A 127,943-nucleotide genomic window follows, 5' to 3' on the forward strand; every position below is an offset into this window, starting at 1 on the left:
CTTACTGCTTTTCCAGATTTGACCAGATTTTTCTTTTCTTTTTGAGAACGAGTGGTACATGCTACTCTAAATGAGAGAGTTACCCTTAAACACTCTCTGACAGATGCCTTCTCAGAGTTCTTCTTTGGGGTTTTTTAACCTGTGTTATACCTGATGTTATTTACACAAGTGGTCTGTGTTTTTAGGAAGTCATTGTGTTTTGTTGTATCAAATCTTAGCATGTTCATTAAGGACCTGTTTCAAACAGGGAAAATCCTCTCTACTTTTCTATTTTCCTTTATATCCTTGGTATCTGGCCTCTGGCTAATGTATTCTGGCTCCTCACAACTGCCTCCCTCAGCAGCCTTCATTCTGGAAAGCTTTGCTTGGTAAGTACCTGACCTCCTCTGAAGACCCCTCTAGGAGAAAATGAGGTGCTATTGGCAACCTGAGGAATAAATAGCTGCAGCCTCCATGCTGAGACAGGACAGAGTGCCTTCAGACCAAGCTCCAGGGTAGCTCACAGTGTGCATCTGAGCAGGCTCTGACACGAGGTTATGTAGGCCAAGTCACGGTTCTGCAGGGTGTTTTAGTCACCTCAGCTCTAGCAGGCTGTGTGATGTAAAAGCAAAAATGTATCTATTTTGCTGAATGTCTTAGCAGTTGTATCTTAAATATATATTTTCCATTTATATTTTCTCTTGAGAGGCTATTCATGCAATAATAACCTGAATTGGTTTGTACTGAAAAGACCCACTTTAATGCCATTTCTCAGGTTCAGAAACTATGTTCGAATTTTATTCTAGCAGGATCTATTTCTTTATTTCACTCAAGCAAACCCAAGATGTTCACGCTGCTAAAAACAAACAACAACAAAAAAACCCAGCCTGGCAGTTTCAGCAAAATTTTAACAGCATTAAATGATGCATTAGCCAAGACCTCATTACTCTCACCAGATATAGATTGCATGGTGTGTTATAAGTATTAGCAAAACTGACCTTCAGTTGTGAAATTAATAGATTTTAAGCACATTTGGCTGAACTTCTACACTTAGTTTGGCAGGGCAGTCCCCCAGGCTACTCTGAGATATGCAGCCCCTTGGCAGTACTGCTGGCATGTTGAAGCTGATAGCATAGACCTGTATTCTCCTCCTGAGGTGGGGTGTGAAGGTAGAAATCACAAGTGATGAGTCTTCAGGTGGGCTCAGAGCACCCCCCTATGTGGACCTTATTCCAGGGTTAGTTCCAACATTTGGGGCCAGATGAGGCTACAGGGACCAGTCAATCTGACCATCCATCAGAGAACTACACCCACTGCAGTTGGTAAATTTGCCTCATACAAATTATATTGCTGCACCTGGGCTGCTTTCAATTGAGCACTATATTTCCCTCTTCATTTGTGCCTCAGCTTAGGCAAAATCACTAATAAACAGTGACAAAAAGCTCCACAAAAATACTGTGAGCCTTGGGTAAAATGCCAAGAAGTGTAATTACTGATGTGCACAACAAGCCATTTCAGTTGTGGTGGAAGTGTGATCCTAGCATTGACTTTTTCCATTAAACTTTGTGTATGATGCATTAACAGTGCTTGAGTGGGTGGATATAAAAATCTGTCACTTGTTAGAGCTGCCTCAGTGCCTGCCCTCTAACAGCCTCAAAACCTGTGCTGTGCTCTGCCAGGGAGTATTGCAGTGGTGTGAGAAACAATCACCTTGACACATGAGAAACCAGACAGTGAGAGGGGAAATGGCAGCACATCCTGTGTGCAAGATTGCACCTGCCACAGCACCTGAATGCTGCAGGCAAGGGAGTCAGGGGGTTGCAAAGTGGGCAGGAATTAAATAAGTAACCTATCCCTTGAGATGGGGAGCTGTCAGTGCCAGTGTGCCAGTGCACACCCTGGCACTGCATGTGATCACTGCAGTTTGTGCTTGGGGTTGGGTGAAGCCCTTTGTCTCATCCTCATATGAAAGCACTGTCCAAGGTATGCATGAAAAAAGAGCACTCCCACAGATCCTATTTCTATGTAAGGACATTTTCTAAATTCCTAAATATAACTTCTGTGCCACTTGGTCAACCTGCCAGCAAATTTGCTTTTGAAACACACTTGGTAAATGGTTACTCCATGTGGCTTAGCCACCCTGCACAAAGTTTTAATTTCCCCTCTGCCCCACCTTTAGAGGTTCTTTACTTTCCCTAAAATATGTGTGAGGTGTTTCACTAGGATACTCAGATCCACAAAAAAGTACAGCAAAAGGAGTAATTGGCACATTGGACTCTCCCTCTTCCAAAGGTGGAAGTTTTTGGAAGGAACAAAGTGTAACAAGAGTCAGGGATGTGCTGTCAGATGCTGTGGTTAGAGGGCTGGTAAGAAGAGGTGGGGGAGTACATCAGAATCTATGCAGTATTTGGATGAATCCAAAAATAATAGTCTTGTACCAGCCCAACATATGATCAGTCTGGAAAAACTTGCTCAAGTTCAAGAGGTTACAGGCAAGAAGGTAGTTAGCAAAAGATAGAGTGGAATTAGGAGAGAAGCAGGGAGGATTGGGAGAGTGAGAGGGGATAATGAGAAGGAATAAGTTTTTGTAGATTGTGGTTTAACCCAGCCAACAACTCAGCCCCACACAGCTGCTCACTCACTGCCCCTGGTGGGATGGGGAAAGAGAATTGGAAGGGTGAGAAAACGCTTGGGTTGAGATAGTACAGTTGAATAACCAAATTAGATAAAATTGATAAAAATTTGTAATGAAAAGAAAACTATGAAAGAGAGAGAAATAGAACCCCAGAAAGACAGGTGATTGAAAAAAACCCCAGCTGCTCACCACCAACAGACCAATGCTCAGCCTGTTCCTGAGCAGTGTCCCCTCACCAACCTTTTCCCAGCTCCATATGCCGAGTGTGATGCCCTATGGGATGGGATATCCCTGGGGTCACTTGGGATCAGCTGTCCTGGCTCTGTCCCCTCCCAGCTCCTTGCCTGTTAACTGGTGGGCAGAAAAGGCCCTGACCATGAATGCGCTGCTCAGCAATAATGAAAACACCATGAACTATGAGCACTGCTTGCAGCACAAACCCAAACCACAGCCCCAAAGCAGCAACTGTGAAGAAACTGAGCTGTACCCCAGCCCAAGGCAGCACAGTGCAAAAGCAGTGCAGTATTTCTTGAATGTACTAAATAGAAAAGTGGTAATCTGCTGAGATTTTGTAGCATAGGGTAAGTTTATGTGTGCATGCATTTTCTAATGCTTGATACCTGAAAGTGGTATCACTCATCCAGACTTTCCTGGGACTAGTTCTACCATAAAATGACAGGCACTCAACAATTGTGATTGGAAGGTAAGTTCAATTTATTTAGTATCAGCAGTGCATCATTCTGCATGGCTTGGGGCAGTGTGATTCATCACATGCAAGGCAAGAATATTAACTAATCTTATAGGAATATAAATGTGTTGAAGACATTCGGCCCCAAAAATTACTTCCTTGCTTTCAGTAATTCCTATTACTATTTCTTTTTAAGCAAGATTTCCAATATTGCAAACTGCAACACTTTCTGGCTTTGTTCCTGTTTCTTGTATGGTTAACTGGAGCAGAAAAGGTCCACATAATATTTGGGTTTCTCCTTACAAATGGCAAGAATAAGCTCCAACCTAGGGACTTTGAAAACTCAATGCTTCCTCTCGGATATTCCTTAGCAAGCAAAATTTCTCCACCCAAAAATTGTCTGATGCTGTCCAAACACAGAAGCCAGCAGAAGTGGAAAAGAAACACAGGGATATTTTTGCTTTTTTTCCTAGTACAGGCAGATAAACAGTAATATTTATCTGCACACATGAGATCACTTAAGCTTTTGTAGTACCTTATGAAATTTGTGTTCCTCCTACCTCCCCCACTGGCAATAACATGCCACCAAATGAGTTCTCTAAGTCACCCGTTGTCATGCTGCCCCTGTTGGTCTGACTCCACGGAGTCACCTGTGTGGTCCTGCCTGGATTTACCAGCAGCTTCCCAGAGGTGCTCAGCAGGGCTGTGGGAGAGGCTGCCCAGCCTTGCTGGTTCTTCTGTCTGGCTGTGATGGTTTCTCTCTGGCCTGTTCTCTTGCCATGAACCACCTCTCACAGGGGACACCTGGGAGCAGCCCTTGAACTTGCTGCTCCACCAGCACTCAGAAGAATGAAGTCCATGCCTGAATGGCAGACGTTCAAATCTGCTGCTGCCCTGCCACATCCGCCCTTCCCTGTGGTCTGTGCCCCCCATAAGCCTCCAGCCTTGCCAGGAGGAATTCTCATCCTTACGGCTGCTTCTCCATCTGACCTCTCTGCTGGAAGGCTGCCAGCAAAATTAGAAATTAATTTCAGGTCTAGCGGTGGTTTTATGCGGTGCAACTGCTTGTCTGCTGGGAACATGATTCAATTCCCAGAGTCACTGGGCACTGAACAGACTGTGCAGAGTAACAGTTTTCAATCAATAGTGACCTGAGCTGGAGATGAACCCATCTGGAAGAGATGAAAGCTCTGCAAAGCTCCCATTTACAATTCCCTTTGACATGCTGATTCCCTACCACTGGCCGATCCCTTCCTTCCCAGGATCATTATGAAGCAAACTCTATTTTATTTAGGTCATGACCTTATGTCTGATTTTTCAGAGAATATGACCTACTTTGAGGCTAGGCTTTGTGCTTGTTTTTAAGTCTTCAGATGGAGTAAATAGTAAGTTAATTACCAGAGGACAAGCATTTATTTTTAGTACTTTTAATAATTTATTTTTAATATTTTTAATAGCTTCTTGGTATAACCACTGCAATGCAAAAATATTTAGGCCCTTCTTTGTAAATCTGTGGCTTTTATTCCTAACCTTGACTTTTACTCCTTAGTGCAGAGTAAGTACACGAATTTCTGCCAGAAACCTCTGGCCTGAAGCACTGTAAAGAGTCCATAGCTTAGAATTAATAATTCCACATCTTGCCACTGGCTAAACTGATCTAAGCCTAACCAGTCTACAGGAAGAAAGGAAAAACAAAAAAGGAGATTCCCCCTCGCCATGCTCTTAATCCACCTTTCTCTGTACTAATCTGAAGAAGAGCTTGTGAATGGTCAATAAGGAGGCCAGGGCCCAGGTTGCTGGGCACGTGGCCTAGATCCTCAGCTGATGTATATAATTTATATTTTGAACCTCATCACACCAGCAGCAGATTATGTTCCTGAACAGTAAATATTGACTGCTATGAGGCCCTGTTGAGCTTCAACAAACCATTATTTTCTATTCTAGTTCTTTTCCCACATTAAGACAGGATAAGCAAATTAAAGCATGTCACAGCAAGACAGGCCAATATAGCAGAGTTTTGAAGCTGTGTTTTGATTTTTGCTGGAAAGGAAGTATATCACTGATGCTGTACCTTAACCAGGTCATATTGCAGCCTTCCCAAATTATATTTACCCCTTTCTTGAAACAATAAAGGTGATGCTAACTGGGCTACAACACACAGCATATTTCTGAATAGTGTGGTACATAATAAGCAGACCTTTAGGAATGAGGGGTTACCAAAGACCTGATAGAGACACAGCCCTGAAAACCTTAATTAGCTGAAACAGTCTCTGACCTTTGCTTGCTTTGTCCAAGTAGAGCCTCCAAGACAGGCTGGAACACATTTATCCAATAAACTTGTCACACGAGAAAGGCTTTGCAGCAGTGCTGGGTTGGGCCTGCCTGCACTGAGAGGTAAGAGGATCTCAGGTTGTTTACCAGAAGATGTTGCACAATGCACAAGTTAAAACCAGGTTGGCAGGCTTTGTGGGAGCCACACTGCATAGCACTTCCCCAGCTGCCTGGGTCAAAGGCTTGCATAACATCAAGAAAAGTAATGTGTATCTGTGATATTATTTGAGGAAGCTTCATCAAAAATATAACATAGTGTCATTTTCCAGCACAGCATGCTATTTTGAATTTCTAAGATATAAAGAGGAAAAAGGACTAGCTCACTGTATTGACATATATTATTTGGCTAATTTTAGATTTTGTGGCACTCTCAGTAAACCATTTCACACATTTAGGTAATTTCTTGATACAATTGCATATGAATAAAAATGCCAGGAAACACAAATGTGCTTTATCCCTCTTTCATGCAGTGCCAAGTAAGAAGCTCTGATGAAGTCAGAGCAGTTACTCCAATGTGAAATGCACGAGTCTCACCCTCACACCACACAGAGCAATGCTGTCACTGTTTTGTTTTAAACACACTATTCTGTGCTAAGTCTTCAAATTTATGTTATTTGACTCAATAAATGTTTGATGGTCTCAGTGTAGCATCTAGTGGAGAAAGGGTAAATAACAGAAAAAACGCAAAGCAGAACAGTGCCATTAACCCTGGTGCACAGTGGGGATGAAATTGTGCCCTGTTGGGGAGGGGGAATACTGGCAGTACTCCTCAAATCATTCAGTGGAACACTTTGAGGGTTTCTGCAAAGTGGCTGCAGTTAACTGGGTACAGTGCAAGGCTTCTAATCCAGGCAGAGCAGGACGGTGTCACTGGCCTGAATTCGGCTCAGGAGTCTCTGTGTCTGAGGTACACAATTGCTATGAAGGCAAGTTGTCCTTTAGAAACTTCCCTACTTGGTTTAAATTTGCTTTTGCTGTAGCAATAATGTTTCTGTCCTGGCATAGTCAGTTTTGTGTTTTTTGAGTTCATGCTAATAATGTCTCCAATTAAACTAGAGAGCCAGAGCTGCTGTTCCCCAGATTGTGTCCTGACTTAGCCCTTACACAACGCAGACAATGTCAGTGTTGCTGCAGCAGCTGCTCACACTGGAAACACCACAACCAGATCTGGCTCGCAGGGGACTTGGCTCAGGACTGGTCCAGGACCCGTGGTGCAGCCAGACCTTGCAGGGCTCAGGGAAGTTGTGAATGCACAAGCAAAGCAGGAATTGTTCCCGCTGCCTTTGCATGTTTAATCTGGGATTCAAGGGCTTAGCTTTCGAGACATACCAAATCTCAGCTGGTCCTGAAAAATGGGCTCCTCTATGTAATTACTTAATAGCAGCAAAAAAAAGCTTAGTGTAATATTTTTAATATAATTTTTTTACTGAATGTCATTGTTATATTCTGTTTATAAACAAATTAGAGTACCATATCCATGGTTAAAGAGAAGAAATCTTAATTTTGAATAACTGTGAGCTTAACAGAATAAAGAATCAGCAGCAAAAAAAAGCTTAGTGTAACATTTTTAATATATTTTTTTTCTGAATGTCATTATTATATTCTGTTTATAAACAAATTAGAGTACCATATCCATGGTTAAAGAGAAGAAATCTTAATTTTGAATAACTGTGAGCTTAACAGAATAAAGAATAGAAGGCTTGTTTTATAATAATTTTCTTTAAACTTTATTGTGACTTTTCAAGTGCATAAAGTCTATAGTATTTTATGGGGAGGTGAACAAAGAAGCACAAATCCATACACCACAGTCTGCCTCTAGGCACAGTTCATAGTGGAGAATCCTGCACTGTTGGGGGGGGGGCAGATAGCTATGAAATTAATGATTGGTTTGTAGAGCCAGTTCTTCATGATATGGCATGGAAATGTGCTGCCTTGGGCAGGAATACAAAGTAGAGGGTATGTCCCTCATTAACAGTACCTCTAGAGAAAACTGTGATTAATCCAAAATTATCTGAGATACAATTTCTTTGCAATTCATGAGGCCTCTGTTGCCACATATGTGTAGCAAGCAATTACAGACGAATCTGCATTAGCCTTGTGGCACTCACCAATAGGCAGCAGACTCAAGGGTTTCCCATTCTGTATTTGTCCCTAAATCTTGGAAGCAAGACAGATCACACCTGCTCACTCCTTCATCACCATTAGCACACTGGAAGGTGTAAAGTAGGGGGGATTCCTGTTTTCCTACCTTGGTGCAAAGAGTAGAGCTGATAGTGCTGCATGCAAGCAGTGGGAATGCCCAGTTGTATTCCAAAATGCCTCCCAGGTCATCTCCTAAAGTGCCTTTCAGCTCTGTCCTAATACGAGTGCAGCTCCTTATTACTTAATGTTTTCTTACTCTGAAGTGCTGGGATGCTGCCCAGTGATCCCAGAACAAGTTCACTGCAAAAAGCCCCTCTCACTGCAGTCCAGTGATTGCTGAGCCTGGAGCTGCAGAGAAAGAGCTCCAGATTTTTACCTTTTTACACAGAGAGGAATACAAGGACACTTTCTACTGTCTTAAAGGTGAGTATCAGTAACAACATGACTGGTAAAGGCAAGCATTCAAAAAAGAGTTTGTTTCCAAGATTGTGAAATAATATAGGTGCATTTTAATTTTCATTCTGTTGGTTTTTGGGGTTTTTTCTGACTTTTTTAACTTTCACATTTGCAAGTCCCCACAACAATTATGACTAGAAGCATCGTCATTATCACTCCTCATCAGTACCACGGCTGTTGGAAACACTAGTACATGAAAGCTAAGATTCTTAGATAACAAGCAAATTTTATGAGCTGTGGGTAACATTACAGACCTGCTATAGATCAGATAAAAGCCACATTCAATGTGCAAATAAATGCTAGCCTTGGTGGTGGTGTCACCAGAGCCGTGAAGCACTGAGAGATCCTGCCCTCTGTGTGTGGTCCCTTTGGGGTTGAGTAGGAAGGTGCAGGTACAGTAGTGGTGTAAGAGCAACACTGTGCTTTGCTGGTTTCAGTGTTGTCAGTCCATAGGGCTGCCAACTCACCCTTTACTGGCATCTCTCTTCTTCTATTCCTTGGTAACCCAGAAGCCACTTCTGTGTCTGTGAAAGCATCTTTCCAGGGTTGTATTCACCAAATGGCAAATAGTTTGAAAACTCCCACTGGCTCTCTGGTCCTCTTGTCTCTGCTAAAAGTTTCAGATGTCATCTGGTACACTCCATCCATACTATTTTTAGGATATAAATATTTCTTAAATAAAAAGGAACACATACAACATTTTGCATTCTTGATCTGAAAATATTTTTCTTCCTGATTAGAAAATGCAGTGAGCTGAATTTTCTGTAAATGTTGATGCTTTTCATTATAATTAGTCTGGCTAATTTCTACATGATCAGCCCAAGCTTTCTAAAATTTTTTCTGCTTATGGCATGAACTTTGGAACCACTTCAGGAAGCCAGAAAGTGAACATTCTATGAATCAAAAATGCAGAACAGGCTGTACAGCTCCTGGAAGAACTTAACCAGTCAAAAATTCTGTCTTGGCAATTTTTTTCCAGGAGGCCAGAATGTGAGTGTACCAGGAAGTATTTTGCACATATGTTTTGTGTAGCTGAGTTGCTGCCATCTTTGTCTTTTTCTCAGGACAGGCCAAATTTGGCAGTTTTCTGTACCTCACTCTAATTCAAGGTCAGAGCAAACCACAACAGTCAATAAATGCTCTTTTATTTTTCTCTTCAGAAATATTTGCAGAGAACACTTACTTTGGAAACATGTCATGTTATACTGCAATGGAGAAAGGCACTTTCAGGACTGGGGGTGCATTTCTGGCTATGTTTTGCCAGCAGGGAAAAGCCCTGCACTGGTGCTGGCTGTTGGCAGACAATGCTGACCTCAAAACCACAACTGTGAAACTGCGGCACAGTGAGAGGTGACACATGGTCTCCACTGGGTCTCACGTGAGTGAGGAGTTCTGTGCAAACTTTTATAAAGAAGCCTGGGAAAGACTGAAGTAACCACTGCAGTATTTTTTTTAAATCCTCAGGAAAAAGAAAATGGGAAGGGATGACAGAGAGACCATTTTCTCCTCTCTTCTTCTATATGTACTGGTATTTTTCAAAAGGTTTCCTCATGTTCTACTGCAAACAGGCCTGAAATATGAAACTGCCCATCTGAAAGTGTGAGCTTAGTCCAGTGTTTGTGTTGTAGATCAAGGAAGCAAAACCAACTCAAGCAACTTCTTTACCGATGTACAGTGTGCACTGCCTATCTACACAAGTTGCTGTCACCTTACGAGAATAAAGTGCTGTGGCCTTCACTCAGGGATCTTAGCAACAGAAATGTAAATATCATTGAGTACAAACCACAGCAACCTGTGCACTTACATCACTCTTATTAGAACCAGTGCTATCTGGCTTTGAGCTTTGAAAGAAAACTGTCTACTTTCTGGATAGTTACCTACAATTCAGTCAAATACAGGTCAACGTAAAGTTAGGGAAAAATAAAATAAAGCCTGTGGAGGTGAAATCTGTATGTGTCAGCTGCTCATTTCAAATATTACTTCAGTTTGGTTTTTTTATCACTATAGAAGGAAAACAATAGTAGCATTGAACCAATTCCACACAAATGGAGCCCACTTATACTTTACTTTTTGCATGTAGCTTTCTCTTCTCCCAAATACTCCAGAAATTTTCTGAAGAGTTCCAAATCCAGAAGGCTTTAGTAGCAGTTGTTACTGCTGGGTTGCTTAATGATGGACTTAGAAAAAGAAAAAAAAACCCTATTTTAAAACATGCAACACAGCTCAAACCAAAGTTATAGGCCTGTTGCAGAAATTACTGGGTGAGGCTCTTTGGGCTAAGTCAAAATGAAGGTCTAACTAAACCATCATCTTTGGCTTTGTATCTATGCAACTGGTTTGCTAAATTAAGATCACTGGATCTCATCTTAAAATGTTGATTAAATCCCTTTTAAAGTTCTAAAAACGTTCATTAAATGTTCCACTGATTTAAATGTTTTACTGGGATTTCTCAGGTTCAGTCCCCACAGGATATGACAGGAAGCAAGAGGTCTGAGGTGGGGACACCTCAGACACCTCTTTCTGCTGCAGCTGCAATATAAGAAAGGCTGACCCAAGTCCCACCAAAAGCCCAGGTAACCTGATGCTCTGCAGTTCCCTACAGTGGAAATATAAAGAGAGAGCAGTTACAAGCTTAATTTCTCCTCCTATTTACCAGTTCAATCTCTGACTATCTAAGGATGGAATTGGAGGCTCTCTCCATTTCTCTGCAAAGCAGCCTGTTTTTCTGTAAATTTGTCTAGGAACTTCTTGCAGCCCTAAGTATTTTTGGCATCTAAAAGATCTCATGATGATGAATTATCCAAATTAAGCAGATGTTGTTTAAATAGTACTTCCTTTTGCTTTTTTTACACTTCCATTTGAAAAAATATTATTAGATTCATCGTTGTTCTCGTAAGAAATGAGTAAGTTCCCTGTTCACCTTTCCCATGTCAGACTTGATTTTTGATACCTGTATTACATCTGCCATTTCTCATCTATTTTCTAAGTAGTTCCAGAGTAAGAAGGTATTCTGTCTTTCTGATCAATCTGGTCACTTTTTTCTCTGTTTTTTCATGGTTTTCCAATGCTTAAGATGCTATCTTGTTTCAAGATGCCATAAGCAGAATTTTGGCTTGTATTAAAGGAAAGAACACAACTCCTGAAGATTTATACATTTATGTAGCCTTTTTTTATTGTTGCTTTTTCATTCTCTTCTGTCCTTATCAGTCCAAACTGCCTCTCTGAGCACTAACATTTCATAAAAGTATCCGTAGCTTCAAAATATCTTTGCTGACTGATATGAACTAATTAGAGCCTATTATGTTGCACAAGTAGATATTTTTTTGTTTTCCTTTCACTGACATGTGATCGTTGCATTTAGCTGCTATTTTATCACCTACTCAATCTTTATCATGATATTTTTTCTTTCGGCTACTTTGTGTCAGCAGTTTTGGTTTTGATTTTCCTGAAAAATTGTGAATCCCTAGAAAACACTGTCCAATCCTGTTTCACTTATCACTTGTGAACATGTTGTAAAGCTCAGGTACATTTGGAATCTGGCTATTCCCTTTGTGATCCTTTACCCATCCATCTTCCCTTTGAAGCATTTACCAATCACAAAGAGAGTTCACCTCTTGGGCTTTGTAAAACTGTTTGGGGAAATCTTCATATGTGATTGCTTCATCCAGGCTGCATGTTAAATGTTCTTCAATCATGACCTTTATGGGTCAGACCCCGAACATGCTCTGTCTCCCCAAGTGCCACACATTTGGATTTCCTTCCTGTGACAATTAGACAGAGTAAAAGCAAGCTGGGAGGAGGAGAGGAGGAAGAAGATAGCAGAAGCTGGTACAAACTTGGTTTTCTTCCAACAGGGAGTTGGTTAAGCTGAAGACTCCAGAGTCCCAGTATTTATACAAAGTCTACATAAGCCAGCTCCTCTTTATCAATATTTGCTGACTTTGCTGACATTTTTAAAGCACTACCAGGTTTGCAGTTTCTGCTTCTTCTCATTGCATGGTCATGAGCCATATGTTAGACTGACTGGGTTGTCATTTCTGTTTTCTCTGAAGTCTTGTCTAAAAATTTCTATTCTTCCAGAACTGTGTTCACTCCAAACCATAAATTACAAAGCACAGTTAATAGTTTGGTGATTTCAGATCCAAGCTCCTTTTGAACCCTGGGGTGAAGAATACATTGTCCTGGCAGTCAGGTACTGTACAGTTTACTGACTGGCTCCAAAACCACAGACAACCAGTTTTGCACATATGTTTTTTCTGACCATGCTCCTAAAAAAGATTTTGTTGTAGCAATCACCTCAAAATCTGCCAAAAAGAACAGTGACAGAAAAAAAGTACTTTGTTTTCTCCTGTTTTCCTTGAATGCTTCTGTTGCATCTCTGTTGCCTCTTAGTTCCTCACATTCTCTGGCAGATCTGTTCTTGATGTGTTTGGGGAAAAAATTATGCATCAAAATATTTTTTCACCTGGTTTCTTATGGTTTTGTTTTGCCAGTTTATGCTACTTGCCAGCATTTATGCTTCTCCTTTTGGACAGAAGCAGAAAATAACAGTGTTCCGCAAGTGAATGCACAAGTGGACTTCACAAAATCACTCGGCTGTTTGCAGTGGGTATCTAGAAATTCAACCCTGTGGTACTTTGATGTGTGTTAAAGGCAAAGAAGTTTGTCAAAGGCTGGCTGGAGAAAAAAAGGACTTGGTGAAACGGTTCAGAAACTGTAAGTACTGATGTTTCCATTATTTGTCAGTTTCAGTGCATTTCTGAGCATTGTCTATAACAGATATTTATAAAGAAATACAACCAGCCTCCAGACTGGATGATAGCTGCAACAAGCTTATTACCATAAATTACTATTTCACAGTATTCTAACCATTAGTACTGTGGAGCCCTATGGCAGCAGGTATTGCACAAACTTAAAAAGAAAGTGAGTCCCTGTCCCAAGCAGCAAAATTCTTCTGTCCCCGTAGCTTAGGACATTGCTGAACACTCATATTCAGTATTTATGTCCATACAATGCACTGTGGATATATTAGCCGTGATCCCAGAGCCATGCTCCAGCACAAACCTCTCTGCCAGTAATGCTGAGCAGTGGCACTTCCCACATGGGATTTGGCCAACTTTAAGGTTGTTCCCTGAGTAACATGTGTATGTTCTAAGGGCTTTGCTGAATTAGGACCTTACTTTCTAGAAAATGTATCTGCTAATAAAAATACGTTATGCTTGATCAAGCTTAGCGTTAAGATTAAGTGCTTTGTCTCCTCTTTTCACAGCTAAACTCCACCTGTGGTGAGAGTAATTTATCTTGAATTGCTTTAATGCAGTGTTTAAGTATGTCTTCTTGGCCACAAAGCAGTTTGCTTGTATTTCAGTGAGAGGCTTAAAATCCCATTCACATTTTTAATATACAGTTTTCTCATATAAATTAATCACAGTTTGGTTGGAAGGTCTTGCATGAGTAATAAGGTTGTTGGCACAAACACATACCATGCGTCTGTTAGGTAAAGGAGAAGCTTTTGTTTGCTTCTATATTTACACAAGAGGTTTAACTTGTACAAAACAGTTTAAGATAGTGGTGTTGTACTAGCAGGACGTGACAAGCCGTGAGATAACATATCCTCACCAAAATGCATCAACAGAGTACAGATAAATCCCCACACACTGGTTTGAAAATTAAACTCTTGCTATGCAAAATATTTTCACAAAATGCAGCTTCCATTGCTTATGTACACAGGCAGACAACAGCCAGAAACTTGCTGTTATAGGAAAGAGCCATGCTCTTGAAAAAAATTTGACCTGAATGTTCTTTTTACATGAGAAAGGAATGTGCTCTTTCAAGTAAATAATGACAAAGTGACATTTCAGTTTGCTTTCTCTCTTTCATTCATAACTTTGGGAAGTGATTGCTCAGGGTATATAATATGTAACTCAGAATTCTGCAAAGTAAGATTTTGCTGAAATTGTCTGAGCAATATCTGCACTCAAAATTCCGCAGTGCAGTTTTGCTCCATTGCTGTTGTAAGAGCATGAGCTGGAGAACTTTGTCTCAATATCTGTTTAGGCCTGACCTGAAGTACTCTGCACATGGTGGGAATCTTCCACTGCCTTGATTTAGGGCTTTGAATCAAGTCTTCTGTAAACAACAAAATGCAGAAAAGACAATGTATTGCAAGGAATTAACTTTGGAATGCATATATAATATCTGTATGTGTCACACATTTTGTGTTAGATCAGCAAAACAAATCCCTTTGTAACACTGCAAGGTTGCATTTGCCAAAATGACGTTGTGTGGTTCTATGGTCACCACATTGAGTGGTTTGGGTTGCTCCTCCATCACACACTCTGTTGAAAGCAATGTAGGAATTATTGCTCTTCTCAGATTGAACATAACTCTATGTTCGACACAAACCATGCACAAGAAAATTATATGAAAATGTGAGAGGCAGAATTGGAATCTTAAGTGCTAATGGATTGAAATGTATGTGTGCAATTTGGGACTAAATTTGACATGAACTGAAATAGAATTATCAGGAAACCAAGACAGCTCTGCAGCCAAGGATGCCTTTAATGCACAGAAGAATATATGCCCTGCTCGAGAGGCTCACAAATGCAGGATACAGTTGCTGGATGTCTCTGCTTGCACCACAATCAGTCTGTCAGTGTAACTACAGAGATGTTCAGGAAGAGCTGGAGAAACAGGAATGCAACAAGGAATGGCATTACTGATGCTGTGTGTATTATTTCGGGGCTTTATGAAATCATCAGTCTAGGAATTGTTCAATCCAGGGGAATCATTCACATTTCAAGCTTTGTCATCTTTTAGACTTTTGTTAATAAAATGTAAATCTCAACAATTTATGACTGTTTTCTACTCATTATCATTAACAAGTCTACTATTTAAAAGTGCTCCAGAGATTGTGATCTAAAATTTCTGCTTGACTGCTTTCCCCAAATTCAGTCTTCTCACCGGATTCAACTTGTTCCTGAAAGAAGTCATGTGGAATATCCTGTATATCCCAATACTCACTAAGGAAATGGGAGAGGTTAAAAGTCCTTGGATTATTTAGCCCATTAACATGGAGGGGGTACCACAGCTTTATTAAAAGTAATTGAGGGAAAAAACTGCTAAGCGGGAAGGACTATTTAAGCAAAAGAACAAAACTGGCACAAGAACAATTTAGGCTGGAAATGTATATAAGGTTTGCAAACATCAAACAAATGAGCTTTTAGAAAGCTTCCTAATTAGAAGAGAACATGCAAACTCCTTCAGTATTACTCCACATCTTGCTATGGTTAGGAATTTAATTGTGAAATCCAAGAACTCATTCCCAAACATTGGACTCAGTAATCTTAAGGGTCTTTCCCAGCCTAAATGATTCCATATATTCTGTATGTCTGTTACTAGGTAAACAGCTTGTTGTGAGAGGTTGTATTTTAATAAGTGGACATTAAAGACATTTTTAACCAAACCCTTTCATACACAATATAAGTACATCAAAGGACCGGTTTGTGTTAAACCACGTCTTTGAACGCAAAGCTTCCCATGGGCCACATATGAAAATCTTTACGTGGCCAGGAGGCACAATACACCTCATACTCTGGAAAGCTCCGGCAAGGACCTACGGCAGTAATGACCCTCTGGGACATTTGCAGGGTGAGGCTGGGCGGCCATGTGACCAAGACGGAGGGTTACGACATTAAGACACCCCCACTGCTGCACCGCGGCTCATTTTTCCCTCGGAACGGGGCGGAGCGGGTCGGAAGGGCAGCCTGCGGCTCCCACAGGCACAGCCCCCTCAGCGGGACCCCGTCCCGGGGGGACAGCGGCAGGAACCGAACCGAGGCAGCGAGCGCCGCTGAGAGCCGCCCGCCCCAGCGCGCCGCTACCGGCGCGAGTGACGGCTCAGCTGACCAATCAGTGCTCACCGCCCCCTTCAGCCATGGTAAGCCCAGCCAATCAAACCGCCAGTTGCACACCCGGTCCTGCCCCCTCCCTTTCACGGACACATGACGGACCAATAGAAAGGAGAGCACAGCGCCCGCCCTCCCATCGGCTCTCGCGAGCTCTCGGGGGCCGCCTCCCGCTCTCCGGCGGGTGACTGCGCAGCCGCCATGTTGGTTGCTATGCTGCCCGCGTGAGGCGGGCAGGAGGGCGGCGATGAGGGGAGGAGGCTGCAGGTCCTCCCCCCTCCTCCCCCACGGGCACTCGCTCGCTCGCCGCCAGGGAAGGCGCCTCCGCAGCGCCCCGGTGCTCCACCTCCCCCCGGTCCCCTTAGCCTCCCGGCCGGGGCTGCGTGCGGGGCAGCCGTCGCTCCCTGCGAGGCAGTGCCGCGCCCCGTGAGGGACAGCCCCGGCCCGTGCGGCCCCTCCGGCCGGCCGGTCGCTGTGAGGAAAGGGGGGAAGGAGAGGCCGGAGGGTGGGGGTGTCCTCCGCCTTCCCCCCGGGGCTACTCCGTCCTCTTCTCCCCCGGCTCTTTTTCCCTCTCCTCCCCCGCCTCCCTCGGCCCAGTCGCTGCAGTACGATGCGGCGCTCGCCGCTGCGGCGGGGCGCGGGGCGGCTGCTGTCGCTGCTCCCGAGGCTGCGGCTCGGGCGGGCGCTGCGGGAAGACTGAGGGGGGGCGGCGAGCGGCGCCTCCGCTCTCGATCCCGATCCCGATCCCGCGGGGAGTGCGGGCGCCGCGAGCGCCCGAGCGGCTGCGGCGCGCGTACCCGCGCGCGCGCCCGCGGAGGCGGGTTGGGGGTCGCGCGGGGCGGCAGCGGCGCGAGCGCGCAGCCCCCGCGCCTCTTCCCTCCGCGCTCCCCGCTCCATCTGGAACCAGGACGTGGATGTTACATGAAGGTAAAGGCGGCCGCCGGCGCGCTCGGGGCTCCGGGCTTGGGGGGACGAGGGGTGCTGCGAGCCGCGTCTCTGTGCTGTAACCCCCCCCTCCCCGCTCCCCCTCCCGCAACTTCGCGCTCAGGTCGCCGCGGGCGGAGAGCGACTGTGCCCTGAGCCCTTTTGGGAGGGGGGCGTGTGTGTGTGTGCGCTCCCTCCGCTTCCCCCCTCCGAAAAACAGGAGAGCCGGCTCCCCTCTGGCGAGGGGGGTGTGGGGGCTGTGTGGAGCTGGAGAGGGGGGGACGTAAATAGCCTCGAGGGGAACGAGCTGCGGGGGCAGGTCGGGGTCTCTAAAATGCAGTGAACTCCGCCGAACGCCTGAAAAGGATTTTTATTTTAGCGTGTTTAATGAAAAACTTTGCGATCCTGTGCTTTCTAGGCACATGTGCGCGTTGCCCTGGTTATGGGCAGGGAAAATAGATTTGAGTGCTGTCGTTGCATTCCTCTGGTACATTTTTAGTGTCTCCCTCGAGCAGAAGGCTTGTATAATCGCTGTGTCTATATGCGACAGAGGCTTTTCGTGTACCTGGTGATGGGTTAACTCGTGCATGCTGTTGCAGCGCCGGCTGGAAGAGGCATAACGTCTTTTTCCTTTCAAAAATCTCCAAGATCTAGTAGCTAAAACTAGATAGCTGCCAGTGTACGTGAGATGTTCCCACCTCTGGTCTGTTGGAACGGTAGACATCGTTCAGATGTAAAATACACGTGAACGAACTTTATGCTGTTAATTACACCCATCCAGGACTTCGGTGTGGCCAAGCTGTTACAGTTTTTTGAACTGTGAGATAGAAAATATTTGTGTGACCTGTGTATTACAGAAGTGCTAATGGATCTCAGCTGAAGAATAATTGTTAGACTGCGGTGTGCACGTACATTTGCTAACCCACGGGGCATTTCTCTTGCCCTGAGCTAAACTCAAGAGTTCAGTGGTAAGGGGGTTTTGTGAGTGCACGTTTGCCTGTTTGTTTTGGCAAATAAGTGCTTTGTGATGTTGGGAGCCACCGAGGTGTTCACACGCCTGCAGACATTGTGTGCTGGTCACATTGTAAATGTGCATTGCAAGGATACAGGAACGAGTTACATTAGAATTTATAAACCCATTTTTTATTAGATATGTATATTGTAGGAAAGTTTTCCAGTTCGTTGCTTGAACATAATATATTCAGTATTGTAATCTTATGGATGCCATTTTCTTGACAATGGATTTCTTGCTTCACTGACCTAAAAAGTTGTTTTTACATATTGGCATGGCTTGCACCGTGTTGATAAAATATGATTCTGGGTGATAAGCTTACAAATATGTACGTGTGTGTCAATATCTTTCCCAGGCAAGTTTATACTTTATAAACTCAGAAATGTACCATTGGTCCAATTTTTTTTTTTGCTAATTTTGTTGTCATTACCGTTTCTTTGTATTTTTAGATGATGTGTGTGTTTTTAATTTTAGTTTTTCAAAGTCAGATTAAACATTGAAATACAAATGCGTTTTCCTCACCAGTAGAAGTGTATTAAGTAATTTTACCTTTCAGTATGTCTTCCTTGTGTTTGCAGTTAAATTTGTTTGGAATCAGGTTTAGCTGTTTAGAGTTTACTTTGATGGTTACTTCTTGTTCAGCAAAATTGTTCATGGAATGTATTGTTTGCTGCCATGCTTTACAATTCTCATGTCCTGTTAATGTCTAATTTAGGTTGTACATAACAGTATTGATTGAACACCCTTGCTAAAAATACTTTCAGGGTTGGGTACACTTACACCATATTAGCAGGAAAGTTCAGCCAATACTGTTTTTCCGTGACTAGAATTAATTATTAGCAGCCATATTTTTAAAACATGAATAAAACCCAAAATCCTATGATCTTAGAAGTAGTGCTAGTGGCTCTGGAGTGGATGAGCTCTCTGTTAATGAGCAGGGTTCATGTGGTACTATTTACATGTCACTGCCATTAGCGTATTTAAAATACATGGTAAGTTAATACTCAGGGTACATCATTTTGGCTCAGATCCTGCCGTGGCCCCTCTTTGGGCAGATGGATCCACCTGCACAGAAGTTGCTGCAGGAACTTGAGCTCCAGCACTGCTTCAGTAGACATCAGGCCTGGTTTGTGTGGGCATTTGCTGTGTGTGGATGTTTGGTTGCGTTTGTGTGATGTCACAGGGGCTTGTGGGCATGCAGAGCTCCGGGGCTGGCAGCCTCGTGCAATAGTGTGTGACATGATTACTGGGGATGAAGGGACTTCCAAAAGATTGCTTTCGTATTGTAACAGCGCTGCTGAAAGGTCCCGAGCAGCATCTGGGGGCTCCATGTCACTGGGCCATTATTTATGGTTCTAACTTTATAAGGATTTGTTGAGTGTACATGGGAGTTCTGTGCCTTGGTTTGTGTGCCCATCTAGGAAGTGGGATGTGCACTGGGAACTGAGGGGAGGTGACACTGGAGGGAAGGTGGCCAGGATGGGTCAGCCATCAGGTCCCCTGTATGTGGGAAAAAGAACAGCTTGCTTGGGGCAATTTAGGCTTTGGATGTAGTCAGTGGGTTGGGTAAATGTCTTCTTAAAATTACAGTGGATTGAATATTGTGTTCTAACTTTTCAGCTGGTCAAAACTTTAATTAAAACAAGCAGTAGACATATGCATGGCTTTTTGTGGTGTTGGAATCACAATGTTAGGCTATCTTCCCTAAACTGATAAATAGTACATTTCTGTGGTTTGTCTTCTTAGGGATTCATCATGATTGTGCCTTCCTCCTCCCCTCCCCCAGTTTGGGTTTAAATTTGGTGCAAGATCATATGAATCCCATGCCTTCACATCCTGTTTCTGTGTCACCTCACTTCCATTCTCACCAATTAAAAAATGGTCAAACGAGAATCTTTCAGCAGATGGTTGACTGTGCTGTTTTCTTTTTTTTTTTTTTTTTTTTTTTTTTTTTTTTTTTTTTTTTTTTTTTTTTTTTTTAATACAACACTTTCACTCTCTGGTGCTGTCACTTTTCATTAAATGCTCAGACAAAATTCTCATGGGTATTAATGTCCTCCAACCTAAATAACTGTAAAAATGGTTTGTGTATGTATATAATATGGAATTGTTCGTGGAGGAAAGAAGGAACTCTGAAGGTGGAAGAGCAAAGCGAGGGGAGAATGGCCCGAGCAGGAGACAAAACCCCAGGAGCTCAGCAGTGGGCTGGTAGTACAACAGCAGGGCTTTGCTGTGTGGACCAGCTGTTCATATATGCTTGTTTGGGAACAGAGGCTGTTTTTCCTTCAGGACTTGTAATCCACTGAAGTAGCACAAAAACAATTTTCTCTAGGCTTTTAAAAACCTTTAATTTCTAAAATTTTGGAGTTCCTTTTAAGTGTATATGTATATATATACACACATATAATTATTATAGTTTTATGTATGCAGGTACATATTCAAAATCTCCATCTTTATTTTGAAGAATTCTAGAATTAGAAAACTACTGCTGTTTGCCACTTACAAGATAAATTACTTCAAGTTTATAGCAGTTAAATGGTTCACAGAAGTTTTATTGATGTGCTGACATACCAGAATTCAGTGTCCAGATGTGTAGGTTAAAAGAATCTGGTTAACAGCACACTGAAGTCTGTGCTGCTTGTATGCAGTGTCCCAGTACCTGCCACAGAACGTTACAGCTGGTAGTCACAGAGATTCTCAGTAGATCAGACAAACATAACTTGATGAATTTCTCTTTGAAATGTGAGAATTGAACCAGCTTCTCCTTTCTCAGCTTATGCACCTTCAAACAAAGACTTGGTAGGGTGATGCAATTAGGCCTCTCTTGGCACCCTACTTTGTCTCACACTGCAATTACTCTTGGACAAGTTTACTGTGACTATTGGATGATAAATGCAATTCTGTTTGTGTGGTTTATGAGACACTGCCATCTCTACAGTGCATGAGGAAGGGGGAAATGGCTAATATCCATTTAAAAATAAACAGTCTTTTAATTGTGAGTATTTATGATCTGTAAAGAATGCTCTGGGAAATATTTTCAGTGATTGGAGTGTGAAGTGAGCTCTTCATTGCCACTTGACAGTTTTCAGTCTGACCCCAAGATTGATGAGGAAGAAGACAATCCACTTCTTATGGCATGTGCATTTTTACATTGCCTTTCTATTTTCCTATCTTTTTCAGGGTAACTAGATTAGAGAATAATAACTGAATTATTCTGCATGACCAAAAGTCCAGATCTTCAAATGGCAATCAAATGTAGTGCTGCTAGAGAGGAACATTTTCATACTTGCAATTTTTAATTTTTTAAAATTAGAATGGTGTAGGTTATATTTAAGGAGGATGTATTCAGTTCTCTTATTAACCTGGGTTTTGGACTTAAAATTGCTAAATATCTGCTAGTGAAAACCTTGTTCTGACTGGTCCTTTTTCTTGGGAAACATCAGTTTAAGTCTGAAGGTATTGATTTCTATGTGATTTTGCTATTTTGTTTGATAGTTTTATTAATAAGCTAATTGAAAAAAAAATAAATGTTAGCTCTTTTCTGGTGTTTGCTAGGAATAACAATTTTAATTGGTTTGGTTTTGTGCTGTTAAGTGTGCTTGGATTAAGCACATGATCCTCATTTTGTCTCCAAAAGGACATTAACTTTAAAGACAGTTGAGTGTATTTTAGCTTTTCCTGAGTCCTTTGGCCAGTTTTTTGCATTTGTGTACCAGCATCTCTCTGACCTACAAATCACCCACCCTCCCGAAAACCCACCCAACCAACCAAACCTCCAAGGTATGTTTTGTGTCTGCTGCAAAAGACAGAAATGAGAACCAAATTATATCAGTAGTGCTTTGAAACTTGTGTCAGTTATTGAGTGCAATGAAAGTTACGTAAGTGGTGTTTTCTTAGATGGGAAAGCCATTGTTAGTTAAGCTGTTTGCTTTTTTTCTGTCAGGTTTAAAACCAGAAATTGAAACTGTGTGTGCAGCAGATCGCTGTCCGTGCAGCAGCTGGTAAAAGAGCCTGCTGTGGCTCCTTTGTCTCGGAGATGTGCTGGCATACTTTGTCTTGGAGGAGGTTAACAAGCAGGATTGCTGTGTTTTCTGGTTACAGTGGAAGGTGGTGTTTGCAAAAGAGTCCAGCAAATGGATTTGATAACACTGCAAAACTGTCTTTTTCAAAGGAGAAATTCAAGTGTGGCACACTAGAACTTGTGCTCTCTTGTATGTGCCAACAGAGGTACAGTGCTGAAGTAACTTCATACTTGGTTCAGGCTTGAATAGGACTGGAAATGTTGTTAATTCCTGTCCTTTAGGTAGAGAAATTACCACATGGTCAGTAAGAGCACCTGGAAAACACACCAGTCAGTGGAAGAACAGTTATTGCTACTGATGCTCTCTGAAATTCCAACTTAGCACAGTTTTTTGTCTGGGCCAAGAGAGAATTTCTTGGTGGTGCTTTCCCTTATATTTTCCTAGGCCATGAAGTTGCAAAACATGTTAATTGTAATTAAAGCTCTGATAACTGATATGAATAAAAAGTAATCCAAAATGTAATGTATTTCTCTTGGTACCAAAAAAAAATGCTTCTCAGATTTTACAGCTTTGATTAAATGCTTTTGTTTTTTTAAAAATGACAGTTTATGAGCAAGATCACATAATAAACTGGGTTTGTTTTGTTTCTGTTAGCCTTGTCAGTGAATTCAGAGATGTTTTTGGGGAAAAACCTGCAGTCTTCCCATGAAAAATTGGCTTTGGAGAGAGTTAAAATTTACATATGTCACTTTGCATTTGTCTGTCTTGATGCAAGCAACGAGCTTGTAGTGCCATCTGAAAAAGTGAGACATATTTTTGTCTTTTGATGTGTAAATAGGGTTAAAGATGACCAATGCTGATGTCCAGTGATGTGTTGCATTGTAAGTTGTTTTTTCCCATACGAATTGTGTGTGTGCACTGCATATGCCAGTTTTGCATTGGCTCAAAACTGCATGGAGCCTCAGTACTGCTCTTAAAATGTTTTTCTGAGTTTATGGAGTGTCCCTATTTAGAAACTCTTTACTTTTGGAGAAGGGGTGTGTATCAATTTGTTTGACTTAAAAATGGAATTTTATGGAACTTGGCGTTTGAGTTTTAAATCTGTGGCCTGTAACCTCCAAACTGTGAGCTGCTGTTAAGACTTCCCTTGGAAGAGGCTCTTGTCTTTTTTTTGGGAGGCAGGCTGCTGTTAGGATTGATGCCACAGTCTGTTTTTAGTACTTGAGTGCAAATGAGGCTATGGATGGGAATCCTTATCTACAAGTAATTCCTCACTTACTGTGTTTTAGGCTTGTGTGTTGACTGTGTAAGGAGACAGTGCATCCTGTTAGCTCATCCAAGTGCACCTGCTTTCATGGAGCAGATCTCTTTAATATTTGGAAGGATGTAATATTTATGAAAAGAAGGTTTTGAAAGACTGAAATGTGTCTGCCTCTAAAACTGAATGGGTGTATCATCTTTGTCTAAGTCAGGATAGAAAAGGGAACGAGGAGAAGGACAGCTGCCCTGCAATAATTTTAAAGTGTGTAGGATTTTGGAAACATAATGAAAAGGAGAGGTAAATACTTTTTTTTTTTAATTGTCCACAAATCTCATGACCTGTTGTGAAGTTTGTGCTGAAATAACCTCGGCCCACAATGCCACAGGAGGGAGAAACTGAAATGCAGAGTTGTATTACAATGGAACAAACACACCAGATGGTTACATTGTGGGGTCTTAGCTCCAAGTGATTTGAAATTTTTTATTTTTTTTTCTTATTTGTTTCCTGTGGGCTTAAGTGAGACGACTGATTCAGGTTCTTCAGTTCTTAGGGTTGATGCAGTTGCTGCTAGTTGTGGTTCTGTCACCTCTTCTCAAGTTTGCTATACATGCAGCTAGGTGAGGAGGGACAGAACGTTAATGGTGGCAAAAGCTTCTTACCTTTCTTAACCCTTCCCTAATTAATATTTGGCTTCTCCTTTCATTGTATGGTATATTAAAATATAGCATCTAAGTCAGATTTGTAAATTACTCAGGCTGGAAGTGGCCTTACATATTCAGATTTGGACTAAGGAAATAATTTTGGAGTTTGTTGTTGGGAAAATGTTATTTTTGCTTTGCTTTCCAGGGTGGTGTAATGTGGTTAGAATTTTTTAGGCACCTTCACCTAAGAGGTTTGCTATTACTTAAGAAACTGAAGGTATTGGTGATACTGTCTCTTCCCCTTTCTCATAGTATAGATTTGAGTATTCTGTTTTACAGTTCCTGGATCTGTTTGGGGAAGTGACCGTGTGAGTGTTTGCCTGGGGAGCGATGCACTGTGGTGGATGTTCCCTGGGTTCTTTTGGTAAACTTGTTTCTGACTTTCCACAATCCCCATGCCTGCAGAAACTCTAGGTGATGTTCAAACTTTGCAATAGTTAAGTAAATAATATAGAATTGAATAACAGACATCATAAAGATATTAATTAAAATATCACTGTTTTCAAAAACATGCCATTTGAAAGACTGAGAGATGTACAGTAAGAAAATGAGGTGTGAGTAATCACTAAGGATGTATGCATACAGTTACACTTAGAACAGAATTCCTCAGTAGAGGACTAGAAAATAGATTGCAAATGAACATCTGACAAAAAGTTCTCCAAGAGGAAATTCCTGCAGGAGAACTTCATTCTTGAGATTAATTAAATGCAAGATTAGAAATTCTCTAGATAGCTGTAAGCTATTTAATAAAACTGAAGTGAGCAATTAAAAGACTCGGTTGTAGTTAGCAGCAGAAGCATTGCCTTCTTTTAATGATCATGGTGCTGTCCCCTCCCCAGTTACATATGTTCTCCCTCCTTTTATAGGAAAGCTATATGGGAGCTCATTAATGCTGGATACTTTCTGCAGGATTTTCATAAAAAGCATCCTTCTCTGAATAAGGGTGATGTAGATAATAACTTCTTTGGCATTGGAAGCACATACACAGTCCTGAGAAAACAGAAATAAAAGTGCTTTGTAGAAATTATACTAATGAAATGTATGTGAGAGAGTAGCTTGAAAGAGAAACCTGATTAACATCTGAAACTTCAGCTCATGTTCAGCCACCTTTGAATAGAACTTGTTGCCAGTAAAGCTACTTTGTCAAATCTGTTTTCTGTTCCTAAGTTACATTGATGTAAGCATTTTCCAGTCCACTCTTTACAGTATTTTTTTCCTTTGTCTGCCAGACAAACAGATTCATTCTAACTGTTGTGGGAAATGATTGTGTAGCTGCTCTGGTATCTGCAAAAGCCTTTTTCCACCGAAGTCTTTAATATTCATTTGAATATATTTTGTGTTGTGGTGTGCCATGATAACTCTGTGTGCTCCAGCAGTCGTGTACAATAAGCTGGGATGTGTTGTATGACCAGAGATCCATCCCTCATCGGATAGTAGTGGTGCATGCAAATTATGTCATCATGCTAGGGACAAAGATGTATAACTGCAGATTCAAAGAAGTTGTCATAGTTCAGCAGAATGAGTGTGCCGTAAGTAATTAGGAAAAATAGAAAAAAAATTAATGTGTATTGAGTAATGCTTTAATAGTAATAATTTTAAATTGCTTCAAAATAAGATACTACTTAAGTTGTTGAAGAGCACTCTGTGGTAAGATTATTTTAGAAGTGCTCATTACTTTCAATGAGAAAACAAATTCTCATTGGTTTCTATTAAAATAAAAATAGGCTGATACAGAAGTTCTGAAGATAAACTTATTAATGTTATTATTTTTCTGCTGTAAACAGAAAACTACATTCTAAAAATCTGCTTTCAAGACTTAAATGTCTCTTGTTAGGAACTCAGAAAAGCCCACAGTGAAACCTTTTCTTTTGGCATTATGTAAATATCCTTATTTTCTTATCATAATTAACATAATATACACTCTGGATATATCTGTATGCATAGTAAGTAAAATGTCATCATACTGGGTGTATAGTGGACAAAAAGATGGAGTGATTACATTTTAAAATTCTGTAAAATAAAACTATGTTTTACTATAGATTATATTTCAAAAGTATTGCAAGTCATTTAGAAATAATGTATGAGAAGCAAATACCAGTGTTTATGCTTCCTTTTCAGGAGTGATGGGGAAATGTATTTTGAATATTGTTTTTGTATTAGACTTATTTTCTGTCAAACCATGTCATACATGCTTGCACTTCAAAAAATGTTGAAATGTTCTGTTGACTTTTTGAAACTTTTTGGCAACACGACGCTCTCCATTTATTGTGTCCCTTGTTTAACAGTTTTTGTGTGTGTTTTCAAAAGCACTTCCATTCACCATTCAAGGAATTCAATAGAATTCTAATAGGAACTGCACATAAATAACTACAGAAATCAATGCTTCAATTCAGCCAAGAGTTTTTTTGTGACTTCAAAAGCCACAAGAGCATTTATTATTAGAAACATACAATTGACTTTTCTTGTATTATCATTTTGCATAGTGATTTGGTTTTTACCACCACAACAAGATGTTTGACAGTTTCATTTGAAAATGATGTATTTACATTTGGCATTCCAAAACAGTGTAATTTTTATCTTTTCTCTCAAGCTCTGTTCATGTTATTTTGCATGTTGCACTCTGTGCTGAGGTTGTTAGTGAAATATTCACTGGTAGATTTTTCCTCAGAGATCAACCAAATGTTAGGCATAATCTCCTGTTCTTATATTGTGATGAAAATGTAAAAATAGTCTTCAAAGAGGGAGTTGTTTGGTTAGTTTTCATCTGTTCAACTCATGCAGTGTAAAGCGTATCTTCTCCTCCAAAACACTGAATTTTCTGATGCTAACAGTCACAGAAGTGACCAGTCTGTGATCATGCAGGGTTATGCTGGAGCTGCTTCCAGCCTTTAGTGTTCATATTACACTTCAGGCCATGTCATCTGGAAAGGTTCCTGAAGTTTTTAGGTGGGTTCTAGGAAGTGAGATTATCTTCAGGGAGGTGGTTTGAGCACACCAGAAGCTTTAGAAATTGGTGTTTGTCTTTTGAAGTAGTCTAAAGACGATGTGATGTGAAATGCAGCACTCTGTGTTCAGTAATGCTTTACTGCCTTATAAATGAGCCCTTGGAGTGGTGTTGCTTTTGGGCAGCTCGTGCAGTTCCCATCAGGTGATGGTACAGTGTTACCACCTGGGGCGGGGAGCACATCTACAAGGGAAGAGTTTTGTTCTGGTTGTCAGCAGAATACTCAGATTAATGGATTTTTCTGTGTTCTAGTTTTACTTTTCACTGTTGCGACTTCTTTGTGGAATTTCATCTTGAGAACCAGCTGATGCTGAGACTTGCTGCCACCGGTCCAGTCACCTTGAGATGCAGACCCACAGTTCCCTCCCAGACCCATAGTCACCTGCCTTGCTGCATGAGCAGGTGCATGTTTTGGCCCTTGAGAAACATTTCAGCTCAGTGGAGATGTGGGGAAGCATGGCCTGTCTCTAGTCCTTCCCTATCCTAACACCTGGAGTGGAAAGACTCCTCAGATGAAACTTACACTGCACCCTGAGAAGTGTTCTTCTGGTGATGAGGGGAAAGAGAGGCAAGGTAGAGTGTGGTGAGGAGCAAAACAATATCATAGCTGCAGTGCCATTGGTGTTCAGTGTTGTCATTTGGAATTAAATGCATTTAGGATTTAAATCCTGTCATGGTGTTACCTTGAAAAAAACAAACAATAAAGTGAAATTAGAGCTTCTGTTGGTTCCTCAAAGTTCTTCCCCATTTCATTTTCCACTTCTAATTCAGATTGCATTCGAGTCAGCTGCTTTCATCTTGACACTTTTGTCATTCAAGGCTCCACAAAGTTAGTATGTTAATGTCTGCATTTCAACTGACTGATAGGTACACCAAAACCTATCTTAATTTTGTCACTGCAACATGAAGCTTCTTTTAATTTCCTAGGCTGTTCAGCATTTATCGAAACAAGATAATGGAATGTTGCTGGCACAATTTGTAAGCCTAATGTTTAAAGTTTATTAAACATGACTTTTTCTTTTTTCCTAAAACACACTCTTGCCCTTCCTCTGTTCTTCTAGGTGCTTTGAATGTAACGAATTTATAAGCTGGAAGAAATAATCAAGGGCATCTAAAAATAGTTTAGTTAGGGAACCTTGGTTCTCCTAAAGGATAAAAAATAATATTAGATTTGTTTAAAAGTGAGCATCACTGTATTTTTAGGTTTATCTGTGTTCTGTTTCTTTATGAAAAACAGTTCATGACAGTAAGCAAGACAAACCCAATACCTCATGTTTTATTTGACATGGGTCAAATATTTGTGGGTATTATCAATTTCTTTGGCACTGTTGTTCTTAGACAGCCAACCTCAAATATATCAGAAATATTTTGATACATTTTGTATCCAATGTTTGTAATTTGTTTTGAATGCAAGAAGAAGAAATATAAGTGGAAAAAACAGAAAACAGCACAAGTGGTAGGAGATGGAGAAGACTTGGAAAGCAGCAATCTATCCAGCTCATGCAAGTAGGTATCAGAAAATCTGAAACATGGATATAATAAAATATAGTATTGGTATGGAGCAAGAAAGAAGTTATTGTTTGATACATCATCGTGTGTTTCATAGCTCCCCACTGTCAGGTAATCCCTTTTATTGAACGTTGTTTCAAAGTATATACAAGTATATACGTTGTTTATGGAACAGGTAGTTAAAAATTTATCTCAGGGACAAAAATACGGTCTTAAATTTGAACTAAACCCTTCCCTGACCACTTTACTTGTTTAGTACTTGTCACCCGTTTTCCAGAAGTGCTTTCTTCTGCTAGGGCAGGGTCTGTGAGTGTGTTGCACTCCTCCTTACCATAATAAAAGAACTGAATCTAATATCTGATTGATATAACATTGAATGTCTTAGTAAGCATTCTATCAGCTGTATGTGGATAAAAATTGTGTTTCAAAGTACTTGAAAGCTGTAATACATTCAATTTCTGCAGTATTGTATGAAGTAACCTGCATCTGGTTTAGGAAGCTTAAAACCAAATCCATTTGAGGTTTTGCAATACTGAGAATCATGAGAGAGGACCTTCATGTGTCCCGTGGGCTGCGCGCCTGACTCCGTATCCTCATATGAGGAATTCCCTCTCTGCAACAGCATGACATAGCTGGTTTATGTTTGTATCTTATGACCTACTAAAAATATTCTCTTTCCTTCCCACTTACCTTCTAAGAGCCTTTTCAGCAGAATTGCTATATAACCACCTTGTATGCAATTCCGGTATTTTTGTAGTGAATTGTGCCTGCTTGAGAGAGTAAAGAAATTGTCCAGACTTGAGGGACATTTATGTTTTCAGAAAGTTGTTTTCTTTTATTATTCTGGATTGAAAGCTGAACATCTGAAGCCACTTGCCTTGGTCTTCTGGAGGAAGCCTTTTTATTTTTATTTCTTGAGGAAAAAGACTTTGTGGATTCTTTTTACACATCTTAAATATCTTATGTATAAAAATACAGGGAAGCAGGAAATATCAATATGTATGGAGCATAATATTTGAACAAGTAAGAAATTAATTCATGTCATATGATAAGTAAAAACTTCTACTCCTTGACTTGGACTCCTAAGCACTTACAACTTATGTTATGGAAAGTAAATTTAAAATATTATTTCAATGTCAGTCTCTGTTTTAGAAAGAAAACATTGCTCTCTGAAAATCATCTTTCAGTTTGTAACCTGTAGCTAACTAAGCTGTGTAATAGACAAGCACACCTAAAATATATATAGGGATATTCCTTCTCCTTTCCCTATGCCCAATAAAACATTAGCTACTGTGTATAAATATTTTTCTTCTGTAGCAATTACTGTTCCAAGACCTACACTGATGCCAGGTAGTCACTTTCCAGAAGATGTTAGCTTAGCCATGCATAGTTAAGCCCATGTCCCCTCTGCTCTTCTCACTGTTGTATTGCCTGCTGTTGACTATAGCAGTGATACATCCCTTGAGCACTGCGGATCCTGTGAACCAAGATTATCTATGGCTATGCAGATTCCAACGTGCATTTAAAAAATAGAATTATTCTAAATGTTATGCATACTTTGGCTGTTCAAGGGAATGTATACATTCACTGGCAACTGAAGAGTTGCGTTCGTACATCAGAAGCTTAAGAGCATGTGTACAGGTGGGGCTGCTCCGCACGCCTGTGGGAGCCTGCAGCATTCCTGGAGGGAGCTTGTTTCATCCAACTGCCTTTGCCTTTGTAAGTCCAGTGCCACCATCTCTGTACGTGTCATGATCTTGCATCACCAGGGTGCGACAGGGGTGTGTGCTCATGGCTGCTGTGGATTGATAGGTTTTTGATTGGCATGGTGCAGCAGAAACAATCACACAGGGGCTCAAGATCCATGATGCTACATTTAAATATCTGTTTGAAAGAGCCAGTAATGACAGATTACTGTCATTAGGAAAGGAAGGAGCAGATCCTGCTTTCTCTCTTCCTTCAGCTGCTGGTGGTTTTCTGTTTTATCCACAACAGGTCTTTGGAGTCTGTCCCTGTACAGTTACATGGCATTTTCAGGTGGGAGAAGATGTATCAAGCAGCTACATAATCACCTTGGCCTTGCCTACCCACCCTCTGCTGCCTGAGCTGAAAGCCGTAAGCCAGTTATGTTGGATGCACTGCCATGAAACTCTTCATAGCACAACCTCTGTATTTCCATACATCAGAACGGCATTCTTTGTTTTTCATTGGCAAAAGTGGCAATCATTATTTCCAATGTGAGTTTATCTATTTGGACTTGGATGTGTGCAGGATAAGAAAAAATGTGAATTAAAAGTCTAGACTCCATCAGTATTCTGGCAAATGGTAAAACTGAGTGCGCAGTAAGAAACTTAAGTGAAAGTTCTGCTGCAGACACTAGTTGTAGGAAAATGTATTAGCACCAATTACAACAGTCTTCCTTTTTGGAAAGGTCTGCCAAAGTCATTGATGAAGATAAAATCCAATCTTTCCTGTGGTTGAGTGCCAAAGATGATATGCTAAAGGGATCATAGAATTGATGCCAAGTTCTGTGGGTTTTAAGAATTACTTGTTAACTAGAGGAGATTTTTTTTCTTTGAGTTGCATAAATTAACCTTTTTTCTAACAATTCATCTTTTGTTTATGTGTTACTGTTCCTTGTTCATTTGTACTGTCATCGTCATTCTCCCCCCACCCCTCATGCACTAGTCACTTCATACCACAGGGAGAAAAATTTTGCATCAAAAGGGCTGGCACAGCACGTGCTGCAGATAAGAATGGGAGTGCACTCTTGGATCAGATAAAAGATCCGGAACTCGGTAATGCTGACAGTGATGAATAACGTGGAGACGTATCAGACTCGTGTCCTGTATACAGAGAACCTTCCTTGATGTAGCCACATGCAACTGATTATAAATACATTCCTAGGTTTGTGGTTTTAACATGTAGCTGCTCATAGCTGTAACTTTTATTCTGTAGAATTTTTAACTATTTCAAAATGTTCATTGTAAACCCAAACACAAAAGCATTTCTGGTATCTTTCAGTCAAAGAAATACTGGGCTGAAAAAAGAAGGCACTAATGTGTTATCTTTTAAATAGAGTGCATTGTATAATTTTAGTGTTCATTTTCTGAGCAAAAGAAAGAACGAGCATAAATTTGAAATGGTGAGGATCATGTTGTTGATACATATGGATGTAGCTATTATAAAAGGCCTTATTCTAATGCCAGTACCTGATAAGAACAGCAAGAGATGTATGACCAGTGTGGGCTGCTGCCACTGACTCACTGTGTAATGACAGGCAAATTACTTGGTTTTCTGCATCTTGTTCTATTCCTTTATAAATGAGAAATAGTTTCCCAGTAAAACTCTGAGATCATTGGATAAAAGGAGATATTTTTTTTTTTGTACGCCTACTGAGTATATAAATTTGAAGATAGAAAGTGCAGCAAATACCGGGTTCTGTGCAAGTCTTTTACCAGTACAGACACAGTATGGTGAGTCTTGCTGCTCATTATGGATTGTATTAAGCCACATTGTACTTTTGAAGACCTCTTAATTCACAAACAAAAATAGGGGTTTAGGTCAGATTTAGCACTTCAGGGTGTATTCTGTTCAGTTTCTTTTCCTAGTTAAGTGCAGCTTCAATAAAATTTCTCTGGTGTCTGCATTGGTAACTACCATTCCATTTTGTTTGATACGTCAGACGTTGCACCACCTTCAGATGAAACAGTACAGGGAGCCCTTTAGAGTAGCTTACTGTCAATCTCCATCACCTCTGTCATGTTATGTCTGTGACTGCATTTTATCACTGAATTTTCATCATGTCTTGGGGAACTTGACCTTTTCAGAATTGTCTGCATTAACACTATAGTCTTAATCTTTCCCCTGGCACCTCCTGAAACAAAATACAAATTAGTGATTCAGACACCACAAAACAAATCACATGCCACTTGTTTCTTCCCAATGATTCTTCATTGTCATTGTTTGCTGTATTGTATGCAAGTCCTTGTGTGTTCTGTGGTGAAAGGGACCTAAATAAGGCAGGAAATTTTAAGGGAGGTCTGTAGCAGATAAGTAGGGAAATGATGCAACAGTTTCAGGTATATGTATAAAAGATGATTTGGAGAAACATAAAAAGAAAGGCATTATTTCAGCACTGACGTATGGAAATTAACAGGTTTGATGTGTGCTTTGTTTTTTTAATAAAGTCGTACTTTTATTGTGGTAGTCCCTAAGTAGCTATGGAAATGGTGGGGAATACATGAAATTTCTGGTCTCCAGTGCTTCAAGGAAGAATATTCTGTTGTCTTTTTCTATGATTGCTCCTCTGGTTTTGCACCTTCATCTCCTTCCATTCAATTTGTCATCATTCTTAATTCCTTTTTAATTTGCTCACTTTCTTAGGTATTTTCATCACATGAAATGCTTACTTTAGCTTCATAATTAAAAAAAAAAAAAAAATCCCACTGATGATTCTAGCTTTCACTCCATTTTATCTGGTTGTGTTCTTCCCCAGATTCCAGAAATGCACAGTTGAAAGCTTCAGTTTTGAATTTATCTTCAAATTTTCCTCACCTTTTCAACATTTTCCACCCTTTTGTTATTTTCTTGAAAAGGCTTTTAACAAAATGGATGAGTGAATGATATTTATTTGGCTGGATGGTAATGCCTTTACTCTTTTCCTTGTTTTGACCATGAAGGAAGCCTTCCTCTCTTCATGGCCACCTGCTGCCCTCCTTGTGCTGCTGTAGTGCTTTTGCCGCTGCATAGTGAGTCATATTGGGGAATTGGTCTGACTGAAGAATAATTTTGCCAAAATAGTGTTGCTTCTTATTTCCCCACTCTGGTTTACCATATGGCTGTACAAATGGCTATGTCAGCAGTAGGGAGAGGATGATGCAAGGCTGGAAGCAAGAGGCCAGACTCAGGAGTGGGTCAGGGATGCTGTGTTAGCTAACACTGCCAGGTTATGTCAAAATAAAGAGTTTGTCAGAGTAAAGTCTAGTTGTCTGTGATATTGTCACATTCTACTTCTAGAAATCCTGATCTCTGCTGCTTTTTTCCTTAACCTCTGCTTCTCCCCCTTATATTTTCCAAAGCTCCTTGTTTATTATCTCTTTCTTAGAATAAGTGGTCAATAACAGCATCAATAGAAAGCCTCCATTTCTCAGTGTGCACAGGAGGTGGAGCCTGTTGCCCTCAGGATAGGTTGAAAACCTCCTATTTGAATCATTTGTGTGGACATCATTAGTTAAATTAGTTAATCATTAGTTAAACCTGTACTGTCATTTGTACGTACCCATAAAATAATTACAGTGAGGTTTAGACTGATAAGCTATTTGAGTTAGATATGTTTAAGTTTAAAAAAAATTATTCAAATCAGTAGTTGTCCAAATCAGTACAGTATGGTACCTGCTTATTGTGAAATTTGAAAAACTGTAGCCATTTTGGCAGAATCATTGGTAACAAAAAAAAAAAATGTAATGCAACCTAACCTGCTTTTATAGTGTCTTTCCAGCAGTGACTGGATGTCTTGACAACAAAATATTTCGTGTCCCTGAAATTAATCACAAGATGCTCTTGGCAAAAATAATGCACTAAATAATTCCTTTTCCTAAGTCTGCAGAGATGCACTTCATTACTTTGCAGTCAAGTTGTTGACAAGCAGCATGAAAGTGTTTGGTGGTTTTTTCTTGTTTCTGTGTTTGTTGGTGGATGTTAGTTTTACTCTACAGATATTAAACTGATACTGAAATGGTAAAATGTACATCTGAATTTAAGTTATCTGCAAATACGATAATTTTCCTGGTTAAAGCGAACAAAAAAATATGAATTCCCCTCTAAATCCAATTCTATTTACATGCTCCAATGTAAATAGACTTGTTCCAAGCCTGTAAGTAATGGTGTGGCTACATGTGTTGAAGTCTCAAAATGTCTCAGCTAATGTGAGAGTATCTTTGTGTTGTTCTTAAAAATTCATGTTCCCTCTATTCCTGTACTTATTCAGAAAAAAAATTAGAGAAAAAGTGGCATTGTTTAACAGTGTGATGAACACCATGGAGACAATTTCTGCAGCTTGGTGTGTACGACCTTTCAGAAAGGAGTGATATTAGTTAAACTCTGCTCAGTCATATGAGCTATAGTTCATTGTCTTGTCCATGCCTTCTTTCTGGCTATTATAATCCCAGTTATTGACTTTGTAAATTTCCATTTGTTTCTATAGAAATAAATCAAATAATAATAATAATAATCAATAATCAATAAATCTTTCAAAGATAGAACTGTGACGTAAAACAAGAATCTGAGCTTAAAGCACGGAAACAGACATGAGCTTACTCAGCCTACACATGATCATTCAGTATTGGGTTTTTTCAGTAAATAGGTCATTTTCCAAAGTTTAATACTGGGAATGGATGCACTGCCCTGATGAGAGTGAACCACCAAATTCCAATGTCTTGAAGTATAATCCCAAATTGGAAATAGAAAGCAAACTGTCTGTGGCACATGAGGTGTAAATAAATATGACGTTTTGTGGGTTCCTCTCTAGATCTTCTCCCTAAATATCCTATGGCCTCGTTATGTGTACACTTGTGGATCTGATGCCCATATCATCAGGCTGGCAGCACTCCTGGGAGCTCTTTCCATCATCTCCCTCCTGTTCTCAGTAGTTGGGTAATGTCTTTTTAGCCTGTATCAGTTCTGTGTTGCTCATGCCTGTGGATAACATGGATCCTACTGCCTGTTCTTTTCCATAAGCCCTTGAACACTGTTCTTTTTTTCCCAGCTGAAAGGAAGGCATGATCTTCATTCAGGAGTTGCTCTCAGATTTCTCAGGTAATACTTTCCTGGATCTGCTGCCAGTGGAGACAGTGGTTGTGTTCTCTTTACCTTAATGGTACTGACAAATTTTCAGCTATTTGTCTCCTGTTGCCTTGCCTAGATTTCGTATACTTTCCATAGTTGTTGTGTTTTTATCTGTAAATGTTCTGAAAACAGGCATTTAAGTAATAGCTCTCTGATCATCTTTAACTCTGATATGGTTACTCTGGAAAGGAATTTTTTATTCGCTTAAACTCTCAATCATATTCAATAGAAAACTGAAAGAAACTTCTTAGTGAAGCCAACAAAACAGGAAAACAAGCTAACTACAACAGTGAATTTTAGATAAATTTTCAAACACCTACAGTTTTAACACTTTTCTCATCCCTTGTGGTAGAGACTAAAAATTCATCAGTCTGTGGAACTGCAAGATGAGATGTAAGAACCAGATTTGTAGTGGTATTAAAACTTGCTATGTAATGGTGGCATGGCTGCTCCTACTCCAGCTACCAACATCTTCCCATATCATGTTTCAGAGGAGTTTTACAGTCATCTTACAAAGTGGCTTAGTAAAATATATAGTGGCAAAAATACTGGTGGCCAGTCATAGATTTTTTGAGTTATTTTGCCGTAGTGACCGACATGTGACAGAGATGTCCAGGCAGTGTAGCCTCTATATCTGTTAAAAAACAAAGCCTACCACAAAGTATGCATAAGCTGTAGGTTTAGGTAGATGTGTTCTTGAGTTACTTATTTTGGATTTCTTGAGAGCTAGATGAGATTTTTCTGCACTTTCATGAGCTCTGTCAGCACTTGTTCAGTCTAGTTGGCACCTTTTCATTTCTCTCTGTTTTTTTCAGCAGATTTTCTTACAGAAAGGCGGATGATCTAAGACTGTGAAGAAATTCTAATTTGTGTTTCTCTTTATATACTTCCAGAGGACAGATGGACACGTCTGTTATTTAATAATGCTTATGTTACATCCTTCATGAGGAATCAGAATAGCTCGTAGCAGTCTGCCTGCCTGTCAGTAGCAGACACAAGCTTCTTGCTGATTTTGTGTTAAATAACAGGGATTTCTGCTCTCTGGGCTCTAGCTTTCAGAATTTGAGAACAGAAAATTCTCAGATGGGCATTGTAGATTGTTCATACTCTAAGCTGCTGAGAAGCTCCCTCAGATATTTTTGGGTGACCTGGTAAATAAGCCTGCTGTGCTGGTTCTTGGAGAGTGGGAACTACTTTTCATAAGGGTAATGTGGTGGTGGTATTAAGCTCTTTGCCATTGCCTCTCTCTGTGATGTACATAACATCATACTCATCATTCTTAAGAAGTTGCCAAAGCATCCTGACACCATTTTCTGCATCTGGAAAGGACAAGCCTTGATACGTTTCTCTCCTCTGAATAGTCAGAACTGAAGAGCCCTTCAGATATTCTTCAGCTTGAGACACCCTGCCATGGACTGATGTTGAAGGAGTCATGGTGCATGGCACTGGCCACCCACTGTTCCATGGGCAGTGCATATTCCTGGCAGCCTTAGTTCAGTAATTGTGTGATCCATCTGGAGCTGCATCACTTTTTCCTTGGTTTCACAGACTCCAGCTTTGGACCTGCTAAGACTGACTTCTGAGGAGAGGACCTCTTACAGCAGTGGACAAAGCCAAAACTTGGCAAACCTTTACTGGACTGTAAAGGGGCTCATTGATCTGTTTGTTTTTACTATCTTTGCAACGTCCTGGAGCTACCGAACCACTTCCAGTCATGGGTCACCAGGATCTGCTTCCTGTGATCTAGGGAGCAAATTGTGTGTTGTGTCATCTTTCCTCAGAAGGTATTAACAATTTCATGGTACGTTATCATTGATGTTAGTGTGCTGACAGTTCTGAGAGTCTTGAATTCTCTTGTTGTCATCCCATTTCAACAACTGCATGGTTGTACCTAGGTGACTACTCCGTAAATGTTTATCCATGGCAACAGACACTTGCTCAAGTGTACTTGTTCTGAAGTCAGTATTGCTAATTCTGCTATTGTGGTGGCTGCAGTTCGGAATTATCAATTCAATCTGGATTTTGTCAGAGCGCTCTGCATAATCATAATGCAAATGTGGTGGCTTCAGATCTCATTTTTTATTCTGTTGAAAAATGTAGTTTCTATGTCTGTTCCCAGGTTTAACCTGGATAATGGGAAAAGAGTACTTTCCTTTTTGTGGGTTAAAGTTTTTTGCCTTTTCATAATATGGCAAGCTTGTTCATCTCTGTCACTGATCCAGTGATTGTTTCAGAGAAGACATAACTGGGAAAACTGAACTAAGAAGCCAGTGGTTTTGGTTTGGTGCTCTGCACTTGGTAAGCCTTTGCTATTTTGGGCTGTCCTGTACCTCTTTTTTAAGAGGAAGCTTGTTGCTAACTGAGTTTACCAATGCACTTTTGAAAGTACTGAATTTGCTAAGGTCCCAGTTTCAAGTACTTGTTGCAGTGAACGACCTGAGTCCCCAGAAGAACTGAGTGTGATCTGTGATGCTCTGATGAGTCTGTCTTGCTGTTTAGAGAGAAAGTGACTGTGTTACATGGGTGAATGTGGTGGCTATTGCTTGTGTGATACTAGTGTCTTCATTTTCAGAAAATACCTCTTCTGAGCATTTCTGGGAGCATGGGGAAGAGCTTTGTGTCCTCAGATAAGCGTAGTACCACTGTTCAAAGAGACCTTTGCTACAGACCAATATTCCTGCTGCTTCCACCTGTGACTCCTGCAGCTGCTTCTAGGGGACCTGGGCTGTGCTGCAGAGCTGCCAGCAGGGAAAAGTGCATGTGAATAGACTTGGAAAATAGCAGAAACCACTTGTTTGGTTTTCTTTGTTAATGTGCACGTTCCATATCCTGCCATATGTCCCTCTTCTGTAGCCTTTTAATTCTGGGATGCTATAGATGTAAAGAGTCTGTGGAAGCTGAGTTTAATTACAAAAGAGTGCCTAAAGAAGCAGGTGTGAGAAAGCCATTTCAGCCTGACTGAAGGGGCACATGAATGAACAGAGTTTTTAAACACAGTGCCCAAGAGGAGCAGTGCAGATGTGCTGACTCAGCTTGTCGCCTTTGAATGCCTTCTTCATTTGTATATTGATAGACTGTTCCTTCTCAGTGCACCTTGCACAATATTTTCACTGTGAAGAAAGGTGAGTGTTATCTTTCATCATCTGAGTGTCTCTTCACACTTAGAATCTTAGGATTGTTTAAGTCAGAAAGACCTCTAAAGATCATCAAGTCCAACAGTTAGATATCTAAGTCCAGTTTGATCGATAAAAAGCTTTCTTTTTATGTATCAGAAAACTTAGCAACTGGACTTACTCATCTCACTGTCAACATGTTTGTGCATGTTGAGAATAAACTTTTATTTAATCAGTTTTCCTTCTGGGTCTTCTGAAAATCTTTTTTTTTTTTGAAGGAGATTGTCCTTAAGCATTACAAGCTTGATTTAATTTTGTTGGTGAAAATGATAGAAAAATAAAACACAGATTTAGGTCAAAATGTATGTATGTAGGAGACTGTTAGGGAGAAATAACTTGACTGCGTGTTCTTAATGAATTTTTGTAGTGGTTGGGAAATCTTTCTGTACTGCATGTTTAAATGTGTGAAATTCAAAAGCCTTTTAATGATTTTGCATAGATGCATTATCATCTTTTGCATAGGTGTTTAGGTTGCCATCCATCCCTTCCATTTATAACCACATGGAAGGCATCTTAGGAGAATGCATCAGACATCTGTGCTGTTTCTGTGACTTGAATGTACCTGGCAGGTCTGTATTAACCTTGGGAGTGGACTTGGGCATGATTCTTATCTCTTGGCTGCAGTTTTTCTTAATGCCTTCAGTCAGAACCTGTTTGATTTTCTGTGCATTTTGGGGACATTCTTGTGATTTCTGTTGCTGTTGCATCTTTTGTACCCACCCCAAAGGAGGAGGGCATTGAATAATCCAGAGGAAAGTTGAAATGTGATTAGAGAAATGGACAAAATGTAGGAAAGGATTTGAGCGATGAAGGAAACTGAACAGTTGGAAGGGGAATTGTTAGAGCCTTGAGAAGGAAACAACATACACGGAAGAGGTCTGGAGTATTTTCAGGAAGTGAAAGGTAGAGAACTGATGGTTTAAGTGATGAATTTTTACCTCTGTAGTTTCAGCATGGCTACCTTATCAACCTGTGAATCAGTAACCATCAGCCTGTGAATCTGACCCACAATTGTACCTGCCTATCCAGGGAAAACAATAGGAGCAAGAGCCAGGCTATTTTAAGATTACTTAATATATTATTTTAATTGCCTAATAATGCCTAATGACTTTTAAAGGACCCCATTGAAATGTCCAAAAATATAAACTTAACAGTTTATGTTTTATGTTCAACTTAACAGTGTGCTATCTCCACTGTCCATGGTTATCTGTTATTTCTGTCAGGAATCACAACATACTTGCTAAGACAAAAAAAAATCTTGCTTTTCTTGTCAAATACTGATAGAAGAATTATTCTCTCAAGGGACATGTGTTGTTATAAAACAAAGTATATTGGAAAAAAATTTTTTTTTGCACTATGTGTTGTTATAAAACAAAGTATATTGGAAAAAAATTTTTTTTTATATTATCACTTTAGTCGGCTGGTTTTTGACCATAATGGTATTCATAAAAATAACTCAAATATTCATTATTGTAACTTGTTTTCATTTCTGTGCAAGTCTGTGTTGATACCTTTGAGTTTTTATTGTGACTTAACGAACTCTGAATGTAAGCAAGAATTGTAGTGGGAAATATTAGAACTACACTTTATATAAACATATATGTCTTGAGAAAGCTCTCTTAGAGCTTTTGGAAAACTAAGCCAGAATTTTCTCAGAACTTGCTTAATTCATTATTTTTGAGCTTTGCTTATTGAGTTATTCTTGCAGGTAAGATTTCTCATTTTTTCAAGGTAGCACTACCTGTGAATAATCACACCTGACCTAGTGACATTTCTTCTAAGGACTCCTGGTAATTTGGGGCTGGCCCAGGCTGACCCCGGGTTGAATTCAAGATGTTCCTTCCTTTGACCATCAACAGCCTCTGCACTGGCGTTTTTCAGAGGGCAGCCCTGGACAGATAGTCATTTCTGCTCTGTACTTTGAGATGTGGAGGCGTTTTTTCCTTTTTCTCCCACTGTAGCTTCTGTTCCCTTTTAGAAAAGAGAAATGAATCTGTCCCAGAATGTTGACTACTTGGCAGTTGAGCAGAAAAAAAAGTGTTTAATGGTGGATTTAAAGGAAAGGTATTTGAGGGAGTGGTGATTGTACTTGCTGGCAGCTTCTCTTCCACTGCTTTTATAGACAACAGCTGAAAATATTAATTCTCACCTTTACCAAAAGGATAAGAAGCTGGGAAACTTGGGTGCATTCTGCAGATCTTTTTCTCTGTAGGGACACTTACATTTATAATTTCTGTAAAGAATTTTGAAGTGTTTTGGCTCTACAGGCTTGGAGGAATTTCAGAGTTCATTTGTCAAAGGTTTGCATCTTCACAAAGCAGTTCATACTGCAAGTATGGGTCACTGATCCTTCAGAACTGTAATGCTGGGCAGAAACTTATTTACTGATGCAAGTCCACTGCTGTGTTTGGCTTTAGCCTTAATTACACCTGAGGATGTAGTTGTGTCCTAGATTTAAGGACACAGCATAGTTTCTGTGCTTAGTTCTGACCAAGGAGTTATTATAAGCCATCTTTCGTAGTGATTTAACATCAGCATGTCTACATAAAACCAAATGTTGAAGGTCTGCTATCATAAAAGTACTTTGACTTATGTAACTGAGATGCTTCTCAAGTAGCTTTGGAGTCAGGATGTTGCCCCTTGTATAAAAAGAACAAATATGATACCAGGGTGAGTGTTACACTGTGACAGCTTCTTGTGCTGTCATTGCCAACAGTAGATCGGCTACTTGGAGTGTGCGTTCCTTGCATGCTTTTGGAAATCGTGGGATGTTTGTTTTTTCTTGCAGATTTCCATTACCTTTTTATTTTGACTATGAAATTCCTTTCTGGTATTTGCAGTGTGCCCACTTCAGTGCAGACAGGCTCACTGAGCCTTGCTTTGGGCCTCTGCTGTCAGGTTTTTATAGGCTGCCACATGCTTCCAGTGTTCGTTATGAATTTGAAACAGAGAGACATCCAACATAATCACACGTTATTACATACTTTTTCAGTAGAATGAAAGGAGAACTGAGAACACTGAGGGAATTAGTTCAAGTCTGTCATTCAGACCTGCTGCCTTGCATAGCCCCTGGCTCAGGAGGGGTGAGGCTGGGAGTTGAGCACTTGCCTGGGGCAGCTGAGAACTCACTGCAGGGAAAATGGGACAGCCCTGCAAACTTCTGGTTTCTAACAGCCTGGGGACTATAACTGCTTCTGTTCTCTTCCAATCTCTCTTACCTGCAATATAGTGGAAGAGACTGTCCAAATGGATTTTTTGCTAAGCATTTGTAAAGCTGCTGTGTTTGAAAGGTGAATTAGTTTGCATACAAGGCTTCTAAATCAAGTCTACAGCTTTAGTCCTTTGATTTCAGAGAGAAAGAGTGCTATGTCCTTAGCTTTATTATAGTGGGAAAAGATTGCTGAAGACTAGAAAATGGCAATCTCTCCTGTATACAGTTGAACAGTAAAGTTCATTTTTAACAGTAATTTTCTATACAAGTATTATGATTCTCTGGCATAGAAAGCTAAATTAATCACTGGATTAAGACTTCTTCTGAGAGCAACTATTGTGGTTGGATTATTTTATTATGAAGAAATAGATGTCAGTTATAGGCAGTATAGTATAAGAGTTCATTTGTGTTACACTTACTCAGAGTTTAGTGACTAGATATATAATCTTCCCTGACAGCATGGTTTTCTTAGGATTAGACTTTATTGAGAAGAAAAAAAAAAAATTGGTCTAGTCTTTCATATTACAAGTTGGAGAAAATTCGAATTGGTGACATGGACTTCTGTATTAGGCTGTGGTTACAATTGAGTTAGCATTTAGAGTTGTGCTAGGGGAAAAATTAAAACCCAAACTATTGGCTGAGACATAACTGTGTGCTCTCAGCTGCAGCACAGTGAACAGGCTCAAGGTGAGGATTTGAACCATATTGCAGTTTTAGTGACAGAAAACATATTTTTACGGTTTTATTCCAGACCTGTGGTTGTCTTACAAGGAAGAATAGGAGGTAATCTGATTACTGCCACGGAGTCATCAGTGTCAGTGGGCCCTTCCCACACTGGTTTGTGGCAGGAGTGTGCTTGTGTCCTAGCAGGGAATCAGTTTGGCCAGATGAAGGTAAGTTCTTGGGAGCAGCAGAGAAGTGAATGCAATTGAAGGCCCTGTGACATGCAGGTGATTAAACTGCATTCAAGGTTTTGTTCTTGCTTAGAGTTGGCAAATGCATGAGAGAAAGCATGAATAGCAGTGTGATTAAATAGTAGCATGACATGAAGCCTATAAATAGCCTTTTATAATTTTGTAGTACTTTCTCCTTTTAATAGCCTTTTGCTCTTGAACTTCAGCACACAACAAACTCTGCATGTGTGGGTTCAATTGCCCTTATTGGTAATGTTTTATTCCACTGGAGTTGTGATGTTTCTAGTATTTGTTTTTAGTTGAATAACTGATTTGTACCATGGTTATGCGCCTGTTTTCTCAGCGGATGTGAAACTTGATACTGAACTGAGTCAATATGATAAACAAGCATTAAAGCCTCCGTGTCTTCCTGAACATGAATGCATTAGAGGACATGGTAGAAGTTGTTTTCTTTGTAAAAATAAACTCAGTAAATTATAGAATAATTCACTTCAATTAATCTCAGACCAACCAAATTGAAAGTTTCTTGCTGGTTCTGAATGGCAGCTGATTGTAGAAGTTTCCAGCTCCAAGCAAAATGGTCAGGTAATTTTTCTCAGTGGGTATTTTATTAAATTCAAATGCAATAGATGGCTTTTTCTTTATAGAAAATGTATACTCTATACCTGGAAAGTGATTTGCTAATATGCTAGTACAAGAAATCTAACTTCTAATAAAAGGCTTGATGTTGAACACATAAGATGTATAATACAGAAATACAGTTTGCCAGTGAATTTTTGTTTCACTTAGGTATCATGGTGTCTTCATTCTGGAGATGTAGCGCATTGTAAACTCAGTGTTTTTAGCTCTTCCACCTTTTCCAATTGTATACCTTCAACTTTTTGCCTTTACTTTTTTGGATTTAGAAATGTAGGGATTTCTGCTCCCCGCCTCCCCCCACAGTATATTCATAGTTAACCGTGACAGTGTTATGTTGCTTTTCACACCGTTAATAGTGTCTGCTATTTTTGTTAAGTTAACTTTGTGGAAACTGTCAAGTATTACTGTGTCATTCTATACAGAACAAAAGCTAAAAGGAAGAAAACAGTCATATTCAGAAACAAAAAAATTAAACTTTAAGGGGCATTTTGAAGTGTGGTTTGATGAACCCTGGTAAGAATTCCAAACTGTTATGCAATTTTGGGTCTTGTCTTTCATCTTGCATTATGTTTTCTTCCCATGTTTTTTTTACAGATGCTTCTGTAAATTTGTTGATTTATTTTCAAAATATTCAAAATAGAATATTTTCTATTTCACAAGGAAATAAATACATCCCAAAATTAAAAGTATTTTTAGATACTCTTAGAAATATGCATGAAGATCATTTATCTTCTTACTTATGTCCAAGCTTGAGTATAGTTTAACAATTTTCAAAACTCTGAATGCATGAATATGAGTGCCAGGGGGCTGCAGTCTGCCCTGAACGTTTAAGCGTGTCATAACCCCTGAACAGGGTGTGACTGTTGGGGTCCGTATGCCACAATTTTGGAAAAGTTTTGATTTAGCTTAGAGTTTCACTTTGTAAGAAGAACAGACACAATTGGAACAAAGTGAGTTTGTGCAATTTACAAATCTGCAGAGTATAGACATCTTTAAGGTACTTTGCTAAAGAAACTGAACCCACAAAAATGTGATTTTATATTTCCTGTTTAAAATTCCATTGCATGTGAATGACGATAAGATTTGATTACTTGAAATGCGTGATATTTTCATTGTCAGATTCATTCAGATAATTTTGAATTTGAACTGGCTTAAAAATGGAAATTGTTTCCTATTAAGAAAGTCTTTGAGAGGAGGCAGAAGTCAGAAGAATACTTAACTTAAGCTGTGGTGAAGCTGTGAAAGATAGTAAATAAATAAATAAATAAAAGGAGGACTTAAATTTTGGGATGATGTAAAATAGGATGATTTTTTTGCAACTGGGCAGGTGCACCAGCAAAACTGATCTTGCCTCATGTGGGAAGCTCCTTGTTCCAGTTCCCTGGTGTGCTTTGGGGTCTCTCAAGTGCTCGTCCCATGAACAACCAAAACGTGACCTGCTGCCTTTCACAGCCACGGCCACAGCGCTGTGGAGAGGCCGAGTGCCCAGAGTGCAAGGCAGGGTGGCTGAAAGCCAGGGCCACGGATATACTGAGGTCACTTTTCTGGGCAGCCCTGCCAGAAGACATCCCTTGGTTTGTTTTGTGCTGGAGGAAGAAGCGGAGTTGACAAGTGTTTTCCAGGCAGGTAGCCAGATAGGCATTATTTCAGTGTTTCCCGCGGAAAATCGGTGGGTTTTGGCAAAACTGAAATCTTCCACATTCCATAAAATTTCGTTTTCCAGGCAGGTAGCCAGAGAGGCATTATTTCCGTGTTTCCCGCAGAAAATCGGTGGGTTTTGGCAAAACTGAAATCTTCCACATTCCATAAAATTTCTATTTTATGGAAATGGTGTTTCTGATTAAAAACTAATTTTGATGGAAAGTGTCCAGTTGGTTACACTGAGCCATAGAATTAGCATCTGCTGTGTTTAAATCTATTGAAGATAATTTGGCTTAGGTTTAGCAACTCTGAACAAAATAGACACAGACAACTTTTCCTCCCCCTGTCTAATACCTCAGTTTTAGTGCCAGCCAAAATTCAACTTGAAGTTGGCTATGAGTAGAATACAAGCTTTTTCTGAATTTTGCCAGTTTGTTTTCAGTTCAGACTGCCTTTAACTTCAAAGGCTTCACAGCACAGGTGCCGTGGCTGGAGCTACAGCTGCCGGTTCCACTGGCTGCTCTGGGCTTGTGGGCCCTTCAGCGCGCAGCAGTATTGATCCGTGGGTGCTCAAGTGGCTAATGGCAAGCCCACAGATTTTCTCCATCATATATTTTCTGTCATATTGTTTCCAGATAATTGTGGTTGAGGCTTGTACAGCAGACAGGATGTGGGACTTATGTTCATTTACAGTCGCACCAAATTAGAAATGTGTAACTTTGCATCATTTGGTGTTTTACCTGTTTTATCTGCTTAATTGTGTACAACTGTTGAGGACCATCAGTTGTGATTTGCATGTAACTTTTCTTTTTTTTATTTCTTAAATCGTGTTTTAAAAACCCTCTTATTTGTTGATGAAAATGCTGAAATCAAAACTAATTTTCATTTGCTATATTTCTTCGATTCAGCGTATGTAGTTGGGCTGCTGCTCAAGTTTAGAGCTGTTAATAATTAGTGGCTCAAAAATTTAAAAAACTCATTTTATATACTGATGAGCTTTAGTTTTCTACTAGGTCTGTGGAGAACTGTAAAGTCTTTTTTTTAATAGTTGATGAATTTTTTTTAAGTCATATTGCAAAGGGGAATAAAATTTAATTATGCTTTGAAACCTTTGAGGAAAACTGTAGGAAGAAATTTGGGTTTGGGGGGTTTTGAGGTGGGGGCTGTATATTCTCCCTCCCCTTAAGCAAGATATTAAATACTAAGTTGGTATCACCTGGTGCTTTGTCTGAACTTGCTTTGATTTCAGCCCTTTTTTCTTTTGATAGGTAATATTTAGGCTTCCTGATCTTAGAGTTTTATCAGAGCCAGATTTCCCTTTAATGAAAGATCATTTAACCTAGTTTAAGAACACATTTTAAAAAGTACTGGGGGTTTATTTTGAGAAGTCTCTATCAAGATATTTTAGTAATGTTTCGTTATAGTCTTCATTTACTACATCTTATTATAGCTTTGAGTCATAAAAGCAAGAATAAGAGATCCAGCTCCAGGAATGGGAAGAGATAGATGTAGTAATCATCTGTGTGAAGGTCATGGATTACCATTTTTAGTGCTATTTTCAAACAAGGGCAGGTTATGGATAGAATCAAGTTTAAAATGATGGAGGTGGAACTCACTTGGAAAACTTTTCTATTTATTCCTAGTAATCTTTACACATGATAAACACTTCGAAATATCACGAACTGACAGCTGCCTACTAGGAAACAAGGAGGTTTTGTGTCTTATAAATGCATTTGCATATTTGTTTAATTTATAATATTTTTTAAATATAGGAGGGTAGTTGAAATTATGATTTAGTGACGTTTAAACAGTGCTCTTTTCCTGTTCTTGTTTCTCCTGGCACACATCCTTTACTGCCTGCTTCAGCTATCTGCCCTTCCACAGAGATTGGTTGGCTTTTTAAAAAATAAAGTTAGATTTAATATTTTTCCCTGCTAGCTTTGCTGTTTCCATCCTCAGTGGCTCGTTGCAGGAGTGTGGGCTGCTGCTGCCACGGTGTCTGTGCGTGTTTGCTGCCTGCCCGCCTGATGCGGCCACAGCTGTGCCCCTGGGGCTTCTTCTCTCTCTGTGGCCTTACTGCCTCACAAGCTGGCACTGCTCTAGCTGGTGCTTGCCATCAACTTGTGTTTTCATACAGCAGGCCTTACAATATACCAGTATTGTTACATAAAGACATTTCTAGCCTCAGCTGCCTTCTCTCTGTTTCTTCACACTGTGGTATGGCTTCCCTAAACCATTCTGTAAAGCAGTCGCACTGTGATCAGATGATTCCTGAAGATGAGCTGTAGTCCATTGCTTAATAGGGGGATAGGTGTTTTTTCTGGTCCTTGAGGTGTGTAGGGGTGTATTGCATATTATAGAGAAATTACCTATGGTTTTGCTCAAAGTAATCTCTGAAACCTCATGTGAGGTTCTTCACACATCTTATTCACATGTAAGTGTGACTTGTTCCATAAAACCTCCCTAACCCCTGAATAGCACCTAGAAATGAAAAGTCTCCAAGTCAGAAACAAAACAGCTGCACAAATTCATACAATGTTTCCACTCTGATTGTGGCTTCAGTGTGTCACCTGCAGGACAGATGGGTTTGTGTTGGTTGTGAATAACCGCAGGTGCTCACTGTGAAGCTTTGCCTAAAGGCATGTGCACTCTGGACATTTTTCTTGTGTTGTGTGAAAGTGATGGAAAGGTCTTGTGTCTTCTGCAGTATTGTTATCATCAGGTCAGTGAGTACTGAGCTGTGAGCTGGCAGGAATAGTTGGAAGGAGGCTTTTTGTTGTCTTTGCATTTGTTCACATTCTGGCTTGTAAGACTGATGCAGTGAAAAAGGAGATGGGGGCCCTGATGAAGTAGGATGGGTTGTGGAGGAAAAGGGTCTGACTGTTGTAATTCTGGCTCTTTCTTGGTTGCAAACTTTTAGTCTGTTGGTTGAGTTTCTTCAGCCTCTCTGACAATCCAAAGCTGTAATGTGTTTGGACAGATGTTCACTAAGACTAAATTTGAAGCTTAAAAATGGGTTTGAACCATATTGAGCTGTTTGGAATTTATAAGTCTATTTGCCTTTTTTTATTTCCACTTCTTTTTTCCTTGCCAAAGAAATTTTAGTATCTTCTCAGGCTGTTATCTCATCTAGAGTCCTGGAGAGTGAAGATGGAAAGGTTATTGTCTGCACGTGAAACATGACTGAGGACAGAAAGGGTTTAGGTTCAAAGTAATGGTCAGTGTTGATGGTGTGGTTTCTAAGAACTCTTTTATTTATTAGTGTTGCTCCTAAACTGCCAGTAGATGTTGTAATCTCAAACTAATGAATTTTATCTTGCTGTTATATGTTTCCTGAAAAGTTGCATACAGGAATGAAGCAAAGCAGATGCCAGTCTTCCTGTACTGTCCTGCTTCCGACTGAAAACAGAGAAAGGGATCAGCTGAATTTGAGAGACTTTTTTCTGAGTGTGGTGCATGCAGTTCAAGCATAATGAGTATGGACATTTAATTAGATAGAAGTGTCATTTGTAATAGGCTTCTCTGTTAACTGTGCCCTTCTTCTTGGGGGCAGGGAGGAGCAAGGGAGGGAATTGTCAAACTGTCCAAATAGTTTATTTTTCAGAGAAAACTGTAGCATGCGACAGTACTATCTCACTAATTTGCTGTGCTCTGGTGTGCAGCCTCCAGCTGTCTCTAACAGATCCTATGTAGAGTGATTGAACACTCATTAATTATTATTTTTCTGTTAGAAAGTATGAAAATCTGGAAGTGACAGAGCAAGGTGTTTCATCTTTAACCTTTATCTGTATCAGTAATAATGTGATCATAACAGTGAAAATCTTGCTTGATATCACACAGCAGTTGTTCAAATTTGAAATTCCTTTTCAGAGAAGTAGATAAAAAGCATTTTTCAAGGAGGTCTTAGTTTAAAAAAAATCCTCGAGTAATTTTTTAACTGAGAATGCTTATTAATGCAGGCATCAAGACTGCACTGAAGTCCACAGCCAACCCCATGAAACCCTCATGTTCATGAGATGCTTTAACAGTCTTAGGAATTTATCTAAGTGGCTAGAATATTCAATTAGTTCTCTGCTACTGGTTCATGTATAGGACAATCTGATAGTGGAGGAGAAAGGCTAAAGCTTTTCTCTCAGCTGTTGAACTTTTGGCCCAATATTTTCAGAAACTCATATGTACATTAAGAACTAATGCTTTTTTTGTTAGATTTGGCTCTTCTTATGATTGAGGATGTGGAAAAGGAGGATCTAAGAGTAGCTTATGCATTGAAATACAGGTGAGAAAACGTTATGGGAACATGATTATGTTTCTCTTTGTGACTTTCAGTAGTGAAGTGAGTTTTTTCTTTACTGTTCTATACTTCTGGCATCCATGAGGGATTTGCTCAGGCAGCTCAGTGTCTGCAGATACTGCGTAAAGGTCTTGTAGGAATGTATAGAAGCTGCTGCAGATCAGCTCAACTTGTGTACTGTTTTTGCACAGGAAGTGTGGAGACTGCTCAGTGCCAGGCTGTAAGGAAGGATGCAGGAATCCCTGACCCAGGAGCAGGAGAGTTTGGAATCTGGGAGCTGCCAGCCCCATGCAGGTACCAGGCTAAAGAGCACAGTCTGGTTACCACCAGTGGAGAAAAGTTGTGGGGGTTTTGGGAATTTGAGCTTCCTATCTTCCGAAGCCAGTATCTCCTTGTATCCAGTGCTCTTCCCACCATGGTCTGGGAACACAGTTGCACTGAAGAAGCCCTGAAGCTACACCACTGGCTGTAGTTACATTGTATGATCAGAGTAATTGTCCAGTGGGTCAAGAACAAAGATGTGATATTCCTCTTTTTCAGTGAAGTTTTAGGAAAAGTTTAATATGTGGCCATATGATAACTTTTCAGGAATGTATTATCTTAAGTAGAATGAATGTGGTCGATTTATATATAACTGATATTAAATGAACTTAGAAATAAAACAAAAGGATATGATAGAGCCTGGAATCATTAATGATGCTGTTGCCTGGCTAGAAGTCTTGCTGGAATCCTTGCACCTGGTGACTGCAGAGTGAAATAAGTCAGTGTTTACATATCAGCTTTAATGAATGCTAGGCACTTTCCATTATTTGGTCAACATAAAGCAGGAAGGAATCACACGTAGACTGTCCTGAGTTAGGAGGAACCCACAAGGATCATCGAGTCCAACTCTCGTTGCAATGATTTCAGGATTGTAGTGCATGGGTCGATTCACTTCAACGAAAATGCATTTCTGCTCTGCTTCCATTTATAAGCAATGTCCTGAAGCTGACTACTGCATCACAATTGCTGAAAGCTTTCAAAACAAATTTTTGAAAGACAAAAAACCAAATAATAACCTTTACTTTGGACTTGATGTGGAATTCCCTCAGAAGAGTGCATGACCAAGTAATGTTTAGCATTTTCAAACTAGTTTGGATTGAAACATTTAATGTAGTGTCACTAATGTGTTTTCAATAAACCTCTATGAAGATAGGCTCTAGGTGTATTTCAGTGTTTGTCTGAATTGCAATATGTTGCATTATTCTGTTTAAACCTTCATAGTTGTCTTTGTACTTTTAAAAGGTTGGTTTTTTTGTTTTATATATATGTGTATATATATATAAAATTAAGTTGTCTGGATAATTTTAGTCTGCATTTTACCCAATATATTCAAGCTGCATCATGTTATAAGGATGTGGGTCTTCTATGAGTCTGACCTACTTTCCTGCTTCTTGTAGGAAATTCATATACTGTGTTGGACCCAAATGAGCAGGTGGGCCACAGTGCAAATCCGTGCCTTCTGGGTTGCTAAAATACGAGCTCCTAAACAAATGGAAATCTGGCAATGCGTGAGCTTCTTTAGCTGCTTCAGATGAGCCATGAAAAATGAAATTTGTCATGTCCTTGCATGCACATGTGCATACAGTAATGTGTTAAGGTGGTTGTTTTTCTGTGCATGACATCAAGAGTTCTTTTAAAGAAAGTTCGCATCAAGTCAGCAAATTGGCTGCACTCTTGGATAAATTAAATTTCAGTTAATTACCTGCTTAACCAACTGCTTATTTATTAAGGTGCTTAAAATCAGTTAGTTTATTGTAAGCCCAAGCAAATTGTCGTTATACTGTATACATTTACATAAAATAATAAAGGATGCCGAAAATTCACTTGTGAAGCTTCTGTGCGCTCTTTAGTGCCCTAACCAAGCCAGTATTGCAGGAATGTTCTGCCCTTTGATAGGGAACACTCCCTGGAATTGCTTCACCACTTGAAACCTGAGCTCAGGCAGGAAATGTACAACTTACTCCCTCCACAGACCTGAGAGGTAAGTGGAGTTACTTTGCACGAGTTTTGTCCTTGTCCAGTTGCTGTAGCAGCATGTTCTTTAGATTGTTAATTCACATAAGTATTACATGCTTAGCAGGAGATGCTGAAAAATTATAAGCAGAAAACCTTCATCATATGCGAAATTAAGTCCAGTTTAAATAATCCACTTGCATGTATTAAAATATTTTAGCATTAACTGGCCGTGGCACTGCCTATGACATGGATATGCACACACAGTAGTACCTTGCTTAAGTTAACCTGCAATTTAAGCCAGATATTCTCAAATTGGTTTTTTGGTTAAGTGTCAGCTTTTGTTTTTACTCCTATTTCTTTTGGGGAGGCAGATTTTACTTTGGAGCTTAAAGCAGTCCTCTGTTCCATACTTATGTGAGCTATAATATTTTTATTGCAGAAGAATGCAATGAGCGTAGCTGAATTTCTGTCAGATTTTCTCATTTTATATATCAATATTTGTTAGGAAATCAGCTGCAATTTGTAACCTTATAAGCAAGAGCTAGCCATCTCACTACTAATAAGTTTTCAAAATATATAGCAAGAATGACAATGTGGTAGGCATAATACTGTCTGTGTTCTTGATGTATGTATTTCTGAAAGCAAGAAGTCGCTAAGATGGTATGGGTACAGTTTGGGGTCAGTTATGATGTAAAACAAGTGTGTCAGTAAAACCAGTAATTGCAGGGTCTATCTGTGCTTAACAACTGCGTCCTTTTTTTTTGTTAAGTGTACATGTGCTGATAGAAGTTTAAATACAGGTTGTGTGCACATGATTGGCCACAAAGCAGTTCCGTGTAATAACCCTGGCAGGAGGTCTTTAGAAGGAGTGTTTTTGAAAGTGCATGTGATGGTGAGGGTGTTTTAACATATTCCCTACATTCTCCCATAGCCTCTTTGCTGATATATAGGAAAAGAGTAACTTAGAATGTATCTATTTTGTAGATACATTTCAGGATTTGAGTCATTATACTTGTAAAACTGTGTTCTGTAGTTGCAAATTCTTTGCTGATGTATAGGAAAAGAGTAACTTAGAATGTGGCTTGCAGAAGACAGTCTTTTGTCACCTTCCTCCCTATTACTTTCATGGCTGTTTTATTTCCATTTTGTAGATACATTTCAGGATTTGAGTCATTATACTTGTAAAACTGTGTTCTGTAGTTGCAAAAACCTCTTAGATTCATGGAAGAAACTTGTCTGCTATGAGATGGTGGTTCCAACCACTGTGTATTTTATATGGGACATAGAATATAATGTTTCATTACATAATCTGAAAGTACAAAACATAGTTTCTTAAGTCCATGAAGAAAACATTCATGAATGACTGATGTCCAGCATGGTGGGGCTGTGAGCTTCATACCAGGAAGATGCTAAACCCCGGACTGTGGAACGGCATGAGACGTGTGTGTGTCCTATTTGTTTGTTCCTTGAAGACAGTGGAGAAGGCATTGCCCTTCCAGTCTGCAAGCTACATGAACTGTTCTGGCCCAATATAGCTGCTCCTGTTTCCATAGCAAACTCAGAATACAGTGCTTCTTTCTTGAATGTGATAATTTCATTTATGTACATTGAGAAAAATCTATTCGTTGTAACTATGCAATATTTTTTTGTTTGGCTAGAGCAAAGATGATCTGTGTTACATCAAGAACCTTGATAGATCTGTAGGTTGGGTCTGTTGAAGGGATGGAGTGAATGGTTTCATGGTGATAAAGTATTTTGAGAGTCACTAAGGGATGATTTTCTCATTGCTCAGTCTTACGGATTTGTTGCTGTGTCTGAAACCCAGTTTTCTGTCTAGTTTGAGGCAGTGATGTGGAAGGAAAAAGTATTGCTGGTCTTGTCTTGATCAGCAAATATGACAAAAATAGAGGAAAGAACAGGAGAAAAGGTGAGACTTACCTTTTTCTTCTCTTAAAACATGATGGTTTTAAGATGGTTTTCTAGTTTTTAACGAGCCCTTTTTTCCCTCCTCTGCTGCATAATTGCCTTGTTGAGTTAGACTCTCCTAGCTGGCTACCAAATGCATTTATGAGGACTGCAATACTTATTTGAAAGCTGTACAGTCCTTTGTGCACTGGTGTTTATATTTGTGAAAAAGCACTCTGAAGATTACATTCACTGTTTCTTGGTTCATTTGTTACTTTTTCAAATCCTTGTATATTACATCTGTCAAGGGGTTGTTTCTGTGGTCTGGAGAAACTGATGTTAATGAAATGGTGTGCTTTCCTGAAATTTTCTTAGTTTCAGCTCAGCAGCAAATACCATCCTAAAATTTTGGCTGTAGCTGTCAGTTGTGTAGCTGCACTGATAATGCCAACCTTTATGCCATTATGACTCGTAAGGCTTGTAGATTGTGTCTATGTTGCAAAACACTGTGAAATGTTGTGTGGTCAGCTTGGATCACTGGTATGGAGGTTCAATTCCTCTTTGGTGTTTAAAGGTTTTCTCCTGCTTTTTATTATTGAGATCTGTAGAAGGTACAGCAGAAGTAGCCTCTCCATGAGGAGTTGTCAGATAGACTTTGTTTTTAGGGTTTACTTGAGAGTTTTAATGTTTGTGACACAATTTTTCATAAATTTGTCATTAAGACATAGTCATAGGTTTAGCAGCTGGTGGCTTTATCTGATGTCTACATCATTCAGTTTGTCATGTTGGTTTAGCAAAACAAAAATAAACTTGCTGTAGTTCTATATGAATACAGCATTTCAGTTCTGAAGCCAGTGACTGAGTAGCCAAAATAAAAAAGCTGTCTGGTGAGGAAGCAAGCACTTGTTAATCTGAAAATGCTGAGTAAGTCAAAACAAGCATTTTGCAAGGATGGATCATCATCAAGCAGATTTTTTTATGTCTCAGGTGTGTGGTCATACTTAAAGAGCAGAAGATGTGATCTAGAAAAGCAAAATACCTCAGGGATTTTTAGGGCAGTTGCTCAGGAGGTTGTCTGCAGGCAGTGGAAAGATGACTGAACCACAAAGTCCCAGCTTGGTTCTTGTTTCTTCCACTGTCCCATGAGAGCCTATGTATCTAAGTTACCAACTATTTAGGAGGGATTGATCTTTCATTTCTTACCCCTCCCTCTTCATTTATGTATATTGGAGCATCGATACCTCTTATGATCCATGCAAGCTCTCTAATCACTGCTGGAATGTTTGGAATGTTTGCTGTCCTGGTTTTTTTTTTTTTTTTTTTTTTTTTTTTTTTTTTTTTTTGTCATCATACGCTCCTGTCCCCCTCCTGCAATGTGAAGTTAATATGTAGATGTGTTTGAAGGCTTTATAATCTTATGCAAGATCAGGAAAATCAATCACTTTATATTCGGTTTTGAATATACCCGTGTTCTTTGCTACTCTTAGAGTATTTTAATTTTATGCCTCAATATATTCTCTACTTAAGTTATGAAACTTAATGTTTGCTTACGCCCTTGTCAAAGGATGTAGAAACAGTTTGCTGAGTGTGTAATTAAGTGAATCACAGGCCCTGATCCTGTGAGGCACTTGAGAAAGTGGCTGGTATCATTGAATAGAGCTGATAGCTTGAGGTGGGCACATAAGGACTTTGCTGGGCTGGGGCTGGATGATAATCACCAGAATCTTAGATTTGAAAGGTGAAAGTCAATTCTGGCGTCTTATTTATCGACTCTCAGCACAATACGAATGCTTGTGATGATCATGGTTGCTTGCTGAGAGGATGAGAATTGTTTGTGCTCCCAAACTAAATGTGTAGATCCAATCAAATTGACATAGACAGAAGATTCAGTAGTCTGACAAACATTCAACTATTCATGTTGTAATTTAAAAAAACGGGGGGAAAGAAACAATGCTAATGTTACCACTGTACATTCTCATGTTTTGTGATTTTACAGTGAATGCACAGGCTTTGCAGCATAATGCATCAAAGTCTTGTTTGTTTGCTGTTTTCTTCTCCGTAAAGCTTTTTATGTAAGCATTTTTTGCTGTTTTGCACTGAAATTAGTTACTTAATTGCATCTGATATCGGGAAGCTAGTAGCTATGATGCTTTACAATGCTTTTTGAGTTGAAAATGTTGTGAATCTTTAAAAACCAACAAAAAACCCAACAAGAAAACAGCAAACCCACAAAACAACCTTAAAATAGGGAGGGTGTGGACAATGGTCAGAAAGTAAAGGACTGAGTATTTTGGTGTAAGGTTGTGTTGTAACATGTAAGACATTGCTTTCTTGCTGGCTACTGTGAATTTAGTATTCACTTTTCTTTTGTCTGTAATGGAGTTTTTAAATAATGGACTTGCTGTGTTTTCACCTTTCTTCGAAGCGAGACATTCTTGCATTTGCATTTTTTGGCTCTTGTTACATTTTCTGTTGGTTTTGCCTGCAGACCCTGTGTGGACAGTAATGACCGCACGTTTCCGATTGCCTGCTGGCAGAACCTACAATGTCCGAGCATCTGAGCTGGCACGAGACAGGCAGCATACGGAGGTGGTCTGCAACATTCTTCTCCTGGATAACACTGTACAAGCTTTCAGAGTTAATGTAAGTAATGGTCGCATTGCAAATCAATATCTGGCTTATTGCAGATCAATAGCCTGAGCTTGCTTTCCTTTTCTGTGTTTGTGTGGCTGGAGTTTGTCTTTCAGACATTGTTAAGTAGAGAATAAAAGGGGAAGTTGTGTTCAGGCAGGCATGCTTGTACACGTGCACACTTTTACTGGGAACTTAGTCATTCTGGCATTGTCTGTCATACTAACACGTCTTCATTTCAAAATCCAGTGTACGAAGCATAATTTATTTCTAGTAATTCTCTTCATGGATTAAAGTTGTCCAGTGGAAATGGAGGACAGTTTTGCCATTGAGTTGAATGAAGCTTTTGTTCTGCTGTGTTCTGGTTTTTGTATTTTGAGCACGAGTAAGGTGGAGTGGGAACTCTTCCTATAGCTGTGTGGCTGACTGTGTTCAATGACCTGTATGGTTATATTTGGTCACAGCTGCCATCTTAGAGTATCTCCCTGCTCTTTGCTCTCCTCAGATAATATTCTTGTTCTGAGATTTCCCTCACTTAAGTTCACCACCTTCTACTACACTAATGAGAATGACAGGAAGGAAAATGGAAAGTTTGTTGTTGAATACTGAGAATTGTCAATGGAAAAAATCAACAAGTTTTACACATGAACCTGGAATTTAAAATAGGTTATTCATCCCATTTTCTAATAAAAATTTTCGTGATGTTGTGTATATGTTATACAAGTGCAACCCTTTCTTTCAGCTTCCCGAGGGGAAAAAAAAAACCCATGAAAAATAGGCAAGGACCTCACAAGAAAACATCAAAGCATTTAAAGTCATCTGTATGTGAGAAGAACCATAACTCAACAGGAAAGAAGCTGTAGGTTTTCCTGTGGTAGTAGAACTCTGCTTTTACTTTAAAAGCTATAGAATTGATGACTTCTATAGACAAAGGTTGAATAATGTGATGCTGAAAGTTAACAGGTAGCATAATAATTACAATTTTTTAGAAGGAAATTGGACTTCAGCAAATGGAGTGTAGGAGTATCAAATAAGCTGTGGGACTTCAGATGGGAAATGAGGGAAAAAGTGAAACAATTGTCAAATCTATCTAGACAAATCTAATTCAGACCATTTGAAGAAGCTCTAATGCTCAGTAACTATACTGAATTCTGATACCCAGTGTTCAGCAAGGATATTGATACATTTGAATGTTTTGGGGAAGATTTGTGAGAAGGATTGTTTTTTTCTGTTCTGTAATCAGTGGTTAGAGCCTGAAGCTGCTGACCACAAGTGAAATCTGTTGTCCAGCAAAAACTTGCAAGGATCCAGAGGCTTAAGGTTCAGAGGCAGGTCTAGTGGTTATTTGTTTTAGGTATGTCAGTCAAGATGGAAGGATTTAGGATATTCTCTTGAGGCATTTTTGTAGTTCATTCAAAAAATACTTAATTTTTCCAGACTTCTGAGTAGTAAAGTGTGGGAATTTTGGATGATGGAGCTGAAGGACAGATTTTTAAAGACCTTAATTTATTAACATCAAGGCTCCTTTCCCTTCTCAATTCCCTTCTTTAACGCTATATAAAAATTTAAATAGATGACTTTTTCTATATCTTTTCCCCTTTTCTGTATCTCTTAACTTCTCATCCTTGCTAACAGTTTCCCAGTCTATACTGCCTGCCAAAAAGCAATATGTGCAAAATGTAGTTGGATATAAAGCATTATAAGTGCATAAGAAATTGTAAATGTTGTCATCTTTGCTTTCAGGTGTATGAGTTCTCCATTAAAGTATCTGTCTTGTCGTTTTTTCTTATGAAGAGTGTAAAAAATTGGGAAAAACAATGAATTGTTGGGCAGTAGGTATGGGAGTTGTGTTTGTTCCTGATCTAGGTGTTGAAAAGCTGTACATTTTTAGAGGATACTAGTGCCTCGCAGAAAAGCAGAATCACCAGCTATAAATCCTCAAATGTCTGTTCTGTCTCTCCCAAGAAAAAATTATGTAATATGTTCTTACCACCTCCCTAGTGTACTGAATATTTTAGTTGGATGGATCATGCTTTACTGCTTATACAGATCAGCCTGCAAGTTTGTCTATTAAAACTGAATCTAGGGAATAAAAAGTTCCTTGGTGCTGAACATCTTGATCTCATGCCTTAGCCTCAATCTGTTTTTTCACAAATAGGAGTAATAAAGTATTCATTTGTAGCAAATGTAACCTACATGCCATGCAGGTTCTCAGGTTTTATAGCTTTGGTTTACTTTATTGTGGTTGACACTATACTTAGCCATAAATATTTATGGACTTGTTTTCAAAATACGAAGAACAAAGATAACATCAAGTAAATTAGCACTTTTTTTTTTTCTCCTGGTGATTGCTATAGGTATTCTGCATGCTAATGATTGTTAAAATCATCTGGAGGATGCAGTGGTGTGTTAATAAAAATGTACTCAAATGCTATTTCTTCTCCAACAGCAAAGTGCTGATCACAGACAATGTCTCTTGATAGTTTGTAATGTTCTAAGTTCACAATTCAACTAGCCTTTTCCATTGATCTGAAAAAAGGCACCTTTGTGCTAAGCCTTACCTTGTAGAGAGCATAACAAATCAAACCAGATAATCCCTGTGGATTGTAGCCAGAGAAAGGCTGCGTTGGTTCCAGGCAGAAGAATCAGATGGAATTAACCTGTGCTGTGTTTGAGGAGTACAAACCCTTTCTCTAAAATGCTCTGCTTACCGAATGAAGAAATGCTCCTTCCATCCTGAAAAGCACACTTCAGTAGAACATGTAGCTGGAAGAAAGAAGGCTGCCGTGAGTTAACAACATGATCAGGATGATTTGCATTACCATAAAACTGTTTCTTCAAGATCAAATTACTTTAATTTGTTTTAATTACTTGTTTAAATACCTAAAATTACATCTTTTCCATGCAGGCTGGCTTACTTATCCTCCCTGAAAGCCAATATGTCAAGGTAGATGAGGTGGGTTGTTCTGTGAGAAAGGCCAATGGTCATGGACAAGTGTTTCAATTTGGAGCCTTTACTATCCCAGAAGTTCAAACTTAATGAATTTACACTCTGATGGAAGCAAAATGCAAAAACCAGTAAAGAAGTCAAACCAAACAAGAAAAGAACAAACCAAACAAAAAAACCCATACCACCTCTCTGTAATTTTAGATGTTTTTAGTGATTTTTAGTAATTTAATCTTCAGCGTTACTTTGATACTTGTTGCCCTTTTTTCTTTGACACCAAAAAAAAAAAATTAAAAGGATAGCATTAGTTGGAGAAGGAAGGGAGACAGTTGTGCATTGCTGGGGAATGCACCTCCTGGAGGAGCAACCCAGGCATTGTGGTGAGCTGCGAAGGAAAGGGGTTCAGTATTGCCAGTAGTGAAGGAGCAGCACAACCTCCCTCTAATGTGTGAGCAGCAGAGCTGTGACCCGCTCCAGGAAAGCCCAGGACCTGTCATCCCCTTCCTCTGGCATCAGAAGTCCAAATTTTTTTGGGCTGACACGGCAGCAATGTCTCATGGTGTTTCCTGTGGGGGCAGCCAGTTCTGTTGGCAGCAGCAAAACCGGAGTAATGTCAGTAATGGGGGCTGAGAACAGGGTGGTTGTTGGTAAGCAGGCATCAGACCTGTGGAATGTGTAAACCTGCAGCTGTCTGCCTAAATTTTCACACGTGGTGTTTGTGAACAAGTGACAATCATTTTGCAATTAAAAATTAATCTGTGTATATCTAGTGATACTAGATGATACATAGTTCATAAAATGCAGTTCATGTATTGATGTCTAGTGTCTATGTCAAATTTGTCCCAAGAGGCCAAAATTTGTGAGACGTTCTGCCTCCAGCAATGACTAGTAAGTCCGTATAACCCTCTAATTCTTTAATTCAGAAAAAAATGGACATTTTTGTGTCTAACTCCTGTGGTTTTGTCTTAGATAGTTCCCATTTTTCATACATGTTTTCATTATTCCTTGTTTTATGAGGAAATAATGTTTCATTTGAATCTGTAGCAACAAAGGAAGTTTTTTATTATGCTCATCTACATTTATTTGGATTGCTTTTTTATTAAAAAATATCATATATTTAAACTTGCTTTCATACTTTTTATATTTTTAAGCAGCTATTCAATGTTTTGATAGTATTACAAGTATTTTGGATCTTTCTCAACAAGCAGAATTGTGACCTTCACCTGCTTTGGCAAGCTGCAACATCATTACATAAATATCAGAGATGGGTTAAGCTAAGGTCTGGTTTTGCTAGATGCTTATCTTTATTTTGCACTAAGTAAAACACTGTGATCCAGACAAATGCTTCATGTTGAAACCTGCCTTCTCTTACCAAATTTGCTGCTCAATTGCAGGAAAAATACCTTCCTTGTGGTTGTGGAATGATGTTCTGTGTTTCTTAATTCAAACTGATCAGCAGTTCTAAGCTTTTTCATTAGGAAACATTTGTTCAGGTTTTTAAGAAACAGTATACATTGGCAGATTAGATTGGAAAAAAAACTGCAGAGATGGTATCTGCGTGCTGTTAGAGGAAGTAACGTGTCAGCTGTGGTAATTGCAAGGCTAAACTTGGGTACCAGGCATCTCCCATTTTCTGGTAGTTACTGTTATAAGTTCTTAGTTTGTGTTCTTATTTAAATCTATGTGGGAAAAATGCCAAGAAGCAATTAGTGTTGCTATGTAATTTTAAAATTATCTTTATTTGCTGTAAAAACTCTACTGATTATTGGTTTATTTCAAAATATAACAGAAACTCCTAATTTAGTAAAAATTTAAGTAGCTATATTTGGATTGTATATAAAAATGCCTTATGCATTTATGCTGTTGTACATTTGTTGTGTCAACATTTATTTTTTTCTTTGCTTGTTTTTAGTAATTTGTAAAGTAAATTTTTCATTGGTGGACTTCTTAACAATGGTGCTTGTGCATTTTGTAAGACATCTTCTCTGTTCCATTAAAAAAAAAATAAGGTCTTTTGCAAAGTAAATACAGGAATTCTTAGGTCACTTCAATTTAGCCAAATTTATATGCAACCTGAAATATATCCCTTATGTAATTTCAACTTAAAGATACATGCAGAGTTATGGGTGTGATTCTCTTCATGGGATTATTTCAAACATAATTTGTGTATCATTATTCTCTACTTTTTACTATTATGAAATAAATTACCATGCTTCTTGGAGTTTTTAGGCTCAAATAACTGCCTCTAATAGTTCATTAAACTTCAGCTGAATACAGTGTTATTTCATCTGAATAAAAAAAGTCAGTTTAGTTAGATGTTAACAGATGTCTGAAGGTAGATTTGTAGGTTTTTCTCTTGTATGGATATTAATGGGATTCTTGCAACCTTATCTTGATCTTTTAGCTACATACTTCCATTTCAACAGCAGTAAAGGTAAACTGTTATGTAATCTCTATGCAAAGCAGGGTCCTTTGGGAACAGAACAGCAGGGTTTTTTGTTCAAAAACTCTAAAATTATCCTTATTGCCTACAGTAAACAAGGCAAGATGTATCAAATCCACTGTAGCTGCAATAATACTTTGCACCTAGAAGATTATTAGAAGCTTCTCTGCTTGGTGACAGAAAAGTAGAAAATTTGGGTGGAAACTGTATCAATCATCTCTTTCACATTTCATCTTGTTTGACAGTTCTTGCAGAATTTTGCTAGTCTTTTGTATTTCAAGACGCTATGACACTTTTAACTTCTTTGGGAAACTCCCTTCAGATTTCACCAAATGTATTTATTGAGTCCTGTCATAATGACACGCTCAGAGTTTCAATTACTATGTTGGCAGTATTTCCAGGTTAGGCAAAAAATTGCTAGGCACTAACAGCTACAGATTCTTTTTATGTCATTTTGTGGGTAACATTTGTCCCTGTAGTAGAAATCAAGTTTGTTCACTTGACTCTGAAAAGAAGTGTTACTGCTACTCAGTTACTTTGAATTAATTCATTTAGAGTGAAGCACTATCCTAGAACGCATGTAAATGATACTTCTTGGTTAGATATTTGGCTGTTTCAGCTGTCTCTGCCATTAAACTTTGGAAACATTTTCAATATGCTGGTTCATTTAAAGTCAGGAATAGATTTTCGGATCACGAAGGATATTTTGTGTGGACCTGTACATTTGAATTCCATGACCCAAACAAGATTCTTGTTTGCCCTGAATTCTTTATTAATTCCTGAACTGTTTTTTTCCTTTTCTGTTCTCCTTTTTAATATCAAATTTGGCTAATGAAAGGCTTTCAGAAATAATCATGCAGCTAGCTGAGAAGTGAGAAGTTCTTACTGTCAGAAAATGACAGAGAAGAAAAATGATTTCCTTACATATGTTTCAAAAAGAGATGAAGCTCATTTAAAAATAGTGCTGCTGGGATACACTTTGTGATCTGTAAAAAAGTGCTGCTAGAGCACATCTGAAAGAATTTATATGTGCTCTACCTGCCTGAAATCTGTGTGTCCAGTTATATATATTGACTAAAGAAAAAGTCTATATTTTTCTCTGCAGAAACACGATCAGGGCCAAGTTCTGTTGGACGTAGTCTTCAAGCATCTCGATTTGACAGAGAGAGATTACTTTGGTTTACAGTTGGCTGATGAATCTTCTGATAACCCTGTAAGTTATCCCTTATAAAACTCTGGTTTTTTGAGTAGTCTTTAAAACTCATAATCATGTTCATCACTGTGCTTTGTGTTATTTAAAGAGAGGTAAACAGAAGCCATTGCAAAATTGTGCCATCTTCTCCAACTGTGTCATTTGTGAGGGTCTCTCTCATCTTGTAGTTATGATAAAACGGCCTGTTAATAGTCCCAGGTTTGGAGTAAAATGTTGAGTTCTGTGCTTATGAAGTAATATCTTAAAAGGATATTGCTTGTTTTATTTGTATCTGTTTACTAGATTGTATTATCATTGTCCAAAATAGTCAGTCTGTTTTAGATTTGTTTTCTGTTTGTATTTGTCATCAGGATTTACAGAATAATGAGAGGATTTTAGATTGTCATGTATGGAGTTTCTATTTCTAGCCCAGATACCTGGTGATTTTCCAGTAGTGTTTGGTATAGTCCAGTATCTGACAAGGGCTGTCATCTCATCACCTTAGCAAAAAAGGGACTCCCTTGGAAATTAGTATTTACAATAGTTCATGGCCTTAATTCAAAGGGAATTCTACTCAACTAAAACTTTGTAAATCATAAGTAGAAACCAAGAGATGCAAATGTAACAGTCACTGCACTAGTTGCAGTGGTACTACTAGGATCTTGATTGCCTAAAGAGCCCTTCTTGGATATTTTCTTTTGTAAGTATCAAATGGTCAATACTTGTTTTGCAAAGTGCAGTTTAGCTAAGCATTATTCCTTTTAAGACAGTTCTTTACCTAATTCTTATTATATGTGCAGGACAATGATGGGGTCAAAACTTACTTCCCAACTTGTGCATTAAAGTCAGCTACATTCACTTGTTGACAGTTCTGTTAAGACCTTGGTGGATTGCCTCTATAATACTTCTGTTCTAAACTTTGTTTCAGGCTTTAAAAACATAGGCAAGCAGAAGAAAAGGCTGAATTATTTTTCAGCTTTTTAAAAGAAGTATTTAATTGAATATTGCTCAATACATCACTTGACATTCAGAAATTTATCTTGCTTTCCAAAGGGTAGATCTCTAAGCTCTCTTTCTTTTAGTTTATCTGTCTGGAAGATGAGCACAACACTGTAATACAAGGATCTGATTAAGGGTTAGTCTGAAGCAGTGACTTAACAGGTATTTGGTACAAGCACATACTTTAAATAGATTTTTTTTAAATTCTTTTAGTTTCTAAATATTTTGTCTCTTCAGCACTATCTAGTTGCCATGAAAACAATGTGTCAGAGCTAAAAAGAAATATTACCAATATTAGTCATGCAAGCTTGAAGAATGTATGGGTTTGAATAATTTCAGGTTTAGATACACATTTACTTTTACACTTGGTTCATTTGGACAGGGAAACCATATTGGGTTGATAAATATTCTAGTTATTTGTGAAATAACACAGCAGAATATTGCTAAAATATAGTTAATGCAGCAGCAGATAAAGATGATGAGGAAAAGGCGATTCTGCTAATTGAGTGTGAAACCTCTAGCATTGTGTTTAAACATGGATGTCATGAATTGCAGAGCCTTTGTGGTTTTTTATAATATTAATATCAAAGAAAAAAAGTCAACATGTTTTGAAGCATTCTTATATAAAGTTCATATATATCCCTGGCTACAGTGTTCATTAAGCTTTCACATTTAGTCTTAAAAGTTAATTAATCCTGCATGAGGCCTTTTTTTTCAAATATTCACACTTCTGAGGCTGTATCAAACTGTCTCTTTACTTCCTCTTGAGTTAACTACTACAAGGATACAGCATGTGGATCTAGTCATCATCATTTGTTATTCCTCATTAATAAAATGACACAGGTCTAACTTCAGATCCGTAGTGTGTGTTAGGTAGCTCAGGTACCTGTGTGTTTGCTTCCTCCTCCCTCACCTGAAAAAAATAAAAAGCCCTGTGATAAGTGTGAGGGAGTTGCACCCTTTACTGGGTTAGCTGTGTGGCACTGCTTGGGAACTGTGCCCATATAACGATTTCCTGAGGCTTGTGGACTTGCCTTACGAGGCAGCACAAGGAATTGGACAGTATTTGTACCAAAGATAGACTTAGGAGTTATCTGGACTGAGTTGGTGTGTACAGAGACTGCTGGGTTGCTGATGGGCAGTGGTTTAAACAACTTGCACAACTTTGCAGGCAGCTGTACTTTTAAGCTGAAATTTGCCACATTGATTTTTATAAATCTCTGCCTGTTCACAGCTGTGTTCTCCTGTAGAAACAATCAATATTTGGAACTGTTCAGTAAAATTATTCTCTAGACCTTAATCCAGGAGGCTGAGTGCTGAGTCTCTGGCTTCCAAGATCCAGTTAGTGATGTAGAAGTGCTGACACTCAAGCTGACAATTTGAGCCAGTGGGATCACTCCCTGGATGTGGCAGACCTGCAAAATCCAGGGTCAGAAGTACTGGAAGTAGTTAAACAAATTCATTTTGGAGTTGTAAATGAGCCTGCTTACCGCTCTTCACTAGTTTAGGTGGCTCTTCTTAAAAAGTAGCTGACAGCTGTTAAACACAGCATAGCTGGGTTCTCAGGCTCCTGTGGCAACCATGAAAGCAACTCAAAGTGGAATTACTGCTGTAAAACAGGTGTCTGGACAATATAGGTTAATCTTGGGGAAAGAAGAGCAGTAGCAGTTGTTGATGATAGTGATGTCTCCAGAATCAGTAATAAGCCTGTGTGTGCCAGTGAAGCATTTTGGTAAAAAACCAAGTAAGAAGTGATAAAAAAGCACCAGTTTCTTGATGTATAAGGCTGAGATTTTTACTTTGTTTCTCTGAAGTTTGTGTTACAATTTGTCTCTTTCCAGAGGTGGTTGGATCCAAACAAACCTATCAGGAAACAATTAAAAAGTGAGTAATGTATGTATTTCATCAATTCATCTATTGTTATTATGCTATTTTTCCAGGGTGCCCTGATTAATTAGAAATAACTTTTCTTGACCATAGGAGGATCTCCTCACAGTCTGAACTTCAGAGTTAAGTTTTTTGTAAGTGACCCAAACAAACTCCAAGAAGAATATACAAGGTAGGTCTGGTTGCTTTGTCAATAAAATACTTCCCTAGAACAGTAATTAATTTATTTAAGGTATAACTAGGAAACTTTCTTTTAACTCATTCTTGTTGTATGTACAAGCTTCTAAGTTTTGTCTAATAATTACCTATGTCGTTGTACCAAATCAATGCAACAAAAAGACTCTGTGAAAAAACTTAGAAATTTATATACAAAGTGAAGTAACTACATGAAGCAAATGCTACCAAGTAGAAACAGAAAAGGGAAAATAGAGAAAAGAGGAAAATCTTAATCCCAGTATTTAACAATAACTACAAATTTAATTCTATCCTTCCAAATGTTCTCCTTTGTGACGAAAAATTGCTGAGCATTCTGCGTGTTTTCCTCCCCAATTTTTTACTTGGTACTAATAAAATTAATCTCTGTGGTTGTAGTTGTAGTTTGAATCATGTAAGTTTATTTTGATAGCAGTGTGTTGAAATCTGTTGAAGAAAATGCTCAGTGTGAATCAAAATCAGAGGTTTGTGAATTGCAATTAGTCCCTGAAGAAATGCCTCAAATTTTCCATATTTTTAATTACTTCTGGCCCTCTACATAAATGGCATGAATTGACAGATTGGAATTTTTGGATGTAGGCCATTCTGAAAACAGGTCAGCCCCATTCAAAAAAATTATTGAGGATAGCTTTTGAAACCTGAGTACCAAAACTGTGACAATTTGAGTCCACGTTTGTTTATCATTGCCTTTAATTTATCATATTTTGGACAAAGTTCTGCACATATGTAAGCAGACAGAATTCACTAAAATGACTCCCAGAGATTCTGCATGAGGCTTTGTTTACTGAAATATTTACTCTAGGAAAATTTGGCAATTTACTCTATCAAAATAGTGAATAATGAAAAACATGTTTTTTGAATTAAAGCAAAATATGTAATATTCCTGAGGAGATGAGAAAAAGGTTAAGTGTTGATGAGTGTGAAGTAAACCATAAAGAAGGAGAAAACTGGAGAAGTGCTATTCTCTAAACACAAAGCTATAAACACAGCTTTCTTTTAAATGGGAAATAATGTATGGTATCTCTATCTAGGTCAGCTCTGCCTTTTTTGCTAATAGGCCTAATTGCCCTTGAGAAAACTCATTTGTATTTGGAATTATTATGAAGAGAGGGAGATATTATCCATGGGCTTTTTTGGAGTGAAGTTAGGATGCCATGTCACAAATATGGGTCCTTTCACATAATCAGTATTCCCACTCAAAAAAGGGAAAGAAAAGAAAGTGCAAACTTCTGACAATTCCGGCTGGAGCTGAGACTGTTCCAAAATGCTCAGTTTGTACAAATTCCATGAGAACAGAGGAATGGCTCAAAACACGAAGCAGTATGAAGAGCTGTCAGGGAAAGATTCAGTGTCTTCTTAGCCCTCTGTGCGTTCACGTGAGCGAGGCAGGTTTGAATGCCCCAGGTCAGGAGAGGTCAGCGTGAGCTCAGTGTGCACTGGAGAGCTTCGCTTCAGAAACTTGTCTGGGGAGGGAATGAAGCTTCATTTGTGCTCCTCGTGGCAGGAAGAATTGCTTATTAATGTTGACTCCATCAGCAATAATTCTGTCCTGCCCTTTTCTAGCTGTAGCTATATAAACAAGATGAAAACATGGTCATGCAGTGCTGCCTTTGTTGTTTTAGTGGAGTGTGTTGTTCAGGCTTTTCCAGATCTGCTTTGCTAAAGCTTCTATTGATTTCCCATTTTGCTCAATAATATGTGAGGCTTCAGTGGTCAAACTGGTGGCTGGCTAACAAACCATTAACTTCACTGTTCAGTGAAAACAGTGGACAGAAGATGAACTCTGCTTGTTGTCCCTTAATCAAGATGTCCTTTAAGTACCATGAAATATTTCTAATAAAGCTTTATACCAAAAAACATCCAAATAAAATGGAAGTGCAGCTGTATATTTGTGAAGATATGCTCAAGAAAAGCATGTGAAGCATATCCATTTAATATATAAATTTAAGTTGTAATTTATTGCATTTATTAATCAGTAAAGAAATTTGCTTTATCTGTTTTTTTTTTTGTTTCAATATGCATTTTAAGTATTTGAAGTATTTGAGATCTCTAAAGCTTGGAGAATGTCTAAGTTTTAATTCCTTGAGGTCAATGTCTTTTAAAGTAAGATTGTTGCCTTTTTGGTCAGTTAAAGTTTGTAGGGGTTGAGCACATGGACTAATCTTTGCTTGTCAGTTCACAAATGTTTTCCCTCATATTCTTACAAACATGGAATGTTTTACCTTTTTACTGTTATATAGCTTGTAAATAATTGGATTTCTTTGTGAATATTTGTAAATGTTTGTGTAAGACTTTAAGTGGTAGATAATCCACTTTCTGAAGACTACACAGTTAGGAGAAGTCATGTTGTGTGTAATGAAGTGATATATTTTAGCTTTAATTTCTTAGTTGAAGTTGTTGTTGGGAAATAAATATTTAATATTTAGTGCTTTTCATATGTAATATTGGTGTTTGTAATGAATGGGTATAGTCCAGCTTTTGAATCAGAACTATACAAAGGAAAACAGGTGATTATTATAATAGTAATAATGTAGGGTTTAAATTTATAAGAAATCAGGAATGATGTTTAAATTTGCCACTCAGTGACACTTTTGTTAAAAAACTTAAAAGGCAGTGGAGACAAATTCTACAGCAGCTTTTATGTTATTTTACAAGGATTTTTATTCTGAAAGTTTAAGCTTTTGCTAACATCCTGCCACCTTGATAAATCTTGTTTGGTACCCCACTGCAATCTCTAGTTCAGTGAAGCTTTGTAGCAGGTGTGATTTGCCACTTGATGTAAATGTTATACTTCTGTCAAATTTTCTAAAACCTCTGAGTGAAATATGAAGGAACTAAATGAACGAAAGATTCATTCTGAGACATTAACAAAATATTTGGGGTTTGTTGGAGAAACAAAGGAAGTAATTTAGAGGGAAATTTGTTGTACTTTCCAGCTTGTTGGAGTTTTAAAGTCATGGTGTTTCTGGTGCTCCTGTTTGGTGGGAAGTAGTTTGTGTTTTAAAATGTTTGGCTGTTCTTTCTGTTATATCAATCTCCGTCCTGACTTGAAAAGAGTGGGCACGAAAAACTAGATGAATTTCTAAAAGAAGCTTTTTTCACATTGTAATATAAAGAAAACTTTAGAAGCTCAAGGGAAGTTGATTGAGAGGTGTTTGACATAATAGAGTGCTCAACTTTTGTAATAATAATATAACTCCAAAATACTGAGAATAATTAACATAAATGAAAACACAGCAGTATCGAATACTCAGGATAAATTGTTCTGTCTACTTGGAGTACAGATCATTCTTATAAGGGTATCTCCATACACAGATGCAAACTTCAACTTGTGATTGCTGTATAAAGCAGGAAAAATGTGAAATTTATAGCCTTTTAGAAAAATATAAAGCATAACTTCATAGCCTGTAAGTCATTTTAATTTACCAAGCCGAATTATTAGTTTACTAAGCAAAGTTTCATTTCTTTCCTACAGAGTTTAGGAAATAGCATGCAAAATGTCAAGTGTTAGTTTGACACTAACTGAAAGCAAATTACATTAAATTGATGAAAAATGATGGAATAATATTTTTAATTGTAGTGTTTTTTTGTTTGCTTTTCTAAATAAGGTACCAGTACTTTTTGCAAATTAAGCAGGACATTCTTACTGGAAGGTAAGACATTTTTCTTGTGTTAAGCATTAAATGCAAATCTGGTCAAGGAAAAGTTCATAATGAGATATTTTGCCTGCAAAAATAAAAACATATTAAGAATTAATCACTGTCTATGCAAGTGGAAATGTTTATAATAATTACCTGTCAAATTTGTCTGTAGACTATAAAAGACTAGGGTTTTCAAAACGGCCAAATGTCATATGATATATGTAATTTAATTTTTTTATCATTTTAAAAACAAAACAGATTGCCCTGTCCTTATAATACTGCTGCTCTTCTGGCTTCCTATGCTGTTCAATGTAAGTATAATTAGTGTTTGTGTACTTATAGTACTGAAATATATAAAAAGTCTTATTGATTAGTTTCAAAAGAATGTACTTTGTATAGCATTATACGGTGGTGTTTGTGGGCATTGTGCTAATTTTCTCATGATTAAGGACATTGATTGGTTGTCCTCCCCCAGCATGTTTTGCTGAATTGGATATGGCAAAAGTACTTAAAGCCACGCTGTTAGAAAACCCCAAATCAATACTCTTTTATTCCTGTGTATTCTCAGGCATGGAATTGTGCCTTTTGCCTTGAGAATGATACTAAAAAGTATTTCTTAAGACACTAGAATATTTTTAACATACTATACAGTGAACCTCCAAATAGATGTGGAAACGGGAGTTCTGGTCTTATCTGGCAAAAAAGTTCAATACCCATCTTGGCAATTGTAAACCATCCAGTGAGTAGATGAGTCTTGAAAACTGACATTTAGTTTTATTCCTCATTCAGTTTTTCTTCATAAGCTGAAATTAAGCAATGCCAATATATTCATTCACATTCCTGTGGTTTTATACTGTTGAAGATGCTTACATCCACATTAGTACTTTGTGTACTTTGTACATATCAGAGAAACTGTGTCCATGTTAATGCTTTCATTAAAAATATATAATAATGGTAATGTCATGTTTTATGCATGGTTTTGCTCAGTGGTCACCTTTTTGTAGGTCAGTCAAGAGAACAATTTCTCTTAAACAAAACTCCCACTCTTCAGCGGCCTGAAAAATGTACTGCAAATGCTGTCATGCCATGGGGATTTGTCTTTGAAGAGATAAAGTATTTGATAACAGGAATTATGAAAACTTGGTAGCGTTCTAAGGTTTTAAGAACACAATATGGGGTTTTTTTGAAATATTGTAGAAATGGTGGATATACACAGTGCATTGTATTTACATTTATCCATGACATCCTGCTGCTACTAAGTTTGTCAGCATGCACAGCTCTATCTAATGATTCCTGTACCTGCTTAGTAATAAACATCCTGGATTTTTTATAAATACCTGTAAATAGCAGATCTCAGTCCTGTACTCTTGGCTTTCAGCAAGGAGTGCCTTCTGTTATAAAACCTGGTCCAATTTTCTAGTTTTTAAATTATTTAAAGTAGGATCTGTTTGTGGTGATGCAAGTGACCCAGAGGTCTTTCCTACCTTCCCTTCCTTTCCTCATCCTCCTGCTCAATAAGTGCCTTCATCTGCCCTGTCAGTGCTGCTAGGCCTGCCCAGGACCCCAGATCATGATATATTACTGTTATCTCTCCTCTTTTCATTCTATGTTTCTTATCTATCACTGTCGAACTGCTACGTGGATTGCAGATGTTTAAACCTGATTTTTTTTTTTCTACTGTAGTTAGAAATCCTCAAAAAAATAATTTTAGCAAACATTATTTATGTGTTGTTTTCTGACAAATGTGATTGTAATCTATTTCTTATCATTTTAAGAAAGTGTTACAAATTATGTAAACACACTTTTTAGTAGTTTCAATGTAGGTGTATGTATGTGTACTTTGTTTCATACATACAATTGAATGTGCAAAAAATATTTTTCTAATGCTTCTGAATGTATCTTGGTGCAGAGTGAGTGGCTGGATTTTGCAGATCTTCATGACAAAATAGCAGTTGTAGTGTTAAAAGAATAGAATTGTGTAATCTCATAAAAACAAGCAAAAGTAAAATAATAAGAGAAAATTTAATACTATCCTATATATATATCCTACTTAGTGCAAGCTGTAATGACAGCATTTATGGATTAATTTGTCTGTTAAAAATTAAACACTCTATGAATTCCCTTCATAAGTGCATAATCAAAGCCCTCTCTAAATAATCTCTATGATATTCACTGAGAATGTGACTGTTTATTCAAAAGGGAAAATGGGAGTCCAAATGTCGTCTCTTATTTTCTTTGCTGTGGATCATAAATTATGTGGGAGCAAACTCGTGTGAATTTGGGGGCATTGCACAATGCCAAGTACATCAGTGATAAACAATAACCTCTCTTTTTAATATTTTAGCCGAGCTGGGAGACTACAACCATTCAGAAAACTTGCCAGGCTACCTCTCAGAATATTCTTTCATCCCTAGCCAGCCTCAAGACTTTGAAAAAGAAATAGCAAAATTACATCAGCAGCACATGTAAGGATTTACATCAGAAGATAATGACTTTGTCAAATCCTGACTGCTGATGCTGTGCTATTATATTAAACAAAATAGTATTTTTTCTTAAAGGTTTTGGGGTGGGTGGGTTGTTGGGTTTTTTGGTTAGTTGGTTGGTTTTGGTTGTTTCTTTTAAGATAATGTGATTTTTCTTTTTCTAGATTAAATACATGTATAATAAATACCATTGATGGTCTGTACAAAATATGAGTATCTAAATTAGTGAAATAATGAACATGTTAAGTTAAAGGTTCTCTGAAAACAGTATTTGTGCATATTATGTTGGATATTAGCTTAGCTGGATATATTTTATTTAAGATGTTTTTTTTTGTCTTTGGGAATGTTCTGAGCATAAGGGCTTTGTTTTCATGATGCTGTCACCAGTAAAAGAGTTACTTTAGATGTAACAAAGTCCTTTTCTTCAATGTCTGCTCTTTCCTGCGTGTGAGTCTCTGACCTTTCAGAAAAAGGAAAAGGCAATGAAGCAATGGAAAATATTTTTTTTTTCAGTATGTAACGTTGTGGTACTTTCCAGTGATGGTTCCTTCCTATTTTAGAACTTAAGTGCCTTTTGTTAGTTAAATTTAACAAAATGTAATTTATAAAACATTTGCTTGATCAGGTCATTTTTGCTTTCAAAACTGCAGAATGTTACCTTGAACTTCAGACAAAGGCTTAGAAAATTCTCTTAGCTACATTAAAGACATTTGAGTGATTTGAGAGTAATTTAAATTACCAATGCCAAATACAGGACTGTAAAACTAATTTCCAGATTCTAGGGCTCCACAAATATTTAAATGATAAAGTACATTAGAATAAAATGTGTTGTGGGCTCTTGTCAAGACTTCTGTTCTTTTTGGAAACATAAGTACTTTTCTGTTAAAATTTTTGTGTTACAGTCTGTTTATCATAAGAAAGGAAATTCAGATTTCAGGGTGGGGATAGAAGTAGTAAAATGAATGCAGATTTTCTGTCTGCACTCACTTGGGGAGCCTGATGTGGGAGGTCATGTTAGAACATTTCTGATTTAGCTGCTTTCTTTCAGAGGGTTGTCTCCTGCAGAAGCAGAGTTCAATTATCTCAATACAGCACGTACCTTAGAACTTTATGGAGTTGAATTGCACTATGCAAGGGTAAGTTTGGATGAACTAGTGTAATGTAAAAATGTATTCCTCTGAGATTTATGGAAAAATACACTTCACTTTTTGTGAGCCTTCCTGGCTTTTGCTTACAAGAGAAAATAAAAGAAAAAAATATTATCCTGTTAGGTGCCTAACTGGGATTTGCTGATTGAATATCCACTATTTCACTATAGAGAGGCTATTTCTTTGCTTATATTTGTGCTTAGTTAGCTCTGTTTTAATCAGGTTGAGCTTTGTTGCCTTGAATCCCATCTTCAGAGTTCTGTAGCAGGTGCTTGATTAATGTGCAAAGATATTTCAAGAAAAAGGTGCTGCTCAAATATGCTTACAATATTGTTTGTTTTAGAATCTCTCCTCTCTGTGTTCTGAGATTGCAATTTCCTTTCAGGTAGGAATTAAAGGTGCTTTTAGTGTAGCAAATGCCAAGCCAGTCTATTAGTGCTGCTATTCACAATAAACCAGAATACTCTCGTATTTATTTCATCAAAGCTGGTGAAAGACAGAAGATCTAGCTTGAGAAATTAAAGTTTTGTGGTTGCTTATAAGGAACTCTGAGCAAACATTCAGGTTTGTCCTAAATAGGAGGGAATAATTTAATTTTTTGTCTTATTACAACACAATTCTTTCCACGTTATTTTGTTTATTTAGAGAGGGATGAGAATGAATATATATGAGGTTTCAAAAGATATTTATACTGTTATTCAAGTAATTTTCTCTTTTTTTTAAAGGATCAGAGTAACAATGAAATAATGATTGGAGTGATGTCAGGTGGAATACTAATTTTTAAGAACCGCATACGAATTAACACCTTTCAGTGGTAAGAACAGCTGTTTAATGTTTTTATTTGCTGTTTCAAAATATTTTTACCACTCTTAAAAAGTCTGAAACTTATGTTGTTTTGTATCGTGTTGAAATTATTTATCTCATGTGCCATGAGGAATTCTGCAGGGGGAGTTTGTCCTGGTGTGCATGCTGTGCTGTTAAACAACTTGGAAACTCTAATGAAACTGTAATGAATTTCAGTACTCTTTTTCTTCAGGAGTTTGTAAGCATACTTTACTTTTAATTAACTATATAGCCAGGGCCAGTGTGGTGGTCTAGCTTACAGTCTTTAAAGAGACATGTAAATTGAAAAGTATCGACCTGGAGATTGACTGCTCTGACCTGTTTTGTGACCTATAAATTAATTGTAGTGTGTGCTTGAAATTTAATGTAGTTATGGTACTTGTGAATAACTGAGGTGGAGCATTCAGGATATTGTCATCTCTTCATCTGTAAATAATCATTTTCATTATATGATCAAAAAAAGTGCATTTAGTGCAGAAAATCTTTCAATCTCTAAATTCTTCAGAAGTGCTCTATAACCTCTGTGGTGCTCTATAGAAATTATGTCACCTTTCTGGACATGCCTTTCTTAGCTCCTGCAGAAGTAACCTTCCCTTGGTTTCTTTTGCTGGTTTGGAGTCCACTTTGACAGCCTTATTACTTGTGTTGCTGAGTTGCTGTGGCTGCATTCTGAGTGGGTGAAGTCAGTCATATAAGATTATCATAGCAGACATTAGTTCACCAGGCACAAAAGCTGTTCGTTCAGGAGAAGTGATCAGAACTTTTCATTTGCTACTGATTTTGCATTTTTGTTTGCTGCTGATGTGTGCTTGTTATTTTCTGCAACCCCGTGAATTTCTGACATATTCTACTTTTCTGTGCTAAGCTTAGTCTCAAGGTTCATTGAAGGAAGTTACATATCTTGTGGTTTACCAAGCTGAGAAACAGTGTTATTGGTCGAATGTTAGTTGATTTTTGTAGAGAAAGAAAAAATGAAGCTATATCCAAGTGTTATCTGCAGCCAGAACAACTGAATGTGCTGAACATTTTACCTGTATGCCTTTGAAGAAAAGTAAGACTGAGCCAATTACAAAGCATTTAAATTTCCAGTCTTCATGGTTATTGGGTAAACTAAAACTGGAGCTTTCAATGATAAACCTGAAACTGCTGTACCAGTTAGTCAGACCTGCCCTTATAATAGTGACACATGCCAGGAAAGATATCCTTCATGTGGTGAGAGTTTTGAGATGTTGGAGCCATTTCTGGGCTAAGGCTGCTTTATGAATGGAATGCTGTAATAATCAGGAAGGTTTTATTTCAGTGTGATTTTACTGCTGTTATTTTTGGGAAAACAGCAATAGTAGAAATAGGTTCTGTAAATCACACTGGTAAATTACTGAGTACGTACAAACTAAGTCATAATTAAGCCACACGTCACTAATGGAAGTTGGAGGTTTCTCTGGGTTCTGCTTCATATTGTTTGCATGCCAGGGATGCTGATCTAAATTCTTAGTGTGATTTTGTGTGTGTGTGTAATTACCTAAAGAGTTCTTTGTATTCAACCATATCAGCTGACACCAGGGATATGAAGACTATAGTTCCAACATAATTGGTCTTTACAAAAATAAAAAAAAAAAGGAACCACCCTTCCCTATTTCACCTTGTTAGAGACTTTCTTTTGCTGCAAGTAATAATCTGAAATACCAATTTCCACAATATAGCTCAATAATAGACGTATTACCCTTTCTTTCTATCCATAATCATGCTGCTGCTCTTGTGCCACTAGTACCAATACTACTTCTTTTTGCTTCCACTTATTCTTGTTCTTATGCAGCTGAAGTTGTGTAGTGTCTTCCTAGTGCTTTATAAGTATAGTAGATATTTGGATTCCTGTTTTTCAGTACTCCTGAGTTTTCAGACAAGTGAGAGGATAGAAATGCATGTATGTGGGAGGAAATAAAGATTTAACTGTATTGCTTAGAGAAGACTCAAATAAAATGTCTTTGCCCTCCCACTCTTAATTTGATATTATATCTAAATTGCTTTTTATTAATGTTTTAATCATGGGGAGAAATTAAACAGGAGGAAGACAAGTGAGAAATAGAGGAAAACAAAGGACACTGCCTTTTATCCATGTGTCCTAACTTGATCTTCCTGTATTGTATATAATTCTTCCTTTCCCTAAACTTTGCTGCCAGGCACAGAGACCTGGGAATCCAAGGAGATTGAAGACCAAAGGAGAAGATCATGGAGTAGGTCAACCTTTCCTTTGTTACTAGACCACCTGTTCAGCAGTTGGAGACGTGCTTCCTTAGCCCGTTGTTTGTGGTTGATGTATCTCTGGGAAGCTTTGTTGCCTTTTGCGTTCAGTGCCAGTTGCACCTGCAGTTGAGCTGTGCATCTCCCTAGTTCTATCCCTGGATGATTAGGTGGCACTGTGTTCCTCCTTGGTCATCTGATCCTGCTTACACATCTTACACACTTCTTTTTGTGTTTGAGTCCAGTCAGCAGTTCTGAGTGCATCTTGGCTGGCCTCTTCTCATGCTTGCATGTTTTCTAGCACATCAGGATTGTTCTGGATTGAGAAGATTGTCCTTGAAGACTGACTTACCTGTCCTCTGTTCCTGTGACCCAAAGGCAACTCCTGTGGGATTTTGCCCACCAGAGCTCTGAATAAACTGGAGTTCCTTCTCCTGAACCATGGTTTAGTCTGCTGCATCCCTCCGCTTCCTTTCAGATCTTTAGCTTTGCCATCTCCCCGCTGCTGGAGCCAAGTTTGTCTTCGGCTAGTAAATCTGGACAGTCCTTTCTTCTTTGTGAGCTGAGCTATCAGGAGAATCTTCCTGGGTGACTGGTCCAGAACCTGTGTCAAAGAGGTCTTGCTCAAGAAATTTGCTGGATTGCTCATGTCCTGCCTTATCACCCTCCCAAGGGTTGGGGTGGCAAAGCCCTTCTGAGAGCCCAGACTTAGTATCTTGAGATTTCTTCCATGTGTTTGAGTACAATCTGCATTTTAGACTAGGATTTCAAATATCTATTCATTTAAAAAGATATATTTTATTATTTAAGGTGTCTGAAGTGACTCTAGATGGGAAAATCATACCAGAAAAATAATATTGGTGCCTGCCTGTTCTTGTGCTTTTCCTTGTATATACAGTATTGCCAACAGTGAGAGAAAGGAAGCATAGACAGGATGCCTTTTCCTTGGGCTGAGCATGGATATGCTCATTCAGTGCCTAGCAGGCTATTAGCAGTGCATAGGAGCTCTCTTATCTGCTGTATTTTTTTAATAGATGGGAATCAACTTTGCTGAGTCATTTCTTTGTACATGAATGATGGCTCTTTTGAGTTGAGTTAGACCTTACTGGGTAATGTTACAGCTTTGAGTCTGTTCCAAATGGTTTCAGGCTTAAAAGTCAGCTGACCTCTCTCTGTAAGCCTAAATTATGGGATGACATTAAAACCCTGTATGTATTATTCTTATTCTCTTTGAGTTTGTAAATCACCAGGGGTAGTAATTTCTTTAGCAGAAGAGGAAACTCCAAAGAGTGAGAGATAGTAAATGTTTTTATAAGTGGAATAATTCCTAAGTAAATCTGATATGTTGCAAAGTGTATGGAGCTCCATTTTTAGAAAAGGTATATATTAAAATGTTCTTTTAATTGCAATGTGCACCAAAGTGTTAGAAAAATTAGTAATAACATACTTGTTGATTAGCTTCAGCCTAAACAGTCTAATATTTTTTTTTCTGTTTTTCCCATAGTCGAACTGTTAATAATCACTAGTGTATGTCCTATTCAGCAAGTATAAGACCCATCCTACATTATCCTTAAGCAGGTTTTTGTCACAGGAGGTTCTAAGAAGATAGATGCATTGCCAGGGAAATAATTTGATTTCAGTAGATAAGATATAACTCACCTTTAAGTTTCAAATTCTTGAGAAACTAACTCTGATAGCAAGAATATGTTAAGAATTTTTAACAAAAACCCAACTAAGAAATAAGACATTTATTAACTGTTAAACTAATGGCAAGGCTGGGAAAGAAAAAAGAAACGGGGAGAGATGTAAATAACGATAACTTAAACCGTAATGTTCACGGAGTGTCTTTGTGTTGCTGCAGATACAGACTCTCCCAACAAATTAGGACATCCCACTTAGGTTCGTGCTCTGAATGATCCCCTGGAGAAAAATGTCTTTATTTGATTTACTTAAGAAGATAATGTCTATATATAGATATCCAACTTAGGTGTCTGTTAATGTTTTGCTTCTCATCCTTCCTGGTCTAAAGACTTTTTTATTCTGCAAGTGATAAATGTGCAAATAGTAATTCCAGTCAGTTTGCATGATTTTATCAGTTTTTCATTTTTCAAGTAACAAAAGTTACTATGTTTTTCCTTTTACAATTTGAACCTCACTTTTGTTCTTGACCAAAGTGATACTCCTGTATATTTAACAAAATATATGGACTATCCTAATATCAGATTTCATTGAAGAAGTGTATCCTTCGACTGTGATGTAAATACAGCCTGTCTTTTCCCATTTTATATAACTACTATTAGAATGATCATCTAAAACAGTCTGGAATTAGTGTCAGTGTTTCATATGTTTATAGATAACCCGAAAGGTGAACATATTTGTAGGCAGATTTTTCCCTGTCATGTGATATTGTAAATGTTGTTTTCCTCCTAACAGTGTGATCTTTCTTTTAAGGTTGTGAGTCCTATCTCTGTGCTTAATCTTATCTTAGCTGTTTTACTAAAACAAGTTCTGGTTATATTTAAAGACATGTAAGAACATAGAGAAAGAATGTTTTTCAGGGATCAGGTGAAGTTCAAAGGATTTTTTTCATATTCTTAGGGATAATGAAAGCAGCCTGAGAAAACAGAACATCTGCCTGGAATGACCTGAGGATAGAAAAGCTCTTTGGGCTTTGGAATGGGGAAAAGATACCAAAATTAGCAACTGCCTTGGGTTTGGGATGTAAACAAATGAATTTGATGGATAATGTAAATACACAGCTCATATATTTCAAATTATACACACTATTTTATATAATCTTTGATATCTTATTTTTTGTCCATGGAAAGGAAATCTGTTTTCTCTAGAAAGTATATTTTCAGTAGTTGTATTTAAGCCTTTAACCATGATTCAGTATATGAAATGTTTTAACATTGTGGTTATGTTTTTCATTTAGGTTGAAGATTGTAAAAATTTCTTTTAAGTGCAAGCAGTTTTTTATTCAACTTAGGAAAGAACTGGTGAGTACTGTCTTAAATTTGATCTGAAAGCAATGACATTTCTTCTGCTGCATGTCTGCATTATACTGACTGAGACTATGTTGATTATTTGTTTTTTCTGCAATTAAAAGTCCAATTTCACCAGCATTCTGGCTCTTTCATGTTTCAAATAGACCATTACAATGCTTTATAAGTTTTCTTTTTCATTTGATTTGCCTTCTATTTTAGATAGTTTTAGTTTTACATTTGTATGCAGGAAATATAACTTGTTTATGTAAGATAAATGTGGAAAAGGTTGAAAGTAAATCAATATTATATTTAAATTTCATGAAAAAACAGACTCAAAGTAAAGGTAGTGCTTAGTGCTGCTTCAGTTGTATATATGCTTGTAAATTAATGTTTGATAAACATGTTGATTTGTATTATTCAGATTTGGTAATACATGATGACTTTATTATTTATATTTAAACAGGGAAGATAAGAATTTCTTTGTAGTTTTAAATTACATATGGTATATTTTTATGCCTACTTCTGAATTTCTTGTTGAAAAGGTTGGAGCTGAATTTTTCACTGCTTGAGGTGTGTGTTTGCTACCCCATGAAGCACCACAGGACCACAGAGCATTTAATTCAGCAAGAAATTGATTGTTCTGTGCCCCTGAGAGATGAGCTTCCATCACAGACATAGCACTGGGGAAAGATGGAGGAATTTATTAAAAATATGACTACGTTATTAACTTGTCAGCTTATTTAGGAGGTTTTTTTTTTGCAATTCTTACATCTGAAAGGATTTACTGTGGGCATGGTGAGACACTGGAACAGGTTGTGGATGCCCCAGCCCTGGCAGTGTTCAAGGCCAGGCTGAACGACCTGGTGTGGTGGGAGGTGTCCCTGCCCGTGGCAGGTGGGTTGGGATTAGATGATCTTTAAGGTCTCTTCCAACCCTTAACGTTCTATGATTCTGTGATTTGAGGACCTGAAATGCAGGGTTACAGACTAGGTATAAAATATGACTCTAGGCAGAAATGCATCTTGAGTACTGTAAGGCTGTTCCAGGTTTCGAGGCAATATGGCTAAACAAGAGAAACAGCTGTTCTGTCGAGTCAGGCCAATGGCTGGTGACTGGTACTAGTGCTGAAAACAGGAGTGTCTTAAAAGGCGTATCAACAGGCGTATCTTAAAAGCAGATCTTCAAAAATCATGAAGTGCACAGGTCTGTCAATGTGAGCAGACATCATGCAGCATGAGCAGAAAAGTACTGATGCAAGAAAGGTGGAGGGGGAATGTTTTATTGGGGTGACACAGCATTTTTGTAAAACCCCACTGGAGCTACAGACTTCTTCTCAAAGGCAGGCTGAGGTCAAATTTTGTCATGATACCAGTGTGTGTCACTTCCATTACAATTGCAGGAAAGTTGTATTTGCATGCGAGATGAGAATTTGGGTTCTTTTTGGAATTCAGAAATTATGGACTGCAGTTGTTTTCTAAATTAGAACTCAATGAAAATGCTGTGGTAGCAGAGTTCAGGACCCTGAAGATTAAGATACCTAGATATAAAATAGGATTGGGTACTGTGTACTTGAGTATTTCCTCTATTTTCTGCAGAAAAGAAATCTGCTTATAATAGAAGGTAATACTAAGATAGCTTTCTCATCTTATTTCTCTGTTGCTTTTTAATACTCTACATATTGTTACTTGCATGAGAATGTAGTTTATATAATTAATGTAATTTCTCTTCTGAGACATCTTATCCAAGCCAACAAATTAAAAAGCCTTGTAGTGTTTTTCTTTAAACTTTGTGTATCAGATGAAAACTGGTGGCAAGAACTTAATTTTCATTTATTCCAAGTCATGAATATCTTAAGATCAAAGCTCAAATTTGGCTTCCAAAGAAGTCGTACTTAAACTAATTTTTTAATCACAGCTAATGTTAAAATTATTGTTTCCAGAGTTACTTTCCCTGACTAGATTCATAGGATAAGATTCATCTCACCTATATTCAGCTTCAGTTAGGTTAAAAGAACATATTTACTGATTCGTGCTATTTGGCTCACCAAAGCTCATCATTACATTTCTTCTGTAATAATCATGTACAAAGGCTGAAACATCTTGCCAGAACAGGAAGTGTGTTTTAGGATGGATTAAGTTGTTCTCTGGTGGTATATTCTTCCTTTTGCTTTTGTTTTCTCTCCCATTAACAATAAAGGGAGCCTAAATGACTCTCTTTAGGCAGCAGAAACTAGGTGAAGTGACTCAGTGATTGCACATTTGGTATGTAAAATATCTCTGATCTAGTGCTTTGAGTGCATATTTTAAATCACCTATTTACGATATGGCAAGGGAAATACATTCATGGTATGCTGATGATGTGTTTCAGACTGGTGTGTAAATATCTAACAAATTGTACATCTGAGAAACTGCATTTATTTGAATGCAAAGCTGAGATGCTGTAGAATATTAAGTTACTGGACTTGGGAAAGGAATTTTCCACTGGTTTTATTTTTTCCCAACTGGGCTGCATACACTTTTATATAATTCTAAAAAGATATTTTTGAAATACTTATAATAAGTGTTGAGAGCTTTTAATTGCAACTGTCCTCAAAAGTGCAAGTGCCTTATCTTGTAATCGCCTATTAAATTTATTCGCTGACTTGGCATTGCTTAAAGGCATCAACATAAGTAAAGAATGATTTGCCTACTTTTATTAGATTATATCTGTGTTTAAATAAATCACTTAAATGAAGGGAGATGAAGCAGTTGAATGTCACAGTCATTTTCCAGTGGTAGCGTAATGCAATTTTGAGTGGAAGCCGGTGGAGTATTCTGACAATCATATGGCTGGAGCATATATCCACTGGAGCAGGTTTTTCTCCCCATTGTTTTTTTTATTATTTTTTTGGGGGAAAAGTATATTGTATGTAGGACTTCTTCATCCAACATTAGAAGCCCCCTGAGCCATTACTTCAATAGCATTTTTCCATCTTATCTTACTTTGTTCTGCCTGCTCTGTATGCTACTTCACTTGCCTCCTTTGAAGCTGCTTAAGAATAATTCAATAGTTTCGTTTTTCTAGATGTTTCCCTAAACTTCTCTGGTTCTACTTAGTTGCACTCTTGGTTGTACTAATATCAATAGCCGACATCAAGCTTTTAATGCCATCCAGCATGTTTTTGTGATCTTGGTTCTTTGACAGCCAAAGAAGCTGTTGAACATTTTCTTTTGCTCTTTTAGAAGGCAGATGTCCATTGAAAAATTACTTGAGTCTGGAACTAAACAATATGATAGGTTTCTGGCCATAACTGAAACCTGGTTTCAGTGAGTGGCCAAGATAATTGATTTTTTAAAAATTTTTTTTATTATAGGTTATATGCCTGAATTTTGTGCTTTGAATTTTGTCTGACTCCTTTTGACTGACTTTTAGAAAGAACTTGGTCTGAAATCACAAGGTGGTGCATGGGCTTATCTGCTCAAGTACATATTTGATCTTAAGTAGCACTGGCATTCATTAGATGCCTACTTGATTGCTTCCTAACCCTGTCAAAGTTTGTGTATTGCCTTTTTTTATGAAGAGCAAATACTGCTGGCAGAAGTATATTTGCTGCATTTAAGCTTTCACAGGACTTTTGTCCCCTATTTCTGGAAGATGTTGAGTGTAGGGAGCATCTGCCATTATAAAGCACAAGTCTTTTTGTCTCTCTGAGGTGGGATAGGCAATTTCTGCTTTTTTTTTCTGGGATTTTTTCCTTGCTTAGCCAAAGTAAAAGGGTCTCATTAGAGAGTAAGTTTTTCAATCCAGTTTCTTTCCTGAGCAGCAAGAGATTGGAGCAGTGCTCTGGAATCACTGTTTCAAGGCAGGCAAAGGTGGGTTTGAATGAATGGCCCCTTTCAAGGTGCTTATTCAAGTACTGAGCTGTGTGAGAGGAGCACCAATATCCAGTCTGCTTTTTTGTTGTGTTTGCATTTTTAATAGTAGGAATCACAAGGTGACTTGGACTTCGCTATACCCTAACTCTATTTGTCTTACTCTAGTTTTGTGCTGGGGCCTGGAACTTCATTGCCAGTAGGGCATCCCAGCTGCTTCACTCTTCCTCTCCATGGCAAGCAGACTGTTTTCCTCTCCTTAATAAAAACCACAGACACAATTAGTAAGATAATAATTTTGGATCAGAATCCTGCTGTGGCTCTCTGACACTGTCTAACACTGATCTCAGCAGACATAACCCTCTGAAATGCCTGCATGTCATTATCAGACCATAGAGCATATGGAGCCTTGTGCTGTAAAAGCATTCCTTGGGCTGCAGGGCTGCAGGTGTCATTATCAGACCATAGAGCATATGCATCTTGCTGGAGCCTTGTGCTGTAAAAGCATTCCTTGGGCTGCAGGGCTGCAGTATAACTGTCCTGTAACTTTATGTGCTTTCAGCTGAAGTACCGTGGATATTACAAATGTCAGCTTGGGGTCCTTTGCTGAGCCCACATTGATTCAAGCCTGCTGTTTCCAAGGAATACAGGGTCAGCCTTTCTTTAAATCCAGCAGTAGAACCAGATCTTGCACCCCAGAATCATCAGCTAAGATGAATTTCAAGTGCCCAAGTTACACTGGAATATTACAGAACCTTCAAGGGTGAATAGGGGAGGGATAAGTGCGCTTAGGAGCCGATATCATATATTATTCTTTGCTTTAAACAATGTTTCCTAGCTGTAATTGAGATGAAGGGTAGGGTTTGAGGATCAGTTCTCCCTGCACTGCAATGAAAGCTTTAAAAGCTATGAATAGAACTATTGTTAAGGTACCTTTAAAGCTCTAGCACGCCAAGTTCCTGTGAAAGTGCTGTCTTGCATTACAATTAAGTTGATCTTGCTGCAGCTCCATCTCATCCTGCCATACCAGCTCCTCCTTCATGCTTCATGTGTGATCTACTGATCAGATGGTGGAATGAGATTCAGATTAGCTCGTTTTCTGGAATACAAACTAGGGGAAACAGCAGGTTATAGTTTTTTCCCCAACCCATAATTATAATACTTTGAATGACATTAAAATGCATGATCACCAGCTCATATAACTTGTCAAAGTTTCTTTTCCAACTGTTTAAAAGGCTGACAAAACATGAAAAATTGCTACATCATGATTACTTATTGTTAGAATCTAAAATCTTAGCTGTTTCATCCTTTACTGGATCGAGATGAAGGCACTCCATAATTATACATACTTGCTCTCTTGCAGAATAGTAATCTACCTTGTTTATATTGTTTGACTTTTATATTTTTGATAAAGCCTTTTATAACTGCATAGGTAATGGGCTTTATTTCTGTTATCTTGTTTCTGATTTCTAATTTTTAAACCGTTCTGTTCACATGTCTAGAAAATATGGGGAACAGTTGGCAATACTTGCAAATTAAAAACAGATATAAGTAATCTTTATAATTGAATTAAAATATCAGAATTTAGTTTCTTGAATATAATTTCGTCAATTTCATCAATAAATAGTTAGAATTTGCTGTTTGTTTTAAATCCATTTTGTTTTGCCCTAAATTTGTCCTGTGGCTGAAAATAGTGTCATTCTTGTTCCTGAATACAATACTGGGGAAGAATTGCAGGTCTCTGTGCCTTGGTTTCTCAGCAGATCTGAAGATGAGCAGACCAACAAAAGCTTAATTTGCAGAAGGACTATACTACTAAGTTAAATCAGTTAAGGTGTGCAAAATGTTGGGGAGAATTTAGTACTGTGAAGAGAAAGAAAAATGCTGCTATTTCTGGCCCTACAGAGGTTGTTATCAAGCTCTCTCAACGGGCAGAATAGCTTAGCTTGCTTTGCCATTTTGCTTCTTGCATTTCCCAGGAATCTAATGAATCATTTAGAAGTATTTGCTGTCAGTTGCTCTTGAGATCGATACCTGTTCCCGATCTCCAGCTGCCACATGTTCATGACAATTCCTCAACTGTAGTTTTGAACAGAGAGGCACATTGTCTTTGAGCTCCCAAATCATGGAATTATTTTAATGTCGTTTGGGTCATACCTTTTAGACTTGTTTCTATATAACTAAAGAGACTGTTAACCTTTGAGCAGGCTTGTTTTTAAAACAAAAATAACTCGGGGAAACAAAAAAAAAATTCTTTAAAGAAATTGTAAAGGTATTTCAAAAGGGTTTGTTGTACATAAAGTTAATAGAAAGTTAGAGTACCACTTCAAAAAGCATTATTTAAAAAATACCCTAAAGCCAATAATATTTCTTAGTTTCAAAAAGAACTTTGAGTAATTCTTATCTAAAATACATTTTTCTCATATTTTAGCATGAATCTAGAGAAACATTACTGGGATTCAATATGGTGAATTACCGAGCATGTAAGAATTTGTGGAAAGCTTGTGTTGAGTATCACACGTTCTTCCGTTTGGACAGACCACTCCCGCCTCAGAAGAACTTCTTTGCACATTATTTCACTTTGGGTTCCAAGTTCCGGTACTGGTAAGTGCTGATTTGAAATAGATGGGAAAAAGTATGAGTAGTGAGCTCATCAATAAACACAGGGAATTATCGAGAATCTACATTAAAACATCATTCAAGTAGGTTTTGAATCCTGCAACTGTTCCCCTTCCCTCTTGGCCTGAGTTTCAAAGGTCACTAATTTTTAAAGATAGCTTGAAAATATAATTATTACGTTATTGGTGGTCATTATTGCACTAATGCTCTGAGATTGTCTCCCAAGCTGCATTTCTTGGCCTGTTCTCCTTCTGGGTTGTTCATCTTAAAAATGTTTTCTCACTGCTTCAAAGTCTTTGACCTGATCTTTTAGAAAACTGTTGAGTCTCAGATACTGCATGCAGCAACAGCAACAAAACAGACCTAAATAAATACCAAATAAAAATCACTGAAAAGAAGCTTGTACAAGTAAAGCCCACTCATCTACATGTATACAAGGAGGAATTAGGTGAAAATAAAGAACATACATGTTCTGTATCAAACCCAGAACTTTAGAAAATAAGGAGGAAATTAAATCCATAACCTTTAAGGATGAACTTAAAATAACAGGCCAAAAGCTTGGAGGTGCACAGAATGACTGTGGAATAACTATAATCCCTGTAATGCTGGAATGGGGGGTTTATACTTTTTATTTTAAAAAAACCAAAAACATCTCTGTTCAGTGACTGAATTAACTGTCTCTGCAAGTAATGCAGAATGCCAGTGGTTTAAATCATGCCTGAAACAGAGAATATCAGAGCTGCTACTAATCATCCATCTAGAATGGCAGCAGTGTCTGTGACGTACAAAGGGACATGATGAAAAGCTAGAAAACAGAATAACAGGCTATTTCTGTCACACTTGTGAATTGCATAAATGTATAAAGAGGAAAGTAATTCAATGGCTAACTGTTTATAGCATCTGTTTTTGACCAGCATTCACAGTACCCGTTTCAGAAACAGCATTCTATGATCCTGAACAGTGTTTTGAGACTTAACTCAGTGTTGCTGTAGAGAATTTCAGGGAGCTTTTTCATTTCTGTAAGGATTTTGAACCTGAATCATTGTGGTTACTATTACAGAATAGCTCTTTGATGATGACATTCAACTTAAGTTAACATAAGATGAAAAGGGAAACTGCATAAAAATGAAGAAGGTCGTTAAAGTTGCTGGAACAGCCAAAAGGCTGGAATTTCTGCAAGTAGTTTGAGAGCTTGTTGAGAGGCAGCATAACAGGAATAACATGGCCCACAAAGAGAGGTGGAGGGCACTAGGCTTGTTTAATCTGGTGAAGAGGAAGCTGAGGGGGAGTTCAGCAGCAATCCTAAAGCTATTTCAAGGGTAATGTCAATACTGATGGACCCAAAGGTGCTGTAACAGGCAGGTGAGATTTCACCATAAGATTCTGGGTTGACATGAGGCAAAGTGTTTGGGTTTTTTAGGGCTGTGTTTCTGGAACAAGTTACCTGGCTTCAAGGGTAATGTCAATATTGATGGACCCAAAGGTGCTGGTAACAGGCAGGTGAGATTTCACCGTAAGATTCTGGGTGGACATGAGGCAAAGTGTTTGGGTTTTTTAGGGCTGTGTTTCTGGAACAAGTTACCTGGACTGGCTCTGGGTTCTCTGTTAGTGGAGGCTTTGAAAAGTCAGCTAGACAAAGCCATGGCCAGAGGTGACCTAGTGTTAGCAGGAAATTGGACTAGAGACTTCTAGCCAACATCTGTGTGATCAAAAGGAGTCAGTAAAATACAGGTCTTCACAAGCCCAAGATCCAGTAGTTCTGTAATATGAAGGTGGAAATAGCTGATTCTTTGGTTTCGTAAATATTCTTGTAGGAGACTCTGTGCTTGTTCTGGAGCTATTAATGGAGAAGTGGCTACAAGAGCAAGTGTTGCTGGTATCTTATCACCAATTCTTAAGTGCTGATAGATAGTCAAAAAATGTATTTTTTTTCTAGAAGAGAAATAATGAAATTTTATAAAGAATCTTTGATTTGACACAAGACATCTGTTCGTATGTGAAAAGTCAGCAAGTTTCAAGATCTAAACTTAGTTTTGACAAGTTGCATAGAAGAATACAATCCTGATGTGCTTATCATGTAATTTTTTTGTGTTATTTTGCTAAACTAAGTAGCAACTAAGTCACTAGCAATTCAGGGAATAGTTTAGGAGGAGCATGGAAGAGATGCTGTAAGTTTTTAATAGTGGCTATAACAGGAACTATTATTAAGTGTTACCCAAAGATCCAAGCAGAGATTTCTTATTGCTTTGGATAAAAAAGCATACAGAAAGGAAAGCTTTTGTTACATCTAAAATTATTTGGAAAGAAGATCTACCAAATGCTTTTTTAGGTTATGCTGTACTGAAGCTAGGGCAATTGCTTGAGCATGACTGAAAATAGAATTTAGGCATTTTGTTGAGATGGTTCAATTTAAAAAAATAAATTGTCATTCACTCATACTGGATTTAGCGGTTTGATTTTGTTTTGCTTTCCAGTGGGAGAACAGAGGTCCAGTCTGTGCAGTATGGTAAAGAAAGAGCAAATAAAGACAGGGTATTTGCAAGGTAAGTAGTTTGTATTCCTTAATATTTCCCCATTTATATATTTTAAAAACTCAGGATAGGCTTCAGTCTACACAGTTTGTTGTTACATTTATTAGCTCTCTTTGTGCTGTTTTTACTACAAAGAATGGTCTCCTGCTGTTAAAAGACTCCATTAAAATACTGAGTTAATGGGTATTTTTGTCTGTAATAATATCTTGCAACTGTACACGTGTATTTCCTTTAGAAATGAGTACAGTGAGTCTTACTTGTGAGAAGAGCTTTATCACTGTAATCTCTGTGAGGCATTTTACTATGAAAAGTGAGCTGCTTCTGAAGGTATTTGGTCACAGAGTAGCTGGCTAACCAGGAAATATATTACTTAATTTTATTCCAGGCTCCTGGGCAGTTTCGTGATTGCAATAAAAGATTCAAACCATAAATTTAGTTATTTCTTCAGAAATTATGATGCTGTTTTCCAAAGTAAAGCAGCTGCTACATCCACCTGGCAGTTTGGTCTGATCATTAACAGAATCCTTGTGGGGAGGGGGCAGCCCTGTCCTTTTTTTTGTTTCTACTTTTACCAAGATCTGAAATGTCTTTTGCTCCTTAAGGAACTCTGGAGTTCAAATTTGTGCTTGCAGATTTCTAGTAGTAAGTCCAGCAAACTTTCCAAGTGCCTGCAGACACTGTTTCCAAAGCACTGGTAAATTCTGCCTTGTTTTCCTTCCCTGTCTCTACCACTTCTTTCCCTCTGTGCATTAGAATCTAATTTGGGTTTTAGCTCAGCCCACCATGTATAGATAGCTCCATGTTAGGTTTGGGTGCAGAAATGCTGTAACATGCTGGTTCAACAAGGAGATGTTATAAAACCATTTTTTCCTGTGTAAAATTCTTTTTTACTCCATTTAATCTACTTTGGGAATGTGAGTGAACTTTTTTTAGTACTCGGGAGACTCAGCCCTGTGACAGGTGAGCTTTACTTCACTAAATGACAATTGTGGATCAGGTAAAAATTGTTTTTCTTGTTGCACTCTAAACTTGGCAATTCCCCACAAGTCAGGAGAATAGAGGAGAGCTGACAGTTTGTTTTAAGGAGTATTTTTATCATTTCAGGAACTCTTATGCAGTAGATGGCACTCTTCCCTTTGCAGCGAAACCCAGAAAGGGCTGCTGGGGGTCACTTGTAGTTTATAATATATAGTTGGATAAAATTGATGAAGTCGATAAAATCAAAAGCCATGGCTGGAACTGCTCTTATTTTCATAAATCTTTGCTTCTTTTAGTTCATAAAATGCTTGGCTCTCCCATCCTCAGGAATTTGGTTTTTCACTGTTGCTTTTTTATTAAGAAATAAAGCATTTATTCACATATTTTGAGTTTCTAAGAAGTGTTGATTATTGATGTCTGAGGCATATATGTTTATATCAGTGAAATTAAATAATGGTGTATTGTAACAAATACATCTCAAAAGGTTTTTAGCAAATCCACTGTTTCTTCTTCTGTCTTCCTCATGACAGTGTGCAATTAATTTATTTTCAATTTTAAAGACCTTTAATATTTTCAAGAGTGAAAAAAGCTTGAAAGAGAAGACATTTCTGGAACGCAGTGTTGTTCAAGAAACTTAATTTAAGAACATTAATTCTTTGTCTTCTAAACATGTGCATTTCAGGTTGACATGCTGAGTAGATGTCAGCCCTTTTGTATTCGTACAGAGGATAAATTTTGTTTTCTAAGATTTTCCAGGTATAGTGTGGGTTTTACTCCTGGAACCTGCCTTTCTTTTTCATGGTGTGTCTTTATCAGACAAAGTCATGGTAGCATTGAACAGCTTTTTAAGCTCTCAGGCAGTGGGGTTCTTTTGGTGGCCTTTCAGACCTTTCTTGAGAATTAGGTGGGCACATAATTTGAAATAATTGCTATTGCTTTTATTATTATTACATAAGAAGATTTATTCAAGGTCAGTTAAAGAAATGTTTTCAGTGGTTTTTTTATAGAGTTATCTAGATTTACATTTGGATTTCTTAACAGTATCTAATTAGAAACTGCCTTACTTGAGCTAATGCTGTCCAAGCAAACCTTTGAATCATTTCATGGTAAGAAAATTAACATAGAGAGTTACACTGAGATGTTACTAGAGTGATCTGTTTGCTCTAAGTTGGGAAATGTTGTCACGAGTAATGACTAGCTGCTCTGGCCTTTGCATGCTGAGTGGAACGTGGGTGCAGAGCATGAGACAGGGAAATAAATTTTTTTAACAGCCAGTTAAATAAAACAAGCAATTTTAACCTATAGGAAGCAGGCTTAGCTGTTTGTTCTCGGGATTTTACTTTGAAATTAGATGAAGGATTTTTTTTCTAAATTGTAGAAACATTTACATTTAACCTTTAAACATGGAATTATTACTGTGAAGGATATATTCTGTAATAAATCACATACATTATGTAGGTGCTGTTTTCTTAATCTTTATGCAGCACCAAGTTCAGCATTCTGAACACTATTGCTTATTGTTTAGGATTTTTGTGGGTGGTTTGTTTGGTTGGTTTTTGGTTTTCTGTTGTTGTTTGGGGTTTTTTTGTTGATTTGGGGGTTTTTTAAATAATTTTCATTACAGCTGTTCTCTTGGCATCATTTATTGCAGGATATTTTCAATCCACGAAACCCCATAAGAATTACCAGAAACTTAATAAAAGTAGATAATAAGAGTTAAAAAGGTTCAATCAAGTCATGAATTGAGAGAATTCTTAAAGGGCACTGCTTTGTCTTAGAATCCTTGCAAAATATTCTAGGGCTGCTCAGTTCTGGTGTGCACGGGGAGCTGAGAGCAGGGAGTTTGAGTGAGAGGGTGTCAGTCATTTGTATCTGCAAACTCCCTATCAAAAATTGGAGTCTCTGTTGCCAAAAATTCAGTCTTGCTTCAGTTATGCACTTATTCAGGTCTGTTAAATAATTTGTCAGGTGCTTTTAAATTGCATATGTTATTTGTGAGATATACCTTGCAGATTTGTTGATAGTTTTAGCCTCTTGGTCTGCAGCAGTATTTGTCAGTTTCGCTGAGAAATGTGTTCCCTGTACTCCTTGTCAAAATACAAAGCAAGGCTGTAGCTTCAGGTTATGTTTCTTTTTGGGCCAGAAATTACTTTTTAAATCCCCACCTGTATTCCCAAACAACACCTTTGTTCTTTCCCAGCTTCTGCAAGATTTTAGCCCTTCAGCTGTGGATGCCAAACAAATTCTGTCTTTGAAGGCTTTTCTGTACTGTATCTGAGCTAATATAATGTCATGGGGTTTTTTTAGTTGCATTATGTAATTTCATCCCTGCTACTCAGTTTTGGGTGTTTAGCTTTATTTTTTGTATTTGCTGTAACATTGCAGCTCATAAGACTTGGGGGCAGATAAAGTTTTCAGTTTCTGTTGCTACTCAAGTAGATGGGACTGCTTCCAACTTTTGGGAATGTCTCTGCAGGTACACCAAAATTAAATCTGAAAATGGCTTATTCTGTCAACTATCAGTGGCCTGTGCTGGGTGCAATAGAAGCATCTAGGCTGAGCAGACAGAGGTGAAATTTAAAATTCCAAAATTTCAAAGTTTTATGCATCTTCGTTCTCCTCTCCCATCTCCTCAGCTGCACTCTGGTGTGAGAAAATTATTTTAATATTGTTAGAAATCAGATATAAAGGACAAATTTGTAGGTATATTTCACAACAAATCTTAAATGTTAATTAAAAAAAAAAACTAAACCCTTATTGTTGGATTTAGAAGTGTTGACAGGAGAACTAAAATTGGCACAGCACTAAGAAGTTCAGTTCTGCAGTGTGGTAATTTTTTCTTTGAAATTTCTGCAAAGACAGGAAATTGGGGCAACAAACATGAGTGGGTGGGGACTCTGAGGTTAGAGCTGTTAATAAAATAATTGAGACGAAGCTTTGGTGATAAACGCTGCAGCTGTTTATCATGGTGGTAAGGTGATCTTCTGAAAGATCAGACCCTATCCACAATAAAAGGTGAGTGTTTTCTTGACATTGGATGTTTTCATAGGGAAGAACGTGATGATTTGCTCCTTTTGGAGTTGTGTTCCTTTGTTGTATCAATTGAGGAAGTTTACGTAAATAAAGTTACGGACTTCGGCTTAAGATACAAAGCAGTGGGGGTTTTTGAAGGAGTCAAAAATGTAACTTTTGGAAAAACTTGAATTTTTTTCCCCCGCCCTTGTATGTTCCTGTGTCTCTCTTTGTAATTTATCTAGTTTCACACAGGCGAGGATGGTCCACTTATACTGTTGTTGCATGTTAAATAAAGAAAAGCCCCCCCTCCAACTTTCTTACATTCCATTTGTTGCTTTTTCACTGAAGGTAAATGAGGGTCAGTAATTGCCTTTACGTGTCTGTCAGCAAATACTGTATCTGCAGTCCTGCACTTACCTAATTCAGCATTGATTATATTACATTCTTCTGCATTTTTCCCTCAGGCTTTTCTTTGGCTGGTAGTAGAATCCACCTCTTGGCAGAGCTGTTTCTTGGTGCTCATCTGCTGGCTGCAGACAGATGATTTGAGTGTCAGCAGGGTCCAGCTAATCAGAGCCCTGATCAATAAGAGAATAAAGAAAGGCTAGAATCAGACATGCATTTCAGTTCTGCTATTTCAGTTGCATGTTCCTTTACCTGTTCAGAACTGCTTGCATGTACATGTTTGTGAAGAAAGATAGCAAAGTGGTTTGAGTTGCTCACATTTCAAGCAAATTACGTAAATTGGAATTTTGGTTTAATTGATCTGATACCAAGCTAATTATTTTTCAAATCAAATTATTATTCCTTAAATACAGTGGAGCGTGCTAAGAAACTGGATGTGCTTCTCCTGACGAATTAATTGGTATTTTCCCTCTTTATAAATATCAATACACTATTAGATTTTTTCCCCCAGGTGAAATAACACCTGAAGTAGTATTATTTAGAATAGAAATTTCAGCTATTATTTAGAATAGCTGAAATTTGTCAGCTATTACTCAGTAAGATTTTAGAGCAGTAAAGCAGAATGCTATGCATGTTTAGGACTGCTTGGTGGGGTAAAAATAAAAGTAAACCCTTCACAAGAACACCACCACTCCATTAGTACTCCATTATTTCTGTCTATGAAGCTTATTCAATATAGTACTTGATTGGTTTTTGTTGTAGATTTTTTTGGTAATGTTAAGGACAATATTATCTGCTCAAGGTGGTGACTTGCATTGAGTTTTAAGTTCTCTGAGAAACAAAAATATATTGGTTAGCAGGTTTCCCGTTTTCAGAGTATGTAGTTTGTGTACAGGTAGTTCCTTAATTTCTCAAAGTTCCTTCTTTGTGGAGTCACTCTTTCAGTAAACCAGTAATAATGACGAAGATAGGGAACAGTTACCATGTGTCACAAGGACAGTGAAGGCAGAAATTATTTTTTGGTCTGGGTCTATGGAGCTGTACTGCTCGTACAATAGTATGTTATCACCTCATTGTGCCAAGCTGGAGAATTTAGTGATAGAATATGAAGGCAAATGGAAATGAAATTATCATGTCACAAAAGATTCAGTATCACTGCAGCTACAGGGTTGAATAATGATAGAGGAGGAATCTGAACTATGTAACACCATCAAAGCAGTAGAAGTAAAGTAAAAACCTAGCAAAAGAAAATATACAAGACATATATGGATTGTTTAAAACTATTTTTGTGGTTAGCTGAAGAATTTTCAGTTGAAAACAACAAACTGCGAAAGTCTTGGGTGTGTTTTTAGTTGCAGGATGACTGAACCGTCCAATGCAGCGCTAAGAAAAAAGCAACCACAGATGATTCATTTGCTGCTTTCCAATAATAAAGGGAAATGTTGTATTTCATGAGAGATCGCAAGCATAGTTCCATTTGTGCTTAAGAGGTGAAAGAAACAGCAGGAGATTGTAGGCATCCTGCAATGACTGGAGAATGGGAAGAAAAAGTTTTGTTCATGTCAAGAGAAGGCAACAAGTAGAAAACAGAATTCCTTTTGTATGAAAGCACTGCTAAGAATGACCTTTAACCTGAAAAACATTTCTGTCACAAAACCAGGTGAAGTTCTGTTACCCACAAAGAAGTTTAAATAGTTAAGTAATATTATTGCATCTGCCTGGCAAGTGACAAGGTGCGTTCTGGGAGAAAGAATGTGGTCTTGATGGAAATCCCTGATGTCTAAACAAAACTTTGTAACTCTGTTGCCATGTTGTTGATTACCTCACTTTCAGTTCTTCAAAGTCTTTGGGAGTGTTTTGGCCTAGTATTTTCACTGCTTTCTTTTTCCTGAGGTGGCTAAACAGTTGTGTTACTTAGAGGGGATTTTTTAACTTGTTTATTTGTTTGGTTTTGTTCTACATTTAATAAGTTCAGATCTCTCAGTGATTATGCTGTTTGAGTCAGATTGTCCTTGAGGCATTAAAAATCTAGTGAGTTTAGGGCTGTCTCCCTCACAGCCAACAGTAGTTTATTAGTATTTCAATGGCATTCTTTTCCAAGTGCCTTAAATGAAGTACAGTAGATGGAGAAAATATAGAACTGCCCATGTAAATACAGCTTTGCAGTTTTACATTTCCTTTATTACATATCATTTGGTTTCCTGTGATAGAACATCAGTTTCATTGTGGTGAGTTTTATATAATTTTGTTCTTACATTATACAATTTTTGGTTAGTCATTTGGCTTTCTTCTTCTAGATCCCCCAGTAAACCCCTGGCACGGAAAGTAATGAGTGGGATGGATTGGGAAGTGGTGAGTAGGAACTCGCTGTCTGACGATAGGCTGGAAACACAGAGCCTCCCATCACGGTCCCCTCCTGGAACCCCAAATCAGTGAGTAGCATCAAATCTTCTCTCCCTACAAGTGACTCTCTGCCTCTAATGTGTGTGACCTACTTGCGTAATAAAGGGATTCCTGTGTTATTTAGACAAATAGCTTCAAAAAATGTGTGCTGAATGATTCTCTGTAACACTTAGCTTCAGATTCAAAAACAGTTTTTTTAGGTGCTTCTCACTTGACCTATAAAATGTGTAGGATGTATCACACTACCCTAAATTTGAGAGTTTGAGTTTCCTCAAGCGCAGTTAAAACTAAGTTATTGATTTGGTTTAAAAAGACCCTGATGATAAAATCTGTGTGATATTTTAAAAATAATATATTTCATTTAATACCACTTTTTTAAACATTGGGGAAAATTACTTTATTGGAAATCCTTGCAGATTTATTCCTATCAATTTTTCTGCCTTTCCTTTCAATGTTCACTTTTCATATGATAGATCCTTCTGAATTAAGTTAGTGAAAAAACATTGCTGATTTCTTTTGGAAGGTTACCAATTTTATCAGTGTGCTGAAACTTGCTTAAGAATCAGTATTATTCAATTTTGTATTACATAGACATCAAGATTTTAAGATTCTACAGCATATTATTCACAAGATCAATGTGGTAAATACCTGTAGCATTTAAAAATTACTGAAAAATTGTGTAATAATGATGCTTAAAGCACAACAAACTTAATCATATATGTTTAAAAGAATTGTAATATTGTCGTGCTAGTTTTCAAATGGGAAAATACTGGATTCCAGAGATTATAGGACTCTCAGTGCAAAGCTTATGATTCTTCTAGGGGAAGATGCAGGGGATAAATTGTTCATCTTAATGGATTCAGGTTAAGTTCTGCCATGAACAGAGTCAAGATTTGTCTTCTTAGGAATCCATTGCTCTTCTTGCTGACTGGGCTGGCAGCTTGTTCATTGGAGCATAATTGTTTCAGGCTTCTTTAATTAAAACTGAATAAATTTTTTAAACAGCCCTTAGTGTTTATTAAAATAATTTTTGAACACTTATAAAATGAAATACATGTTGATCTGACAGCATGTACTTGTTTCAGTGATTTTTGAAATTTTAATAAAAATATGTGTATGAACATGTGCTTGCACTGAGAGGAAATAATTTGTTTAGCATCCCATTTTAGTGGGTGGTATCAGAAATGTAGATTAACAATAATATTCCTGTCACATTGCACTGCTCTGCTTTCTCTCTTAGTCGCAACTCTGCCTTCACTCAAGAAGGAGCCCGATTACGACCCTCATCAGTTGGACATTTAGTGGATCATGTGGTTCACACCTCCCCCAGTGAAGTATTTGTAAATCACAGATCTCCATCCTCCACCCAGGCCAACAGCATCATCCTGGAATCATCCCCGTAAGTTCTGCTCTTATCACGCCACTGTGGCATGCAGGGCTGCAGAAGAGAAGTGAGAGTTCTTGGCCTTGAAGAATATATTGTTACATGTGGGGTCAGGGAGAGCCAGGCAGTCTAATAAAAAGGTGGTTGTTATTTAGGGGTATTAGTGCAGGTCTTACTGTGAGAAAGAGCTAATGGTACAGAACTGAAGACCTGTGTCTGACATACTCCCGGTTCAGGATTACAATGCCATCCCCACCACACCAAGCTGTGGGTTTGCTGTAATGTGACCATCAGTGTCTGGATGTGGAATCAAAAGTTGGGTTTTTGATAGAATTGAAGAAATTTTTAATTCCCACAAGTCTGGAAATATTGCTTTTTGTCAAGGCATAGAAGTGATCTTTACAAACTATGTAGTCAAAATACCTTTTTGGCACCTGGGCATTTGGGCATTGCTAGTGTATTTGGTATATTGTTACACAGTTTATTCTTTTAAGCTGACACTGTCAGGCTTTTTTTTTTTTTTTTTTGATAATGCTGAATATTCTTTATATGGTGTATACGGTAAGCTTACTTACCATAGGATACAATGGGCAAAAGAATTATTGTGTATTGGGTCCAGAAGGAAGACAAACAAAAAAACTGAAATACTCAATAAATTGTGTCAGAGTACAGATTAATTGGGGAAAAATACTTCAATATATACCATTTTATCACTGCCAGTACCCTCTTAGTATAGTTGAACATGTAATGCCAGATAGGCTCTCATAGTTTTGTATAATAATCTCTGTTAGCAGGGAAATTGAACAAACTGTTTCAAAATCAATTGAGAACTGTAAAGCAGCACATACCTAATAACATGTTTATAAACAAATTGTATGTCTCAGGAAAAAAATACTCTGGGAAACTATTTAAATACAGTTTTAAAATCTTGCTTAGACTGACTGTACTTTCAGTTTTAACAACTAAGTGTAGTTTTTAGGAGGGAAGTAGAATGCAAAATTCTTAAAGTTTTATAAAATAGCACATGATGTTTTTACAATAGACTACAACAGTTACAGTTTGACCCTCAGCTAGTTACTTAACTTTCAGGGTTATGTAATATTAATTTGACCTAGTCATGTAAATTATCCTTTTTTTGGTGGGCTTTTTAACGTTCACGTGCCAAAAGACTCTCAGAACTGGAACGGATGAGAATCTTTTCTCATATTACAGTTTTCTTGTCCAAAAGCCACACAGGATCAGGTTCCTTCTATTCTAAGACTTCCATCTGAAGTCAGAAATGAGAAAACCTTACTAAATGACACGATACCATGAAGAAAGCACAATTTTTAAATACTCTTTTTTATTCATATGCCTTTACTTGAAGTTGTAGGAGTTCTTCCTGAGTGTTCTTAGGATTTGTTTATTTAGTACTTGATTTCTTTAGTAAGTCACCATAGAAATTAGTCTTAGAAAGAGAGGAAGTGGTTTTGTACAACTATGGTTGTTCTTTTTCATATTCTTGCACTTTTTATGCCCAAGCAGAAAAAGTATTGCTCTTCCATCACTAAGTGTTAGGGGTTCCATTTTTGGGGTTTTTTTTCCTCTTCTTGGAAGCTTGAAACTAAAATTTAATATCTCAGTATAGCTCTCTAGTGTAGGATACTTCTAAGAATGAGGACGTTGACTTTCAAAAATATATGAATCCCATTAAGGTCTTTTGAAGGTTTAAACTGATGTTGTTGATTCAAGTTTTGCCATTTATGAAGGAAAATAGTAGACATGAAGTTCATAGTAGCTATATAATTTTAAGCTATACTATTCTACAGTTCAAAAAGCTATTTCTTAATCAATTTGACCTTTCTGGCTGAAAAGACTTGAGTAGTCCATGTGCTAATTTGGCAGAAAGTCTTATTTATTGATCAAATTTATAGTGTGAAAAAGAGGGGCTAACCTGACTGGCAGTAGGTTTGGTGATCTTTCTGAGTTTGGAATCAACATAGCAAAAGAAATTAACAATTTCCATGCAGTCCAGAAGGATATTATAGCTTAGCTAATATAACCTTTAATTGCGCATCTTTTCTCCATCTGCACATCCTATTCAACACTAAATGCTGTGCAGTCCAGAAGGATATTATAGCATAGCTAATATAACCTTTAAGCGCATCTTTTCTCCATCTGCACATCCTATTCGAGAGATAGTGCTCGTAGTTCCCTTAGCTAATTATAACCTCAAATTCCAAAAGCACGTGATAAGTGTTTAGTTTAATACATTTATGGGGGTGTGTATGGAACTTTTGCTAAATATATTAAAAAGATCAGACCGGATATCTGTAACAAAAATACCCGAAGCTTGCCAGTGCCAGGGTTTGTATGTTATTTTATTATGATGTAAATTGCTGAATTCAGTAACAGAGAGCTGCTTTGCCTGCAAAATAGGCTGCTTTCACTGCCATTGTCTGAGCATTCATAAGGAAATTCAAAGCTGACTGGGCAAATATAAAGCACTGAAGTTTATGCCCGAGGCTTGATTGTTAGTTCTCACAATTCATTATGCTAATATATTACAGAACTTGCATTGCTGCTTGTAAAATGCTCATTTAAGTAACTTTTCAAATCTTTTCTTTAAGTTTATGTGTTCGGTAGGAATTTACTTGTGTTTGTTGGCATGTATGTACAGACATCTAGTCAAACATCAGATCCGTCTTCTGCTTTTATCAGAGTAACTTCTTTTGTGTTTCTATTCGTGTTTTCTGTTCCTTTTTTTCTTTGGTTAAAACTCTCAGGAGTAATTGTTTTCAGGAAAATACATAACTTAAAAGGCTGAGTAATCTGTGCTGGCCAGACTTGAATGAATGAATGCAAAGGCAGCTAAAAATCTCTGGGTGACCTTTGTAAGTCGATGTCTAAATAGTTTATAGCTGCCTTGCAGATTTGTTTTGCAAATGTTGACAATCATCATATTTTTCTCTCCACAAAAATGAATTTAGAAAAGCTGCTTATCTTGAAAAATGAAATGTGCTCTTTTTTCTGTTGCTTGCACTGAGAAGTGTTAAGAAGTACTATTTTTCTTCCCAACTGTGTTTTGAACATAAGGTTCTTCAGACATCAGACTGAATAATTAGTACTTTTTTTTTTCTTGTAACACTTCATGAAAAAAATATTTTCTGAAAGTTGAAATAAAGCAGAAAAATAGAGGAAAATATTGTTGGGATCTTTTAGAATGTTCTGCTTTCTTTCATACACTGACAAAAATGTTACCAGTTTTGTTTTCTAAGAATATTGACTAATTTTTTATAAACTGAAGCAGAAAATGTTTGGCATTTCAAAGTGAAGTGTTCTATTTCCCAGTTCTCGTGCTTTTTGAAAGAGGTTCATCTTTTCTTTTTTTGAAATCAGTGTACTCAATTTTGCTGAGATTTTTATTTTTGAACATGTATCTGGGATCTGCCTTTCTTGAATTGCATAGAGACAAATTTTATGGTATAGGGTTTGATGTGTGCCTTAGGTTTTCAAATTTGCTACTTGAAACCTTGTGCAGTCTCTTACTGAGAGTCTTGCCCTGCTAACAGTTCACTGAGGCACGACTACTAAATACAGTGGAGCTGCTCATGTGGCTACCTGTGTGTTTTGGAGGGAGTTTTGTGATGAGTTACCACTATAGCTTGCTGATAATGAAAGGAGCAGTATCCTCCTTTTGCCTCTGGGAGTGTCCTTCCCTCTCTGCATGGTGGCCAGCCCTGAAATAAAATAGAGGACCCAGGTTGGTCCAAAAAGTTGTTTTGGTTGCTTGGTGTAAGCTGCCTTAGCCAAGGGAGGAGGACCAGTTCTTCGAGGAAGCAGCCAGGGATGTGGGTGAAAGAACAGACACCCCTATTTTTGGTGGTAGTATTCTCTTCAGATTTAGCTATAACCTGTAAGTTCATTCTTGATGGTTTATGGATCTGGTATCAGTGGGCTGTTGTCTGAAATCGTTAAATGACTTAATAGCACCTTTTAATGGGGTGCTTGTGGAGGATGACATATCCTGCTGGTATTTAGAAACTGGCATTCAAACCAAGTTAATGGGAACTGTGAGCTCGCTGCCCTTTTGAGCCTTTCCAAATGTTCTTCTTAATTCTTAAATATAAATCCATATAATGAAAGATGAATCATATATTTATGTAATATGAACTACAGAGTTTTTTTTATTCCAAGAGGACTAACAAAAGGAAATTCTCCATATTATGCAAAAACACAGAGAACATTTTTATTAGTCTACAATGAAGTGCTTGCAGATCAGAAGTAGTGGGTTAAGCATGCTAAAACCATTTTTTAAGAATGTCAGGTAAAACATGAACTTGCTGATTCTGTGTACAGTTACTTGTCAAGAAAAATGCTGCAACAGGTGCAAACATAAGCTGCCAATATACTCTACTGCACTACATTTTTGAGGTTCTAAAAATACATAAAATAACCATCTCTCAAACTCTTGAGTTTCTTCTAACATTTTCAGTTTATTTGCAACCCTGAAAGAGCTGTCAATATCTCATGATTGTTCCACTTCATATTTCTATTTTGTTATTTAGATCTCAAGAGACTCCTTTAGATGGGCAGCCTCCAGCGTTACCACCCAAACAATTTAAAAAGAACAGTTGGAACCAAATTCATCATTCACACTCACAGCAAGAACTGGATAACCATATTAATGAAACATTTGATGTCCCTGCATCACCTGAAAAATCCACTGTAAGTTTTGTGATCCAGTTGAACCATTCTGCTTTTAATCAGAATGATTGTCCTATTTTACATGAGCTTGGTTCTGAAGCATTTCAGAGCTGCTGTGTTTGTGCATTACCTTGCAGCATTACTGTCCCTTCACTGGCTCCAGCTGGCTTTACTCCAGCTGCTGGAGTAGTGCTTTGTCAATTGACAACAAACCACTACATTGGGATGGTTATGCAAACCTTTTGAGCGTTAGCTTTTCAGCACATGCAGAAATTTCTGCCCAACCTCTTCTTTGAGAACTCATTTGCCATCAATTTTAAAGAAGATATTGCAGGTGTTTAATCTAGCTTTAGCTAAAAAACTAAACCTGAAAATGCCTACCAGCTTCTATAGTAGTTTTATCAAGAGAAGCTTCTTGAGTCTGTGGTTGCATTTCTTCAGAATTTCCAAGAAAGAGAGTATCAAGAGGCCTGTGATAGCAAATACAAAAATATGAGCAGAAGTTCTTTTTCCATAATCAAGCATGTGTGAGATGACTACGATAGTCAGTTGATTGTCTTACTGAGGAGAGATCTCCCTGATCACTTCTGTGATTTTTGTCCTTCCAGAAGTTTTCCAATGGTTCTAGATTTTATATTGATGTGAACAGTAAATAGGACAAAAAAACGTGTTGCAGGAAGGGAAAACATCCAGATAGATAAAATACTGTGTAAACAGTTTTGTCAACCTCAGGCATTCAAAATTGTGAGTCACCTCCCTGTACTGATATTTAGAAATGCCTTAGTTTGGGTTTTTTTTGCATCCTGAACTGTAAACCTATGGTGTTCTGTTCTCTCAGGCCTTACAACAAAGTTAAGATTCCCTTAAAGCCCCTGTTTCATTTCATAGCTGGGGTTTTAATAAAAGACTCAAAAGTGAAAGTTTTAAGTTTTTGAGTGTTTTGGGAATGTTGTAAAATTTTTTGTTATAATTAAATAATGAAACAGAATTCGTAACAGCTTTGTCTTCAGGAAGTGCTTACCTGAGTCACATTAAAGTACTGTTCTGTTTTGAAAGATAACTCTCTTTAGTCATCAAGTTTTTCTTCCTTGTGTTGTTATCTTTACTAAATTGACAAAAATAACTTTCACTTGTTTTTTTAACTCCTTTTAGTTCTGCAAAACCAACACAGCTGTGTGAATGAGACTGTTTTTTCTCTGTGCATTGTCAGTGTGATGTTTGCTATGCTTCAGTGGGACACATTTATGCAGTCTTGCTGAAGGCAGTGCACTGTTGTAATTGAACATCTAATTCGGTCTGCTGATGATTTTTTATTTTGGGGATTGAAGAAGAAGGAACATAGCATGATTGAAATTTTTGGAATGTTGTTTTGTTTCAAAATTCCTTTTCTGACCAGAATTCTGGTTCCTGCACTGCTAAAGTCTTCTGCTGTTCCATCTCAAATATTTTAGAGAAAACCCCTCACCATTTTGACTTCATAAAGCTATTGGATTTCCTTGGTTTGTTGCTTGTATGGAGGGTCTGTGTTGAAAGGTAGTAGAACACATAGAGGAATGACAACTTTTTACTCCATCTGCAATCCCTAAGTGTCCAGTCTGAGAATGTCAGAAGTACTTTAAAGTACTTGAAACATGTGTGGTCAAAGTCCCTTCAGTCAAACACATTAATGATGGCATACAGTGCTCTCTGCACGTTTGCATTATAAACTTCTGCTCAAAACAGCATGTTAAAGCAGGAAATTAGCATTTCCTTTCTGTCTGGGGAATGCAGTGGTACAAAAGCTGCTAAATGCTGCAGGTGAGCACTTGGTGTTCATTCTGTCTGATCTCCCACACCAGTGAGCATAGGCTGAAATGACTGGCATATGATCAGGCTTCCTAAGACCTTTCCTTTTCATTAATATTTCTTGTGCCATTACTTGCCCAAATTTTTCACTTTTTCATTACTATGAATGCATTTGGCGAATTTTGTTTTGTTTTAACCAAGAACAGAAGACACCTGCAGCTGAGTTAACTTCTAGTGAGCCAAGTTGTGCATACTTCTTTAGCCTAGTGAAACTCCAGGTTCTGAACTTTCTAACATAAAAAAATATTTGCTTTTTTAAGTTTGGTGTTTATCTTTCTGAGTATGAGGCTTCTGCTTTGCTGTAACTGGTAACATTGAAACACATTTCTTTATTACTTTGCATTCTCACTGTAGGAACTATAGAAATACTAGATAATGTTCTGTCTGTGAAATAAATATAGATGGGAACCAGCTAATAATCACTTAAATGGCACTAAGTTGTTTTTTTCAGATTAAAAAGGTAGCTAGTATTCCTCAGTTTATTGGCATTTCCTTTAACAGTGTTGTCATCCAAATAAAACCAAGAAGAAAGAATCTAAAATTTTCAGAGGTGAATCAGTGCAGAGCATATGTCACAGCTCATACTCCACCAGACTGGAAATGGAGTAAGGGATAGGGAATCAGGAATTCCTTGCTTCCTACCTGGCATATTGCAGTTAATAGAAACAAAAGGACATCTTCAATTATCTTCCTTTCATTGTATTACATTCTTATTGCAGCTCTTCACTGTGGTAGTAATTAAAATTAATTTAAGAAATTTCCAGTTGATAAGCTGTTTTTATTATTGTTTTGAAGCCAGTTAGTCTTTTCTAATATTCTTTCTTACTTTGAGCTTGCTTCAACAGAACAGGCCTTTTAAATCAGTTATTTCCAAGACTCTTAAATGTGTAATTTTTTCCTTTTATGCAAACCCAAGATGTTTCTGTTCTTGCTTGATATTTTCTCAAGTGTCCAGGAGCAGTTATTTGATAAGGAAACTGCAGAATTATTAAACACAATATCCTCAAAATCTAACTGTGAACAAAATATATACTAATATAATATAATTTTTGTCTATTAGCCCAATGGTGGTGTCCCCCATGACAATCTTGTTATGATCAGAATGAAACCAGATGAAAACGGAAGGTTTGGCTTCAATGTAAAGGTAACAGTACATCTATTCCTTTTACGTTTATTAAGGTTATTTTCTGACATTTGGGATTTCTTACTAATTTAATTTGTTTTTAAAGGGTGGATATGATCAGAAGATGCCGGTAATAGTGTCCAGGGTAGCTCCAGGAACACCTGTAAGTTATCAAAAAAGCAGACTTGGTAGCAATATCTGTGTATCTTGAAGTAGGCAGTGAAAATGATAAATTATTTTCTAGCTGCCTATGAAAATTAGGTTTTGCTATAGCATTATCAGAATAAAGCAAATTACATGCAGTAAGAATTTGATGGGGCTGTATAAGATATTTTTTAAAGTTCTTCAATCCTCAAAAGTATTTTTTTCCTGCTGAAACAAAGTTTAATTTCTGAAAATTACAAGGCGTTACAGATGCTCAGTATGCACTGGTACTTGAGCTGTGCCATCCTAAAAATACTTCTACTTTATTGCTTTTTTTAGATATAGACATTCAGTAATTTCACATAAATTACATATTGAAAGAGTGTTAAAAATAACTAAAATAGCAAATGTCTTACTTCAGTGGCAGATGTAGCTGAGTAAAGCCAACATGTAGATTAAAACCAGACATTATGAATCATTCATCAGGTCTGATTGTGTGTTGTTAGTGATGTTTAGTGACTATAAGAGTGTCTTCAAACTAGGCACAATATTTGTTAATTTATTGCCAGAAATACTGACCTGGTATTCAGCTGACTGGAGTCAGTTCTGTCAATAGGTGTTAGAGTGGAGTTAACCATTTATTTTGGTGTTTTTTACTCTTTGAAAGTATTGAAATTTTTGCTGAAATCATTCTTCATGTATCTTGTTAATTATTATCCCTGAAATATTTAATAATGTGAATAGTTTTGGCTTTAAACATTCACTCTGTAGGGAGAAGATAGTTGGTGATGGCTTGTGCTCTTTCTTTTCTGCAGTGATGTTTAGACTGTGGTTGTAATAACAACTTTTATCACCTGATTCCTCTCCCTGAGATTACTGAGAGTTGTGCATTGTTTTTTGCCATTACCATTGCAGTATTTCAGACCTGAAGCATTTAAGCCTGTGAAATTGATTTGGACACGGTTTTGCCATGTTTCTCCCCTCACTTCAAAGATAAAAACATCCTGCTTTTTAATTGCCTGTACAAAGGGTGATTCAAACAGAGGAGCTTTCTGCATCAGCTGAGGGGTAGAGTAACAGCTGCTGAAAGACACTTTACAGTGCCAGTCACCTCCCAGCTGCAAATGGGAATGGCACTGCCTGTGTATTGTGTAACTTTTGGATTTATCATTTGAATACAGTGCAGCAACCATAGCAACAGGGCTGTTAGGATTCGAGAGCCCAAGTATAGTTGCTTTAAGTTGTTATTTTAAGGTAAGAAATTGGTAATGGCTTGTGTTACAGATGGTTGTGTTTTTTTTCCCTCAACCTTGCAGGCTGATCTGTGTGTCCCCCGTTTGAACGAAGGGGACCAGGTTGTCCTGATTAATGGCAGGGACATAGCAGAGCATACCCACGACCAAGTTGTAATGTTCATTAAAGCTAGCTGTGAGAGACACTCAGGGGAACTTGTGCTCCTAGTTCGACCCAATGGTGAGTGCCTTGTACATCATAATTCAAAATAAAAATCCACACCCTGCTCTCATTTTCTAACCTCCATTTTGTGTCCTGGGATGGAATGTTTGACCTGTAAGAAATAACTCTCTTCCCTGAAAAGGAATTGCAACAACACAATGTATTGACCCCAGAATCTAAGGAACTCTGTATAACTAAGTGTTGCAAAATAATAAAACAGTCAGACATAAAATATTTCTAACAGTGAGCTAATTTAAATTTTGTTCTCACTCTAATTGATAAAAATGTCCAGAAAGCTATATGGATATTGAATGTATTTCATAAGGTTATTATTATGCTCTTAAGGAAAATTTAACAAAAAACCCCTCACCAAATACTCAGTGTTTGGGTGACATGGGAGGTCAATACATACAAAATCCTTCCATATATTTTTCAAACAATCCAAAACCACTAGTAACATTTCTACTTGAGGAGTCTTAGTAGAAGTGCTAAATTGCAGTCTAAATAAAAGCTTGTGCTGTGTATTCACAAAATACACTGTTGGATCATAGCCAGCAGATGGGCACTGGATTTAATTCTGCTGCACCTCCTAACTACTGTGAAGTTGGAGAGGAAAAAGCAAAATGAAAAATATTGGTGCATAATTGGAATAATTTAAATTACTTTTGCAGAGTACCTCATCCACTTCATAAAAATTTTTGCCTTATTCCCTAATTTGCATTCCCCACTTACATGTGCTGTCATTCCGTGTGTAAGTTCTCTTGCAGCTTTTGTGTGCTTACTTTCTTTTCAGACAAAATTATGAGCTTTGTTTGCACATTTTCTAAAACAAACTATCTTTCCCCTTGCATATTGATTACCTTTGTATTCTAGGAAAAATCATGTGAGTTGTAGAAGTGAGGAGTTGCCGGTTTCCTTCTTTGTAGTGATGTAAAATAATTTAAAAACAGGCTTTTGAACAGCATATGTCTGTTATGTGTAGCAGAGGATGCATATTATTTCTGAGCTTACAGGTAAGGCACACATAAAGCATTGATACCTTTATAATGCCATGTATTAAATGCAATTTTCTCAGGTGGTCTGCACATCTTGCCCTAATTACTGAAGCCTAAAATGAATTCTAAGTGAATTGCAAGTAAAATGTAAATGCAGCTGTAATGATATCAAAGGCATGATATGAGAATCTGAGATTTGAGAGTTATGTCAGAAAAGGCAGGGTATAATGTGAGTTTTGATCAAAATTTTACCTGTCAGTGATGGGCTTTCACTTAAAATTACTATTACACCAAAGAAAAAAATAGTTTTATCATGGATTATAATGATCAGTAAAGGCTCCCTGTCCTTGCTGATGGGGACTAAAATCAATGTGCTAATAAGTGTGGATTTTGGAGAAATGTGGTGGTTTTGCTATTTTAAATAAATTACTTACAGCCAGCTTTAGTCAAACAGCTTTTTCAGAGCATTCATACATTTTCTTGTTCTAGCTGTCTACGATGTTGTGGAAGAGAAGCTGGAGAGTGAGCCTGATTTTCAGTACATCCCTGAGAAATCTCCACTTGATGGTGTCCATCAGGATGACAATGCTCTGAGGGAATCCATGATTCAGTTAGCACAGGGGCTTATCACTGGAACTGTCCTGGCTCAGTTTGATGTGAGTACCGGATCGCCTGGAGCCGGGGGCAAGTTCCACGTCTTTTGGGAGAGCAATTATTTTAAACTAAGCACATTACAGTTAAATTTCAGTACAGTCAGCATCCTTTAGGAAAACAATTGTCTTACATTCTCAAAAGAAAAATAACCAAGGAAAAAATCAATCCTGTATTGTATGTGCAAATTAAGAATACCTAACCCTAGGTTTTATTTTTATAAATAGCTTTATTGATTACTTACACTTTTTGTGGTTATCAGGGACATGCTAATAAAATACTTTCATAAAGATGAGGGTTGAAGAATGTCTACCAAAATATGCGTCCTGTACTCAAGCCTTCATTCCTTCCTAAGTTGCTGTAGAAACTGAATAACAATGAGCTGTTGACATTCTATAGGCATTTTTGGTGAGGGAAGGTAAAATAACCAATGGAAAATACTGCCCTAATGTTAAAGGCTAATGTAACTGTGTATTTTATAAATAGTTGATTTTTATTGACATATTTCAGAACAGTAGTGCATTTTCTGTGGGGCATTAAGCTGCTGATGGCCATGGTGTTTCTTCAGCAGTGACTTGTGCCTTGGTGATATCCCTCTAAAATGCATGAGATCAGGTGGCTTAAAGCAGGAAACAGTAGGTTTGTAAAACACAGCAGTGCAAATCCTGTGAATTCCTCACCAAATGGAGACCTAGCATTGTACTTTGCAACGTATATCTATAAAATACATTTTATATACTGTTCTTTAAGAACTTTGGTAAAATTTTCTTTTATACTTAGAAAGAGCAGATTTTTTTTCTAAGTTATTTAAAATTCTGCTTTAATATAAGTTTTATTCTCCCAAGCAGGTTCAATGTGTAAAAGTTTTTTAAGTTGCTTTTTTTGAACCTGGATCATTTTGCTGATATTTTTTGTAGCACAAGGGTTGTTGCAATGCATGACTGAGGCATAAAAGGGCAGGAACCTCTCAAAGGCAATTTTGTGCTGAAAAAGTGCAAGGTAACCAGGATTGGCTCTACAGTGTTTGGAATACAGAAGGATGTCTGGGGACAAAACCAAAAATTCTAACTGAAAGAAGTGCAACATAGGTAGATGCCTATACACAACATAATCTGCTTGCCCCAAATGAGCAAGTGGGATGTCAGTATCAATGAATTCACTTACCACTATACAATACTACTTTTTATCTGGATCAGTGTTCTAGTGAAAGCTTGAAATTTAATGTCCATTTTCTTTAAACAAATTTTGGCTACATCTTGGTCATTTTCAGTGATCCCAGAGCATAACTAAATTTATAGTGCTTTATTTTTAAAAGTATTTTCATGTTTGTTGAAGCTACTGTTGCTCCATAGTTTATGTTCTAAAAAGCATCTCTTTTTAGAAGAAATTATATTTAGGCAAATAATATAGTCTATTGTATCTATTATGTTCTGACCATCAGCTTTGTCTTTTAGCAATTGTATAGGAAAAAGCCTGGAATGACAATGTCTTGTGCCAGATTACCTCAAAACATTTCCAAAAATAGATACAGAGACATTTCGCCTTGTAAGTATTGCTATGTGTATATGTGCTCTGAAAGTATTTTCCTGTGGTTACTAAATAACTAACATCTTCCTAAAATTTTTTTCAGATGATGCTACACGGGTTATTTTAAAAAGTAATGAAGATTACATCAATGCAAATTATATAAATGTGAGTAGTATTTTTCAGAAGTGCTTCTGACATTTGGTAATTCTACAGTTTCTCGATGAAAAAAAATTGATATAAAAATCTTTTTTTTTATAAATCTAGTTCAGACTAGAATGGCTACTAAGCCTCTAGTCAGGTGATTTGAAATTTCCTGTAGATATATTTCCTTCCTAATGTTTTGTGGCACATGTTTTCAGAAATGTTGAAGTCTAGCCCTGCATTTAATGTGAAAAAATGCAAACTGAAACCAGCCATCTCCAGAGCAATTAATTCTTCTTTTCTGATTACTTTTCTGACAGTTGTGTTCAACAACAGTAAAGTTTCATTTGGCATCAGTTTCTTTTGCATCTTATTTTTTTCATGGTTAGTAACAGAAAATTACAGCTACCTACTTTAATGAAAAAACCCCAGATATTAAATTCTGAGATCTGTGTTTTAAAAGCCAGTGTCAAAAACCCATAGAGCAAGAAATATTTGCACCTGAATTATTTGCCAACTGCTCTGTCATTTATTTTTTCACCCATTAATCTTCATTATGGCAACTACATGACTGTCAGTTCATATGTAAAGTGTATTTGAATCTTTGCAGTGATTTTGCATGTGAGACACTCAAAGAATTTTTATCTGTGCCAATTCGTATTTGCTAGCCTTTAAGAAATAGAATTAATGTCATGGATGCTTTTTAAAAAATTAGTTACTAAACTGTAAATGTCTGATGCCTGACTTTCATTTCCTGTAGAAATTGAAATAATGACTTTGTCTTCTCATAGATGGAAATCCCTTCTTCCACAATAATAAACCAGTACATTGCTTGCCAAGGTCCATTACCGAACACTTGTCCTGATTTTTGGCAGATGACTTGGGAGCAAGGCTCTTCTATGGTTGTGATGTTAACAACTCAAGTAGAACGGGGCAGAGTAAGTAAAACATTTCCTTAAATGCCACTGCCATAATCTTCTAAAAAACTATTAGTGATTAGCCTTTAAAAGATTAGAGGAATATATTGTGATGGTGTAAAATATGTCAAGGGGATAGGAAGATGTGGTTTTAAACTAGAAAAGTGTAGGTAGAGTAGGTATAAGGAAGAAATTTTTACAATGTGAGTGGTGAAATACTGGCACAAGTTGCTCAGAGGTGGTGAATGTCAATCTCTGGAAACATTGAAGGTCATGTTGGATGGAGCTCAGAGCAACTCAGTCTAGTTGGAGAGGTCCCTGCTTGTTGCAGGGGGCTGGACTGGATGGTCTTTAAAGGTCCATTCCAGTCAGAACTGTTCTATCATTCTGTAACTGTTTTTCATAAGAGCAGTGCATTCCTAGTTGAGTCTTAGATTTTAGACCTTCTGGTGTTGTTAATACAGTCAATAGTTAAACTTTGCTCCGTGCTGAAATGCACTTAACTCTTCATGTATTTCCTCAAATACTCTGTCTACTTTGTTTGCTTCCTTATTGTAAAGTAAAAAGCATCTAGAATTCAGCTTCGTAGAACTTTTTTACTCTAAACTTCAAATTAAGGAGCTCCAAGAAGTTCCTTCAGTTTTCATAGAGTACTTGTTTGATATGTAGTGAGATTAATTTTTAAGGCAGCCTAATCCAACTTTGTAGCGTTAATATCCCATGCCTGGATGGCTGTCTTATCAAGGATTTTCTTAAAACTTGAACTCTAAAATTTCCCATAAAATGTTATTCTGTTATAAAGATTTGTTTAATCACGTAAAATAATAATTGCCCTTTAATTTTATATAAGATGTGTTAAAATAGAATACCAGTAATAGAGTAATTAAGAGTTACAATTAGTAAAAATAATTGTGTATGGTACTATAAAAGGCCTCAGGTGTATTTTGTGGCTTGTTTGGTTTTGGTTTAAGCTGTAGTTTCTCCTTAATAGCTTTGAATTTCATGCAGTTTTATCCTTTGGAGATAGGCAAATCAATGTGGTCATACACACAGTGTAATTCCAGAGTTACTTGCTTTAGTCTGGAGCATTCACAGTAGCACTGGCTGGTTAAGTGTGTAGACAGAAATTACTGTCTGCAATAATAGTGTAGTGGAATTCCTCCATATCAGGATTTCTTGTGAAGATGGATTTATAGTGGGTTGTGGCTGTACTGACCAACTTGGACTGTAGTTCTGCTGCCTGTATATATTCTGATTTTTTAACAACTATATACTTGCTGTGAGGTCAGGACTCTAAATAGAATTAAAATAATTGAAGGGAAGTTGCAGTGGTTTTAAACCATTTTTCAGTGACTCAATGTTTGCATGATGCTGCCTGCTCCTAAGTAAACACAATTAGAGGGAATTTCAGTACAAGTGCCCTTTTACTTTGAGTTTTCTTTGCAGATCTGCTAAGAACAGACTTGCAATAGCAGTTCTCTGAGGTTCCCCCACCCCTTCAATAATGATATTTGTGGAGTTCTTTGGAGAGCTGCTTAATAATGAAATAAAAGGACTTATCTGTCTTATACCCATAGGCAGACTCCCTGCTCTAAAGCTGATCATGAGGCTTCTGACATCACTATCCCACTGCATGCCGGGATGTCTCAGTGGAGCAGGAAGTCTGCAAATCTGGCTGCTCTTAAAGATTCGCCAGGTGGGTTGCAAATGCAAAAGTACACTTGAGCTGAAATGACCTCTGTAATTAGGCATTCAAGCCATATATCAGAAAACCATAGTGTTTGAAGTTTTCATTCACATTTGAGGACTTGATTGGGAGTCCTTGAAGTCCACCATATTCATCTCCCTGTTTTCTACATTAGCTTAGCAACTTTTTGTTGCATATTTCCCTTTTTTTTTTTTTTTTTTTTGTTCTTTTCCCATATAAATGTACTTTGGGAAGATCAGATTAGGGTTTTGGAAGTCAGAAATTATTATGAAGCAGCATCTTTTTCACTCAAGTGTTAAGATGGAATATTTATAGATAAACTCTTTAAAAAATTGTAATGGAGGTTAAAGGCATTCATCTTCAGTTAAACTAACTGCAAATGCTGGTGCATGTGTCCTTTTGGAAAGAGAAACAGGAAATCTCTGTGATACCTTATTTTATAAACAGTAATTAGGTTACAGAGTCTATTTGGTAAGTAATTAAATAGTGATTACAAAATTATCTAAATAATCTGTAACAAATAAAGGTATAAGAACTAGAGAAAATGAAAATTATACCCCGAATTTAAACACAGGCATCTTTAAAAATGTGTTGACCTTAGGTTAAATGCCATCAGTACTGGCCAGAGCCATCAGGAAGCTCATCATATGGGAATTTTCAGATTACCTGCCATTCAGAAGAAGGAAATCCTGCTTATGTCTTTCGAGAAATGACATTGACTAATCTGGAGGTAAAATCTTAATATATTTTCAAGTGTTAATCTGCAGAATTCTGGGAAACGACCCATAACATACGTAGATTTTCTACTTGGTGGCATATCCATGTAAATGGAACTGTTTGTTTCTAGAACCCTCTAGAAAACTACTCATTGACATGTGCTTTCCTAGGGGAAATTCTGTCCACAGAATGATAACAAACCTTTCATAAGTGAAAATATCACACAGATTCATTTTTCATAATCATATTAATTGGATCACATGAAGGATATATTATTTATCCTAAAAGTTTTTATTGGTGTCTCTCATAACCTGGCCAAAGAAAAAGAGTAGTAAAAGAAGTTGAGAAACTTGTTGTTCCCTTGATGTTTTCAGAACTTGAGACATTAGAGGTGTTTCATCATCACACTGATGGTGATGAAAAGTCTTTGTGGCAAATAGTTCTTAATAATTCCATCTCGAACAATATGTGCAAGATGATGGAAGAGAAATCCTGCTGAAAAATTAATCTGGAGTGGTGACTACATTTAAACAAGGACCTTTTTGAACATGCATTGCATGATTTTCAGGGCATGTGTTTCAGAGCCTCCCCAGCCAGCATTTCAGTGTCAAATGTTTGGAAATGAGTATCTGGAATTTAGTTCACATACTTATTTCTCGCTTCTTGAGTTACCAGTTGAGAAGCCAGTTTTATAGAGCTGCCTTTTCGTCAATTTGCAGTTAAAATTCCTGCCCTGTGTCCTGTTGAGACAATTGCTCATCTGCTATCAGCCGTGGAATCTCTGTAAATGATTCAGTGCCTAAAGGCTATTTAAAGTGCAGTAGCTCCTCTGCTTTTGGAATTCGACTCTGCTTGCCCGGGCTGTCCCCTCCCCTCACCAGAGGCCGATTGATTTTATTTGTGATACCAGAGCAAGGGCCGGGAGGGAGTGGAAACCAAAGTCATTGCGCCTTGTAGGTATAAGAGGATCAGATCAAGCCAAAACAGCGCTGATGCTCACACAGGGTCTGAAGGAAACCTTTTATGTCTGATCTCCCCTCCCTACCCCACTTCTGTCATTTGATCTTTTAAGATGCTATCTTGTTCTGTTAAATTTGGTATGCTAAGAATATGACCACCTTCTTGTACATCCAGTGTTCAGTTAGATTGCTGGTATCCTTGAACTGCTTTTCTATTATGTGCTCTGTAATTTTTTTCACCTGTTGAAGATGTAAGCATTTGTGGATTTCCTTTTTTACTTTTAAGAAAAAAAAAGAAAAAGTCATTGTAAAATTCAGGATGACTGATGGTTAGCACTAACAAAGCACTGCTAGTTGCCTGTAGCCACTTTGATTATGGGTACAAGTTGCTATGAATGTGCTATTTTTATTATTATTTTTGGAGCTTTTTTAAATGGGATTTGAATTACCTTTGATTAAATTTCATGTTTCTGATTAGAAAGAGGAAAGTCGCCAGCTAACCCAAATCCAGTACATAGCATGGCCTGATCATGGGGTTCCTGATGATTCCAGCGATTTCCTCGATTTCGTGTGTCTTGTGCGAAAGAAGAGGGCTGGCAGAGAAGAACCTGTTGTTGTTCACTGCAGGTATCACATTTTTTTCCAACTTTATTAAATCATCAAAGTGAACTTTTTGTCATCAGATAGCTGTTCTGTGCTTTGTTCTTGAAGTAAATATTTAATAGTATCAGCTTTGGGGATGACAAGAAAACTCAACATTGAAATAAAACAAATATTTAATGTGGCAATCACATTTCAATAAGCAAGATTTTGAATGTGTTGATCTGTTCAGGCATTTTGCTGGGATGTTTTGTTTTGTTTGCAATTTAAATGCTTGTGGTACCAGTCTACATAATAATTCAGGGAAATGGCAAGAGATACTTGGTAACCACGAGGAATAGGTTCCTGTTCTACAAAGCTCTAGAGTAGCTGTGGAAATGATCCATAGTGGAAAATGCGGATGGTTTATTAAAAGATCAATTAGAAGACATTTTCTCTCGAGTCTGCAGTCTTAGGCTATGTGGTATTTTGATACTTAGATTTAGATGAGACATTTTTCCCAACAGTTTACCTTTGTCGTGAGTTAAAATAACTGTTATTTAGATCTTTACATACACATGAAATGTGATTTTTCTTTTCCTTGTGCAGTACTTTGTTAATAGCATTGTCCATTCCTGTATCTTAATATTTTTTAAATACTTGATTAGCAAACTTGAATAATACCAGTTGTTTTCAAATGAACATGTGCTACCACAATTCTTGGGGAACAGTTCTGTGAATAATATTTGACCTCTCAATTCTGAATACTCCCAGAGAGTCAGTGTTCCTGAGTCAGGCATCTGTAGTTCTTTTCAGAGAGAAGCTGAGAAATGTAAGGGATGAAATAAATTTAAAGACTACAAGTAAACTAGACATTTATTGAAGGAGATGAAAGAAAAAGAAAAATACACCTTGTGTATCATAAATTTTATTTCATTAGTTCTGTTTTATGCAGGTCAGGGTGAATCTTACTAACTAGGGAAACTAGTTATGTTTGTTATGACACCAGAATGCCAGTGTCTTAACTGATACTGCTTCTCAGCTGCCATTATTGATATACTTTTGGTTAATAAGGTTGTCAAAAGATGGTGAAAATGGCAGCCAAATACACCCTCTATGATAGAAACAGTGCAGAAACACTGGAACAACAACATTGGAGAGGAGGACCAGTTTCATTCGGCGCAAGTTCAGCTCCAAACTGATAATTTCAGTGTGTAATTGAAGCTTTATGAAAAAATTATGTTTCACAGAAGAAAAGAGATGGATGATCACAGTTGAGCATAATTTACTTAATTGGCCCAACTTGGTGGCTGTTGGGAAGTATAACCAAATTCCAGTAAGGAGTCAAGCAGAAGGAGCCCAGGTGTTCCTCCATATGGTGCATGCACTCTATTTTTAACATCTCTTCAGTGTAATAAAATTTGTTTTCAGGACTAAGCCACCAACTTTAGTGTGAGGAATCCAAGTAGCTAATAGAAAATTATTTTATTTTGTATAATAATAATAATAATTTAAAAACAAAATGGTCCAAACCCACAGAGATTATAAGGAGTTGGAAAGGTTTTTGTTATACTGAGCTGCATAAACCACTAGTTTCTGATGTTGTGCCATATGGTTATTTTTATCTTTACAAGGTCTTACTAGTTTTGTTGAACAGTTTCTAATTCTTGTTCTAGATGAGATAGGAACCACCCATCCTGTCCATGCCCTTCATCATTTTCATACCCTGTCTCAGTGTTCTACTCCGTCAGTCAGTGATTTCTTTTTCTAAGCTGAAGAGTCCTATCCCACCTTATGTTTGTCATAGGAAATTATCACATTTTCCATCGTGGTTGCCCTCTGAATCTTTTGAAATTGTAAAATGAGTCATTAGGTTCTTGGCAGTTACTGTTTGTTTGTGCTCGGATTTCATAAAGCATTCTGCCTTTATGCTCTATACGTATAAATTCTAGAAATATAAATATTACTGAATCATTTTATATAACCAGCACATGTACATCTTGTCTTAAAATTCTTATGACATCATTGTAATATAGAGTAGCTTTAATGCCACCTCCTGGACAAAGATTTAAATAGTAGTTTAGCCAGACTTTAAAATCAGAACAAGTGACTTTCAAAGTTTGAAGTGTTTATATTAATCACTTTAGATCCAAATACTTTGATTTATTGTATGAGTTAGGATAATGCTGGCATTTCAAAATATGTATTTGGCCCTATATTCCAGTATAGGGAAACATTTGTTGTCTATTTCAAAAGCGCAACATTAATTGAAAAATTTGAAACTGTTCATTGAATTCAGAGTTAAATATTCAGTCTTTACGGCTTGCTACTTCTGAAAAAGCATATGTGTACATAAAACAAAGTAGGTGAGTCTTTAGATTTGTTTTATTTTTAAGGAAAAAATGTTTGTCTGTAAACTCTCTTGATCATTTTGCCATTCTGAGATGTGTATGTTATGGTACTTCCTTGTCTTGGAAGGGATTGCTCTCATGTATTCCTTTTAATAACAAGAAAACAATCCTTATTGTCACCCTACAGAGGTTTCTAGTAATTGTTCTTTTACTTGGAAATAGGAAGGTATGCATCACTTGAAGGACATGAATATGATTTTATTGGCCCAACATTCCAGAAATCATCATTTCAGCAATGGTCAAACTGACATGTGTCCAGCATACGCTGGTGTTTTGTTATCCTCTGGATGTGAGTGTGGTTTGTAATGGGCTCTTAACAGACCTCTCTGTCACTTCTGCTCAGGGGAATGGCTGGATGAGGCAGTGCCTCCTCCAAGGATGGCAGTTCTGCACTGATGGGCTTTGCTCTGTTCAGGCGGGACTGAGGCTGCTTCCAGACACAGGCACGACCAGTCCTTCCCTGCCCCAGCAGTATGGAGCCATAATGGTCCCTGAGAATCCAGGAGAAGGAAGGTCTTTAAGTATGAATTGTACTCCAGACACTTGATTTCATTTTCCACTTTGTGTTTTTGTTGCTGTTCCAGTGCTGGGATTGGCCGGACAGGGGTTCTGATCACGATGGAGACAGCCATGTGTCTCATTGAGTGCAATCAGCCTGTTTATCCTCTAGATATTGTAAGAACCATGAGAGATCAAAGAGCCATGATGATCCAAACACCTGTGAGTATCATCCCTGCTGTTCTGGGTTGCAGAACAATAATTTCCTATGATCCAGTCATACAGGATGGATTTTTAATGCACTTGTTGATCATAATGCAGAGATCACCTTTACCCAGTGTAGCTGTAGCCTTGGCTCCAGGCAAAAATAAATTCTTAAGGCTATTGAAAGGAGCAATTCTTTAAATTTCCACAGAGAAAACTTGAAAAAAAAGCAGCAGCTGTTTCAGGGATACCTGGCAAATAATGACAAAAAGAGTCAATTTTCAGCAGTATAAAAATCACTCAGAGAAGAAAGCAGGAACCTAATCCCAGGTGTTAAGAATCAGAATAGTATAAAAGATAAACACAGAAAGAACCAAGGCACGCAAGAAAAAACTTCAGTGATGAAATTCAGTGATTTTACGTTGCCTTAGTTGTAATGGAAACAAGCCTTAACTATGCCCTGTTAATGACTTAAGGGAAATTATCAGAGAAATAATATTTGTAAAAATCAATGTAATTATATCTCATGCGAGATGCATCAAAGCAATCCTAAATACCTTTTTTTTAGTCTAAAAAAAGTAACTTACTAAAGGATTCTTTTGGGGGTTTCATACCTTAAGATACCAGAACATTTCGTGCACCTGTAAGGTTTGGGTTTTGTGAGATAATTCGAGTATTATATTTCAGATTTGTAAGAGTTTTAGAACAGATTTAGAAACTTGTAATTGTATCAGTCAGGAATTGCTTATCTCTAAGAGCAGTTTGTGTTCACATTTTTAGAAAGTACCTAAAAAGGGTGAAAATGTTAGTGTTGTCTTTCAGAAAGGAAAAAAAAAATACTTGGATTTTTGGTCATTCCAAAATTTGGATAGTTCCAGGGGTTTTTTTATTTTTTTGAAAGAGTAATCATGAGTAATTGGTGTAGTTTTACTCATAGTATACAGCATTTAGAGAGACAGCATCTTGAAGGAGAAAAGGCACTAGATCGAGTATGAAATCACAATTACTTGAAGGTAGTTGCTGTTGTAATTTTCATGTCCCTGCTGCTGTTCCTCTAATAAAATTTGAATAAAACTTTTTTGTTCTTCAGAGAGTATTAAGGCTGACAGAAAGTATGTATGTGTCTCCATTTCTAGTTCGTCAGTCATTCAGTGCTGCTGAATTCATGTTCCAGAACTCATGTTTCACTAAAAAGTTGTTGTATTCAGCTGGCACAGGAAGGATGAGAAAGGTCATGATACATGAAAAATAGCAAAGGGTGGCTCTTGCTGTTTGTGACTGTTTGTTTCTTCAGTCTCTCTAACATATGTAGAGGGGGAGAAAGTGTTATTAGTGAAGGTAGGAGTTGCAGTTGCGAGGGTTCTGACTGCATTTTTTCACAGTATGCGCTCAATATAATCTTGTCTCCTCATTTTTCTTAGAAAACAAAAAAATTCAAGATTCAATGAAAAGCAGGTGTTTAGTGCATCAGAGGGAGAAGGTCTAATAAAGGAGTTGGGGTTTTTTTGAGGTTTCATGACCGTCAGCCGTTCCTGCTCCTCTCCGGCAGCCCGGGCTCGGCCCGTGTGTGCCCAGGGGCTCGCGGGGGCGCTGGGGACAAACCCCAGTGGAGAGAAATGAACTGCTTCGTATACACAGGGTAGCAAATAGTGCCTCTAGTGCTAGGTATGGTCGTGTTCCCTTGAACATCTGACATCACTAGCTGCTGCATAGAGAGCTGTTCCACAATACTGACAGTGCGGGTGTGCTGGAGTTCTAACCAGCATAGACACATCGTGCAGGATGCAGTGTGAGTTGTGGTGCTTTGCATTTATTTCAGTTTGTTTTCATTATGTTCTAATTTGATTACTGTCGGGTTTTTAACTTTCATTTGAATAAAACAAACTGTTAGTCACCTCTGTGTATGTAGGTGCTAGACTTGGATGCATTGAAGAGTTAGACATTATATAATGTTAAGAAACAGGAGGTCTGGTTTTTTAAAACATGAAACAGTTTTCTTTTAAATCAGATTCTGACAGGGATGTGCCAGTATCATGCCTGAGTTAATGCAAGTATGAAAAAGTGATTTGAAGCTATGGCTTCTAAATCCAAGAGCATGGAAACCTCAGGTCAGTGAAATTTCAGCAAGGAAATAAAGTGCAGAAAATTAATCAATAGGTGATGTTGTAATAATAATACCGGGGTTTTGAGTAAGACTTTCGGTATATATTTCAAAGTGCCATTCATCCTATTCTTCTGTTGAGAAACAAAATGTTCTCCTCTAAAGTTCCTTTTGTATTGTGTTTCCTAAACTAACTTTGAAGCACAGTTCTTGGCCTGTCAAGAGAATGGGGTGGGGAAATCTTAGAGGCCTTTTCTGTTTCCAAATGACATTTTTCAATTGCATTTCTTTTCAATTCACTGAATCTACTTTTCTTTTCAGAGTCAGTACAGATTTGTATGTGAAGCTATTTTGAAGGTGTATGAAGAAGGATTTATTAAACCTTTACAAGCATCACTGCATAAGTAAAGAGCAAAAAACCTATGATATCAATTGAGGAGTCCTGTCCTCTATAATGAACTGGCAACATTCTTTGTGCCATAATACTGCTTGCAGGAAATGATAGTGAAGTACAGCAAAGAATTGACAAAGGACTTTGAAAACTTCAGCACTGTTGCACTTTACGTTGAAACAAAATCAGTCTCTGAAACTCTTCTAACCTTCATCTGTTTGAAGACTTTATTTTCGTGATTTGCTCCGAACAGACCATAAACTGAAAGAACTGATTGTGTTCAGGGTGATCTACGATATTTCATTGTAGTGCCATATACTGCGCTTCTGGTTGAATTGCTACAAACAAGGCTTGGAATTATTTCACTCTGTTTTACACCCATGTCTCTTAAAATGAAAAACAAATGAAAACATACACTAAGCCATGGTCTTTTTCCAGTGCTAGGTTTATTTACTATGTACAGACTCTCACAGTTTTGTTTTTTACAACATTAGCAATATTGCCAATACTAGATAGATACACACTGCCTACTGATGCAGCACACTTTGTCCTACACCCTTACTAGAGACCAGCTGGTTGTTAGAGGAGAGCTGGCATCTGTTAACCCAGCAGTAGCTGCATAATGCCCACTTACCAGCATCTTGTACAAAATAATAACAATAAAAATTTTACAAAACCAACATATAAGTAAACAGCATTTATTTGGCACAGCTTGTGTGTCATACACTGGTGTATTCTGATTTGTGTGACTTCAGATTATTTGATGGGAACTAGTGCATGCATTATGTCTTAACCCCTTAAGTGCCTTGAGACTTACAGCATACATCCAGTTAAAGGCACTCATGATTCCATGGGGGTGGTATTGTCCTGTCATATTTATCCTAATGGGTTCAGATTTTTAAAATGGCCCTTGGTGCTTGGAATATGTTACCACAAGGGGTCATGGAAATACCATTCCCTCTTTAGTTATACAAGTACCTGTGTGCTACTCTCTGTAGCAAAGGCACCTCTGCCAACTTGATGAATGAGCATTGTACGCTGCTGTGCTGTAATTATATCAAAAATCTGACACATTCCTTCATTCCTTCCAACTAGTAACTTACTAGCATCTTGCTACAAAATGCTGGTGGGTCATTAGAGGCTGATACCTTGTTTTATCCTTTTATTGAGAATAGCTGTTTTACTCGATTAGACATAACTCTTTAACAGCACTGATAATTAAGTTGAACTTACAATCAGATGTGATTTAATTCCATTACCTTCTAACTAACTTGTTAAGTCCTCATAGCTGATTTCAAGCCATGTTCGTACAGGTCTGCCTTTTATTTTTTTTCTTTGGAGGGGAGAAGGGAGGAGAACACTATGAAGTTATCCCAGAACTTAATTTTAATTTCATAATGACCCCAGTCGCCTTCTGTTATGCTTGTGCAAAATTGTTCCAGTTGGTATGGGTTGCTTCTTATTTAAGTAGGTAGAAGATTTATAAGAAATGTCTGTCTGATACAGTATCTGAGCTCATTCTAAAGATGCATAAGTGTCCCCATTTTTAAATATTTTTCTAATATAGGAGAAACCAAGTCAGAAGCAAGGTACCCAGTGTAATATACTGTAAGAAAAAACCAGTCACTTATTTGACTGCCCTGTGACGGCATAACATTGTGCCCTCTATTTAAAAGTTTTAATTTATTGTATTGGTTTCCTGAAAATGTTTATCCATTAAATTTTGTTGTAAGCTATATATATGTATAGCAGAGAATTAAAATGGAAAGTTCTATGCTAAATAATTTTTAACTATTGAAGAATTATATTGTATAATATACTTTGTTCTATGGACATTTGAAACAGATCAATTATAAACTATTAAATGAAAAGGGATTCAGGCAACGTGAAATCCTGGCTTATGACTTAGTAATGAACAAGAACTACAATGCCAAATGGAAGACAGAGTTTTAAATATTTTTAGAAAACAAAATAATATTAGGAGGGCTGTGGCCCTGTCACTTATATTTCTAGATTTGATGTTGAAGTCAATGTTATCCCTCAGTGAAAAATAAATTTTACAAGAATCTCTGGATCTGAACTGAACTGAAAAAGAGTAACATGGTAGCTTTAATCTCAGTTATATTTTAAGCCATTTGCAGCAAATAAAAATTCTTTTTTATAATTCTTTAACTTCCATATGATGAGGTCATTAGCTGAGTTGCTGGCTAGTTAGAAGGTTATATTGAACTCAGCATTTAATGTCCAAACAATAAAATAATTCATCCATTATACTGAAAGAAATTTTCTTCATAGTTAGGTTGTAAACAAAAATAGCATTTGCCCTGTTATTCTGAGGGAAATCAGAAATGGAATTTATGCAGCATTATATAGCATTGGTATGTCACATATTTAAATATTCTTATGTAAAATTGCCATAGCAGTTCGAGCTCAAAAGTCCCATTTATACCACAATTACATGTGGGATATGTATTGGTCATGTGTCATTACTGTTTTGATTACAAACACAGGCAAGACTAATAGGTCTCTTCAAAATTTTCCTCTGCACTGACTTGTAGTTTATTAACTGGCTGCACTGGGGAAAAAATTGAAACAAAGTACCTATCGTTAATTAATTGGCCATCAGCAACTCAGTGGCTTTTGGCTCCTCCAAAGCCAGGATAAAGGTAACCAAAAACTGCTTGGGAAAGAGAACAGCACTGAAGCCTTTCTGCACCATAAATCAGTAATTTAAATTTTTCTACCTATTGTGGTATAAATGGCCTTTAAAATATTTTTATATGGCCAAAAAAAGCAAAACTGCTTAATATTTTACTTTGGGTTATGAAGATCTGTATCATCCTTAAGAGTTTTTTAAAGAAGTTTTTGTATGTTTCATGCTGTACAAAACATGAATGTATCTTTCAGACATAATGACTTATAGACCTATATGTGATTGGTGTTATGACTGTTGGATTTTATGAATAATTATTTTCATACCATTTGATTAGGAAAAATGTTGGGTGGGTGTGGGAAAGAGTATGTTTCTAACACTTCCATAATACAAATCCAGTTAAAAGGAAAAAAAAAAAAAGTAGTTTTCATTGTAAATAAGAGCAATATTATGACAAATTTGTGCCAATGTAAAATGTTAAGATTTTTGTTTTTACTTTTAGATTCAGATTGAAAACTACCACTACCATCTCTTGTTTAAAATGGATTTGAAGGGGGTTTTTTTAGTAGAAAGGCATGGGGCTCTAGTGGGGGCTTTGAGTGGTATTTTGGGAGCATTTTTTATTTTTGCTAAATGTGAAATAAGATACAGGTATTGTTTAATAAACCACCTACAGACTGTCAGCCAGTCCACTTTGAGATATATTGCATTAGATATCCCAGGTAACTGAGGGCTGAAAATTTCATTTAACCTGAATTTGGAAGCATTTGGTATTTTCAATCACTTATAGGTCTTAAGCAGTAAAATACTGCTTTATGCATTTTATTTTTATCTATTCTCTCCCAGTTATGAAAAAGAGAATGCCTGGGGCTTGTTCTCACTAGTTTTAATGCTAACTGACATTTCTTCCACGTTTCTCTGTTAAATCTCAAAAGCTTATATGCCATATAGATAAAGCAATAACACTTCTTCTAGAATATCTGATTACAGTCTGGCACACCATCTAGTAAAGAAAGGGTGAGAAAGCAGTTGGGACATTAAGGAACATGAGGAGGTTGTTATGGAACTTGTGAAGCTGGCAACTTTCCGTGAAGACCTTCCAAAAAGCTTCATGGTACCTGTGGAAGGGCCAAAATGCAGCAGATGTTCTGCAGTTGTGCTGCCCAGGGAAACAGGACTGAGGGAAGGTCTGGCATAGAGATGTTGGAGCTCCAAGTGTGCTGTGGAGCTGAATTATGTGATATTTTTATGCTTATGCAGTGTGTGCAGGTACGTGGGCGATGTTTGGTGGCTCAGGGAATTAGCATGAGCATGAAAAGCTCTACAGATCCACCAATTTCCCAGCAAAAGAAGGTTGTCCGGTACATATGCTGTAGGTTTGACTGTAGAGCACTGTGCAGGCAATCAGCAAGCCCCTCAGCCCTGAGGATAACAGGAGTGATTTGGTTATGGTCCACATGAAAATTTTGCATATCTGGACTTCCTCCAAGTAGAGGAACGGTGTCCTCTAATATCAGCTGCAGTCTTTTTGTAGCTCACATCTCAGGTCCCCAGTTGGCTGGTTTGGGTGTATTTGCCAACTTTAGTGTACCCATCTTTTGTCTTGAGACTGAAAAAGTCCTTTCCTGTTGCTACTTCTAGTGTTAGGATCCAGTATTAAGATCTGGTAAAAGCATATTAATTGATTAACTGTGGATCTTGCACGAATATGCAGGGATTTAAAATTAGTGGTGATTGGGAAGCTGTTAGAAGGAGGAAGTGGTTGGTTTCTTTCAGTGTAACTGTTCTGTCCAGTCTCTGTTATCCCACTGCACTTAGTCACTTGTTTGTTTAGAAGTCTGCAAAGAAGGCCAGTTCCTTATCACTGGATTTTACCTCTGTGCTTGTTGTTCCCACAAGTGTCTATCTTTTCATAGGGCTTATCCTGCTACAAGTTTTTATCTGGTGCATAAGCTGTAAATTCTGGCTATTGGCTTTGGCATGTTTTGCTCATTGAGATCACAATGGTAAAAAGTAATTAGTGGTGATTGGGAAGCTATATGTTAGAAGGAGGAAGTGGTTGGTTTCTTTCAGTGTAACTGTTCTGTCCAGTCTCTGTTATCCCACTGCACTTAGTCACTTGTTTGTTTAGAAGTCTGCAAAGAAGGCCAGTTCCTTATCACTGGATTTTACCTCTGTGCTTGTTATTCCCACAAGTGTCTATCTTTTCGTAGGGCTTATCCTGCTACAAGTTTTTATCTGGTGCATAAGCTGTAAATTCTGGCTATTGGCTTTGGCATGTTTTGCTCATTGAGATCACAATGGTAAAAAGGAGGGATTCATGACTTTCTTTTAAAAAATGCTGAAATATTCAATTTTTAAAATGTAGACGTTTTGATTAGTAGCCTCATTTTAAAAAGCCACTAAAGTATCTCATTCTAGTCTGCTGTAGCAAGAACAGTGGTTCATGGACTGGCTGGCAGCTTGTTGGTTGTGGTATTTCATATTTAGCAAGCTTACACATATTAAAGGATAATTTTTTTCAAAGTGTTTTCATGTTTGAATAGTAGCACTTTATGTCATGCTTACTACTGACTGAACTATTGGACAAAATAAATTGGGTTTGGAGAGAGATGCTTAATGGGTTTCTGTACAGAGATGATTCGGATTGCACCCTGGTACGAATGCTTTCTGTTGTTCCAACCATTTCTTGTTGATTGTTTATGTTTTTCTGAGGGATTTTCAGAAAATATATATTAATAAGATAATTCTATCATCTCAATTTACCTGTCTTAATACAAATATGAAGCCTGCATTTGGAAAAAAAAAAAAAAAACACAAAAAAAGGAAAAAAAAAGGTGCAAATAGAAACTTACAGGGTACTTGTAAATTTATGTGTTCTCTCTCAGCTAGCTGCAAATTAGCTATGTTTACTGTAAATGTTTCTGCTAAGCATTATTTTTAACATTAGATCAATTACCTGGAAATCAGTATTCTTTTTTTTTTTTTTTACTTAACTTATTTGAATTTTGATAATTAAAGATAATGCACAACAAAGTTTAAGGAAGTTGTCACCCTTTTGCACCTAGGCCAGGGGCCTGAGACATGAGTGAAAGGGTTAAACAGTTTATGTTAAGCTGTTTTGTTCTTTAACTAGAATATATCCACAAGGACTAGATTATAAATGATCCAGTGCAATTATCTCAGTGTATTGGGGCACCACAGTAACAACCCATAATAATCTTACAGGAAAATTAAGGTAAGAGAGTGAAGGTTTTATCTCATCCAGTGTAGCCAGATTTGTTTTCCATTTGGTTTGCTTCATTTACCAGTGATCCCATTTTAACCAGTCAGTTTGGCAGGGCTGGTTGTGTAAGCTTTGGGGTTTTTTTCTGTAACAGGTGCTATACTATGTGTAAATACAAAGGGAAGAGTATTATTTCGATCATTATTAACAATCAGATGGTGGCAATATTTTTGCCAGTTACTTCTGGTAATTAATTTGCATTTCCAGCTGTAGATTTCAGTTGTCAAATTTCATCTCAGTTTCGTACTGCTGAATGATGGACTGCAAGTGTGGAGTAAATCATCTCAGAGTTCAACAGCTCTTGCATTGTTTAGACTAACTCTTGTGTATCTTTATTAATACTGGGGGGATGCAAAGGCTCTTCCCATAAGTAGACTTCTGCCTATAAATTTGTTTAAAAGCACATGAGGGGGAGGGAAAAAACAAACCAACACCCTAAAAGCACCATCCTGGCTAAGCAGCCAGGGTGGTTGATGGAAAACGATGGAAACTTGAAACTGGTCAACACTGGACAATGTGAAAATAAATTCAGCTTTTGTCACTGCAGCTACTGTATGCTTTAAAGGGCCTTATGTATTTGTCCTCATTTTGATAAAATTCTTGCCATTAAAATTATACACTAACTTCTACCGAAAACCAGCAGTTCCCAGGATAAATATGCTAATTAACATTTAACAAGTCTTGTTTTAGTCTTAAGTAAAATTTCATTCTATTATGTGAAAAAATGCTGTTATGCATATTTTGTGGATATATTTAATTTCAGTTGACAAATAGTTGTCTAGGTACAGACTTGAAAATATATATATAGTTTACTTGTGGATCTTAATTGTTTAATTGCAAAATAAAGATGTGCTTTAGTAATTTGAAGTTTAATTTTTTTTGCGATTTTCTTGCTACTGTACACACAGTTTTGCTGTGCCATATTTATATGTGTCTGGTGCCAGATAATGTTTGCCTTGTATTTTCCTTCTTGACATTGTATGACATAAATACACCCCTATGGATTGTGCGTTAGAAGAGGTTGCAGATTATCAGGAATTAAGTTGTTTCGTTAAAGCATCAGCCCAAGTTTTTGCCTGAAAATATATAAATACTGCAAGATTTGCTTTAATGGAATAATAACTTTTAAATTACCTTTTATGCAGTGAGTGTATAGGAGATAGTGTTCAGTAGAGATGATAATATGATCAAAAAGCTGAGGATATGATGAACACTGATGTGAACAACAAAAATTCCAGATTGAAGATTGTAATTAAATATTTGCTGTCTAAAAGTGAGGGGATGTTCAAAACAAAAGCAGGTAAAGATAATGAAAGGATTTAGGAGTCAAGACAAAAATCTCAGGAGGGATGAGTGTCTGAGACCCCTGTATGCTCTTAATTCCACTGACAAATGCAAGACAAGTGAGGACAGGGTGTTTGGATTTAAAGTACAAAATATAAACAAGTGGGAAAGCACTTTAAGGAGAAAAACAGATGTAAGAAGAGTCTTTTCAATAGGCATTCTTAATTCCACTGACAAATGCAAGACTTTAAAGTGAGGACAGGGTGTTTGGATTTGAAGTACAAAAATATAAACAAGTGGGAAAGCACTTTAAGGAGAAAAACAGATGTAAGAAGAGGCTTTTCAATAGGAGGAGATTTGTTTAAACTGGAATAGGAGGACTGGATATAAGACAAGTGACAGGTTACACAGTTGAATGTGTACTGTGCATACTTGGACTGTATCTGAGTAGCAAATAGCGAGGCAGGAGTAGACTGTAATTACAGGAAGAGTAGCAAGAGGGTGGTGTGAAGCAGAAATTGTAAAAATGAGCAACTAAGTTTTTGTGTCACTGAAGCTACAGGAAGGACATAATCTTTGTGCCAGCATGGGAGCTTGTGAATGACTGAGTGGAAGGAAGCTCAATTTGAGGAATAGTTGAAGATGGTTAGAACATTTAGGGACAACATCCAAGAATCAGGGAATTCCCCACAATTCTTTGTCATATAGGACAATGTGAACTGGTGTAGACTAAACAGCCAGGAGATTCCAATTTACCTGGCAGATCTCCACTACAAACTAAGCATCTTTGATATGCAAACCACTGGTTAGTTGGTCTGAGAATTCTTCAGATATCTCCAAACCCTCAAGATAATTTTTTTTTTCCATTTTAAATATATTAAGACTGTGTATGGTTTCTTTGGGAACTTTATTGCAAGCTCCCACAGGTATTTCATGACAGGCTACTGAGAGCAAGCATAGTCCCTGCTCCTCTGATAAAAAGTAAATATCTAAATTCCCCCCCATTTTGCAATTCATCTTTCTGAATAAATACACAGGTACATGAACGTGAATCGCACCTTTCCTCAAAGCTCGCCCTGCTCCTCCCAGCGGCAGGAGAGTGGTTGTCAGCCTGTTGCTTCGTCACCAAATGGTGGGCAATTACCTGTCAGCTTTTTAAATTTTCCCCCCCATTTCAGTAAATGACATCAAGGGAACTCGATGTGTATTCAGGCACTGGGAGTGACCGGGTGTCAGCCCGCGAGTCAGAGCTGAGCTTAAAAAAATGTTGTGTTACCTTCAGCCCAAGTATCTGCTTTCCCAGCTATTAGGTAGGCTGGAGTCCCACTTATCCTGGGATTTTGAGGGTGGCTGGAGCTCCTTTACTCCGAGCTTTGCGCTCTTAGCAAGCATTACGCACGAGGAGTTTAATATTGTTTTTCCTCAAATACTGACTTGGATACAAATATTTATGTAATTAAAGAACACAGTAAAGTGCAGCCCCTTGTAATCGCTGCCGAGCGGCGGGGCTTGCGCCCGGGCTGGAGTAACGCGCAAGGAAAGCGGTGGAAGCGCGGAGCGCCGGCAAAGGCTGTGCGGCTGGATTTAAACTGCAAAACAAACTGCATTTGGTACTCGCAGCCCTGTTTCAGTGTATAAATA

At 37.7% G+C, this 127,943-nt stretch overlaps 1 protein-coding gene across 5 annotated transcripts; it reads left to right on the forward strand.

The window, feature by feature from the left end:
* Positions 1-15,971: 15,971 nt before the first annotated feature.
* PTPN4 (protein tyrosine phosphatase non-receptor type 4) lies at positions 15,972-119,746 on the forward strand. Of its 5 annotated transcripts, none has more exons than XM_041404377.1 (27): positions 15,972-16,170; positions 55,678-55,832; positions 62,316-62,423; positions 65,243-65,285; positions 65,382-65,460; positions 69,110-69,154; positions 69,401-69,453; positions 71,487-71,607; positions 72,674-72,761; positions 73,499-73,587; positions 78,790-78,853; positions 85,124-85,296; positions 87,786-87,854; positions 94,538-94,672; positions 95,884-96,042; positions 100,575-100,734; positions 103,619-103,702; positions 103,788-103,844; positions 105,142-105,298; positions 106,765-106,931; positions 108,381-108,471; positions 108,557-108,618; positions 109,386-109,532; positions 111,821-111,949; positions 113,374-113,522; positions 116,470-116,605; positions 119,010-119,746. In XM_041404377.1, the coding sequence occupies exons 2-27, from the start codon at positions 55,695-55,697 to the stop codon at positions 119,094-119,096; spliced, it is 2,790 nt and encodes a 929-aa protein (XP_041260311.1). In that variant the 5' UTR covers positions 15,972-16,170; positions 55,678-55,694; the 3' UTR covers positions 119,097-119,746. The 5 variants fall into 5 exon arrangements, with proteins under 5 accessions (XP_041260311.1, XP_041260293.1, XP_041260285.1 ...); XM_041404359.1 differs by lacking the exon at positions 15,972-16,170 and adding an exon at positions 16,954-17,065; XM_041404351.1 differs by lacking the exon at positions 15,972-16,170 and adding an exon at positions 43,154-43,300.
* Positions 119,747-127,943: the final 8,197 nt, after the last annotated feature.

Source organism: Onychostruthus taczanowskii, unplaced genomic scaffold, assembly GCF_017590055.1.
Source record: "Onychostruthus taczanowskii isolate IOZ18803 unplaced genomic scaffold, ASM1759005v1 scaffold10, whole genome shotgun sequence".
NCBI classification, from domain to species: domain Eukaryota; kingdom Metazoa; phylum Chordata; class Aves; order Passeriformes; family Passeridae; genus Onychostruthus; species Onychostruthus taczanowskii.

What these genes read in the sequence shown, in the direction of transcription:
- PTPN4 (XM_041404351.1), top strand. Translation starts at nt 43,255, where the DNA reads ATGGCAGCTGATTGTAGAAGTTTCCAGCTCCAAGCAAAATGGTCAG. An exon ending in CTGTCCTGGCTCAGTTTGAT is followed by an intron (nt 106,932 to 108,380) that starts GTGAGTACCGGA and finishes TTTGTCTTTTAG; the next exon opens with CAATTGTATAGGAAAAAGCC. An exon ending in ATACAGAGACATTTCGCCTT is followed by an intron (nt 108,472 to 108,556) that starts GTAAGTATTGCT and finishes AATTTTTTTCAG; the next exon opens with ATGATGCTACACGGGTTATT.